We start from the raw sequence: 140228 nt of genomic DNA, 5'->3' as shown, positions 1-140228 counted from the left end.
AAGAGATCAGGGTCCTGCAGGAGTTAATACAGTTCCACAAGGCCTGTAAAACAGCTGTTCCGCCAGGCATATGGTTGAGGCAGCTGCAGTTAATATCTAGGCCTCCCCCACCAATATCAATACAAAGATTAACAGTAACACCAGATATTTATATTTTATCCTTGACTAAATACCACCCAGCAAGTTGTCAAGTTCCCCTCAGTGTGGTGGGTTAAACTGCTGAAATTGGATTTGAAACACAAATGCCATCTGGATAGTTACGTTTCTAGTGGATGTTTTATTATTTATTGCCTAAATGAATGTTCCTATGGATGTTGTGTGCTGTCCCAAGCCCAAAAGGGGAGGGGCGGCAGATTAAATTTCATAAATAAAATAAATAACTGTGCCCTCCCACAGTATTCTTTGGGTTCAAAACCTCCAAATGTCCATAACCATATCTAGGAGGTTTCAAATTAAAAGTCTGCCCGCTTTAAAAATTGACTGCCATTTGAATTAAGTGGGGATCGGTGCACACAGTACAACCTAATAGAAATGAGAGAGAAGAAGGCTTGCAGCAATTGCTGTCTATTTTCAGATGAAGTCTTGTTATAAGTGTAATATGTGTCCAGAACTACAAACAATACAAAAGTACCACAAGGTATCTGAAATACAAACCCAAATAACACTGATAAAAATCCTGCGTAGTGTGAAACAAAGGTCCTGCATAATACAGTGAAAGTCCACTAAGCTTACCGGAATTTGGCTGTGCACTGATCTCGAACAAGCTTCAAGGCTAATGGAACATAAATTCCATATGTCTATGCTTCCCAAATGAACAAATGTTTGTTAGAATGGCAATGATTGGAAACCATCAGGAACTGCAGCCTGCTCTGAACACTCTGGCTGCTGCAAAATGTCGTTTTGGACATTTTGCAGCAGCCAGCCACATAATCCAAAGTGCATGCACAGAAAGGGGATGAACAGCAAGTGATTTCAGGTAGGTCTCCCTTCAACAATATTCAATCAGCTACTTCCAGTGGCAGTGAATTCTTTACTGAGAGCCGGCGTGCTGTAGTGATTCAGAGCAGCGGACTCTAATCTGGAGAACTGGGTTTGGTTCCTGACTCCTCCACATGAGCAGTGGACTCTATCTGGTGAACTGGATTTGTTTCCCCATTCCTACACATGAAGCCCACCTACCTCACAAGGTGTCTGTTGTGGGGAGAGGAAGGAAAGAAGCTTGTGAGCAGCCTTGAGCCTCATCGTTGAGAAAAGCAAGGTATAAATCCCAATTCTTCTTCTTCTTCTACTGTGTGTAGTAGAAGTACTTGGTCTTTCCTGAATAAGATCAAATGCTCCCTCTCCCTTGAAAGCTCACTGGGTGACCTGAGGCTTCTGCACACTCTCAGCCTAACCCACATCACAGGATGTTTGTGGGGATAAAAAAGAGGCAAGGACAACCACTCAAGCTGCATTGGTTCCCACTGGGGGAAAGAGTAGGGTATGAAATATATGAATGAACTAAATAAACTTCTCTAAGAACAACCAACTCCTATGGTTTTGAGAAAGGGGAAAATGTTCTTTCTGTCTACTTTCTCCACACAGTGCCCATTCCTGGACCCCTATATTGTCAGTCATCCTTTCTTTAAACTGAAAAACTCCAGATGCTTTAGTCTTTCCATGCAGGGAAGGTGTTCCACCTGCTGAATCATCTTGGCAGCACCTTTTCCAATTCTACAATATCCCTTAGGAAATACAGCAACTAGAACTGCACACAGTATTTTAAAGGAGGTCACACCATAGCTCTGTACGAGGACTTTACAATATTTCAGTCCATTTTCTAATAGTCCCAGGCCCAGAATTTGCTTTTCTTGGTGCTGTCACACACAAGGGATTTAGAACAGGAACCATTATGATTTGGACTTCCCAACCACATTTACTTACTCTCATTCATTTTTGCTGCAAAGACAAACAACACAGCTATCCCTCTGCAATTATTTTCATGCACAACTTTCATCAAATGTACCAAGATTTGTTCCAAGCCAGGGCAGGGCAACAGTTTGGGTCTGAGTGACTCCAAATCCTGCAGTCTCTCCTGGTGAAGACATAGCACAGTGCATGTGTGCGGAATATACTTTGCCATAATCATTGTAAGCTGTACTTCAGCAATACTGCCAGAGTCTCAAGGGCTCCTTTCGAGCTCAGCTCAGACTTCATGAATCACAGGAAAAATGGCAGGCATCAATCATGTTTAATGCTTTCTTAGTAGTGCTGTCAGAGATTCAGGGATGTATTTTGGTTGTTTGGGAAGAGAACTGGCACTAACTAAACAACACATTATATTTTCCCTGGTTTAATTTCCAGCTAGGGATGCAGCCCTTTGGGTGAAACATGGTGATCTCCCAGAATTACAAGTGATTTCCAGACTATAGAGATATATTGCACCATGGATATGCATGGCAATTTACAGAGACTAAGCAAAATAGAAGGTCCCTGGCCCCGAGAAGCTTGCATTCTAAAACATGGCAAGGAACGATAACGAAAGGAGGAAAAGTACAACTGCAAATGTAGTTGCCAGCACGGAAACTTGGTTTCTGTATCAACCACTGCTTTAAGTAAAAATAGATGATACGGAGATACCTTTTTTTCCAGGGAAACTGGCTGTTTGGGATAGGAGGCAGATTGAACCTCCTTGCTGCTTTCTTGCCAGGACCAGACTGTTTTCAAAGCTGCTGTCTTTGTTGCTGCTACTTGTGGTTCCCTCTGGAAACTGGGCACTGCATAGCATGCTTCTTGTCCTCCTAATTGACTCTGCCAGGGTTACAGTTTCTTATTGGGTGGCAGCTGCTTCAGGGCCATCCTCTCCTCAGAATCAACACTGTTCTTCATCTTCTCTTGGAACTCACATGCTAGTGTACTTCTTTGAGGTTCTTTGCCTCTTGGGATGCAGCATTGGTGAGCCCTACTGTCTGGACTTTCCTCCTGGCTACCTAAGAACTTTAGGGCTGTACCTTGCCAAGGCAGAGCAAAGAGGTCTGGTTCAACTTCTCAATCTCTGACTGCTGCAGGATCCCGCCAGCTTCCTTTTAAGTGGCTCTGTTATGTGTCTTTGGTGGGACACCAGTTGTGTGGTTAAACTGCCATCATGTTCCTGTGCAGATAGACAGGAAAGAGGGTCACGACTCTCATCAGTGAATGAGGAAGCCTGATAAACACCTGCTCAGCACTGCGGTGCTGTACTCAGAGGCACAGCCTGATGCTATACTACCCTGTTTCCCCGAATATAATACATCCCCTAAAAATAAGACACAGTAGAGGTTTTGCTGAAGTGCAAAATATAAGGCATCCCCCGAAAGTAAGACATAGCAAAGTTTTTGTTTGGAAGCATGCCCAACGAACAGAACACAGAAAAATAAGACATCCCCTGAAAATAAGACATAGCGCATCTTTGGGAGCAAAAATTAGTATAAGACACTATCTTATATTCGGGAAAACACGGTATGTATTACAATTCCCTGGGAAGCTCTCCTTCACCCTGTAATTATGCTCTTGTTCCATTCTCTCTCATCTCTGCAAGGTTTGCATAGGAAAGCTCTTCAGTTTATTGGGCCCTAATTTATTAATTTAATTCCACTGTATTTAAGTTCTGAGGCACAGCAGGTGGCAGCAATTCAAAAAATGTGTGGTTAGTCAGTTTGAAGTCTATATAATAGATCATTGCCTACATTAACCCATGGCAGCTGCCAATCCAACTAAGAGATGCTTGCCTTCTGCCAACTCCCAGGGGAAGAGTGCCTCTGCCAATGCTTCTCAGTGTATGGTTTTCTGGGTGCTATTAAGAAGAATTTGGATTTATTCCCCCCCCCTTTCTCTCCTGTAAGGAGACTCAAAGGGGCTGACAATCTCCTTTTCCTTCCCCCCACCACAAACACCCTGTGAGCTGGGTGGGGCTGAGAGAGCTCGGAAGAACTGTGACTAGCCCAAGGTCACCCAGCTGGCATGTGTTGGAGCGCACAGGCTAATCTGAATTCCCCAGCTAAGCCTCCACATCTCAAGTGGCAGAGTGGAGAATCAAACCCTGTTCCTCCTGATTAGAGTACACCTGCTCTTAACCACTGCGCCACTGCTGCTCTTTATTAAGACTAAATGTAGTGATGAACCTATATCTAGGCTGTAGCAGCTCATTCGGCATGTGTGGACTTACATGATTGAAAATCATACCAAACCAAAATGTTCTGCTTAAGGAACTTCCTTTACAAATCCGTCTGCTAATGTAGCTTGAGGTCAGTGACGGCATGCTCCTGGTTGGAGGAGGCCCAGCTTCCCCCTTCCCGTCTGTCATTCTGGCCAATTACGGACAGGGGAGCGTACTTCCTCTCTGCCCTGCCATAGCATCAGGCGTGCACCTGAAGTACTCTTGCTTTCTGTGGGGAAATCCGAGACCAAGAGCAGGAGGTACGCAGCAACTTCCTTGTACATCGGTACAAGGAAGTTTGCCATGTGCCACTTCTGCTCTCCATGCGTGGCAACTTCCTTGTATGTTGGCATGTAAAATAGTTCTTGTTCAAAAAGTAAACCAGGTGAAAGTTTTAAAAAGTGAGCTATGTTGTCTTCATTGGTGTTATACTGACTTATAATCTAAGAATGTTGGATTTATTATTGATCTTTGCTGTTTATCGAAAGTTTTAAACTGCTGTTTGTTAGCCACTTTGAACAGACTTGGAAACACATTTTTTATTATACACACAGAATAACTATATTGGGCTGGCCTGGGCTAGAAGAACCCTTCTTCCTGCAATACTAGATTTCGTATGCAGGGATTTCTTTTAAGGGGAACTTTTCAGTCACATGATCCAGCTCCTGCACTTTAAAGAGAAACAGCTAGGACCCAGATCTGCCAAAGCTTGGCCTTAGATGGCATACTTGAAGGGTATGAGAGAGAAGAAGTTGTCTTAGGTGTATTGGGCCCCTATAAAACAGCCACCAATCTATAAAATTAGAATGAAGGATCCCTGCACTGCAGGCAATGCACAATCACTGCTGCTTTGTTAGTGCCTGGATTGTGGTAGTACAGGGATAAGACTTGTGCTGGATGGGATTGCTCTCCCCTTGAAATAATAAATTTATGTGTGTGTAGGGGGGGGCTCCTGTAGAGTGCCTGAGCACACAGCTGAACCATAGAGAAGACAGCATTAGCAATTTGTGCACTCAAAACTTTTAACAAGGCTTTACCCTATAAAGATAAATAAGATTGATGACTTATCACGGACATAGATTTGAAAACAGGGACTGTCCTTTGGTAGATAGGGACACTTGGAGTCGTATGTGTGAGCCCTAGGTATTGGCATGAACATTTGAGGCAGTTTCTAAAGGGCGAGCCACAGTTATTTCCAAGTGTCATCTCATCCTTTTTCCATCTGTGTGAGAAAGTGGTAGGGAATATATGTAGCTATTCATGTTATTAAGAGCTTGTGCAACCTGATCCTTGACGTGCCTTGATCAGTAGTAAGCGCTGCTCATTTTAATGGTTTTTCCCCCTCACATGTGTGCAGAGGATCGCAGCCTCCAATGCAAGGGGGCAAGGAAGAAGCCTGTTACTTAATGCAATGTGGTAAGTTGCAGTCAATAAAACAAATGACTAAGCTGTGAAATAGAAAACCTTGGGATTCTTACAAAGAGCTGGAGGAATGACTAAGGCACAGGACAAGAATTTGGGCTATAAAACCAGTGAAACATCCCTTGCTTCCAGTATCACTTAGCCCTCCACCTGCTCACTTAGCTAATACCCATAGAATTAAATAATGGGGGTCAATATCCCTGAAACAAAACAGATGTATCATCGGCCTGTAAAAGGAGAACAACACCCATGCAGCGCCATCACGGCCACCCAGGGAGAGGAAAGGAGATGTAGTCCTTCAGCACCACTGTCCACCATGTTTTGTTAATTTAAAATGGATTCCCCAGACGCCTGTTAGTATTTAATGGGAGGAAAGGATGTATCCTTTACCATTTTTTTCTTTTGAAGTGCTAGCAAAAAGCCAAGGGATCCTGATTAATGTAGGCCAGAAAAGAGTTGAAGGGTTAAAGCCCACTTCATCACTGTATGGCCTTGAACTGCAGCTGCATGTAATCTGTCTTTTACAAACTGAAAGAGATGTTCATCACATGTGTTTCAATCCTTAAACTGATCTGACCGTGACCATTTAACATATAATACATTTTCTCCCTCCAGAGAGATCTTCCTTCCCCATTTTGTCCTGCGGTCAGATTAGGTCAACCAAGCGTGCCTGGCCCATGGTCACCTAGCAAGCTTGATAGTGCAATGAAGATGTGGAACAATTACCTTTTCCACATGCACAGTTTACTACAGATTTTCACAGTGGTCAAAAATGGTCTGTGAAATCACTCTGCACACCTTTTTACCCCCTCTTAATTTAGTGATCTTGAATGGCACCCATCCAGGTGATTATCCAGCCCAGTTTACCTACTGGTCAGGCAACAGAGCTTCAGTTATTGATTACTTTTTGGTGTCACAAGAACTAGTGAGTATGATCAGTCATTTTGAAGTTACTCCATGATCGGAAAGCGACCACTCCCCATTAACCCCCCGGTTTAGATATACATTCCGTCTCTGGGCTAAGATCTTAGATTATGCACACAGAACTGTCAGTGGAAATGAACAGTCTGTGAAGGAAGTGGAATGATGAGATGGAAAATTATTTTGCTGGTTTGGCTCAGACATAAGCAAAATGCTGTACCACAAAGTATTATTAGACATGAGTGAAGGAAGCCGTTTTAGAGACCTATGAAATAATTGTACAAACCCTTAAACCCCTCCTTTCCAAAAGCAATGTGACCACTCACCAAATAGGGACCGCTGACAAACATTGGTTTGACCATGACTGTAGAATGGCTAAAAGAAACTTGCTAAGACTATTCCACAAGTTTAAAGAAGGTGCGATTAAGAAAGAACATGTAATGGGAGGGAAGAAAATGTATAAAGCAGTGGTGGGATTCAGCAGGTTCGCACCACTTCGGCAGAACTGGTTGTTAAAATGGTGCTTGTAAACAACCAGTTGTAAAATTATTTGAATCCCACCACCAGAACTGGTTGTTAAATTATTTGAATCCCACCACCAGAACTGGTTGTTAAATTATTTGAATCTCACCACTGGTATAAAGCCACGTTAAAATATAAGGAAAAAATGGCCATGAACAAAAAAATGGCAATCTTTAATCATGGCGGTAAGATCAAATGATTCTGTCACTTTTTGGAGACTGACAATCCAGAATAATAATCTAAGTAAACTGGGTGTAGTTAATTCAATAACACTAGTTGACTGGGCGGAGCATTTTTCTAAACTTGTTATAAATCACCAGCCTTCTTTGGGACATTATATATCACTGAATAACAAACCTACATGGCCCTCTGTAACTAAAGAAGAAGTCGCACTTATGATTAAAATTATCCAAATTAAAGGCCAGGAAAGCCCCAGGGAATGATTTTATATCTCCAGAGCTATTGAAAGTTTGGTGGGCCACAATTCTAGCTGAACACTTCACCTATATTAACAATACAGGCTATATTCAACAGATTGGAAAGAAGCCATAATAGTCTCCATATTTAAAAAAGGTGAGTGCAGACCCAGCCAACTATAGAGAGATCAGTCTACAATGTTATAAGTAAGCGCTATACCAACTACTGGTGCATAAGGTTTCTGACATAGCTTCAGGAAGAAAAGCTGTTAGGAGACAAACATACTGGTTTCCAAAAGGGATGATCATCAGCATTGGACCATTGCTTGATAAATATGTCAGACTCAAAAGAAGCTCGTTACATGTGGCCTTCATCGACTTAAAGGCAGCCTTTGATAATATACCATGTGATTACCTATGGGCCAAACTAGCAAGGACTAATATTGACAAACGCTTATTGAACAAAATAATCCAACTGCATGAGAACACCTCTTTGCAAATAAGGGTGACACAAGAAGGACATCCAACACACCATCTATAACAGTACAGAAGGGGGTAAGGCAAGGATGTCTTCTAGCACCACATCTATTTAACTTCCATGTCAACTCCTTCATAACAGACTTGAAGGACAAGGATGTCAATGCTCCTACACTTTCTCTGGGGAAAGAATAACCCATTATTATGTATGCGGATGATATTGCTTTTCTTTCACTAACTAAAGTAGGGATCAAGAGAGCCTTAAATGCAATAACCCAAAAATGTGCTGAGGAACACCTAATAATGAATTATTCTAAAACCAAAACAGTACATTTTAATGCCAGGTTCAAGAAGGAAAGATGGACGCTTGAAGGGCACTCACTTGATCAGGTCAAATGCTTCAAATACTTGGGGGTGTGTGTGTGTGTAATTTTCTAATATAATGGCAAATTGTCCGCTCATATCCAATCCCTTATCCAATCTGTTCAAAAGAGCGCCCAAGCAATACTGAGATTCTATTGCATCCAGGTGGCGGGAGGATATATTCCAACTGCTGATAAACGGTTCACAGCAAAATCTATTTCACAATTAACATAAGGAGCACAATTAGGTAATATATCCAACTTTACATCTCTGGAAAAAGTCATAACAACATTCCTTAGAACTCTATTTAACACCCCAAAATGTACACCCAACATTGTACTGAGACATGAGGCAGGAATAGCTAAAGTGGAAACTACAGTTTGGAAGAGAGCCATTAAATATTGGATTAAGGTTCATCTACACCCTCATGGCCTATTCTCATCATTTTTGTCAACATCACCATATCCAACCTGGTCGGAGAAGATTATACTGAAGCTTAGACAGATTGGGCTAGACCAGTGGTTCTCAACCTGGGGGTCGGGACCCCTTTGGGGGTCGAACGACCATTTCACAGGGGTCGCCTAAGACTCTCTGCATCAGTGTTCTCCATCTGTAAAATGGATAAATGTTAGAGTTGGGGGTCACCACAACATGAGGAACTGTATTAAAGGGTCACGGCATTAGGAAGGTTGAGAACCACTGGGCTAGACCGTATGTTGTTGCTTGAATGGGATTTGCCCTCAGCAACTAAGGGCCTTTTCCCACTCTCTTCGATCCTCCCTATGCTCTGCACGGGGTCATCAAAAGGAGCCGTTAAGAAGAGCGCCTGGGATGCCGCGCGCTGAGGGGGCACGACAGCGGCAGTGTCAGGGTGGCTGCGCTGTCGCCGTCCCTGTCGTGGGGAGGGCCGGGGGACCCCGCGCTACTCTCCTCAAGTAGCACGGGGCTTAAGGTAAGTGAGGAAAGGCCCTAAGATGGTCTATCAACAATTGGACGACATTGATTCCCAAAATGATAATGCCTCATTTCCTACTGTATATAGACAGCTGAAATCTTGGATTGGTACTATAATGACTCAACACATTACCATAGCTAAATACTAATAGTTTAATACAGAGCATGATTTGATGCATTCTTATAATCCATGATTATGGGCAGATTTAGAAAAAACCCATGGCATTTGAGGAAATGTGTATGTAACTCTGGGGACGTGGATTCTATGATACATATTTTGCTGCACTGCATGCTGCATAAGGCAGAAAGAGAGCTTTTCATTTTACCCCTACTTGTTCAGCACGCCTTGATAATTGCAAAGGATCCTGATCAAGAGATTAAGAAAATTTTGTTAGAAGACAAGGATGTAACCATCTCTGAGCAGGTAGCAAAGTTTTGTGCATTCACTTATAACAAACACAAAGTCCCACTTAGTCAGGGAATGAGCTGAAAGTCAAATATTAATTCAACTAGCTAATTACTTAAAAATTGTTGTACTGCTGTTATGAATGTGTATTGTTTTTTTCTTCTTTTTTACTGGCCTTTGGCCATATTAAACTATATCAACATGGAGACACACAGTAATATAGGGTGCAGGATAATTTAATTACTGGGGTGATCTCTGTCCTTACATTCTATTGCTAATTTGATGTGAATTTTATTTTAAAATTTCCTCCGCAGCGGGAAAGGGAGAGAAGGTGTTGAAGGGGATGTTGGGCGACTACACAGATCAAGAATAAGAGCCAGGTATTTGGTGGGGTGGGGAAATAAAGACCAATACAACATGATCACATGCACAAGGGAAGCTGGCTTGGAAATGGATGAAAAAACACAATGCCATAAGTGTGCTTGGGAAAACAGAGGAAAACTGAAGGAAAACATTTCCAGAACCAAATGGAGGAAAAAATGTGTGGGATTAAAAGAAAAAAGTATAGCATTTGGTGGCAAGATATGCTGTAAATGGCTTGTGTGAGAAGGCCTTGTCTCCCTGGTCCTATTCCAGAACTTCAACTGCTACTACACTAAACAACACTGGCTCCCAAAGGCAGCAGGCAACCAATTAAGGACTGCTTCAGAGATCCACTTCATATGCCAGTCTGCATTGAGGGACTTGAGGAGGGAGTACTTGTGGCGCTTTCTGTCATGCATTTACTTGCACATCTGAAGATCGTATTTCCAGTTATTTCTGGACCTTTTTATTTAACTGAATACACTGAGGGAACAAATTAACCTGAACCTGTTTGCATTTTGTGATGAGAACTCAGTACCACAGCACCCCCTAAAGAGCAATGCTGGTAGACTGTTTTCTCTGGCCCCAGGTTTGCTTCAGCTAGGCATGAGAAATTCAAAAGCCCTCTGGTTTGAGTTGAATATCCCTAATTTTGATCAAATCTTTCTGTTGGAAATAATTATCCTTCTGTGCACTGGAGTTTTTGGAGAGGTACAAGTTTTTTTTTCTTCATACTAACCAGGGCCAACCCTGCTTAGTTCCCAAGAGCTGAAAAGTGTCTTTTTCTTCATCCATACGCTCTTCAGCTCCTTAGAGAAAAAAGAAACAGAAAGTTTGAAAGCCAGCAGACCCTCTGCTGATTTGTTTCCCCCATTGCTTTGGTTTCTTCTCTGCCTCAGCATCTCCAACTTGGACAGGATATATTTAGAAGAATGATGTGTTACTGTTCTCATAAATAGCCAGTCCAGTCTCTCCTATAGCCTAACTGTTGATCGCACAGTTGATGAAGAACAAATGGTGTGGTACCAACAATGTGATGACAGGCTTGTAAAAAAAACTATCAGGGATTTTTAACACGATTATTTACTTTATAGGCTTCTCATATATCCAATGAGCATTTGTGGCTGGTTGTTGACTCTAATAAAATAAAAGTAAGTGCCCAGTAGGCATAAATTACCCACCTTCAGGCCCAGTTTTCCAGATCTGAGGAATTAAGGAGGAGAAAAAATGGCCTCCATTTAGTGACATTCTAGGAATTTCCCCAATCACTGTGGTAAAACATATAAATTCTACGGGAGACAACCTAGAGAACATCAGCCAGAAGTGATATCATATGGTCCCCAAACTCTGTCCTGTCCATGTACCTCTACAAATCTCCCAGTGTTTATTGAGGCAGTGTGGGGGACCCATAAGGTAAGGTGACTAGACGTCCAGCTTTTGGTGGGACAGTCCCGCCTTAAACCAATTTGTCCCACGTCCCACGGGTTTTTTTTACTGTCCTGATTTTTGGAAGGCTGCCGCACTGCCTTCTAGGGCGCTCCCCTTTTCCCGCCCTGTCACAGGCTGCAGGAGCGCACTGCCTTTGGGGCGCTCCCTGGTTTCCCGCCCTGTCACACACATGCGCGCCCACCCTGGTCCCGGTTTAAAAAGGTGACAATCTATTCACCTTACCATAAGGCCATATTACTTATTACATTAAATAAACTAGGGAGTAGGTCCAAGAGTTTAATGCTTTCCTGGAAGTAAGTAGCCCCATAGAATACATTTAAGTAAGATTTTGGACAGACCTTCTTAAGATAGCCTTAAACAGCAGATATTAGGGCAAGTCCAGGCCACATTTATTGGCTTGAATGGGCCTTTTCTCAGTTACCAAACTTTTGGGTTTGGGTTATAAGGAAAAGGTACTCTGCACATGCTCGCTCGCTTCTTTCTTTTTGGCACACGTGTATACTCTTTCCCTGGTTTGGATGGTCCAGGCTAGCCTGATCTCATTAGATCTTGGGAATTTAGCAGGGTTGGCCCTGGTTAATCCTTGGATAGAAGACCACCAGGGAAGTTCATAGTGGCAACGTGGAGGCAGGCAATGGCATAAGAACATAAGAAGAACATAAGAACGAGCCTGCTGGATCAGACCAGAGTCCATCTAGTCCAGCACTCTGCTACTCGCAGTGGCCCACCAGGTGCCTTTGGGAGCTCACAGGCAGGATGTGAAAACAATGGCCTTCTGCTGCTTCTGCTCCCGAGCACCTGGTCTGCTAAGGCATTTGCAATCTGAGATCAAGGAGGATCAAGATTGGTAGCCATAGATTGACTTCTCCTCCATAAATCTGCCCAAGCCCCTTTTTAAAGATATCCAGGTTAGTGGCCATCACCACTTCCTGTGGCAGCATATTCCAAACACCAATCACACGTTGCGTGAATAAGTGTTTCCTTTTATTAGTCCTAATTCTTCCCCCCAGCATTTTCAATGCATGCCCCCTGGTTCTAGTATTGTGAGAAAGAGAGAAAAATGTCTCTCTGTCAACATTTTCTACCCCATGCATAATTTTAGACTTCAATCATATCCCCCCTCAGACGTCTCCTCTCCAAACTAAAGAGCCCCAAACGCTGCAGCCTCTCCTCATAAGGAAGGTGCTCTAATCCTTCAATCATCCTCGTTGTCCTTCTCTGCACTTTTTCTATTTCTTCCATATCCTTTTTGAGATGTGGCGACCAGAACTGAACACAGTACTCCAAGTGCGGTCGCACCACAGCTTTATATATGACAATCCTTGCAGTTTTATAATCAACTCCTTTCCTAATTATCCCCAGCATTGAGTTTGCCTTTTTCACAGCTGCCATGCACTGAGTTGACATTCCCATGGAACTATCAACTAAGATGCCCAAATCCCTTTCCTGGTCTGTGACTGATAGCACTGACCCTTGTAGCGTGTATGTGAAGTTTGGATTTTTTGCCCCCATGTGCATCACTTTGCATTTTGCTACATTGAACTGCATTTGCCATTTCTTAGCCCACTCACCTAATTTATCAATTATCCCATTTTCTACCTTCGCTAACCAGTCACATAGGAAACAACAGGACTTTATGCCAACTGTGAAATCATGAGTGGTCACTACAGTTTAGTGAAGATTCACCATCACCACTTTTTGTTAACTATATTCTGAAGGGCTAATACATTCAATACTCAAAATAATTTGCACTTTAGATTAAGACACAAATTAATTAAAACATGGATCCGATGGACCATTCCTACTGCATAGGCATATTCAAGAGCTACATATCAAGGCTACTGCCAGGATACACAGGTCATGACTTTTTAAAAAATTGTGTAAGCATTAGTAGTTAGTACCTTTAATCTTTCACTTATACAAAATGCTTTGTAATCCTTAAGCTCCATAAATACCTAAAATCAGTCATTAACACTCCCTTTTTATTCCTGGGTGACCTTGGGCTAGTCACAGCTTTCAGCCCCACCCACCTCACAGGGTGTTTGTTGTGAGGGGGGAAGGGCAAGGAGATTGTAAGCCCCTTTGAGTCTCCTGCAGGAGAGAAAGGGGGGATATAAATCCAAACAACTCCTCCTCCTCCTCCCCCTCCTCCCCCTCTTCTTCTTCTTCTTCTTCTTCTTCTTCTTCTTCTTCTTCTTCTTCTTCTTCTTCTTCTTCTTCTTCTTCTTCTTCTTCTTCTTCTTCTTCTTCTTCTGTTTAAAGTAAAAAATAAACCAGAACATCATCCATTGTGAACTAGAATTCGCAATCCATACTGTATATTCTGCAAATATTTCACATTAATTAATCCAGGATTAGAGACAAAGATTAGCATAACATTCTCACATACAGGAATACAGAGCTTTTAAGTGGCCAAGAATCATGGTAAATCACAATTTATCATAAAATGAACAGACAGAGTGCCAAAATAAATAGCCTACCAAGCAAGTAAAGAGTCCCCTGGACCCAACAGTAGTTAAAGGGTCCCTCCTCTTACTAGCCGGCAAGCTCTGGGCTACGAGAAAGAAGAGAGGGGGAGGCGAGGGCATGGAGAAGGAAAAGTGGACCCAATTAGTAACCCCCTCTCAGTATACACAAATAATTAGTAACCCACTCTCGGGAACTGGTGAGAACCTGCTGGATCCCACCTCTGCCTTAATGTTTGTGTTTGTGTGTGTGGGTTTATGTGCACGCACATTAGAGGCAAGATGTAGTCACTCTCCCATTCCAAGATTAAACTTCTACAGACTCTGGAGAAGAAGATGAACTCAGGCTTCATTTAGACATTACAAAACCCTTGAACTTATTGGGGGAAAACTCCAGAACTTTAATCAAGCACGTTAGTGTGCCTACTCTCAAGAATCTCCATTTAGGAGTAATGGCCCCAGCAGACAAGCCAATTGTCATTTCAGTACAGACTGTGGTATAAACCCAGCTTAAATTGGTTGAGGAGGTTGCAGAATAATGTATTGTCAAAGGCTTTCATGGCCGGATTCAACTGGTTGTTGTGGGTTTTCTGGGCTGTATCGCCGTGGTCTGGTAGATCTTGTTCCTAACGTCTAACCTGCATCTGTGGCTGGCATCTTCAGAGATGTATCACAGAGGGAAGTCTGTTACACACAGACCACGACCACACAGCCCAGAAAACCCACAACAACCAGTTGCAGAATAACTCTCTCAGAGATGGAAACTTGTCAGGGACACACATGATATCATGACATAAAGCTGAACAGCCCCCAAACCTTTGAATGTCTGAGGCAGAAAATCTTATTTATCTTCCCTATCTTCAATAAGAAACAATTTGCTGCCCTCTAATAGTATTCTGATCCCTAACTTGGATGTCCCAGGCCAGCCCAATCTCATCAGATCTTGGAAGTTAAGCAGGATCAGTATTTGGATGGGAAATTACCCAATGCAGAGGAAAGCAATGGCAAACAACCTTTGTTGGTCTCTTGCCTTGAGAACCCTACAGGGTGCTGTAAGTCAGCTGAAATTTGCAGAGGAAGACAGTGGCAAACCACCTATGCTGGTCTTTTGCTTGAAAATCCTATGGCGTCATAGGTCTGCTGTGACTGGATGGTTTTCTACACACAGAGAACAGTACTCTGAAATTTGCCACCAGAGGCAGTCCATCTCACCCTCCTTAATAGTGGGGTTGGCTGTGGCTATTTCTCACTGAATTACTTCCTGCTCTCTCACTATTTTATGAGTCATATTCTGGCCTCTAGCTCTGTTCCTTCCCGAAACTAGTCCAAGGCAGTGGCTAAACTGAGTCACCAGACTGAGGTACAATAACCAGCCATGTTTCCTGCATGACCCAGAGGGAAAAAGATCTCCTGATGTTTGCTATGCAAGCATTGACTTGTTTCGCACAGAACAGGAAGGTGCTTTCTGAGTTGGTGCTTGGAAGCTTCAGGTTGATACACCTAGTTACACAAAGGACATATTATCTTTTCAGTCAGTAGACCCTGGGGCTGCCATTTCCAAGAAGAGACTATGCCTTTTCTACCCTTTCATAAGTGCACACAAAAGTCTTTAAAAATATAAGTGCCCAAGGATTTTCCCCACCAGATGCGACAACAGTCTGGAGGCGTTGATTTTCAGTGGGAGGGGTATTGGCTAGGAAGTCCCCTTTCATCCGAGTTACTCCGTGAAAGAAAGAAAGAAAGAAAGAAAGAAAGAAAGAAAGAAAGAAAGAAAAGAGTTGAGGGGAACTATGAATAGTGGTATACTTAATGTTGAAATAGGACTAAAGTTGAAAGAACATTCACTTATTGATTTGAAGCAAGAAAATAGTTGGCCAACATATTTGAAGGAAGGTTATTAGAAACTAGGTTGACAACTTCTAGAAATTATGGGCTGCCTTTAGTTGGACTTCTGTTATTTTCTGCTGAGCACACACAGTTCCTTTGCTATCAACAACAGAAAATATGCCCTGTGGTCAGTGAGAACTCCACAAACCACAATATATGCTGACAGCCAAGAAAACCTCCTTTGCTGCCAAGAAAAAAGTATTATCACATGGGCTAAACTGCCAAGTTGATCCTTAATAGTTCCTGTTTTTCAATCATAACCCCAACACCTTGCATAGATGTTCATACTGAGCTGGACCAACTAACCATGAGAAGAGAGAAAACAATCATCATGGTATTCCACGAATGTTTGCTTAACTATTTATGTGGGAGGGGTATTGGCTAGGAAGTGCTTTAATGTAGTGGTTCTCAGCCTCTCATATCTTGAATGTATGTGAGGACCATCAAGTCGCAGCTGATTTATGATGATCCTGTATGGTTTTCAAGGCAAGAGATATTCAGAGGTGGTTTGCCACTGACTGGGTCTGCATGGGCTGAAAGAATTCTGAGAGAACTGTCAGTGGCCGAAGGTCACCCAGCAGGCTGCATGTAGAGAAGTGAGGAAATCGAACCCAATTCTCCCCATTAGAGTCCCCTACTCTTAACCACTACACCATACTGGCTCTCATTGTGATATCTTACATTCTACCAATCACTCCCTCAAAGAATTGGATCCCACTGTGATAGAAACAGCCCTCTTCCCCCCACCCCCAGAAAAATTTAAATGTTTACAGGCCTTCTGTTATATCATCATTCACAGTAAGTTTTAAGGACATAAAAATGTACAGAAGCCCAGTGGATAATCCCTGGCAAGCAAGTGGGAAGCGACCCTTGCTAATGGGGGTAGGGGGGCAGGGACGTAGTAAGGGGGGGGGGGTTTCAAATCCCTCCCATTACATGTCCAGCTTGCTTGAAACAATGCATGGAATGGAATAGCTGGAAAGCCCTCAGTCACCGAACCCACCCCGTAAAAAATCTATACCTACGTCACTGTGGTGGGGTGTGTGGGAATCAGGAGATTAGGAGAAATACTTAGTGTCCAAAAGATCAAAGATGGATTATCCATGGGCTGTAGGGGCAATAGGTAGACAAGGAAGTTGAGAAGAACCGAATTCCTAGTAATTGTTATGGAAACCTTGTGATGTACCTAGACTGATTCTGCATCCCTCCAGTGGTATACATATCACTGGCTGAGAGCCACTGCTTAACGGGTAGATTGTAAATGAGTTCTCAGGCTTCTGCTTGTACAACATTTGTTGCAAATGGCTGCAGAACCTTGTATGCAAGAAGAACATCATCCAAGTTTGTTCAGCTTTCTTTGCACAATATACCAGCACAAGGGGAGCAAATGTCGCCGTTTGCATATGGAAGAACACCTCTGCGTGCCACCTGCTGTCATCTTTGAAATCATAACTTTTAGAATACAGAGATACATCACAACAGTGTCACGCATCTCAGCAGAGTCTTCTGCAGGTCCCAGCCTGCAAATGGGGAAAATCAAAACTGCCTGTAGACATGCTTTCTCCATTGTGGTCTCCTCTTATAGAATGGCATGCCCAATGACGTCAGGAAAGCTCTCACTCTCCTGGCTTCCTGCAAATTATGCAAAAATATATTATCTAGGAGTTTTATGTTTAGGTTACTGTAAGTAGGATTGCACGATGTAATATTGTGCAGCCTTATGCGTCATGTTAATACTTATGCTATGCTTCAGTTCTGCTTTAGGCTTTTGGTTGGTTTCACACTTTTATAATTCTAATCTTACTGGATTGTTTATTAACTGTCTCATTTTCTCAATTGTAGTGACTCAGTCTGTGTAATTTGTCCTGAGTCCCTGTGAGAAAGGTAAATAATGTAAACAAATAAAATTGTGCAGACTACATATAACCTAATTTCACAAGAGAATTCTATTGCTGGTGGTCACATTTTGGGTACATTTGATCCAAGAAGAAGAGGAGGAGGAGGAGGAGTTTGGATTTATATCCCACCTTTCTCTCCTGTAAGGAGACTCAAGATGGCTTACAAACTCCTTTCCCTTCCTCTACCCACAACAGACACCTTATGAGGTAGGTGGAGGTGAGAGAGTTCTGAAGAGAGTTCTGAAGGTCACCCAGCAGGAATGTAGGAGTGTGGAAACACATCTGGTTCACCAGATAATCCTCTGTCACTCAGGTGGAGGAGTGGGGAATCAAACCCAGTTCCACCTGCTCTTAACCACTACACCATGCTGGCTCTCATCAATATACCCTCTAACATCTTGAACATAAAATAGGGATACACTTGCAACATTCCATTTCTTCACAATATGCCTAATTAAATTGTGGAACTCCCTGCCTGCCTCAGGATGTGATGAGGGCTGGAGGTGAGTGGGCATGTTCATGGAGGATAGGGCTATCCATGGCTACTAAAAATGGAAACTTGTCATGATGTACACCCATTCTCTCCAGTATCAGAGGAGCATTCCTGTTACATAGACACTGTGGAACACAGACTGGATAATGTTGTTGCAGATGTCTTGTTTGTGGGCTTCCTAAAGGCACCTGGTTGACCACTGAGTCAACAGACTCCTGGACTTGATGGGCTTTGATCTGATCCAACATGACTTTTCTTATGTTCCTGTGTTCTCATATGAAGGATCCATGCCCCACTTCCAATCCCTTACCGTTACATGTTGCTGAAGATTCTGTTCTATCCTCAGCACCATCTGTATTATATATTTATTCAATCCATGGTTTCCTGTTTTCTACTTGTTGAATATCTCTGGACACCTCTCTGTTGATATTGTCCCACAACGTGTTGTTCTTCTTGTACCAGAGCTCAGCTCTATCCAGCAGACCATTCTACTCCAAGATCAGGTGACTATGACCCTCACTCCCTAATTTCCTTCATCTCCTGCAGGAGAGAAAGGGGGGATATAAATCCAAATTCTTCTTCTTCTTCTTCTATTCCAAACGTGCTAGAAGCTATTGCTTTTATTTAGATTCTGCTAGGAAAAGTTTTGGCAAAGTTTTGCGCCCTCCCCCCCCGCCTCCCTTCCTTTTTTTTGCTCTGGGCCCTTAATTTTTATGGGGGCCCTCAGCTTTTTGGGTCTGCTTCCAGGGTGGGTGTATTACGTTTTATGAAATTTTGTCGGATGCCGCTGTAATTTTATTTAATTCACTGTTTTAACTAGGATTTTAATGCTATTACTGTTATGATTATGTTGTTCACCGCCCAGAGCCCTTCGGGGGAGGGGCGGTATATAAAATTGATTATAAATAAAATAAATAAAATATAAAGTGTTTGAAAAGTTCTGAGCTGCAGAATTCTCACCTTTTATGTCTAAAGTATTTAATGCTCATAAATGTTTAGCATTTATGCTCTCAAGCAGCCAAAATCAACTCTATAAGTAAAGTCGCCTTTTCAATAGTGAGTACAATGTGGAAGTTACATATTTCTGTGTAGGGGTGAGCCCCGCGAACCCAGAAGACCTCAGAGAGAGCGCAGGAATGCCTGTGCCATCTGTGCCCTTCTGGGCGCACACGCTCACCGGTCACAAGACCCCCATGAGTCATAGGTCATGAAATGCCTGACTCACTGTCACAAGATGTCCCGGACAAAGGGACAAAGGGGTGCATACCCCCAGGTATGGATTAGGCCTGGACAGGAACGTTTCCTCTCTCACGTACGCAGCCCCATGAGTCATGTACTGTACAATATTCTCCCGCTCTCCCGCCTACTGACCCGTCTCTTGGAAAACCCTAATAAAAGGTGCCAGGGACCAGACTACAGCAGATTAGCCAGATCCACGGATCACGCTTCCTGCCACTGGCTTCTCTCCACCGGATGATATCTCTGTGTCTCGCCTCTTCCTTGCGACCCTCGCGGGCTGACTTCACTTCTGCAGATTTGAAAGGCGGGATTCTACCAAAACACTCTCTGGGGAGTTCAGCTACTGTTCATTCTAATACAGTCCATGGATTGGAGGATTTACATCTACAAAATCTAAATAATAACGATTATATATCACAGATCTGGAACGGCTGCGTTTTCCTTGATTCCAAGAAAGAATTGGACAATTTGACCCTGAATTATTATTTCTGAAAGAATTTGATTTGATATTTATGCAGGAAACCTGGGTTCATGAGTTAGCCAGTTCAGAACTTCAGGGATACAAATCCCTCACCATCCCAGCAATTAAATCTATGCCAAAGGGACAGGGAAGTGCGGGTCTTGCTGTTTTAATATTGGTTGATTTAAAGATTGAAATATGTACCTTGGGGAGCTTTAGTGACAATTATATACAGGTCATTCAAATGACGGGTCAGTATTTCGGAAATTGATTGTGTTTTAACATTTATATCCCGCCTGTAAACTCCAGGTATAGAAAAAATGGGAAAATATGGGAACAACTGTCCTAGACCCTGGAAAGTGTGACCTCCTTATAGCCAATAGAGAAGACACTTATATATGAAGATTTCAATGCTAGGATTGGGCCAGGGCAATTTAAAGTGACTTCGGGTATTGATGCGCAAGTAGCTGATCATGCTCTTTTCTTGGATCAGTGTGCTCAAGACCAAATTACAAGCAAAGTAGGTTTTGAACTTTTGGAGTTATTTTCTTTATATAGCCTGAATATTCTGAATGGTACAAAATTTGATATGGTACAAAATTTGATACCTCAGGAGGTGCGTTCACTTTTCTGTCATCTGGTTCCATGGAAGCTTGCTGGGGAACCAGGGCCAGTCACACACCCTTACTCTGCAAGTATTTGGATGGATGATACCTGAAGAATACCAGGGCCATAATGTGGAGGCAAGCAATGGCAAACTGCTTCCAAACATCTTTTGCCTTGAAAATCCATAAGTCAGCTGTATGGCAACAACAACAACAACAACAATAATAATAGGAGCATGGAACCAGTTAGTATTTGAACCTTAAGTCTGACACATTAACCACTACAACATGCTGGCTCTCGGGGGTATGATAAGGGTTTTATGAATTGTGGAGATACTGGATATAGAAAAAAATTCTTCCCCTAAATACTGGAATTTGGGGGCACCCAATGAAATTGATGGGGAACTGGTTCAGGACAAACCATTACTCTGTAATTAAATTGTGGACTTCACTGTAGATATGGTGGTCACGCATAGATGACTATAGTTAAGACAAATTCATGGAGGAGAGGACCATCCATGGCTACTAGGCATGGTGACTAAAGTCCATGTCCAAAGGTAGTCAAACTCCAGCAGTCAACATAAAGAGTAGAGGGTGTGGTCTCTGTGCCTTGTTTCCCTACTATGCAGGGCAAATGGCTGGCCATTGTGTGAACCATAATGCTATACTAAGTGGACTACTGGCTTAGGATGCTCTTATCTTCACACATTTCGCAACTTTAGAGGCCAACTTTTCAAATTTGACCAAAAGGGAAAGGGGGGGCTCTCTCTCCGCTTTCCTGCCCCGCTTTATTCCATTGGTTTCGCATTACACCATCCGGAACCTTCCCCCCACATTTTCCCGACATTCCCCCGTACAGAGCGTTCAAAATGAAACAACAACCGACAGCAGCTTCCCTATTTCCTTTTCTCCTCCTACAGAACCCGCCCTCACAACCCTAGCAACAGGCGGACGCTGTTACTATTGGCTAACTTTTTGTATGCGCCGCACTGTTATTGGTCAGATTGCTCGAGAAAAGAAGAGACTCCCCCTCCTTCTGCTCTTCAGCTCAGGAAGGCGTCCGCCATTTTGTGTTCGCCGCTGTCTCTGAGGAAGGCGAGGAGCGGTTGAGGCTGTGACTAGACGTGTGGGGAGGCGGACGGATCAAGGTCTGTCTGTAAGAACTTGGGGTGGGAGAAAGTTCTGAGGGAGGTGGGATGGGAGCCGATAGTGCGCCGCCATGTTGCGTTTTCTTTTTAAAAGCAAGAGGTAGGCTCTCTTTAGCGCTTGGCGGGGGGAGGGGGCAGGCGGTTGTTGTTCAGAGGAGAAAGGAATGGGAGAGGTTACCCGATCATGTATACCCCCCCCCCCCCAAGACAGCGGAAGACAGTGAAAAAGTCTAGCAAGAAAGGGCGGGGGGGTGTTGCTTCTGCTACGTGCTTGAAAGGGGCTGGCCTGCATAACAACTAATAAACGAAGGGTCGTCTGATAAGGGGTGTGGAATTGGAAGGTATTTGTTTGGGGGGACGCTGAAGGGAAGGGGCGGGTGTCAGAAGGACTTCCGGCCGCCCTTGGCGACAAAATAAAAGCTGTAAGATAGACTGCTTGCCCGAAGGAATCTCCCCTCCCCTCCCCAATAAAATTGAGGCAAGATTGCCACGGCTGTGGAACTGTTTGGTAATCGAGATTTTTTAAAAAAAAAATTGGGTAAGGATGACTGCATTTTTCCTGGGGGTAGGTATGTTTGTGACGTGCTTTGAGGGTTGAGGTTTTGTGTGTCAACGACATTAAAGGATCGGGGATGTAAGCAGCGGGTCAAGTATCCTGTTAGGCTTGCCAGCCTCCATGTGGGGTCTGGTGTTCTGTGATCACAGCAGGTCAAGATCTACTACAAAGATGCGCCCCCTGGAGGAAAAGGCAGTTTTGGAAGGGAGGTTCTGTGCATTTACACCCCCGTTGAACACCCGCCCAAAACGCCCCCCCCCCATATCTGCAAGAATTGCTCGAGTCGTAGTTTGCAACCGTATTTGAATCCAGGAGTGATGTTTCCCTGCGGGAGCTGGGGAAGAAAACGAATGTCCAGAGAAAGAGAGTTGTTTGGTGTATGTAATCAAAGCTGTTTTGCCCCTAGCGGTTAGTGTGAATGTGACCTCATCCTTTGCAGCAAATTGTGAAAAATATGTGTAAAATGGGGTGTTTGTCTTGTGTCTTGTGGAGAAAAGGAGGTGGAACCATTATGCTCAGGAGAGACCATGGTACGAGCCTTGTATCAAGGAGATATTGTACGTGGGGGAGATAATTTCTTTTATTTGTTATTGTGGTCTGGAAAGAAAAGTGGTCCTATGCAGAGCAGACTAGCATTGAAATCAATGGCCAAGATGTGCCTCACTGGACAGGATTGGACTTGCTGGGGCAAAGAGACCTGCTCTTTTGGAAGTGGGTTACTGCCATGTACTTCGTTCAAAGTGAGACTTAGATGCTACATGCAGTGAGAACCTTGTGCATGGGGGGGGGGGGGTGTTTATTGTAAGCGTCAAATAACTATTTGTGTTCAGTAAAAGAAACGCACTCTGACCTGAATAATCTAGTCTAGCCTGATCTTGTCAGATCTCAGATGCTTTGTAGGATTGATCCTGATGAGAATTTGGATGGGAGACCTCTAAGACCTGATAGGCAGTGGAAGACAGGCAGTGGCAAACCATATCTGAGCATCTCTTGCCTTGGAACCCCACCAGGGACCCTCATAAGTCAGACCTGACTGAACAACAACAAAAAACCAATGTGGAAGAGCTTTCTTACAGTATCTGAAGTACTGGGGGAGGGGTTTCGAATACTTGTTAGTTTTTTGAGAATTAAATGAGTGATTTAAATTTTCTACAATTGAGTCAATAGTTCAGACTAGTAACTTGATATGAATATGTAAAAAATCTATGTGGGCTTGCTCACTACTGGATTTCACTAAAATAAACTGTTTTAATTTTGTAAAATCTGAGCAATATGTTTAAAATGTAAACTACAAACAATGAAAAGTTTGATGTACAGAAGTATTTTAAATGAGTTGTTTCCTATAGGCAGCCCTGTAATTGATCATTCTGTTTTGCTGGGTTTTTTCTTTTTAAACTAATACACAAAATACTTTAATATGTTCCAACTCACAGAAGCTTATACTACAACTCGCTTTTTGTCTTTAAGTACTGTAGATTCTAGTAGACCATTATTGCTGCCCTGGAATTGAAAATACACAGTAGAAGAGACAAGAAATAATAGTTTACTGCAAACTGACTTTTAAATGTTAATGTAGCCAGTAGTGTACTCATATTAGAATACAAAATTAAGGTATCCACTTTTTTTTAAAGTAAAGATGGACAAAGCACATCTTTATGTTTAGAGGCTAGTAGTTAGAACTCATCAACCTTGAGGTCCTTTAAAGCCTTCCAAGTAGAATCTGGTTGGTAACTATGTGGCTGGGCCTAGGATTGGTCAGTTGGGCTGTTATTTACGTATCATCCCCAAAACTACTACTTTCTGGCAAGGAACTTTATTTGATACTTATTCATACTTTGTCTTTTTAGAGCTGGGACTTCTACCCTTGAAGCCCGCGTGCCAAGAATCCGATGTTGGGCTCGGCTTCGTGGCTGAAAACAGCAGATCGGCCCATGAGAACTACCATTTCCAGGCAAAGGAAGGGATCCAACAGGAATCAGCATCTATTCTTTCAGGTGTGGCAGCAAGAAAGAGGGCAGGAGGTGGAGACTGTGGACTTTGAGAAGAAAACTGAAAGGTAAACAGGGCAATAACTGTAATGCAACCTGAAGGGTATTTTGAAATCTTCTCTGCTCAGAACTGGTCTGTTAAGAAAGACCATTTGTCATGGCTTCCTGCATCCTTGGTGAAGAGTTGGAGCTCACATGTAAAAACGCATTATAGCCTTATATTTTGTAGGAAGCAATGAAAATTGAGGTAGTATTGTAGTAACGATGTTTAATTACTCAACATTTAGATGTTATATCTGCCTATTATTCCGTTGGGGTGTTGCTTGTAGAATATTTGGCAAGAACATTCTGTATCACACGTTAAGGTTTTAATGTGTAAATACCCAAATCTCATATGTGTGCCAATCTGTTTTATAAATCTATGTTTTGTTACCGTTATGAACTTTATGAACTTACCGTTTGTTACCGTTATGAACTTAAGTAACTTTTCAAATGACAATGTTTTCGGGTGTAATAAGTGGACTGGCTTGTGAACTTTGGTTGTATTTGAGAACAAAGTTCTAGTGGCTTTTCTTTGGTAGCCAGATTAGTTTGTGAAAGTTTGAGATATTTGTCTTTCATCCCTCCTGGACAGAATAGCAATTTAGGGATAATTCCTGTCAAGTCCTTCCTTCATCGTGGCACTGAGCACCCCCTCCCTCCACTTTTTAAATTGTCTGGGAAACCCTTGTAACATTTAACTTAGCCTTTAGCAATACTAAAGTTTGGCATTCCCTTTGCAGAAAAAAATGTATTTTGTGTTCTGTGCATGTATTTTCAAGAAAATACTTCAGATTTCTGTTGACATTTGTGCTTGTTCTCTTTCCTCTATTTTTCTTTCCTCAATAGGTGACACTTAAGTTGAAAATGGGGGGTGGAGAAAGGTTTAACAGTCCATCTACCCAGCCCCGAAATTCTAATAAGACCCACCAGCAGCTAAACAGGAAAAAGAACAAAGATCAGAATTCACAGATGAAGAAAATCCACAAAAAAGAAAGGGTACATGGATGTAATCCACCATCTGCAGCGTGGCAAGCCATGCAGACTGGGGGAAAGAACACAATGCATTTTCCAACTAGTCAGAATTGGAATCCAGCATTATCCACAGCACTCTTCATGCCTCAAGCCAACCAAAATTATGCTGGAGCAAAATTCAGTGAGCCTCCTTCTCCAAGTGTACTTCCTAAGCCACCGAGTCACTGGGTCACTGTTTCACTCAACCCTGCTGATAAAGATATCATGACTTTTCAGTTGAAGACTTTGCTTAAAGTTCAGGCATAAAGTGTAATCTTTGAAAAAAAAAAAACCCACATTTTACAGTTTTGAAGTCTGCAGTGCTGGGGTTTCAAAGTTCAACCCCACACACACCTGGAATTCTGATTCGCTCTGTGAGAATTGTCCACATGTCACTCTTCTGGTGCTCTGTGCACTGTATCTATTTCTCTGTTGTGTTAAAACTGATAGGCAGCCTGTACCAGTTCCTCACCACAGGTGTCAGCGCTTGCTTTTAAGACCATCTAGCTTTTGTGTTCTCATTAGGCACTGTGACCTTTTCACGTAATGTAAAATTAACTCCAGTTGACTAAATTTATGCTACAAAATAATTGCAAAAATGATTTGCCTACCTTTATGACATGTTGTAGGTGTTGGAGTAAAAAAAAATGGTAACTTTCTGACACTCCAAATTTTAAAAAAATCAAAAATTGTTTTAGAAAACTATGTAAGATCATGTATTTTTCCATTTTGTGCATTACATATGGCTGATCTGTCATTGAGAAGGAGATTTAGGCAGGCAAACCATCAAAGCCCTGTAACCAAAAGCTGAACATTTAAGTTGGAAAATGAATGTTGTAAGAACAGAAAACATGAGCCTGCATTTGATCTCGAACTTCTTGTACAAGCCTAGGGGAACACAACCAGCCTATAAGTGTGCCAACTCAAAAGCATTTTTGCATTGCCAGATGACTGCCAAATGCTTTTCAGTGTTCTCCTTCAATTTCACTGAGCTGTATTTGAAATACATTTTGTGTGTTTTATATCTCTTCTTAAAATAGAACTGTTAAGGCCAGTCTGAAATTAGATGAACTTGTTTAAATGAGGTTTGCAAGTGTAAAAACATCTTTTACATATGGAAGAAAGAGCCATGTAAATAACTGTAAAACTTTGTAGCATATGTACATTTATGCTGGGCTTTCCTGCCAGAATAAAAGTATTTTTAGTACAAAACTGCTGAATGTAAAAAAAAAGACCATGCTAAGCTCATGGCATGATTTTTTTAAAAAAAAAGTTTAAAAAAACAAGCACATATGTCTGTGCCCTTGCACTTGAGTAACTGTGAGGGTATGACCCATGTTTGGCTTTGTAAGTTGAGCTTTTAAAGTGAACATGGTGCAAAAAGCTCATGAGTCAGAAGGTAAAACAAAAACTTTGAAAACTGAGTGCAGTTCAGTTTTCATTATTTGCAATAGCACATTTATTTAATGAAGCTGAATTGCATCTCAAGGCTGTGCTCCTAGGAACACTTGAAGCAATTCTTGTTAATTTAATAGGACAAGTAAAGTGTGCTTTAAGATGCAATCCTGCAGCCTGTATGAATTCATTGGGACTGAAGTATAGAACTGTGTTGGATTGCGCCCAGTGTTGCTTCCATTTTGAATGTATTAAGTGACTAGCCAAGACAAACCATTACAGTATTGGATATTTCAAAGTTTCTTCTAAGACGATTCTCCTTTAACATGCAGGCCTGCCAGAAGCCCATCTGCGAGGCATAATTCCATTTGAGATTCCTGCTTTACAATGTTTAGCCTGGAACTATGTTTGAACTTGGCACTTTAAATTCTTACTACATTACAACACTTGTCCAAAGAGCTGCTTCACAGCAGAACTGTAGAAAAAATTCTCCAATTGGTTTTGCTTCTGAAATTTTCTGGCAACCAACATTTCTAATAGTTAGATTTTTAATGGAATCTCAGATTTGATATTGGCAATACTTGCAAAATCAAAACATCTTTCGTAGCAAATGTCTAGTTGTGATATTATAATTGTCAAAAGTCAAACAAGGAAAATATAGTGCCAGAGATACTTGGCTATATACCAATGTATACATTCAAAATCTTTTAGCAACAATCAAAACTTAAACCACTTCCCCAACTAACATTAAAATTGGATACTGTACCAAAATGTATTACGTCTTGCATCCCAGATCAATCCAAGGTACTTACTGTAGCCCAATATAATTTTAATGTGTTCTAAATTCTGTATTTAAATGCATTACTTGAATATGAATTGGAAACAAAATTCAATAAAAATCCCTAACCCCTTTCCCCCCATAATTTGTTGTCATTATTTTTACAGCTTCTACTAACTGTCAGCCTTGGTCATAATTCTGATTGCTTAGACACAGTGTGGAATATCTATGAGGATTTCATAATTATAAAACAACAACTGGACCTCAGCAATTTCACATAATTGGCTGCATTCTATTCTTCTGCTGATTCTATTCTTTTTCCCTCCAGCAAGCCCTATTTTCTACATGGCTATTTGCCTTCCCAGATCCTACAAAATGCAGCACTGATTGTGTTTCCATAGGGAAAGTATGTACTTTGGCCAACACAGTGTAACAACTTCTGTTGATGTGGCTATTGTCAACACAGCTGAGCTACAGAGAAATCGGCTTAGGCAAGGATAAAGCAGGGCTCCTCCCAAGAAAGGACCAAGAAAAGTTAATACTGCTTTAGTGCTACAAGAAAGCTTGTTTTGGCAACTGCCGTGAATTCTGACTTAAACGTTTTGCAGAGTCTTTACACTAAAGAGTCTTTACTTTACTGACTTAAACGTTTTGCAGAGTCTTTACATGTAAACATGTCATTCTTGCTCTGAGGAGGGAGGGTAACTTGGGAGCTTCCCACTTGCTGCTCAGGGAGGCAAGACTAAAAACTTTCCACTTCCTGTCTCTCAGGCAGGATAGGTGAGCATGGAGAAATTCCTCTCTGAAGAGGATGTAGACCCACAGCTGCTATTGTCTCTGTTGCAAGATGACCAGACGACCCAGAGAGACCTGGACAAAGAACTAAAAAGTCCCAGGTGCAAAATAAAGTGGCTTAATGTGCCACAGATGAAGCTTGCAAAAGGGTCTTACAGTATTTTTATTTATTTATTTATTTATTTGTTCCACTTTTATACCGCCCTCCCCCAAAGGGCTCAGTAGGAACTAGCCCTAATGGCTGCCAGTTCAGCCTGCAGCTATAGTGGCTGATCTTACCCTGAGCGCCTTAATCAGCAGAAGGAACTGAAGGTCTAAGGGGTAAATGTATTAATACACCCTCTCATTTGAGGTTGTGGGAGTTCAGCCATCCTGCTCCAGGTAAATTGGGGAAGCAATCCTGTGACTCCTATCCCCACCCCAGCTTTATGCAGAGAACCACAGCACTCCCCCCTCCCACTCTTGTTGGCTTGTTTAGGTCTGAGAAAGTTGAGCCAAACACCATGGGGGAGAAATTCCAACAGTAGCCCACCAAGGCAACCAAAAAGGCTTCCTTATCAGATACTCGATCTTCCCTATCAGATAATGACAGAAGGCAAATTCTCAGAGGATGGATCAGCCACAGAAGGCTGCCCACTAGGTTATTTAAAGGGAAGATTATCAGTCTCTTTAAGGCTGTTATGGCAGTGAACCTCTCTGACAAGTTGCTGAAAGGGGCCAGATTTAGGCCAAAATGCCTTCCCCAGATACTTTGAAAGGCCCATTGGCAAAGGCAGAAAGGGGCGGGGGGAACCCATGAAGAACTGTTTTCCAATACTATTAAAATCTATATTCCCTAGCCCCACACACTATAGAAATGTTGCAGGTACCACTAGTGGATGTCCCCATTGCAACCTTGCAATTTACAGACTTCCTTTTAGGAGACATAAGGTCCATAAAGGATGCATTAGACAGAAAAGGCAAATCCTAAGAAGTGTTTGCTCTAGCTATAAGGCACCGGTTACTGCTGCCCGTATCTTGAAGGCTTCTGTTGTCTGGGCCGGAAAATTAGGTGAGCTCACATCTAGCAATAATAGAAAAGCTACTGAAGGAACAAATCGCATCTCTACGGCTGTTTCCTTCTTTGATGTGTTTCTAGACACCATGACCTTCACAGCTCATTCTGTGGTACCAGCAGCTACCACCAGACACACCCTGTGACTTCAGGCAGGCAAACATACCCTTCATTCCAATAGTGATGGCCTTTTTAGGATGGCAGACTTTTTGGAAATACACTAGACAAAATATTGGTGAAGACTAGAGACAAGAAGGCCATGCCAAAAAGTTTACAAAAAGATGATAGGAGTCATTTCTCCCCAACCTCCTTTTATTTCTGTCTCACACTGCGATGGTCCAGTCTTGACTGTAGGAAGACCCAGTGGGAAAAGAGCAAAAGCTCCATTTGTAGAAGTTTGTGGTTCAACAGGGCCTCACAATTCCAATCCTACCAATCCAACATGATCAATCAGTCTCTCAAGCAAGGAAAACAAGTAATGCCAGGCCAGGAAGACTACATTTCCAAGTTCAATGGGAACAGTCACAACAGGGCCATTGAGTGAAACAAATAATTTAATTATGCTAGAGTTCACCAGTCTCCTCCCAAACCAGTTCCTTATTTTTCCCTGATCTCTCAACAAGTGTCTATTACATTTTCTTCATAGTACCCAAGCGAAAAAGGGACTGTGAGCCATTCTGGATCTGAAATATGTCAATGGTTTTGTGACCCACAAACAGTTTTCATGAAGACTCTACACTCAGTAAAGCTTTCATTCCTGGAAACTTTATGACTTCCATCAATCTCATCAAGGCATACCTACACATCCCTATTTACACAGATCACCATAGGTTCCTCACAGAATCAGAACTGGGAGAGACTAAAAGATCCATCAAGTCCAACCCCTTACCATGCAGGAATACACAATCAAAGCACTCTTGACAGATGGCTATTCAGCCTCTTTAAAAACCTCTTCACTGAAAACAAGACATTCACCTACTGTCCTTTTGACAGCCAGCAAGGTGTAGTGGTTAAACGCAGGTGGCTTTTAACCTAGAGAACCAGGTTTGATTCCCCACTCCTCCACATGAGAAGTGAACTCTTTATCTGGCAAACTGGATTTGTTACCCCACTCCTAGACCTGAAGCCTGCTGGGTGATCTTGGGCCAGGCAGTTCTCCAAAACTTTCTCAGCCCCCCTACCTCACAAGGTGACTGTTGTGGGGAAAGGAGATTGTAAGATGTCTTGAGTCTCCTTACAGGAGAGAAAGGTGGGATATAAATCCAAACTCGTTTTCTTCTGTCTGTAGCCAGAAAACTTGGCACATGCTAGATCTGAGAAGGGGTCTCATAATATACAAGAAGGGCTCTCATACAAACAAGGCCCAAACAAAGGAGAAAAAATGTCTAGTCAGTTGTATGTTACACCAAGAAATAGCGCATTTCCAAGGCATATAAGGCCAGGAACATCCCTGTCCCCACAGGCATCACAGCCAGTTCAGTATGAAGTGCAGCCAATGCTGCCCTTGACCACAAAACCTCAGTTGAGGAGATATGTAAGGTAATGACTTGATCTTTCATACTGACCTTTGTGAGGCACTACAAAATAATTTTTCTTCAGTCAACACAATGGAGGATGTGTAATTCCCACCCAAAGTCAGAGGGACATCACTTTTCAAGATCCCCTCCTCCTCAGAGTAAGAATTAATTTCATCACGTAGCAGAAATAAGATTCGATGGCAATAACAATTGGAAACTATGAAAGGGAAGACTCGGTTCATCTCCTTCAGTTTGGTTTGGTTACTGTTGCTCTAACACCAGTTTCACTACATCAGTTTATCTTGTTTTTGTTACTGTTCACTGTTCAGTATTTTTTCTTTCTGTACTATTAGTTAGCTTGGGAAGTGTTTAAACTGCGCCAAGAGTTTTGCACCTGGGAGACAGGAAGTGGAAAGCTTTTAGTCATGTCTCCCTGAGCAGCCAGTGAAAAACATCCAAGTTTCAAGATGCCCTCCTTATCTCAGAGCAGAAGGAAGCCTCACGGTAAGTTTCCAAGGTTCCTTTTTCTTCTGAGGTTTCAAACTAGCTCTCAGCTAATAAAATCCTGACACCGGTGAGCACTTACTGTTAAGCCAGTTTGCCTGCTGAACTAGGCAGAAATGTCCACAAAACTAATTCTTAGCATTCAAACATCCCTACTCCTCAGCAAACAATATCTTGAGAGCACCACTATTAATGTTAGGAGGATCAGCTATACCAATACTTCCCCCAGTTCACTAGTAGCAGCAGCATCTGTATCCTTTTTGAGCTACTGTAGCTATAGCTTTCGTCTTTCCAACAGACAAAGTGCCCTTGGGTCTTAGCTGCCGCCGTCCAACCTTGTGAGGTACAAGAGGCTGAAATTGGACAGCTCATGTTCACCCAGCAGACAGAGAAGTGTTTAAATAGCTAAATGTTATATCTTGCCACACTGTACAGGCCAGAATCTTTGGAAGTCACACAATATAGCCTAGGACATTTCAAAAGTTAATTGCAGCTCAGAGGCATTTGCTCTCATTTATTAGAAGCCATACTGCAAGGTACTAATGTTTGCATAGGTTAGTAAGTTTGAACACATACAACTTGAAGGTAGTGGGTATCTGACAACTGTTCCTGCCCTTAGCACAAAATGAAATCATACTCCTAAAATGTTCAAACAAGTGTTGAACAACTTGATTAAGTTCAAGCCTTTCTATCAAACCATACTGAACATGAAAATTAAGGTCAGTATTCAAGATTTTAAAGCGTAACTTATTTTCCTATTTGAATTTGAATTCCCTTCAGTTACAAATTTGTATATGTTCCCAGGCCAAAATTAAAGTTCTAAGACTGCAATAATTCTACTAGAGCAATATTTCCTTTTTTATTACAACATGTTTGCTAGATTTACAGCAAGCAGAGAATAAGCTGGGTCTATACCTTGATCAAAACACTGATGTTTTAAGTCATATACAATATTTGTTAGAAAGAACATATAAAAATACTTTTTAAGAAGCCTCTATAAGAAAGGAAATACAAAGTTTATTTCCACAACTTTCCTCTGACCAGAGCTGCACTCTAATGCTACAGTTTTTAACAATACACTGTGTTGTTTCAAACTATACATCAGGGAGAAGTCTACAAAATTAAAGGAATGCAGATATAAATGATTGCATAGCAGAACATGAACAATAACCAAAATTAGAAATACTATCAAATATACAAAGGTTCTAGAATCACCCCTTAAACACGTTGCACAGCCACTATTTAAAAAAAACCCAGCTCATGTTCAGACAAGTCCTGCTGGATTTGAAAACAGGATTCTTTCATCAATGTTCATTGATCCTATTTAATAGAAACAGAGGACCCTTGGCTGTCAGAAGCTGACTTTTTACATTTCAGTAGATTTTCGATGTTCATAATACAACATTGTGCCATCTCCAGAAAATACATGGCATTTTTTTCAATTTCAGCTTAGAACAACAAATCAAAAGCAAAGGGTACAAAACTGAGACCTGCTGCTCAAAGGTGGTTCTGAAGTATAAACTCAAGCTACCAGTTAGGATTAGAGGCCTGGCTGGAAGTTGGTAGTGATGGACACAAACTACTTAATGAAGCCATTGGCATAAAAATTTAGTTCTGACATACTGTATATACTAATCAGATGTTTTACTTGCATCTATATAGCAATAAGCCCTAAGAAAATGGTGAGCATTGCTCACTAAAACTTGATGTACCACACTTTGTATAAGTGTAAACACATTTACCTAATTATTTCACTTGTAGGGGTTCAAATATAAGGGACACCAAAAATCTCAACAAGACTCACAATAACTTCTCATGGCTGATCTTAGCCCATGTTGTTATACGGCCTACAACTCAATGCTATCTTTCCACTTGCTCCAGGAACCAGCCATCTTGATACAAGTGAGCACGGAGAATAGCAACCCTCTCCTCCCCTTTTGATCTAGAATGTGAAAAGACCCGTTTATATTTGCAGCTGTTGGTGTTGCATTATTGCTGCCCAATTTTCCACTTGTTCAGCAGGAGCTACTGGACAATTTAAATAACTGTTATGTTCATGGAACAGTTGGAACATTTTATCTGTGAATGAAATTCTTATTAGGACAATGCTATGATCATGATGAAGGTACCATCAATATCTAAACCATAAAAATGCAGGTGTATTACAAAAATATACATAGACGCCACAACAACTTCAGTAGCTGCCCATGACATTTAACGAAGTGGACTCTTGTATAAGATTCTCCATTTGTGTTTTAATTGTTATAGTTGCCTGCTACAGGGAAAACTGACAAAGATATTTTAAGCAATGCTGCAACATTATAACTGAACTGTGTAATTGGGTGATACATGCCTAAAAAACAAGGTACACTGCTAGTGGCCACTGGATTTGGGACTAGCCCATGATCGGGATCGGGATTTTGATCTAGATCTAGAATGAGATCTTGAGTGAGATTTGGATCTAGCTGGTTCTTTTTTCCTCGCTTCTTTTTCATATCTCGAGCTGGACTTATAGTGTGTCTTAGAATCCGTTTTAGAAGTGCCTCTAGATTTAGTACGAGATGCAGACCTAGAACGTGATTTAGCCTTCATTTCTTTTTTGGGTGGTGACTTAGACTGCGATCTTGAATTGGACTTTGACCTTGAAAAAGATCGGTTACGGTGTCTGAACCTATCAGAAAGAGGAAGAACACATTTGAATATGGACATGTTGCTAGGAGTTCCATATCTCACATTAAAATGGCTTATCCTAGGCACACCAATCCAATTTTGAACTGGTTATATAAAAGAATCTTTACCTATCATTATCAGAAGGACTTCTGCTACGGCGACGTCTTCCAGCAGGTCTACTGCTAAAAAGGTACATCAGAAAAAGTAAACAGTGGCATATACTTTACAATAACACACGCATCCACTAAGAAGTTTCTTGAGATGCACTTTTTTTCCTCTTCAATGGCACAGACTATTGTAGACCAGATGGTGCATGCAAGGCAAAAAACACTTCCATGCATGTAATTACAAAAAAGACTGGATACTTAGAGGTGTCAGACAGGCAATATGATCTCTCTTCTCCTTCACATGGCAGCATAGGTCAAGCCAAGAACAACACTTACTTTCTAGGACTATAAGATCGGCGATAGTTGTAGTCGAAGGATCGGCTTCTAGAACGCCTTCTTTCATAACTACGGCTTCTAGAACGCCTGTATCTGTCATAGTCATCGTAACGGGAAGAGCTGTACATATTTCTTCCTTCCTTGGCTTTCATTTGGTTTGGAGCTGAAGAAAAAAATTGAACACAGTTTCTTAATGTTTACAGATTACTATCTGATACTTTAATATATTCCAACTGGCTTTGGTAAATCCAATTTCTTCCTGTCATTAACATGTTTATATCCTGCCTTTCCTCCTCAGAGCCAAGGACAGCTACCATAAAAACAAAACAATTAAAACACAAGAGTATAGTTGACATATATAGAAATCCACACACATACTCCCACCACAAAAACATCTGTTGAAATAGGATGCAAAACCCCGAGAGGATCAACTTGATCATCTTACTGTGAACCATCATTTCAGGACTCAGCTCAAGACAGTTTGGTGGACTGTGAAGTGAGCACAACAAAAATTCAAGTTCTACATATGTAGCAGATTTGGGGTTTATAACCCCATGTAATAAAATTTAAGCCCCAATTATTTAAGGGTTAAATTAATTGTGAACACAATTCACTTACTTTTCCGATCTCCTTGAGCAAATTGTATTTCTATCTGACGGCCACAAATCCACTTTCGATCCAAATTATGAAGGGCATCTTCAGCATCACGGACATCTTCAAATGTGCTAGATGTTAAGGTACTTGGGAATTTGAAGTATTTACAGCTATAGTTAACAAGGTTTGGCTTTCTAATGCCATCATATACCCTTGTTTTACCAACTTATTTTGGCATAACCAAAAATTAGCTGACATTAACTGTATACCTATTACAAACTTTTAGAAAAAAGGCAAATTTCCACTTAAAAAGTGTGAATGCCATATTCTTCCCATAAATACTAATATGTCAAGGAAGGCTGGTTTCTCATACTGAGAATCTGTGTTCCCCTTAAATTGGGACTCCCATTGTGACATTTCAAGTGCTGAACTTTGATGAAGTTAGTACTAAAAATGGATTGTTCCCTAGACTTTTCTGCTATAGGTTTAAAAGTTACTCTAGTGTAAAGTTAAACCCAAATCTTTGATGAAGGCATACACTAAAAAATTAAGCTTGGGTCAAATATGACATAATGTACTCATATTTGCATTTCTCTGTAATCCAAATAGATTTCTATTTACCAGCTTCTAAGCAGAAGCTAAGCAGACAAACTCAAGTTAAGACTGCATTTCCCTCAGAACCATAGTTTAAAAAGACACAACTAATTATTAAGCAAGAATTACAGGGCCCATTACTAGACTACACCAGAAAAATTGATTGGTTTACCACTTACACAAGCAAGAGGATAGCTCTTATTCTGTAGGATACATCAGGTATGGCTCCTTTAATCTTGGCCACCATTCAACTTCATCTTGACCTTTAACTCTTTAAGTGCTTGTCAGAAGGACTTGTCATGAGATGCTTGGTCAAAAATGACAGATGGCTTTATCTTTACACTTTGAAAACCAACCTTTTCCCCCATTTGTAGATAAAGCGAAGCTTTGTCTCCCATTATGGCTTGTCCTTCTTCCAGCTTTTCTTTATCTTTTCTTTTCCCAAACTTTCCCTTCTCTTCAAGCCTGATCCTTAAGAGGTCTTTGGCTTGTCTACTTGCCTTAATTCTTGAACTCTACTCTAAAGGTTTTTTCATGCTTTCTCTTTGGGGTCGCCATTACTGTACAGCTTTACACTCTGAGGCAACAACAGAGGACAGTATATTAGGGGACAATAATCAGAGCAAGACTTTTCACCTTTTTAATACAAATCTACTTTTGATCAAATTATTCTAGTTTCCATGAAGTTAAACAATAAATACCAGCCACATTTTGCTAAACTTAAGAACAAATTAATCATCAATGCTAGTTATATTAAGATGCAAAGACACATTTGTTGCAGCAGCAAATGCCATTTATATTAAAAGCATCAGTCAGAATTATGAAGCTTGCAACAAAAAAGCACATTTTGCTAGATATGGCTTAAATTTTGAGAAAATATGGCAATTTATAACATTTTATTCTTTGGGAAAAGGCAGCACAATAAGACACATTACATACAACATAGAAGTAAACAACTTTTTCATTTAGGTTTGTTACCTCATACACAAATGTGGATTTCATACTTCCACACCCCTCACTAATCAGCCTTCTGAAGAAAGGATATTGAACATAGGCAAATCCTCTTGGCCGACGAGTGTAGAAATCTAGAGGAACATACACATCAACTATAGGCCCATAACGACCAAATTCACGACGTAAGTCTTCAGACCTGAAAAAGAACACTTAATATTTGTGTCTCCCCTGGAAATATTACATGAAGTTGTGAAACAAAATTCTAGTTGTTTAAACTCTACTTAGTGCCAATACTATTTTAAGCAGCCCTAGCCAGCCCCCCCCATACAATATGGAAGTAAAAGACAATGAAACTCATGTCATAAAGGTGCATTTAATATCAGGAGTACTTTAATAATGAACAGGTTTTAGATGGCTTTCAAGTCTATACTGAATCCTCCCTCCAGAACTCAGAAATGACAAAAAGGACACATGCTAGTGGGTGAATGACTAATAATTAAACAGATGGACACAGAAAAGTAAACGACAGCTAATACAGCATAGCAGCTAAGAAATAATGCAATCATTAACAGTCCTACAGCCTTCTAGCACTGTAAACTAGGAAATTCTCAGTTCAAATCTCTCCTTGTTTAGCAGCTCACTATATGGTCCTAGACAAGTCACTCTCTCAACTCCTCTTCTACAATACTGCTATAATAACGTGAGCTATTTTAATGATTGAGACAATATATGAAGTGGTTCAACCAAACAGCACTACAGACATTATACATTGCATTATGTGCAACAATACTAAAGATGACCCCTGTCACCCATCTCCCAAGTTTTACAATTCTTATAAATCAAAATGACTGAACAGACAAAAGTGTAGCTTCTGTGGATTGCTACAATTCCTGAATACACTCAGTTTCTTGGAAACCAACTCTTTTTCAATATCAAGTTCAACACATCAGAATGATCCTTTTGCAGTTTACAGAGAAGCTGATTCATAAGAAAAACTGAAACCAGATGAGACTCAAAGAAGGGTGCATTCTAAGAACTTGGCTGCTGCTTTAATAAAAATCAAATACATACGGGAAAACTAACCGTTTTACAAAAGCAATAATTAACTTAATGTTTCCTCAGATAATATTAAGAGGGAATTCAGAACCAAAGAAACACCAATCAGTAGTTACTGTACCAAAAATTGAAAACAGATAGGGAGGGGGGGACTTTTGTGAAGTAATTTGATGAAACAGCCCACAAATTTAGGTATCTGTCATTTAATTAAAATTACTATTACTTCTCAGTTTGGCTCCCAAATGTATTAACTGTTCCCGATTACAAACTTACGACTCAATTATGCATTCACAAATGTGATTAAATTTGAGCAAAGGACCTTTAATTAAAAACTATCCATGCTGTTGAGAAGTTTTACTTTCTTTTTCCACTCTTGCTACTCTACAGCACTATCATATTTCCATGCACTTCCTAGGGTATCCAGGCTTGCCTCTCACCCCCCAATCTTTCTTAAACCTGCTTTGCTGCAAAGTTTTGGAAAAGACTGAGTAAAGCCAGGATTAGCGGCTGTGTGGTGGGAAAGTCTATGTTTTCCCAGACACAGTCCCCACAGCCAAAGGGAGCAATTGTATACTGTCTTGCTGCTATTGCAATAAGTGAAATAGGTTATATGAATTCCTAGCTTTTTTTAAAAAGTCTCTATCCTCTTCTATTGCAGAGATACAACAGGAAAGGTACATCTTTGCAACAAAAAAGCTAGAGACTTTCTTTTAAAAAATTAAAGTTGAGAATTCACAGAACCTGTTACTTTTATTGTCATAATATGCTGATATAAAAATGTGAAATTGCCAATTTAAAAGTCCTAGTAGTGAGGGATGGTCGTTGCTGTGGAAGCCCCGTTACTACTACACTTTATTTAGATTTTTATGTTGCCCTTCTCTTTCCAGATCGGCAACAGATGGGGGAAACATCTTAAGTGTGTTTTGTAAAAACCTTAGTCTGAAGGTAGTATGAAGTTAAGGAAGAGACTGGAGGAGGAACAGAAGCATTCCAACAGATCTTAAGTAATTCTTCAAAGCAGCAGTTCTGAACATGTGGGTTTGGACTCAATCATGAGTCTCTTGTAAGCCCAGGAGAGAAGATGAGTTGTGAGAAAGGAACTGATGCAAGTTTTGGATTGACTATCTCTGCATAATTTGTTAAATTACTACATAATGTAACCTATTGATCAGTATCAATATACACACTTATATATATCTTGGGGTTCCATATATCTATAAGCATTAAGATTATACACTATAGGCATATATATATGCTTATAGATAGAGATATCTGTGACTTCCACATTTTATACTGGGGAGAAGGAATCAGAATGAACTTGTTTTGCAATTAGGAAACAAAAACCACAGTAAGTTTAGAAATGAGTTACATTTCAAAAGGTTTACTGCCTCTCAATTCATCACCCTGAGAGAACAGAGGCCATGTAAAATAGACTAACTGCAGACATGATGGGAAGGCAGAAATAGAAAGGCAGAATGTGAAGTGATAGAAGTGAAATATATGGAAGTAACTACAGACAAGGAGTGGTATTAGTAATGTTTTACACACACACACCCATATAGGGAAATGTCCTTTGGTAGGGATGCTTTCAAAACTGATAATAGAAGCATGGAGGCATAGGGGTGGGAGAGATTAAAAAAATGCTCAGGTAGGGTTGAAAAATGAGCGGACATAAAATGTAAGAGGAAAAAGGCTGTTCCTCATGCAAAGGTGTGACTGCTGCTTTATTCCAGTCATGATGTTTTAGAATGTATTTTCTCAAGGCTAGCCTCATTAAACAAATGTTTTGCATAAATTTTAACACACAATTCTTGTTAAAGACTGAGGTCCACTCCCACCCGCAGACAGACAAGCAAAACCAGACTGGCAGTTGGGAGTGGTTTTTACCCACTTATTGGATTAGTTACCATTTTGATGGGATATTGCTTTAATCTATTTCCTCTCTGTATTATCCCCCCTTCCGTTTTCCCAGCATAATAAAGAGATACTCTGGCCGCTTCCGCATGGCCACGCTGGGGGTGTGTGTGTGTGTTTTTGTTGGCGCATATGACGCCGACACACACACACCCCGGGACCGTTCGCATGAACGGTCCCGGTAAAGACAGGGAAGAGCTGCGCCGTCGCCCAATCAACTTACCTTCCCTGCGACCTTCCGGCGCATTGCCGAGGCCAGGGGACACACACCCCACCCCCCGCCCGACCACTCCAGAGTCGCAGGGCGGGTAAGTTGATTGGAAAAGGTGGGGATGGCGCCTTCCAGAAAACCTCGCTCAGGGAGCGAGGTTTGGAAACAGTGGCTTCGTGCCGCTGGGGGGGGAGCATGGCTGCAATGTAGCTGCGCCCCCCATGCGAACAGCTCCCTAGGAACGGCGTTTATGCTGTCCCTAGGGCGCTGTAAAAGGCCCGTGCGGAAAGGGCCTCTGACCTGGAAGTGAACCCTGACTCAAGAATGCTTACATGCAATACAGTCGGTTAAGTCTTTCAAGTGCCACTGAGCCTGTTTTATTTTGCTGTTACAAACTAACATGTGTACCAAGCATGAATTCTATTTCGTTATTTACCTTGTTAATTAAATTGTGGAATTCACAACCACTGGAGATTGGGATGACTACAAGCCTAGATGACTTTAAAAGGAGATTAAAGAAACTCACAGAGATTACATCTAGTAAAAATAACTAAAAGGGCTTCCATGTCCTTTGAATCTCAGTGCCTTGGGAGGCATCATCAAGATCCTGGCATTTACATTCTACATCCTACTTGCTGGCCCTCCTGGGCAAGTGGTTGACTAAGACTAGATGAACTACTGGTTTGAGACAGTAAAGAATACAACCCATGCAATACCTTTATTAGGACCAACCCAACGACAATCGGCCAGCCTCACGAAGTGGTGAGAACAGTGGACTAGGCTCAGGGAGACTCAAGTTCAAATGCCCAGTATACTATGAAAGCTTGCTGGAAAGCATGCACACTCAGCCTAATCTAACGTGTTTTTTTTTTTTAAGAATAGGGTTTCCACTGGGGGGGGGGAATGTACAGGATAAACAAAGTAAATAAATTCTTTTAAAAGGAAGAAAATGAACCAAAGGAGCGTGCAAGTTTTCGAGCTTCCATAACTCATTAGGCCAAATGTTATAAAATAAAAAAGATAGAAAAAGCGGAGGGGGGGGGGTTAGGTTACGATGTTAAAAGAAACTCCTAATGCGTGTGAGACGTATAACACATTCTCTTAATTATCTCGCTGCTCTAAATACATCTTTTAAAGCTTTTCTGGCGCCAAGTCGAATTTAAAAAAGGGAAGCACAAGTAACGGAGGAAAAGAGCGGGAAGGCCTTCTGGGCTGCCTCCTATTTCGTTCTTGGGAAGCCAGTCAAGCCAGCCCGCCAAAGTCTAAACAGATGGCGGCGCCCCCACATCGTCACTCGCTCAGGCGCCATCTAGGCCGGAGACAGTACTAGGACAACCCGTTCCCCGCCCCCCCGCCTCACTTACACACACCTGGTGTCGTCGGCCACGTTCCGCACAAAGAGAGAAGTGTTGGGAGGCCGCAAGTAGCGAGACATGGCGCTCGTGTTGGTGGCCGACCCGCTGCGTGGGTGGGGGAGAGACGGAAGAGGGAAAAGGGAAGCAACCTCTCCAGACTGGGGGGCGTAAAAAGAACGCCTCCAGCCCAACCGCCTTTTGGAGGCGTCTCGCGAGACCTGGCCACTTCGGCGGCGAGACGCTGAGAACCACCTCACGCCAAACCACCTCGCGAGAGTTGGTGCTTCAGCCGCTAGCGGTTGGGCGGGCGCGCGAGGAAACCTTGTTCGCTCACAATAGGGGTGGGGGAGGTGCCGCAGCGCGTGCGCGTTGTTCTCCCAGGACCTAGGCGCAGTCAAGTCAAAAGAGTGGGAGGAGGAGGACTACTAGTCGGCTTCTTTCTGCGTAAATGTTGCGGCCGTCAAACGCTTCGTGTGGTGTTTTGTGCGCATGCACTGCCCGGCTCCTTCACATTTAACTTCAGTCAATGAAGCGGGTGTAGTGCTGGGCGTTAGTTAGTCGTTATTTTTCCCGCTTTGAGCGTGCGGTGGCTGTGAAATCTTCTGTTACTGAGGACATCGCCGTTGAGGAACGACTTCCCATTTAATCCTCCTGGCCGATAGGTTGAGCGGGGGGGGGGGGGGGATTTTCATATTGGTTCTGAACTTTAATGAAACAAATAAGTGGTATTCTATACATGCGTATTTATTTTTTAAAGTCTTTAAGGTAGATTACAATTTTCAAATAGTTGAAAGTGGTTCTTGTAAAAACATGTGGATATTGGTGTATTAAAAAAATCTGCCAAGTGAAAGAAATAATGCCCCATATATGCTCTGAAACTCTTGCTTAGGTCCCTACAAAACACATCCTAGGCGTTCTGTTAATTCACAGGGGAACATGAACAGAAGAGCACTTATGTTGGTTGAGGCCAGTGGTCCGGCCAGCTCAGTGATTCCCAAACTTTTGGACTGCTGTCCCATTTGACTCCATATCCCTAGTGTCCTCCTTACATACATATGAGCACATCCTTTCTTTATATTAGGTCTACTGCAAATTTGAAACAACTTGTAACACTGTAAACACACACACACGTATTTCACAAATAAAACATGACCTAGTAAAAACAAACCAATTTATTGAGCTGTTTTAGCAATATGAAAAGGTATGTTTGCATCCCATTATGTCTTCACAGTTTAGCCGGATGGATGTGCTTGGTGCAGGGATATCAGCTTCTCAACATCAGGCTGCAAGGCACTAAGAAGTCTTAGATAGATCTCCACATTCAATAATTTTCAGCCTGATTCTCTGCTTGGAAAGAAGCTAGGTGACTACTCCCCAACCCCACTCTACTAAATATGACCATATAAATGGGACACAAATTGAGTAATAAAAATGCCTTTGCTTGTTCTCTGCCGGCTCTTAGTCTAGCCCCCCCCCCCCCCCACGGAAAGCGCTGCTGCTGCTTTTTCTTTTTAAAAAATCTTGTCTTGTAGAGCAGCTGTAATGGGGCTCTTTGCCCACAGGTTACACAGCGAGGAGAACGCTGTTGCAATGATGCGGCTCTTTGCCTTGGTTCCCCTCCCAGGGCTACACAGTGAGGAGTGTGCTGTTGCAAAAAAAAAAAATCTTGCCTTGCAAAGCAGCAGCAACAGGGCTTTTTGCCCCCCCCCCCCCCGCCCCGGAGCCATGGATAGATTGTTCTCCATAAATCTATCCCCACTATTGTGGGAAATGCACTTTGTGTGTGTCCAGGAGCTCTCATTCTGAATCTGGGTACAGCTGGGTTCAAGTAGGTCTTTGAGTACACAGTTGGACAAAGGAGTACAGAAATACGCGCTGCATAAATCAGATGTTCTCCAGAGATAATATCAAACATTATCCTCTTAATATGGTCAAGAGCAGTGGCGTAGCTAGGGAAAATGGAGCCCGGGACAAAAATCTGAGTTTTGCGCGCCCCCCCCCCCATATGGGCAGCGTCCCTCCCCCACCACAACCAAACAACATTTTTTTTGCACCAGGTCATCTCAAAGTCACCATCACATTATAGAACATGCCCGAACACACAAATCTGAACACATCCAGGGCTCCCTAGTTGAAACAACATTGAAAGTGATGCTATTTTTTGAAGGGGGGAATCCACCCTGAAACAGCATCACTTTTAATGTTGTTTAAACTAGAGAGCCCAGATTCTCCTTTTAAATCCACCGTAAAGAGAGACTCTGGGCTCTCTAGTTTAAACAACATTGAAAGTGATGCTGTTTCAGGGTAGATTTCCCACCCATCCACCCCAAACAGCGTTAACATTGTCAATGTTGTTGGTTGTTGTGTTTTTCTGGGCTATGTGGCTGTGGTCTGGTAGATCTTGTTCCTACATGTTTCACCTGCATCTGTGGCTGGGTATCTTCAGAGGTATATCACAGAGAGAAGTCTGTTATACACTGTGTCCAGACTTCTCTTATAACAGACTTCTCTCTGTGATACACCTCTGAAGATGCCAGCCACAGATGCAGGTGAAACGTTAGGAACAAGATCTACCAGACCACAGCCACACAGCCTGTAAAACCCACAACAACCAGTTGAATCTGGTTGTGAAAGCCTTCAACAATACTTTCAATGTTTTTTTTAATCTAGGGAGCCCAGATTTTCCCTTTAAATCCACTCCAAAGTGGGTGGATTTAAAGAGAGAACCCCGGGGAAAATTTGAGGGTGCCTGTCAGGAGAGCAATGTTTAAGCTAACAGTACCAAATTTTTAGGCTTATCTGGTGAACCAGATGTGTTTCTGCACTCCTACATTCCTGCTGAGTGACCTTGGGCTAGTCACAGTTCTTTGGAACTCTCTCAGCCCCACCTACCTCACAAGATGTTTGTTGTGGGGAGAGGAAGAGAAAGGAACTTGTAAGCTACCTTGAGTCTCCTTACAGGAGAGAAAGGTGGGGTATAAATCCAAATTCCTCCTCCTCCTCTTGACAACTTTTTTCCCCTTTTGCATAAATGTGTTAGATGCATGCAAAATGAAGACAGATGCTGATAAGATGAGAGTTTCTGATAGGGTTGCCATCCTCCAGTGGGGCCTGGAGTTCTCCCAGAATTATAACAGGTCCGCAGCCTATGGAAATCAGTTCCCCTGGAGAAAACAGCATCTTCAGTGGGCAGACTCTCTGGTATATCATTATGGTATATCATAATTTTTAGGTGAAATCCCTCTCCAAACTCCGCTCCACCCCCAAATCTCCATTAATTTTTCAGGTTTGAGTTGGCAATCCTAGTTTCTTAGCTAGCTCAATACATACACTTATTTTGTATGCATGCAGGGAAATATTTTAATATTAATTTTAAACCTGAAACGCTGAAGAGCTACTGTTGGAGTTATGCATAACCTAATTATCTAACATTTTGTGGTTGGCTTCGTCTCCCATATCAGCCATTTTGTGATCATGTCCACCACTCTCTGTCATAATTCCAATTGTACCTGCATGCTCAAAAAGGATTGGAAAAACTTTGTCTGATCCATAAAATAGCACAATTTTTTTAGTTCAGGGGTCCCCAATCTTTTTTGTCCTGATGGGACCTTTGGAAATCTGGCATAGCATGGAGGGCACAGCCCCAAAATGGGTTCAATAAAATAGCTGTAAGAGAAGGTGCAGCCGGCCATGAAATGGCTGTCACTGCTTTCTCTCAGTCACACAGTGAAGATTTTTGTGCCTCACTGGCAGCTGCTGCCAAAGGAACCTTCTGGAAAAATCTGCATATTTCCACTGGCCAGACAAAAACCTTGTTCAGCAGAACCCCCACCTAACCCCACCTACTTTCTAAAAACACTTGGCAGGCACTAGAAAAGACGTTAGCAGACACCGTGGTGCCCACAGGGACCACACTGGGGACCCCCGTCCTCACTCTTTAAGGAAGTAGCTGTGTTAGGCTGTAGAAACAGAATATAACAGGAACATTGTGGTGCCTTAAATACTAACAACATTTATTCCAGCAGAAGTTAATCAGAGTTTGCTTCCCCAAATACACGAAGTGCACACACACAGGCTGATGCATTTACATTATCAATAGAAGGCGGTTGGACCGAGGGTAGATCCTACAAAGAGAGACCAATTTTAAAACAAGAAAGAGTGATCATCAATCCGCTCAGTGGGTGGGGACTTCTCCAAATTGGCCTCACGGTTTCCCAGAAAATTATGTGATTCCCCTGTTCATCTTTTTGGATACTGAAGCCAAGTACATAAAACAAAACGTTACGGATGGTGGAAAGTGTATTTTATTTCCCAAATATAAAAATATCAATTGCTAAATAAGGTCTTCCTTTGCAGTTTTAAATCTTCCTGCTTTTTCTGACAAATGTTGCTGAGCCCGCAGTTATTTTCTGAGGAAGATAAGTTTGAAGAGTCTTGTTAGTTTTCTTATTGACGTTTACAACAATCTAAAACTTCTGTAAGCTACATGGAAAACATCAGGCCACAACACAATGCAAGTTGTAAGAGATCTTAGGAATTGGCATAACCATCAAACCTTATGGACTGATTACTGAATGATCCCAGGCTTCATCGAATGATAGAGTCAGACCTCAAAATTTGTATGTTTTTTGATGTGAAAATACGCTTTTACACAATAGAGTACCTGGCTGTTGAGAGAGAGAGTATTGCATACTGTGCTTTAGACTCACATTACAGGTGTGAAGGCCCCAGTGGAGAAAAAAAATAGAAACATTTGAAGAAGAAGGACTTTTCCCATCTGAGGACTCTTCCCCTGCCCAACATGTTTAATCAAAAGTCCCACACATTTCAACAGGACTCACTTCCAAGAAAGGGAGCTCAGGGCTGCAGTCTAAGGCCTTTCCCCACTTACCTTAAGCCCCGCGCTACTTGAAGAGAGTAGCGAAGGGTCCCCCGGCACTCCCCACGAGAGGGGCGGCGACAGCGCAGCCGCCCCGACGCTGCCACTGTCACACCCCCTCAGCGTGAGGCATCCCTGGCACTCTTGCAAAGGGCGCCTTTTGATGACCAGCGCCAGAGTGTTATGGGTCGTAGAGTAGGAATTAAAGAGACGCCAGGAGCATGCACCATTAGGGATGCGTAGCAGCTGGGAATTCGCGGCGCAGCGATGATAGAAACGTCGAGGAGAAAAGAGTGGGGAAAGGCCCTAACATAATTCCTAAATTTCTCAGGCACTTGGTCCTTAGTCTTGATCAAGTAAACATATGACTTGCACTGTCCACAAAACTCAAAACATATCTTGCCCCTCCGGCAGAGGGTTTGAGTGGCCCAATCAGGTCAGTGTGCACCTTTTCCAGAATCACAGTCTCTTGGCTCATAATGATTAGACAACTTAGAAGCAGCAGACTTTGCCTTTATGCAAATTTCGCATCTCTGGCTGCTGCATAAGCACTCCATGCACTAGTATTTGAGAGGGCTGAAGCTTTCATTGCTTCTTCCAAGGCTCAAAGTTTGCTTCACCAAGGTGTTGCCCTGAAACCACAGTCCATTCAAGGTATTTTGTTACCCTCGAGTAACATACACCCATCTTCTCCTGAGCATGCGCTGCTGCTGACCGTCTGAGTCGAAGCCAAACCCATGCAGCAATGCCACAAGTATTTGAGTTGGAATTGGCAGGCAGCAGTGCAGGATTAGAAGGGAATGCCAGTCACTTCCATGCCACCGATTGGTGGGTGGCACCTGAACCCCTAGTGGGTATCAGTGCCTTTTCACTATGCCACTCCAAGATGTGGCTTGGGTGGTTTTGCCAGAGAACTGGTCCTTTTTAGAACCTGTTTGCAATGCTTGGATTTACTGGAACATAAAAAGAAGATGGAATAGTGTGTCTCTAAGTTAAGAGAAGAGAGTCTTTCCATTGCTAACTAGAAAGGGATACACAATTCAGATGAAACGATTGCATCCCTAGTGTCCTCACATGTTTGAGAATTAGACTTCTGGGGCAAAGAGCATGGAGGTTCCTGCTGAGCCCCTTGTCAGTTGAGACATTTTTTTCTTCCCCCAACCCTTTCCCTCCATCCCATTCCATGAGTATTTACTCACCTCCACCATTTCGTTGCCTATTATTTCTTGCTCATGAGTGAACTTGTCTGTTTTGGATATTAGTTTCCCATCTACCAGGTTCACTGTGCACTGTAAAATTTGAGAGGTATTGAACAAAGCCAGATATAACCAAATCAAACAGAATTTTATCACGAGCGAATGTAAAACATATGATGTACATACCCAGCGTACCAAGCTAAATGTTACTGGTATAGTCCTGACAGTGGCTGCTAACCTCCAGATGGGACCCGGAGACCTCCTGGCATTACAAGTGATCTCCAGCCTTCAGAGATTACTTCCCCCAAAGAAAATGGTTGCTTTGGAGGGTGGACTGTGTGACTGTATTCCTTACTGAGGTCTATGGTTGCCTGGTCTCCTGGGAAACCAGGAGGGACTCACAGTGCTGCAGGTGGGGGGGGGGGGTGTCATTGCCATGACATCACCAATGATGTGCTTACATCACTCCCTGGCTGGGAGTCCCTGTGTACTCATAAGTGATGTCAGTGTATTCCTAGCAAATGCTCTAGTTAGTATTTCTCAAAAACTCAACAGTTACACCATAGAGTCTTTGAGAAATGTCAGAGCATCCCTTGTCACTTCTTGTTTAAACCAGAAGTGGTGCTGGCAAGCTTGCACGTTACTGATGTATCCTTCCCCTCCTTCACAATTTCATCAAGAACAGTTGCCAGGAGATTACCTGCCGTAAGCAGGCACCTGCCAAGCCTAATCAAGTCCTTCCCTCCTCAAACCCCACCATCCCCAGGCTCCACCCTCAAATCACCAAGGATTTCCCAGACTGGAGTTGGCAACCCATGACCATCAAACTGAGTATCCTGCAGTGGTCATAGGGGCTGCAGCTTCTTGAAAGCAGCTCAAATAAAAACAGAGGTCTTCAGGCAGAGAGCAGCAGTGATGCCTCCTATCCAATTCACAAATAATCCACACATACACCCCCGGTCTGTCCCTGGCCATCCTAAAAAAGACTACTGAGACAGAGACAATCCTACCACAAAACTGGGTGAGATAGTTAACTCTGATGGCAGACTTGGTTGCTATGCAGGGTGGCAAAATAAAACAGGACATTTGACCCTTGGGCCATACTGGGAAGTGGAGGAGAAATAGGCCAGAGCTGAGGCAGTCAATTGTACAGCACATTAAAAAAATTCATTAGTATTATGTAAGGTTGCCCACCTTCAGGTGGTAGAGGGAGATCTCCAGCTATTAACAACTGGTCTATGTTCATCCAGCAAAAATGGCCACTTTGGAAGGTAAATTCTATGGCATTATACCTCATTCAAGTCTCTCCCCTCCCAAACCCCTGCCCTCCTCAGCCTTTACCCCCAAAATCTCCAGGTGTTTCATATCCCGGAGCTATCAACCCTAATGTTAGGACATGCCATTTGAATCTTCTCCAAAATCTCTTGGTGTGAGCTTGATCTGAGACTACGCCTACATCAACTTTTTTAAAAATTACTTCAAGGATCCCTGGGAATTGTAGTTCTCAGGATTAACATCATAAAAATTCTGTCATTTTTTCAGAGCTATAAGGTTGGCTCCTACCAGCTTTTCTGCTTGTGAATAAGACAGGTGGTTCCCTTTCTGGCCACTGAGAAGGCCTGCTGGATCTGCATAGACAAAAGCCACATGGAATGGGGACACTAAGGCTTCTTCTGCACATGCAGAATTTTGCACATTCTATTTACTTTTAGTCCACTTTGCAGCTGGATTTTAATGTGCGGAACAGCAAAATCCACTTGCAAACAATTGTGAAAGTGGATTGAAAATGCATTATTCTACATGTGCAGAAGGGACCTAAGGAAGGAATTGGATGAGATTAAGCAGAAAAACTGGTAAGGTTCACCCCATCATTTCCAGGACTTTTTACATGGAAACCAGGATTGTGACCTAACCATCAGTTAGATAATAAATGAGGACAATAACCTACGCACCAGTCAGAAACACACATATATTTGAGCACTGAACTAAGGTCTTGTGACTGCCAGTAGTCTGCAAAGCCATGAATTACCTTTACTTTTTTGTTATCCATGGTGGACATTTCGGTTTCTTTCCCCAGTGTAAATGTATTTGTTACAGATTTGTTGGGGGTTTTGGATGTGATAACAAAATTGTTTCCCGTTTGCTGGATCTCAATGATTGGCTTAATGTCTTTGGCAGTTTTGATGATGTCTTCAGGCAAGGCTAAAATGAAAAGAGGGGACAGAGTAGTATTTTGTTAGACAGCAATATCTCTGATGATATGGGCTACAACAGGGATGCAAGGCAACATGCATTTTCTCCTTTTCTCCATTTTCTTACAATAGCCCTATAAGGTAGGCTGAGAATGTGTCACCACACTGCAAGGTCAGTTAAGGGTTTCATCCTGTTTACCAAGGACAATCCCTGTTTTCTGGTCCTTGCTTCTGGCAATTTACTGTTTCTGAATTTGCACCTTTTCTGCCTTTGGGGAATGCCTTGTTAAAATCTGAGTTGCTAAGAGTTATCATTCTTCAGGCTTAAACGCTCACTCTCTGATTAGTTTCGAACAGTGCAATCCTATGTAGAGTGACTCCAGTCTAAGGTCAATTGTGACCAAAGCACCAGTACTTACCAATAGCTTTCAGGAACGCTTCATAATTCTCTTGGACATACACCTGCCATGTGCCGTTGAATGCCATTTTGGAAACGTGGATTGATGGAACTAGCTGTGCTGCTAAAAACTGGGCTGTCTCAGAGGAAACAAACAGATGCTGTTTATAAAGAGCGAATCCTATATCCTGCCTGGGGTCAGGCTACAAATGATTAAACCATAAACTATCAATAATTAATTCTGAAATTTGTTCACCGTGGAAATAACCTCCCGTTCATTGAGTTGTGGTAAAGGCCAGGCTCTTTTTCTCTAGTCTATGCATCACTAACATCAGGGTTAATTATAATAATGGTAGAAAGTTGGTTTTTATGCTGCTCGGTGGTTCCTGTTTCTGAATAAATGAATGTGGGGTGTTTTTTTTTTAAGATTATAAATTGCATTACCATTTATGTGCTTTCTGTGTAGCTGCCACCTTTTGAAACGGCCTATCTCAAAATGACTTTCACACTTTTATCACTCTGCAGAATGGAAAACCAGAAATGTTCAGGAGGGCATTTTTATGCAGGGACTAATACTGAAGTTGCTTTTATAAGGGATAAGAGCGTAGGCTATTTCAATGTTTATTATTATTATTATTATTAAAACTTTCTTTACTGTATTATCTCCTACCTTTGTAACTTGTGTTCTGCTGCATTATCATGTGGCATATCCCTACATGGTTTTACAGTTCTATAATCCTAGTCTGACTGCACTGTTAATTGGATGTCTGTCTGATTTTATATATATACACGCACACAGACTTACATACACATCCACACAGTAATTCACCTTGAGTCTCAGCAAGAAGAATGGGATATAAATGAAGTAAATCTATATAAATGATTAAATAAATTACACTACAATATCACAGAAAATATTTTGCTACTATAAAAATGCCCTAAAAATTCAGAATACCTTCAGTATAAAACAGTATAGCTAAGTGCCAACTGACTATGGCCCCTTCCGCACATGCAAAATAATGCATTTTCAAACCACTTTCACAACTGTTTGCAAGTGGATTTTGCCATTCCGCACAGCTTCAAAGAGCACTGAAAGCAGATTGAAAGTGCATTATTCTGCATGTGCGGAATGAGCTTATGATTCTAAGAAAGAGCCCAGACATTTAAAAACTTGGAAGGGTCAATATTTTCATTTTGCGGATGGAAAAAGGGTACTGAGAGCTCACAGGATGTATAAGGATTGGAAACTGAACCCGGATTTACCTACCACTATGTATTTTCCCTAAGATCTTGACTATAACATTTAGCAATTACTAGACTTGATAAAAATGAGCAAGTCAAGGCTTTCCTCACAACATGATGAATGGAAGGTTATGCTTTCTACAAGTGTGATGGCCACACATATATAGCTATGCTCTACTGAATGGCTACAATGAATGGCTGAATGGCTTATGATAGATTACAGTTTCCCAAAATCACTGAATCTGCAAACCAGCATAGATGTTTTATGAATGGAAACAGATTTCTAATTACAGATCTCCTCCAGGGAGAGCAAAAATAGCTGCCTGTGAGTGGTAGGAAGGAACAGTGACTTGTATTTACTTCTGTGGCTCCCATGATGCACTGCATCACAGCACGGTGATGCTTGGAGCAGTGTCTATCACATAATACAGCTTTGCAAACGTGTCTGAAAAAGTTACTAGTCTACAACAAATTTAACAAGCTTGCCTCATTCCCCTCCCACATATATATATTTAACAACATAGTCCAAAAAGTGTGGGTATGGGATATAGAATATGGAAGCTTTGTTATTTGGTTGCTTAGAAGTGGTTAGATGGGTGGCTGTGGACTAGCCTGAATTATTAGAAGAGAGAATGGAAGGGATGCTTGTCAATCAACAACGTCAAGGCTCTAATCTCTGTCCATTACGCCATTTGCTCAGTTGGAGGAGAGGGGGAGGATTCTGGAACACCGCCAGGGGTCTGCAACATTTTGCTTATTGCTCAGGCATCTTTGACATGTGGCCATAGAATAACAGTGAATCATCCTTCTGCAGCTGAGCACAGTGGTTACTTTGACAAAATCTATACACCTTGTTTGTCCTGGTATTACTTAATTCAAGCACAGTCTGTACCCTACTGGGTTTGACCTTTCTTGGTCAACATTTCTAGCCCTACATAGAGCACACTGAATAAGCAGTTTAAGAATACTGTTCCCTCTCAACCCCATAACCAATTGCATGCATCTCCCGTCCATTGTCAATTCAGAAGATTTACCCCTTGCTTTTCTCAAACATGAAAAATATCAGCCTGACCAATTTTTGATAAAAATTGTGAAACTTTTCTCCAGAGGATTCATGTCTCTTCTTTGGATGGAGAAAAAAAATATAACTTTTAAGGGAAATGACCACAAGGAACGACTGTATGCCTAATCAAACCATTTAACTCAGAATTGTGCTATTGGACTGACAGTGATTTTCCAGTGCTCCCTCCACACCAAGGATTTCCAATGTTTCAAACAGCTGACTAGTGTTTTTTTTATTGTGTTTCCATATGTTTTAGTTCTCCATTTGTGCACAGACGATTAACAGCCTGTTCAATTCCCCCCCCGCCCCCCGCCAGCTTTGTTTTAAACGTACAAACCTGATATTCCCTAGGCTTCCTTTAAGTGATTCCAGTCTTTCAGTCATTGTTATCTGGTCCAATTCCTGCAGTTGTTCAAAGGATTCTCTAACATTGCCCTCTAGGACACCATTCTCCACCCACTGAATATCTCCCAGTTCTTCTACTCGTATGCAATGTTGATTAAGAGGCTGGGATTGCTCAGTTCCAGTATTTGTTAGCATATTATGTTCACCAATTATGTGTCTCCCACTTAATGGAACAATATTTAGATTTTTAAAAAACCATTGGATAAACCTCTTTTCTTGCAAGAGCTGGAATTTTTCTTAGGAGTTGCAGTGGGATGTTTTCTGATTTAAATAAAAAAACATAAGTCTTTGTGGCACATAAGAGTAATTGGTATCATCAAGTCTTTGTACAGATACTAAATCTATATAGCTTGGGTTCTTTTTCAATAGAATACTAAGATGGCGTCTGGCCAAGCCTAGAGAGCTCCAGGAGGGATGAAGATTTCGATAGTTACATACCCTGAGGCAAACTTTGTTGCCATCAAGGATCAAACTTTGGGTGTCGAAAGGGTTCCAAGGTTGTCCCCCATTGATATCAATTTTCTGAGTTGTTTTAGAAACATGCTGGTGCCTTAATTCCTCCAAAGTAGACTTTGTAATAATTTAATACTGATGTTGGTCAGTTCCTTAAATATAACTTCCGCAGTATTTGCAGTAAGGTTGCAAAGGCTGAGCAAGACCTCTGTTTCAGTCGACAAGGGTCCACAAATTTGGAGCTTGTGTTCACATTACCCTTTGAAGTAGAAAGCAAGGGAGCAAGGGAATCATTAGGACACTCCTTAACAGCAGTACTACCAAGGGCAGCTTGAAGAGGTTTGTTTCGTCTCGCTCTTTTGTTAGTCCCCTTACTGTCCTTAATTAACTGAATGGGATCACAGCTGGAGACTTCCTCCTAATCCAAAGGAGAAAAACAATTTTCTACAGGTAATGCAAATTCTGTCTGACAGCTTTTCTGCTGTGTTGCAGGGTTGTTTAACAGGAGGGAGGTAATTTTATTTATTTATTTATTTATTTATTTATTTATTTTATTTGATTTGATAAACCGCCCTACCCCCGAAGGGCTCAGGGGGGTGTACAACAGCAAATAACAAGACAATAAAACAAATGGAATAGCCCCAATTAAAACAATACAAAACCTTAAAACTATTAAAACCAGTGGCATAGTGCCAAGCAGGGTGCAGAGCACATACCAGGGTGGGTGTGTGGCAGGGGTGTTCCGGGGCAGGGGTGTGTGTGGCAGGGGCACAGGGTGCATGCGTGCCCCAGGTGCAGTTCCCCCTCACTATGGCTCTGGGTCACACTAACACTTTTTACTGCCCGTTCTTAGAAAAGTTTTAATTTGTCTTGATAGAACAGTAAAATAGAGCAGTTATTATTACTGTAATGATAATTCTTCCTTTTCTTTTCTCCAAGCTGACTGTTGAGCTCAAACCCCCCCCCCCCATGCTGCTTTGGATGTTTTTCCTCGTCTTCCTCCCTGTTGCCGACAGGGAGCAGCAGTGGCGTAGTGGTTAAGAGCAGGTGCATTCCAATCTGGAGGAACCGGGTTTGATTCTCCGCTCTGCTGCCTAAGCTGTGGAGGCTTATCTGGGGAATTCAGATTAGCCTGTGCACTCCCACACACGCCAGCTGGGTGACCTTGGGCTAGTCACAGCTTCTCCGAGCTCTCTCAGCCCCACCTACCTCACAGGGTGTTTGTTGTGAGGGGGGAAGGGCAAGGAGATTGTAAGCCCCTTTGAGTCTCCTGCAGGAGAGAAAGCGGGGATAGAAATCCAAACTCCTCCTCCTCCTCCTCCTCCTCCTCCTCCTCCTCCTCCTCCTCCTCCTCCTCCTCCTCCTCCTCCTCCTCCCCCGCCCCCTCCTCCTCGCCCTCTTCTTCTTCTTCTTCTTCTTCTTCTTCTTCTTCTTCTTCTTCTTCTTCTTCTTCTTCTTCTTCTTCTTCTTCTTCTTCTTCTTCTTCGCTTCTTCTTCTTCTTCTTCTTCTTCTTCTTCTTCTTCTTCTTCTTCTTCTTCTTCTTCTTCTTCTTCCCTTCTCCTTGTCCTGCCATATCCTTTCGATGGCCCATGGCCTCCTTGCTTCTGCCTATCTTTAGATCTTGAGATTTAAAAAATTAAATAACCATATTGACAGATCAATAAATCGATACTAACACTTGTGAAGCTGGGGAGCTTAGCAGACATCAGTTAACACATCGTCCTTTTGCAGTTTCCACACTGCCATTTCTCCTCCTCACTTCCTGCCATAAGAGACAATCAGTGTTTGGGCAAAGTGTACAGATGCCGTATTCAAGACTTTTCATAGTTCACCTTTTTATGTCGATATATTGATTGATCAATAGATTGATAGATCGGTTATTGATAATATTAAAGACATTAAAGATTATCTTCAAAATTAAAGCACGTATTCATGATAGAGAACCAGCAAAATATGCCCCTCCCAGACACAAGCAAAAAGCCAGCTGATGGGTAATGCCTGCACCACTGCAAATAGGGCGGTTGTCATGGCCCCTCCTGCTGCAGCTGACTGAGGAAGAGTTAACTGAGCTTTGCAGAGAGAGGCCAACTAAATCAGTAGAGCCTGAACTAGCACAGGCTTCTGGGCTCAGAGCTAATTAACAGGGCTAAGGAAGATCCAGTAGCTCTGGGTCTTCAGATGTAAGTCAACATTGCAGATGGAAATTGAGACAAGCCTTAAAGGAGAGGAAGTGCTCAGCAAGATTACAGGCTAGGCATTACCCAGAGTCTTTGCAGAAGCAGTCCCAAGCAAGCAGTCCCAGGAATAGATGGCCTTTGGCAGGAACTGCAGTTGTGGATGCAAAGTACGTTTTTCCTGACCTTGCCTGCATGGAACTGTTGCCTGGCTGACTACAGGCCGGCTTCTTGACTGTGATTCTCAACTTCCCCTTGTTGCTGTGTACATTCCTGGCTTTTGACTCTTGGCTTGATTGACATTGTACTGGACTCTCCCACTGGCTTGGTAACTCTTGAATTATTACTGGCTAAGCTGTTGTCAGCACCACCCTGGCTCTGAGCCTCCTCAGTGTTGTGTGTTGCTGTGGCAGCACACCAGTCCCGCCCAGCCTGCACAGCGGTGGGTAATAATGCCTAACATACCCTGAAACAAAGACTTCCTGGCCAACTCTTGTTAAAATTGCAGAAACCTCTCTGTCTGTAATCGGTCATGGTTTACTGAATATTGTAAGCTCATTGTTGAACCTGTTGCTCAGGAAATAGATATTCCTTTCAAAATATTACGACATTGACAATGCACCTGGCCACTCAAGAGCTCTGATGGAGATGTGAAATAAGATTAATGTTGTTTTCATGGTTGCTAACACAACGTCCATTCTACAGCTCAGGGATTAAGGGGAAATTTTTTAACTTTCAGGTCTTATTATTTATTAAGAAATATATTTCATGAGGCCATAGCTTCCACAGATGATTGAAATCGTTACAGGCAACGCAAGGAATAGGCGAGACGCAGCGATATCATCCAGTGGAGAGAAGCCAGTGGTGATATAGCGTGATCCGTGGATCCCTGGCACCTTTTATTAGGGTTTTTGGGAAGGCGGGAGAGCGGGAGAATGTTGCACAATACATGAATCATAGGGGCTGCGGACGTGTGAGAGGACATGTTCCTGTCTGGGCCTAATCCATACCTGGGGGTATGCACCTTTTGTCCCTTTGTCCAGGACATCTGGTGACCTGTGAGTCACGGGGGTCTTGTGACCGGTGAGTCTGCTTGCTCAGAGGGCAACAGATGGTGCAGGCATTCCTGTGCACTGTCTGAAGCTCTGCCAAGTTCGCAGGCTCACCCAACAGATGATGATTCTTCTGATGGATCTGGGCAAAGTAAATTGAAAACCTACTGGGAAGGATTCACTATTTTAGATGCCATCAAGAACATTTGTGATTTGTGGGAGGAGGTCAAAATATACATTAACAGCTATTTGAAAGAAGCTGATTACAACCCTCATGGATGCCTCTGAGGGGTTCTAGACTTCTCTGAAGGGACTAATTGCAGATGTGATGGAAAGAGCAAGAGAACCAGAATAAGAAGTGGAGCCTGAAGATGTGACTGAATCGCTGCAATCTCGTGATAAAACTTTAACGGATGAGGAGCTGCTTCTTATGGATGAGTAAAGAAAGTGGTTTCTTGAGATGGAATATACTCCTGGTGAAAATGTTGTTACCATTGACAACAAAGAGAATATTACGAAAACATCGTTGATAAAGCAGCAGCATGGTTTGAGATAATTGACTCAAACTTTGAAAGAGGTTCTATTAAGGATAAAATGTCAAACAGAAGAGAATAAGTGTTTAGATTTATACCCTGCCTTTCTCTCCTGTAAGGAGACTCAAAGGGGCTTACAAACTCCTTTTTTCTTCCTCTTCTCACACCTTGTGAGGTAAGTAGGTCTGAGAGAGTTCTGAAGAACTGTGAATACCCAAAGTCATCCAGGAGGAATGTAGGAGTGGGGAAACAAATCTGGTTCATCAGACAAGAGTCCTCTTCTCATGTGGAGGAGTGGGGAATCAAACCACCTGGTCTTAATGACTACACCATGACTCTTAATGACTCTTGAACAGCATCACATGCTACAGAGAAATCTTTCATGTAAGGAAGAGTCAATCAGTGTGGCAAACTCCATTGTTGTCTTATTTTAAGAAATTACCACAGCCACCTGACCCTTTAGCAACCAACACTATGATCAGTCAGACGCCATCAGCTTTGAAACAAGATCCTCATAGTAGTAGGCCTAAGTGGATCGTGGGAATGCTGTGTATCTGTCTTCATTGGCACCCCCTTCTTCCTCCTGAGGTTGGTTGTGGCCTTTTTACATCACCTCAAGTGTTCCCTTGTCTCCTTGCAGGGAGCCAGGAAGCCACCCGCAGATCTCCAAAGGCTACCCCTTCAATTGCCCGGCAGCAGTAAGCAGAAGCCTCAAACCCACCAATCATGCTTGCCTATATTATCTCGCCACCAGCTTGCCTGCGTTGATGCATGTGGGATTGAAAATCCTGTACAGACCAATTTCTGCCTTGGTGTTGTCCAGGCTAGCAACCAGAACTTATTGGACTTCAGGATACCAGCCGTCAGTTAGCACTAAGAAAGTTTCAAACTAGTGATGTCAGCACATAGACATGGCTTGTATCGGTGCTGGTGTTGGTGCTGCCACAGTAGGAGTGGTCGATTCTGGGGCTGGAATTGGAACAGTCTTTGGGAGTCTCATGGGCTATGCCAGAAATCCTTCTCTGAAGCAGCTCTTATTCTATTTGGGATTTGCTCTCTGTGAAGTTATGGGTCTCTTCTGTCCAATGGCTGTTTTCCTGATCCTGTTTGCCATGGGAAGAGTATTGCTGAACTCTGGCATTGGTGAACTACAAATGTGATTCTGTGTACTTGGGCTCAGAATTTGTTTATCATGGAAATATATACTACTTCCAAAGCAGTTTAATTAAAGATGGTAATGAGGTTTTGTTTTTGTTTTTTAAAAAGCAAGACCCTCCATCAGCAAAAAGATTACAACTCGCTGAAGGCTCAGATGATATTTTTTAGTAATAAAGTATTTTGAATTAAGGTAGGTACATTTTTTAGACATAATGCTATTGCATACTTAGCAGACTACTGTATATAGTGTAAACAAAACTTATATGTGCATTGGAAAATCAATTCATGTGACTTGCTTTTTTGCAATATTCGCTTTATTGTGGTGGTCTGAAACCGAACCTGCAATATCTCTGAAGTATGCCTGAATAAGCAAAGAAGGTTCTCTAGCAATGAGTCACATCTCCTCCCCAAATGATCACTCCCAGATTTGCAATTTGCCCCACACATACATTCTAATAAATCAAACTCTGATTCTGCTGTCAATTCTGTCTCTTTCCTATTTCAGGTCTGGCTTTTAAAAAAGTTTTTTTAAAGCACAGTGTAGTTGCATGTGCCCGTATATCCTGCACCATCTATTAATGTTTTTAAACAATTGCAAAGTTCCTCAGGAATTGGGGAGGCTTGTCAGTAAACCCATCATTGCCTGCCAATAAATATTTCCTCCCACTGGCTTTTTCCTGCTTTAAACTGAATCATATAGTAGCATGTTGAAAAGCACACCAGCTTTGGAATAGACGAATTAGAAGATGAGTCTGGATTTATACCCCACCTTTCTCTCCTGTAAGGAGACTCAAGGTGGCCTACAAGCACCTTTTCCCTCCTCTCCCCACAGCAGACACCTTGTGAAGTAGGTGGGGCTGAGAGAGCTCCGAAGAACTGTGACTAGCCCAAGGTCACCCAGCAGGAATGTAGGAGTGTGGGAACACATCTGGTTCACCAGATAAGCCTCTGCCACTCAGGTGGAGGAGTGGGGAATCAGACCTGGTTCTCCAGATTAGAATCCATCTGCTCTTAACCACTATACCACGCTGGCTCTCTAGAACATGTTTCCCATCCATCCATCCATCCATCCATCCATCCATCCATCCATCCATCCATCCATCCATCCATCCATCCATCCATCCATCCATCCATCCATCCATCCATCCATCCATCCATCCATCCATCCATCCATCCATCCATCCATCCATCCATCCATCCATCCATCCATCCATCCATCCATCCATCCATCCATCCATCCATCCATCCATCCAGTAGGCAAGAACATGTTTCCGATCCATGCTGAATCATGAAACTGGGTTGGGTTGTCACACTTTCTCTGCCTGATCCACCTCTCCATGTTGAAGTGAGAATAAAATGGGGGTGGGGGATGAGAATCTGAGCCTTGAGCTTCTTGGATAAAGAAGAGGATAAAAATGGAGAAGAAAGAAATGTTTGCGTTTGTAAACCCCTCCCCCCCCCACTCCTCTTTAACACTGCTCTATCTTCAGCCTTTCAGAGTTTCTTCTGTGGGCAGGATACATTTCTCTTTTTTTGCACAAGCCCCACAGATTCAGATTGTGCTCTTGCCAATTTCATTCAAATGTATCCTATTTCAAAAGGGCATATTCCATCCCTATTTCAGCACGCAGTGCTGGAAAAGTTCATTGGTTCTGAAGCAATGCTGCTCATGTTACCTTTCATCACCTGTGCTGACCTTGGGGAGCTAAAATTTAAACTGCTATACCAACGGATCAGCTGAATTAGCTAACCAGGCACTGCTGCAGACTGGGAGAAGAGTCCAGCAAAGTATATAAAGTATATAAAGACTGCTTCTTGTGCACAAAATTTTGGGGCTACTAGAATCTCAAGTTTGCACTTACCGTATTTACTCGTGTATAAGTCAACCCACATATAAGTCGAGACACCTAATTTTACCACAAAAAACTGGGAAAACTTATTGACTCGCGTATAAGTCGAGGGTGGGAAATGCAGCAGCTATTGATAAATTTCAAAAATAAAAATAAATACCAATACAATTACATTAATTGAGGCATCAGTAGGTTAAATGTTTTTGAAAATTTATTTCAAAGAAAAACAGTAAACTAGCTGTGTAAGCCCTGATTCTCCCTTTAAATCCACTCAGAAGTGGGGGGGGGGGTGATAGAAAGGGAGAATCTGGGGAAAATTTGAGGGTGACTGTCAGGGGAGGAATGTTTATGTTAGCAGTACCAACATTTCAGAGTTTCTTTAGGAGACCCTCCTGATGATACCACCCAGGTTTGGTGAAGTTTGGTTCAGGGGGTTTAAAGTTATGGATCCTCAAAAGGGTAGCCCCATCTACTATTAGCTTCCTCACTCGCGTATAAGTCGAGGGGGACTTTTTCAGCACAAAAAATGTGCTGAAAAATTCGACTTATATGCGAGTATATACGGTAAACAAAATTGATTACATTTTTACACTTATAAAATACTGAAAGGCATAGGGCTCTTCCTTGTTTGTGTCTAAAACCCACAAATACTTTATTAATCTTGAGTATTGATGCCGCCCCACTTAATTTTTTAATCTGTGCTGGTGCCCAAAATGAGTTTAAAATACAAAACAAGATTACATGCCATTTCATTTATACTCTCACCAAATGTATATTTTTTATTAGCACACCTCTTATACGATTAACTTGAACTACAAATGGCAAAATACAGATTCTTGATCAGAACTACCAGGTGAAAAAAAAAGGAAACAAAGTAAAGTGCATGCAAGCTTTATTTCTGATAAGAACCTTGGTTATAGGTTCAAACCTCTATAGTTAGAATAAGACCATTGAGAGCATAGGTGTTGAACTCGCAGCCCTCCAGATGTTATGGACTACAGTTCCCATCATCCCGTGCCAGCATGATGCTGGCAGGGGATGATGGGAATTGTAGTCCACAACATCTGGAGGGTTGCGAATTTGACACCTATGTTCTACAGGGGATTTGAACCCAGGTCTCCCCAGGTCTAGTCCAACGTTTTAAACAAGTGGTCTCTGACCTTGTTGAACCTATGGCCACTTTTGGAATTTTGAGGACATATGGTGGGTGCAAGGACAATTCAGCTGTCATTAGGGTGGGGTTCAAGCACAACACACTGGAGTTGCTACAACTATTAGGAGATTCCAAGCCAAGCATCCTGCTTTGATGGGCGCTCCCTCCCTCCCTCCCTTCCTCCCCCCCTCTACTGAATCGGGCTCTTGGTCCATCAAATTCAGTATTGTCAACACAGACTGGCAGCACTTCTCCAGAGTACCAGGCAGCGGCCTTTCACATTATATTCTACTTGATCCTTTTCACTGGAGATGTCAGGGATTCAGCCTGGGGCCTTTTGCATGCAAAGGTTTTTCTGAAGCACCCCCTGCTGCAGTGAGGTGGAGGAAAGCCCAGGACTGGCTCTTAACTTTGGATAAGAAATAATTGGTCACTAGAAAGCACAATGGCAGGCACCGTAGGACCTGTGGACACTATACTGGTGACCTTGCATAACTGGCAGGTACACAGAGAGAAAACCAAAAGAAGTGGCTCTCGGCCTGTGTGAACAGTGATGGGATTCAGCCTGTCTGCAACCTGTGGCTCTCCAGATGTTCATGGACTACAATTCCCATCAATTGGCCATACTGGCAGGGGCTGATGGAAATTGTAGTCCATGAACATCTGGAGAGCCAGAGGTTGCAGACCCCCTCCCCATTTGCACCTATTCAGTGGAACCGGAAGCTAATTTTTTTGTCTAGTTCAGAGAACTGGTTGTAATCCCACCACTGAGTCCTTTCGGAACCAGTTGTTAAATTATTTGAATCCTACCACTGTGTGTGAACAGGTGTTTGGGGATGATGCTCCAAGGTCGCATACAGTTTCTATTCAGTTCTAACCAATATGCCTTTATAGTTACAGCAACCTACTTCCTACAGCTACGTGCTCAGAAAATGTATTTCAAAAGTGGACACTTGAATCAATTATTTTAAATTGGTCTTTTCCCCTTTGAGAACCGCTTTTAAAAATTTAAATCAATGAACTGTGTCAGTAGAGCCAACTTATCTTGTTTGTCTCTGTTGTTCTCAAGACATTTAAAGGTTGATGGAAATGCAAGGGTTTGCTCAGCCCCTGCAGCATTTGTGCTCTGGGTGGGACGCAGCAGGCTCCCTCGCTCAATCTGCCCCCCATTTTGGTATTGCTCAGAGCCAGGCCCACTCCCCAGACAGGTCCCCCACCCACACAGAGTAACTTCACCATATAAAAATAGACGAGTCTCAGTTTTCTCCTTATCTTCTATATAAATTGTTCATGTGCTGTGTGTTCATTACGAATTGACTCGACAACAGACTAAATATGGAGCTGAATAATTATTTCTCACCTGTGCTTAACATCTGAAATAACAGGTGGATCCAGAAATCTGCTCTGAAAGAACTTCTCCCACCTTGTGAGAGATAATTTGGGAGAGGAAGGAAAGGAGAGAATTGCTCTGATCAGAAATGATTACTTTATACGGACCAGTTGGGTTATCTTCTGCATTTGAAACAAGGTTCTGGAGCCCACTGTACAATCTCCAGCTGAGTTATACCCTTCTAAACCCTCTGATGGATTTGGATGGGTGTAACTAAGGCCTGGTACTGGCTCAAATCAAGGGTGATTCATCTCTGAGTTCTGCTGGCTCTTCCCCTTGTTTGTACACACTGACGGTCACCCGGCCTGTTTCAGAGCCCCACTTGTTTTTGACATAGATGCTGAACTTCCCTGTGTCCTCACTGCCGACATTCTCTATGGTGATTGTGATAACAGTGCCTTTCACTTCCATCTTGTACCGATCTTTGAAGGTGATCACCTTCTCGTTCTTATACCAAGTGATTTCTGGGTAGGGGTCTCCAGATATGATGCATGTCAAGCAGAGTGTCTGTTTTCAAAACAAAGAAAGATGCTTAGTGTTAGTTGCAAATGTTCAAACTTGAAATGAGAAAAACCAATACAAAGAAGGAAATATTTGTCTAGGTTGTATTCTTGTCTTGGTTTTTATCTTTCACTGCCATGCTTCCTTAGGAATCCTGGGAACTGTAATCTGGAAAGGGTATCTGGAAAGGGTATCATCTCCACCCCACCTCAAACTACAATCCCCATGGTCCCCTCATGCCTTTTCAGGCTCAAATGTGACATTGATGGATTTGGGTGATTTGGAGGCATGACTGCCCCATCATATCTAAGTAAAGGTGTAGGAGTGGGCTTTCCCTCAGCAGTTCCTCTTCCTGATTCTTTTGCCCTGCTAATATTTGAGTGTGGTTAGAGCTTTGGAAGACATTGCAGGGCTAACCACAAAGGGTAGTCTGAGACTTCTAGTTAGGATTGCCAACTTCCAGGTGGTAGCTGGTGATCTTCTGGTCTCCAGGTGACAGAGATCAGTTTCCCTGGAGCAAATGGCTACTTTGGATGTTGGTCTCTATGGCATTATACCCTGCTAAAGTCCCTCCCATCCCTAAGCCCCATCCTTGCCGGGCTCCACCCCCAAAATCTCTAGGAATTTCTCAACGCAGAGATGGCAGCCCTACTTCTAGCTCACTCACCTCTTTGATGCTTTAAATTGTGGTCTCCTAACCTTCTCTACCCCATTTCAGATGTGACCATACACACATATGAAGGCAAGGTCTACCAAATGGCAAAAGTAAAGATATACTCCAGTGGGGTATATCTTATAGTTATGTGAGGATTGGGTTTTTCTTTGGCCCACAAAGGTTTGGGCTGAAAGAAGGGTCCATACTAGGAATTGTTGGACACACCCCAGTGGTTAAGGACCACCAGATCTCCTCTGTAAACACCACCCCCATGATCCCTGCATTGGAAGTCCTGCATTTGTCTCATAGGGGGCGGGCAGTTCTGTGGATCAGGTGGATGATGTCATAAATCTTACTAAGACCTTGTTCCTGGTGAATTCTGTGTGAATGGGTGAGGTGGGGAGGCTTAGATCACTGCAATAAAATATGGGCTGTCTCTGTGGAATTATAAAAATAAGTACGATGTATGTAGTTCCTCTTACCTACCACTTATCTCATTGTTATTCTATCTCTCAAATGCATGCGGATAAATGTAAAATGTGAAATAGACATTTAAAGTCTTGTTTCTCCTAAGATGCAACGGGGCATAGGAGGGGAGAGGGGAAATATTCTGATCCACAGGACTGTAAGTAGTTAAGGCCTCTGCTATGCAGCTTAGCACTCCCAGAATGAGTCTGTGCCATCCCATTATCTGTTCAAGAATTATCCCACCAGTTACAGGAATGTTACCTTAGTCTCCATGATGGTGGCCACATCTGGAAGGCCCCGAACAACTTTGGCTCGGACTGATGGAAGGAGAGAGAATGCAGGTGTTGTTATTTCTGGCTTTATACTGCCTTCTGGCTCCCAAATAAGTAGTTCATCTTAGTTCACATATACATATGAAAGGGGGGGACACCCACAAAGGGGAGTGGAAATCCCATTGCCCACCAGCCAGCCATCTTGCACTGCATCCACTTTCCCTCCCCCGCTAAGATCTTCTGATCTTGCACCTGCTTCTGCCCTGCACTTGCTCCGGCTTCTGCTCCCCCACCCCCCAACTATTCTTTGGCAGCCTTCACCCATGCTGTTGCATCCATTCTGTTCCTCCCTCCTTCCAATCCTGTTCTGCTTCATTCCCTTCCCTCACTAGGTACTACTTTCCCTTCCTCTTTCCTCTTCTTCCAGTTTCCTCATCTCCTCACCCCTTGTTGGAAGCATATTGACACCATTTTTAATACATCTTTTTGTCGTGATGCCTGCCCAGGTACAAAAAATCATCCTTAGCCCCTTTCAGGGCCTCCGAATTGAAAAAAAATCCTGCAAATCCAAGGGGTCTCCGGTATTTGCAAAAATTGGCACCTTAGTGGCGGGTGCCTCATCCATAAAGTTTTTTTTTACCCATCCCTATTTCATATATGATGATCAATAAAAATGAGACTAGGATCAAAAGATGTGCACAGTCATATACTCACGTTCTTCCACAACCGCTGCTTGCCTGAAAATGAAACATCAACAACTTTAGCGAGGTTTTCAATGCAAATCTAAATGCAAATCTAAAAGCCATTGCCACAGCTACAGTTCTGAATCCCTGTCCTCCTTTTCCATGGGGTTACCCTATTTAACCCATACAAAAACCTAGTTCTACTTTCTTAAGTCAAGTCCTATTGCACTGTCAATTGGATGTCCCACCTTGATTGTATTGATTTGTTCTGTGTAATCCACCCTGAGCCCCAGCAAGAAAATAAATAACATACATTGATCAATCATAAATAAATAACATAATCAATAAATAAGCTGCTCTTTCAAAAGGACCTGCAGGTAATTCCTGCAATGTCTTGAGCTATTCTGAGCTGATCTCCCAGAATCTGTGTGTCTGATGAAGCAGAATAGACCTTTATTCACTTTGTCTATACATCCAGCCTTTATCCCCAGTGGGGACCCAAAGCACCACGATATGATTTAGTATAAAGATGCTTCATGCATTCATGTGTTCTAGAGAGAGCGACTGGCCCAAGGTCACTCAGTGAGCTTCATAGCAGAATGAGGATTTGAACAAAGATATGCCAGATCCTATTCTAACATATGAATCATTCCCCCATGCTGGCTCTGCAGACTACATGTGCTTCCTTCGCCTCCTTCCTTCCAAACAGTCTTCACCCCATGAAAAGTCTGCTGCCCCGATATAACACTCAAGAGGTCGGCCAACGTAATCTCAGAAATCACTTTTCTAGCATAGCCATTTCTTGTCTCAAGATGCAAATTCTGCCAATAAGAACATTAGGGCAGCAGAACCATTCACAGTTCTTACTGAGGGTGCCCAGACGAGTAGAACATGCTCAGAAAGAACAGATGGTAAAGTCCACAAGAGAAGTGTTTTCTGACACTGTAAAGAAGACGAAGAATGTGCCATCGAGTTGCAACTGACTCAGGGTGACCCCATCCTTGGGGCATTCCTGGCAAGAGGAACGGAGATGCCACTTCCATTTGCTTCATAATAACCCTAGCCTTCCTTGGTGGTTTCCCATCAGAGTCTTAACTGAGGTCGACCCTTCTTAGCACCCAAGTTCTGATGAGCCCTGCTTAGACCCCCAGTCAAATGCCACGTGGAAATTTGATTGTGTTGAAAAGGAAAGCTTGTGGGAGCAGAAAACTCACTTGAGCCTTTGATGTTCAGCCAGCGCATCGTCGAAAGCTAGGAAACAAAATTGAAGACAGATTTTGCAATGAATGAGCCATGACTTTCTCTACTGTCAATATATGAACACAACAACTGAAAATATGAACACAACAATTATTATAAGGGGTCCAAACCCGGCTCAGTCTGTTTTTGGACCCCTTATAATAGGATCTTCATTCATATAAAATAATATATAATACTGCAATAATACTGCATACGGAGTAATCAAGCTGCATACGGAGCGTGTCTGTGACAGCGACGAGAACAGTCTCCGTCCCATGCCCAGCACGGAAGCCGGACTGGAAGGGATCGAAGGCCGATGTGTCATCCAGGAAACCCTGAAGCTGCTCCAACACCACTCTCTCATTTACCTTCCCCAGGAATGAAAGATTTGAAACGGGGCGGTAATTGGCCAGATCTCCTAGATCTAACGATGGTCTTTTTAGGAGTGGGCAGACCACTGCCTCCTTCAACCCACCCGGAAAGACTCCTTGCTCAAGAGAATCATTGATGATCTTCAACAAGTGGGGTCGTAGCTCCTCCCTGAAGTTTTAATAAGCCAGGAGGGGCACGGATCCAGAGGACAGGTAGTAGGTCTAACAGCAGCCAAGGCCCTGTCAGCAGCGGTTTCAGAGAGCAGGGAAAACTGGGCCAAACAAGGGCCAGAAAATGGCAATGGAGCTCCAGTTCGCTAATTGTAGTCAACGTGGCGGGAAGGTCCTGGCGGAGAAATGTGACTTTATCTGCAAAAAAGCTCATGAATGCCTCACAGCTAATAGTCAATTGATGATTTATAGAACCTTCCGATAAGGAGGTTAAAGACCGAATTATACGAAACAATTGTGCCGGGCGAGACCTAGCAGATGCGAGAGAGGAGGAGAAGAAAGCTCTCTTCGCCTCCTTCGTCGCCATCTCATAGGCCTTCATAAACGTCCTATAAGATGCTCGCGCAGCTCCGTCACAAGATTTCCTCCACTCTCGCTCTTGTCGTCTAAGCACCCGCTTCATGTGGCGCAGGGATATCATATTTGCTGCATATTTGCTCCATATTTGCTGTGGCGCAGGGATATCATATTTGCATATTTGCAGGGATATATTTGCTGCAGTGAAATTTTATAAAACAATGCTACAGAAGACTGAAGAGTAAAACTATGGCCTGCAAATGCAGAATAATTCACTTTCAATCCACTTTCACAATTGTTTGCAAGTGGATTTTGCTATTCCACACAATAAAATCCAGCTGCAAAGTGCATTGAAAGTGGATTGAAAGTGCATTATTCTGCATATGCGGAAAGGGCCTATGTGTTCAAAAATACAAATGATTTCAAAATGGCTGTGCCCTAGATTTCAACTTCCTTTGGCTAACGTTCCACAGAATTAGTTTCCTCCTTGTAGAACATATGGGTCACTGAACACTTCAGTTTCCCATTTCACCGCTTTTGATGTGGCCCCACCTTATGCATTCCTTTTGTGGACCCTGTTGGGTTACTTGGCTTATCAGTCCAGTATCAGGAAAAGGGCAATTAAAAATGCACATACAATTTAAATAAAATAACATGTAGGAATATCCCACAATTGTTTCTCTCCCTGGGGGGTATGCCCACAGTTCCTATTCACACACTGTACTGAGGAGACATGGCAGCCATTTTTTGAGCACAAGAGAGAGGAAGGTTCTCTTTTGTGCTGGTTCTGGGAAGAGAATCGACTTGAATAAGAAGTCACAGACTCCTCTCTATTGCTTACCTTTCCCAGAGAGGTCCGTTGATAGTTTACGTGGCTCTTGTCCATCAAACAACTCAAGGGTATATTTTCCTTTGTCAGACTCTTTGGGGTCCAGGATGTGTACCCATATCTGGTCCATAGTAGTTCCTGTTTTCAGTCGGTCTCCACCTTCTAGACGCTTATCACTGAACACACAATTGTAATACATTACCATTGCACAACTGATCCTGTGTATGCTTCCATAGCAGGCTTACCAGAGGATTTATTAACATCTCAATGCACTCTTAAGAAAGCCTGTTTGTATTCCTACAGCTATGCACCCACTCACAGTTCACACACATTAAGAACCTTAAAAAAAACACGGGGAAAACATACTTGTGATACCAGGTGGCTTTCATGGCATCAGTGTAGTACTTCACTTCACTGTAGATCTTGATGCCTTCTATAGTCGGCTGGACTTTCAGTGGGGATGCAGAAAGAACTGAATAGAGGGGTTGAAAAGTAGTGGATCTGAGAAAGGTAATCCCTCCTCTTTTTTCTGTTTTATAGAGTGAAGATCGCATCTGCTTGTATCTTTATACAGTATTATTGTCACCAGGCTAAGAAAATAAAAATGACTTACCACTGATCCTGGCAAGTTCCTTCAGGATGTCATCAAACGCTACAAAAGAAAATTTTTAAAAATCCTTGAGGAGTAATAAGCAATCACGCACACAGTGACAGCAAACAACCAAAGCCACATCACATAGTCAATTAGTAAACTTGAAAAAAAAATTTTTTTCATTGAAAAAACATCTATCAATAATTTAGTGTTACCAGGGGGTGGGGTAGGTATACCAGATCCAGACTGGGAAACTCCTAGAAATTTGGGAGAAGAGTCTGGGGCAGACAGGAACCTCAGTGGGGCACAATGCCAGAGTCCACCCTCCAAAGTATCCATTTGCTCCATGGGAACTGATCTCTGTATTCTGAAGATGAGCTGTAATTCCTGGAGACAGTGGCGTATCTGCACCCTCTGGGAGGGAAGAGGGTGCAGATGACTCAGGCACCATTCTCCTGAATCACATAGGGGGCACCTTTTGGTCCTCTCCCCCTTTCACTCTCCCTCCTGCCCAGCCCCAGCTGAACTTCCCCCTACTCCTCCGCCACCCCTCGCCAAACTTCCTCCACTCTCAGTGGGTTGCCAGCCAGGAGCCACTTGAAGCGACAGAGGAAAGGTTTGTTGTTTTTTGTGGGATCGGCTAGGGCACAGGGGGAGTTTGGTCGAGGGGGCATGGGGGGAATTTGGCAGGGGGTGGGTGCAGGGGGGGATGTGGTGTCTGGGGTAAGCCCTGGGTGCCATTGTGTAAGGGTACACTGCTGCCTTAATCAACATGTATCTTTTTATCCTGCCCTTCCTCAGGGAATATGGTTCTGCCCTCCCGCTGTGATTCTCACTGCAATCCTGCAAGGTAGGTTATACCAAGAAAGAGTGACTGACTCAAATACAGCCAAGGGAACTGGTGCTCAACACAAGCAACAAGCCCCAGTCGTACTGTTGGCTTCAAACAAATTACCCCAACGGCAGCACTGCATGGCCTTTTCATGCTAAGAAAAATGGCATGGGTGGAAGGCTTATGTCCTTTCTTCCCAAATACTGTGCTCTTGATCTGAACTGGGCCTTTCCATGGCTGGGAATTAAGTTTGCAGTTGGGAACTCCAAATGAACATCTGGTAGCAACACATCTGGCAGCCACAAGGACTTTGTAACCCTAGTCAATTGGTCCAGTTACCTTCCTTTGTAAGGTCAAGTTGGGTGGTATCTTGTCCGCGATCATCAGAAACCACAGCTTTGTATATTCCCTTGTCTGCTTTGGTAATCTAGCCAACAACATTTCACCAACAAAAATGACAACAGTCAGGAATAAGAAAACTAGCCAGAGGCAAGTTATAATATCGCTTTATGCTAATTTGTTACTGAGTTTCTGTCTAGAAAGCTTATTGACCTCCCTTTGGTCTCCCCCTGCTTAATTAATAATTTAATCAATTAGGAACATTTTAATGCTGCCTTTCCATCCCATGGATCCCAAGGTGGCAAACAATGCAAACCATTAAAATAAGTTGGGCGCTGTGTGGTTTCCGGGCTGTATGGCCGTGTTCTAGCAGCATTCTCTCCTGACGTTTCACCTGCATCTGTGGCTGGCATCTTCAGAGGATCTGATGTTGGGAAAGCAAGTGGAGTATATATATGTTGGAGTGTCCAGGGTGGGTGGAGAAACCTTGTCTGTGAGTAACAAAGAAGGCAACCGGGTCAATAGTTGAGGGCATCTGAATAGAAGTATGAGTAACAATGAAGACTATAGCATGGGCGTAACACTGGAGATAGCAAGGTCATCTCCAGTGTTACGCCCATGCTATAGTCTTCATTGTTACTCATACTTCTATTCAGATGCCCTCAACTATTGACCTGGTTGCCGCCTTTGTTACTCACGAACAGAACTTCCCCCACCCTGGAACCTGTACTCCCGCTTGCTTTCCCAACATCAGATCCTCTGAAGATACCAACCCTGATCTGAAAGCGCTCAGGAGAATGCTAGTCTGAAACCACAGCATAAGCATAATTCGACGTGAAAGCCTTCGACAATACATTAAAATAAGCTTTTAAAATACATATTATACACACATATTGTCAGGCCTGGCAGTTTGCACATCTACCATTCTGCTGCAGATGGTCCAACTATTATCATCACTCAAGGCCATGGGGCCTCTCCTTGCTCCATGCATGTAACTAGTTCAGTAGTGCTTAACTGCTCCTCCTTATCTGCCTTCCTGAGGGAGTGAGCTGTCTGCCCCAAACAATGCTTCTTTCCCACTGTCCTTTCTCATTCTGATGTTATGGGAATGTGAGGGTGGGGGATTATGGGTTGATCCAAACTGTAACCTACAGATATATACTTGGGGCTAGTGAGCCAAACCCCAGTTTTGACTATCTGGACCTACGGTCTGACATGGTACCAATAAAGCTCTTGGAAACCTTCATGAGTCTCGTTTGATGGCCGGAGTAGCAGAACCTAACACATATAAAGAGCAATTAAATCAACATATAAACAAGAAGAAGGGCCAGTAAGGGAGCATCAAAAGAAAACAGATGAGTCTGTTAATCTTCATCTGAATCATTCTTTCCCTTTTTTCAACTTCTTTTTTCATCTACATTTGGTTATAGCCTTAGGGTAGACCACACTGAGCTAGAGAGAGATCCTTGGTCCAACCCAAGGTCAGAAAAGCTTCAGACATGCATTATCATCCTGTTTGAGAGCCAATACCTTCTTAATCCGAAGGATCCCATCACCTGTCTTTGGTTCATACTGGCCATCTGTGCGGGCTTTGTTGTCCATGAACCACTTGAAGGTGCTGTCCTTTTTCATGTTCGCTGCCTTTGAAAAGCAAATGATAGGGTGGGGGGAATTTAGTAGAAGACAGACAACAGGGAAACAAAGCAACTGCCCTGCTCATTTTTCACATAGGGCAGCATCTATTCCTAGCCCCAGTTGGGAGCTGGCATAACTTGGAAGGCAAGGCATGTTTGCTTTACAAAATATTTAAGGTTTATTAACTGCTGGTATTATTTGTCTCCATTTTCTTGTCATTTTTTATAAACAAGCCAGTGTGTTGAGAGTAAACTCTTTACCTTGCAAGTCAGCAGGACTTCACATTCTGGCGTGACCTTCCAATGCAGTTGTTCAATAAAATGCGGACCTGTTCAGGGGCAAAAAGACTGGGTCTTGGTCACCTGTATATGACTTTGCTGGTAACAGTGCCACCTGGCGGCACATTATAGCCACACATCTCATAAAACTTTTCTACTGAGTCAGACTCCTGGTCTATCAAGGTTTGTCTTGTCTATTCTGTCTAGCAATGGCTTAGTTAGGATATCCTTATACATAATTGCCTAAGGGATGGAATGTCCGACAACAAACCATCCAGCCAATGGGTGTGCAGGACTCACGACATTCCATTCCGTCCCCAGCCACCTTCCCCCAACCCAGGAGCCTTCCTCGCCCCAAACAATATGGGCTGCTCTTCTGGAGGGAAGAGGGAAGAGGAGCGGGGTCCTCCCCCCTCCCTCCCCCCATTCTTGAGTCCATTTTATTTTACTTTAAAATGGGCTTTAGTGCCAGTCAAATCATAACTTCAGATCAGCTTTCATGTCCTTGCATTTCAAAACAATCCCAACAGCACTATAGTCAAATACCAAAGGACCAGGGGTTTATATTTGAAATATGCTAGCCCTGGAGGATTTACCCCACTATATGTGTACTTTAATTGCAACCCAGAGCTAAAATTCTTGCTGGAATGTTATCTGGTTTAAATTTTCATTCTGATACTGAGAAAATAATATTCCTACTACCAGATTCTGATGATTTTATATAGAATGTCATTGTATGCCCCGGCAGCAAAGAAAATAAGGGCTAATGTAGTTTCTATGAGAGTGGCTGTCCAAAATTGATTTTATTGATTGATATGTTGGTTTGACTGATTAATATTTACTGTTTTAAAGCTTTTTGTGGTATTGTAAATGTTATCTGAGGGTGATTCCGCACAAGACAAAAATAACAGATTCAGGGGTGTGAAAAAAGCTTTCCCACAGAACTTGCCCCCAAACACTTCTGACCTGTTATATTTGGCTGAACCTGAGTTAAATGAAAGTCACAGAGGTAGTTTCCCCACTTCTAAGATGGTGGTCGATACGCACCGGTTTAGTTTGTTCCAGGACCTTTTGAGCGCGGGGTCATGTTCCCCACTGCAGCTTCTGCCCCTTGGTCCAATGAACGTGGCAGCCACGCAGCAGCCAGGCAGGACTCCCCACGATCCACTCAGGGGGTGTCCAGATTGGCTGCTGCATTGTGCTGGGGCGGGAATTTTTTTTCAAAAGGACAAAACAATGTCTCCACGTGTATGTATGTATGTATGTATGTATGTATGTATGTATGTATGTATGTATGTATGTATGTATGTATGTATGTATTTATCTATCTATCAAATTTATAAACCGCCCACCCCCAAAGGGCTCTGTGTCTATGCCCATTGGTGCTCAAAACTACGTGTTAAAAAATTAATAATCTGCTGCGTGCGCATCGCGCACACCCCGCCATGGCCTGATTGGATGGGAGGGTCCACGTCACTAAGCGGCAGGAAAATTGAAACCCAGAGTCACCCCCGGGCTTCCCCACTGCCCCGTGCTCCGCGCGGGTTTTTCCAAAAGGCGCTGTTCCGAACAAAAACAGAAATGACACGCACTGAGTGGGTAGGAGAGCGGCAGAATTGGAGCAGCTGCGTTGTCACCGCTGCTGTAGTGGGGAGTGCGGCTGGACCCCGTGCTACTTGCAGCGAGTAGCACGCAACAAAAGGTGAGTGGGGAATCGGCCTAAATTAGCAACTTGTTTTCCTTTAAGCTGAGTTTTAGCCACTTCCTGATTTCCCGTGTGAACTACGGCAAGCAGGTAGTGTTCTATTCCCCTCCTTCCGTCCACCATTATAGTGGATTCCCCAGGCAGCTGCTATTAGAGTGGCTTCTCTAGGCGGCCGCCACGTTGTGCCAGTAAGTGAGTAAGTGGGATTTCTCGGGTGAGGGGGATTCTCAGGTGAAGGGGATTCTCAGGTGCACGATTTTCAGGGAACATGTGTGAACCGTGCTGCCTCCTGCCACCGGGATCCCAGCAATCCAGGATGGCCCCCACACCCACTGTGCAAACGGTGGCACAGGCAATATGGGTTCACTTAACCCATTAGAGTTGCCTGTGCAGAATCAGCCTCATAATGTTTATATCCATATTATAAAGTGTTATATTTGTTGACTATGTTTTTAAAAGCCTATGGCCATATATAAATAAATTTACTTGACTTGACTTGTCAGATAAGTCACGGCATGGTCCATCATAGGCACATCAAAGAGTGGCAAGCTCTTTTGTTGCCTGAAAAAAGCCCAGAGTGTGGGGCAAAACTGAAACAGTTCCGCTATGGGTGTGTGGATAGGTGTAGAAAGTCGACCCTGGAAGAAGCAGTGTTAGTCTTTAAGGCGCCAGTGGGCTTCTGTTTTATTTTGCTGCAATAGACTAACACAGCTACTGCACGAGAATGCATCAGAAAGGATACAAAGGAAACAAGGTTAATGTCTGCGCAGAAGAGAGGATTTTAGTAGATGCAACTTTTCTGATGTCTGCCTGACATATTGAAGTAGTTTCCTTTGTACTTTGTTATCCTATCAACAGAAGACCATCCCTGAAGCTGCAAGAGATTCATGGTTCACTTCCCTACAAGGTGGCATAATACCAATACCAACGTGCGCGTAGAATTCTGCACAGTCTTCCTAAAACAATTTTAGGACCCTTTATCAAGCACATCAAGCTTTAAAACCCCTTTTCTATTTTACACCCAGCGCCCCTGCACACACACACCTTCCACCTTGGCCACAATTTTAACCACTGTTCTTTGTCACACCTGTGCTTCCCCTCCCCCATCCTTCCATTAGATGCTTAATATCCTTTATGGGCAGATGATCCCTCTGACCGTGAGCACAGCTAATGCAGGCTGGGCAGAGCCGCTGGCCTGAAGATGATCTTACCATGCTTCCTTTTCCATTCTCTCTTCTTGGCATCAGCCTCTGCTTTGAGCTTATCAAAATCTGGAAGAACAAACAGTGCTGCATCAACACACAACATAATTGAACGCGGAGTCACCAGATATGCTAGTTTATTGTACTTTCCAGAAAGGGGCTCAGACAGTGGTGGGATCCAAAAAGTTTAGTAACAGGTTCCCATGGTGGTGGTATTCAAACTGTGGCGTAGTGCCAATGGGGCTGGGCGGGGCATGACGGGGGTGTGGCCGGGCATTCCAGGGGTGGGGCATTCCTGGGCAGGGCTGTGGCAAGAACGCAGCCGCTGCGCCGGTCCTTGGGCGGGAAACGAATGCATGCAGGCGCAGGCACCCACGCACGCCGGTGCACCTCCTGCTAGACTGCTTCAAGTTCTGCGCACTACTGCTGAGACGAGGGGCGTAACTAAGGCAAAAATCACGTGGCAAAATCACCAATTAGTAACCCCCTCTCGGCACACACAGATAATTAGTAACCTACTCTCGGGAACCTGTGAGAACCTGCTGGATCCCACCTCTGGGCTCAGATGAGGAAGTGGGAGGTTGTCTGTGATTCAAGGTCAGGGAAAGGATGCTTTTATAAAACAAACTGGATTTTATTGTGTGTATTTAGCTTCCTCTAATGCACTTAGGGTTGCCAACCTCCAGGGGGGGCTGGAAATCTCCCAGAAATTCAACAGATCTCCAGACTACATAGATTACTTTCCCTGGAGAAAATGGCTGCTTTGGAGGGCAGATTCTACGGCATTATACCCCACTGAGACTTTAGCAAGGAGCTACAGGGCAGGCAGTGAATGATTCCTCGTGTGTAGACAGATAAATGCGAGGAGACCACACTGGAGCCTCACTGCACAGCTAAGAGCTCCAAGGTAAGTGTTCCAAGTATAATGGGTCCATGTGTTTTGCTCTCTGTAGGGTCAATTTGATATTAGACCAGTATAATATTGAATCAACCACTCCAGTGAGCAAAATGCAGGTGGAACCTCCTCCTCCCCACAAGAAACTGCCTCCAGCGCATGTATGATCAAAAGTTCTCGCGGCAAACCTGGGGAGGATGCAAAGAAAATGTAGTTTGGCCCTTTGTTCCACCGACCAATTGAAACAAGTGCTCTGGGCTCCCCTACATACCATCCCCAACCAGAGCCAGCGTAAACTGGTTTGCAGCTTTGCCGTCCTTCAGCTGGGCAGTGTATGTTCCTTTGTCATCTTCACAGAAGTCCTGGATGATCAGTTCCACAAGGCCCTTTGCATGGTCAAAATTGATTTTGTGGGTCTAAGGTAAGAAAACAAACAAAATAAATGATCAGTAAAGGAGGTGCTGTTTGGAAAGGAACCAGCCACACATTTTGCATTCCAATGTCACACTTTGTCGGGAGCTTTTTTTCTGCAACATCTTCCTAACACAGATGTTCATAACCTCAAGAAAGTTCTAGGGCAAAGCAATACTACAGGCATTGCATCCCTCTTCTTCTTTGGAAAGACCTTGCTTAGGGTGACCTTCAAGGTTGGAAGGAAGCCAAGAAGCTACCAGGACTAGGGCCCCACTAAACAGTTTCAATCCTAAGTAGGTTTGTAGTGCCCACAGGTTCACTGTGGAAAGGGACTGAGAGAGATCCTGGAGTTACAACTAATCTCCAGGTGACAGAGATCAGCTGCCCTGGGGAAAACAGCTGCTTTGGCAACCTATGGCATCATACCCTGCTGAGGTTCCTCCCTACACCAAACTCCATCCTCTAGTCTACAGGCTCTACCCATAAATTTCCTGAAATTTCCCAGCCCAGAGTTGGCAACCCTAGGCAGGAGGGAATCTCTGTTTTTGTGTCACAGTGCCACCTAAAAAGAAGAAGAAGAAGAAGAAGAAGAGGAGGAGGAGTTGGATTTATATTCCCCCCTGTCTCTCCTATAGGAGACTTAAAGGGGTTTACAAACTCCTTTCCCTTCCCCCCTCACAACAAACACCCTGTGAAATAGGTAGGGCTGAGAGAGCTCAGAAGAACTGTGACTAGCCCAAGGTCACCCAGCTGGCGTGTGTTGGAGTGTACAGGCTAATCTGAATTCCCCAGATAAGCCTCCACAGCTCAGGCGGCAGAGCAGGGAATCAAACCTGGTTCCTCCAGATTAAAGTACACCTGCTCTTAACCACTACACCACTGCTGCTCCTAGGCAAAATTGTACCTTTCTAAGACCTGAAGTACACACGATCCACACAGAGACTTGAAGCCATATGTCCACTGTGACTTCCCTGTGGGAACTCAATTCTAATGAGCTGTAGAGGCCTGATCGTGGCCAGCAGCACTGGGGAGGAAGGAGTGCACTAAATGTACACATGTAAGCCTCCTATGGGGCAAATAACACCCCTCAAGTCAGAAAAAAAGAGGAGTGGGGTCAGAAAGGCTTCAGCCCCTCTCCCCGTCTGTGTGGTCCCAATCCAAATCTGGTCCTTGCAGCTCTTTAAAGTTATGTTCCCTCATGGAACACACTGCTGGCCCCCTGCTGCTAGTCCCTGTTAAGGTTCATGTGTTAAATGTAATGTATAGTTGGGACCTAAGCCTGATGAAATCAATGGACTTTAAAAAGTGCAACTTCACTTATGGTGGCACTGTCAACTGTCTCATTATTTTTTTTGGCATGTCAACCTGATCTGTGACCAGCAAAAAATGAGAGGGAACTCACTGGAGTGCTTGAAAGCTCCTTCCCGTTGAAGATCAAGTGCAGCTCCGCCTCAGGGGAGAGCGCCTCAACCTCCAGCCAGAGCCGCACTTCCCCTTTCTCCAGAACCTCGATGTTCCATCCAGATATCAGCTCAATCACTGAAAAGAAGGAAAGTTGGTTTTTATACCTCTCTTTTCTGTACTTGTAAGGAGCCTCAAAATGGCTTCCAATCGCCTTCCCCCTCCACTCCCCACAATGGGCACCCTTGTGAGGTAGATGGTGCTGAGAGAGTTCTGAGAGAACTGTGACTGGCCCAAGGTCAATTATCTTGCTTCCTCAAGCAGTAGGATCCTCCAGGGCAGCCAGTGGAAGACTTGTGGCTTTGGACAATATATCACTCTAAACTTTCCCTTCTCACTTAGACACAGTGTGAAACAGACTTTTCTCTGTGATATACCTCTGAAGATGCCAGCCACAGATGCAGGCGAAACGTTAGGAACAAAATCCACCAGACCACGGCCACACAGCCCGGAAAACCCACCAGAACCAGTTGAATCCAGCCGTGAAAGCCTTTGACAATACAGCTTCAAGTTTGTTCACCAGTCAAGCAAGTACCTTATCTTAGTCAGACCCTGGGAGGAGTTAGGGTCTCAATTCTTCTAGCAATAAACCTTATTTTTGAACTGTTACACCTTGCTTGTGTGTCTCCCACTCTGTTCCACCCAAGGACAAGGCACCTTTAGATTGTTTTACTTGGGAACAGAACACACCTCTGCTTCTATCTACTAGCACTCATTTTGGCAGCATCCACAGCTCATTCTGGAATCTCCAATTGGCCATTTCTGACTGTTGGTAAGCAAGCAGGAATACAAGAAATGACCCTTTTCTCAGTTTCCTTAGCAGAATCACACTTTTGTTACAGTTTATTTTAAAGTTTTGTATCTATAAACCACCTTGGGCTGTATTTATTATGGAAAGGCTGTAAATAGCACAGTGATAAATCTTATTAGAATCACTCACAGGGGTTCCGGATCTCATGGCTGATCTTCCGCAGCTTGTCTAGTTCTGGAAAATGCAAACAATAGGATTACAGCTTTGACTCAAAATGATGCAAGGCTGCCTACAGTAAATTCACAGTATTCCAGTTCTCCCGCAGTATTCCAGTTCTCGTAACAGTCTACTCAGCCATACACAGCAGGCCATACACTGTGGGGTTTTGACAGAGCTGGTTCTTGACCCAGGCAACCCAGGCAGCTGCTGGGGGGGGGGGGGTTGCCATAATGAGGAAAAGATGGCAAATCCACCATTCAGCATTAAACTGGAAGACGCATGATGTTTCTTGTTGCTTATGCCCATTGTTGCCTCTGGGAGCTGTGCTGCTAAGGGTCAGGTATGAGGCAATTCCCTGAGTTACTGCTCAGTTGGGGCTGCAAAATATCTTGAACCAGCCCTCCCTGTTGGGTGCTTGATAAGCTTCCCACATTTCTGCAGTTTCAGGTATAAATGTTAGGCATGGCTGGGGGGGTTGTGTGCAGGGAAGGCTGACTGTAAGGCTCCTTCCGCACATACAGAATACTGCACTTTCAATCCACTTTCACAATTGTTTGCAAGTGGATTGTGCTATTCTGCACAGTAAAATCCAGCTGCAAAGTGTATTGGAAGTGGATTGAAAGTGCATTATTCTGCATGTGTGGAAGGGGCCTAAGGCATGCTGTTACCAGCTACAGTATCTAGCCTCTACTTTTCCTTCTCTTTTCTGTTGGGTGTAAGCTTTGGGGGTAACGTGGCAAAAGGTAAGAGCCAAAGGACTCTCAAGCCTTGATTTGTGCCCTGTAGCACTGGACCAGCTGGCCCACGGGATCAGGATGGGCCCAAGAGTCTTGTTTGCATATTTAAATCATGTTCTTTCCTTTATTGTATTTTTTATTACATTTTTACTGTTGTAAGCCACGTTGGGTCCTTTCATAGCGAGATGTGGCCACTAAATGAATATTCCAACTAAATTAGTTCTAACTTGCAGTCCATAAAAGGAAGCAAAAATTGGACCTTCAGCCTGATGGACTGCTACTTATATCTGGTGGTCACTGCTGGAGCAGAGCCACCACAGAGGACCAGATGCACGTCATTTTGAACCTGAAGTGACTGTGAGAAGGGCGCTTTCTTGGATTTTACTTGAGAAATGTACATGTAGACAGAAGAAAAAGAAAACATTCTCCAAATAGTGTGAAGTCTTGTTTTCCATGTGACAAAGAAAGTCTCAACAGACTACAACCCAAGAATGGAACCAATTGAATGATTTCCAGGAGCTCCAGGTAGTCAAATGCTCAGCCTTAGGTCAGCACAGGGGAAGGAGGAGAATACCTATAGCGCAAACCACAGTTTTGGACCCAGCAGCCTGGGATGAGTTTGCATCTGATCCTGCTAATATGGGGGAATCAGCAAGTTTGTCATAGATATGAATTTTTACCTTCCTCAGTCAAAACATGACTGGCGGAAATGTCTTCATCAGTGTCAGTTACTTCTACTGAATATGTTCCCAGATCTCTTTCAGTACCATACTTCAGGATGAGCTTAGATCTTAAAGAAGAGAAAGCAGAAACACTTGAACTGAGGCATACCAACAGCACAGATGTCACTGAATTTTTCAGGTTGGTGTATATTAATTTTCTTTAAAGATCTATATACTACATTCTCCTGAATCTGCTAAAGGTTATGTCTCAGGGGGGAAAGGAAGAATTTTGGAATAGTTGTAGAATACAGCTACATGAGAACATTAGCTTTCATTTTTAATACAAGTTTCTAGTCCTCATGAGCTGAATACTTAATTAAAGAAGCCAGAGGGGCAGCTTAATGCTTCCAGTGGCTGAGGATAAGGTGAGGGTAGAGTTTCCCATAAGAACCAAAACGAATTAAGTAACCTAGCAAACTAATGTTGGATAATTGATGCAGAACAATAAATTATGCAAATTTGTTCAATTTTCATAGTTCATACAGATTGCAGAATCTAAATTTTCTTGATGCACAATTTGGTTGGGTTAGTCATACAATTTTTATTGTCTGTAGTGGAAGGAACCTGGTCACCTTTTTAATTCCTGCATATGTGGCTGCTGTTAAGGACACTGGAGCAAAGACAGGAAGAAATGGCAACTCTAGCTTCACACCAAAGACTTACTTATCGTCCTTGTCGACAGTTTCGACTCTGTCGGGTTTTGGAGGCCCTTCATAATCCTTAGACCAAATAAACTCTGAGGAATCAACTACTTCAGGAGCTTCAAAGGCCAGATAGATGAATCCTTCCTCATCCACCCCAACTTCGATTTCTTTGGTGCCTGCAAAATTTATTAGCATAGTTTCACCATACCCTTCCTCCAAGGAGCTCCGAATAGCATACTTTATTGGCTTCCCCTCCATTTTATCCTCAAATCAATCCTGTGAGGTTGGGTCAATTAAGAGGGTATTTGATTTGCCAGTCTAAGGTCACCTAGTAAACTTTGAATCCATGTGGGGGACTTGAACTTAGGTCAATTCTAGTCCTGCACCACTGATTCGAAAAGAGGATTTTTTTTTTTATAAATGGAGAAGAAAATAGTTTTTATCCCTGTTTAACAATGTCTGAAAGGGCCTCCCCACTTGGAGAGGCAGGCTTTTATTAAGAAATCAGAAAACAAAAAAGCTGAAATATTAGAAATGTTAAGAGAAAGGTCACTTATACATGGGTTACTTGCCCCAGGACAAGAAGCAGGTTTTTCCTTCATTATCCCACAACATCATGCTGCTTTCATGTATCTTCTGAGGTTTTCTCCAATCTTGCCCAAATCCACTTTGCTGTGGTGTTTTGGGAAAGGTCACACAAAAGCTAGGATAGCTGCCATGTAGGGCAGGAAAGTCTTGATTTTCCCTGTCCCTCCCACTAGCAGCCAGTTCTCTTTTCCCAGTCCACATGGTGCCCACTTCCCTCCACATGTCACTACTGTATGTGTGTAAGTGTGTGTATGGGTGGGGATCTTAGAAGGCTTTCACAGCCAGAATCATCTGTCTATTGTGGGTTTTCCGGGTTGTGTGACCCCAGTCTGTTAGTTTTTGCTTCGAATGACTCACTGGCATCTTCTGTCGAGAAGCACATCTCACTGTGACAAACCTCTGAAGATGCCAACCATCGATATGGGTGAAACATTAGGAGCAAAAACTACCAGACCATGGCCACACAACCTGGAAAACCTTCAACAACCTTTGTGGAGGGGCTTTTTGAGTAAAAAAAAAAAAGGTAACTGACATATCAAAATTCCAAAATACTGCTATATGTCAGGGGTCCTCACTCTTTTTGGGGCACCTTTGAAATTCTGAAACAGAGTGGTGGGCACAACCAGAAAATGGCTGCCGCAGGGGGTAGAATTTTTGAAAAGGAGCCTCAGTTGGATGGGAGTGGGAATGGCGACCATAGGGACTAGGATAGGAAATACGTCAGAAACCCTGTGGTCTTTGTGCTACATTGGCAGCTACTGCAGCAATGGCACTTCTACAGAAAAGTGTCATCATGTAGAAAAGTCCAGGAACAGAGAGACAGAGAAAAACAGCCAGGTCAGAAGCTGGTACCTGGTTTGGTTTTTACAAGTACAGGGTCTGATGGAAGAGATGGTGGGCCAATCCCGGCCTTGTTCTGTGCCCGCACTCGGAAAATGTAGCACTTTCCAGTCTCCAGATCAGACATCTGTTGGGAGAAAATTAATATAATGAGCAAGAGTAGAAGTGAGCCCAGATGTGGAGCCAGATGTGTGCAAGGTAGGGTTGCCAGGCTCCTCCTGGTCACCAGTGGGAGGTTGGGGTGGGGTTGCAAGATCCAAGTCAGGAACCGCTGGAGGTTTGGGTAAAGCCCCCGTGGAGCCTGGAAAAACCCAGAAGAGTGGTTAACCAGGCAGTAATGTTGTCTGGAAAAACTGTTGCTGCAGGGGAGCAAGGTGGAGCAAGAATTCTGTGCAGAAGCAACCCCCCCTCCGCAAAGCCACAGTTGCGGTTTGAATTCAAAGTTACAGAAAATGCAGATGAAACCTTCATATGGGTGTCAGATATCGGCAGCTTATTCAGTTGCTCCCACACGTCAGATCCTTCCTCACATATATCCACATAGTAGCCAGTGACAGGACCCGCTCCGGTATACAAAGGTGATTCCCAGTGAAGCATCAGTGATGTGTCCCTCACTTCTGTACATCTCACATCATAGGGAGGGCCTGTTTGAAGGATTGGGGAGGGGGAGATCATAGACTTTAAAAGACTGGATATGCATTTTGATTTCTATCCCGCTCCATAGACTACCCTGATGTTTTGGCAGATCGGAAAGGATTTAAGGAACTGTGGCCTAGCTCAAATAGGACCTTTTACTCTGTCCTGTCTAATCCATTTAAAAAAAGAAAGAAAGACTCCAAATCCTACAATTCATGCTAAACTCCACCAAGTGCAGGGGCATGCTGCATTTCAAGTGGGGAATTCAGAATAGTTTGCAGGGCCTGTAAGACCGAACTGTTTCGCCAGGCTGGTGGTAGAGAGGACTGCAACGGCATCCATACTAATTGCCCTCCCTTTCGGTTTCCATTCCCCTGTCCTCTCCATCTTTCCCCTTCTGTCTTTCCTTTATATACCAAACTCTTCTCCCTTTTGAAAGGGAAGACAGAATGGACTTTCTGCTTTTCCACCCCAACTGACATATACATATATATTAAATAATTGGGAACAATGTGGTATAGTGGCTAGATACAGTGGTGGCGAACCTTTGGCACACCAGATGTTATGGACTACAATTCCCATCAGCCCCTGCCAGAATGGCCAATTGACCATGCTGGCAGGGGCTGATGGAATTATGAGAATCCATAACTATCTGGAGTAAAGGATTCACTCCTACCTCAGAATGTTGAACACACATGAATCTGCATTGTGCCAAATCAGACCATGGGTCCACCAAGGTCGGTGTTGTCTACTCAGAGTGGCCATGGCAGAGTGGCCAGAGGTCTTTTCCATCATCTACTGTCTGGTGCCTTTAACTGGAGATGCCAGGGATTGAACCCGGGACCTTCTGCATACAACGCAGAGGCACTTCCACTGAGTCACAGCCCCTACCCTTCCACTGAGTCCACTGATCAGGTTTGTGTTTCCACTCAACTGTCAAGCTGACAGTCCATTCTCCACCTACTTCAAATTTGATAAATCTTGATCATATTCTCTTAGATGCTGGTACAGACAACTTGGTATTAAATCATCTCAGTGTAATACCTCTGTTCTGGTTGTTAGGTGCATTAGAATTGTGGGAAATAAATGTTGAATATGCAGTAGTCAGCAAGCACCGGAGAAATTATTTTTTACTCTTCTTTGGTGTCATAATTCTGAGAAATTCCCCATAATGTTGAAATGAGCCTAAAATGATACTTGCCTTGGGTCCCCCAGGTACCTGAGAGAAAGGCAGGCTAATAAAATTGTAAACAGATAAAATAACTAGCTGTAGGGCAACCTCCCCCCCGCCTCCTCCACACACCCCTAGGCCACATTTCCAGTTGCTTCTACTTCAAAAAACATAAGCATAAGGCCTCGTTAATTTCTATTTTGCTCAGACATTCCTGGGGTCTTGTCTGGGACTGCATGTATGTTGCCCAGATTTTTCTAGTTTCCATATCATGCCAGACCATCTTCCCCTCTTCTGTTTCAAGGTGTTACTGGAAAGGTAAGATTCTTCCCTCTGCTCAAACAAGTAGAAGACCATTCTAGGTATCAAGTGCCTAGGCTTGGGATCCTAAGTCCTGTTCCCACTTGCACTGCACTTGCATTCCACAGCACAAGAAGATTCCCTTTTGTACAAAACCAGCATTTTTCACGAAAAGCACCTAGCACCAGAGGTGACTGACTTTTAGCTGGCCATGCAGGGCCTTATCTGTTTGTGGCATACTTACCTGGCTCTGGCATTGTCCATTCCTCACATTTGAAAAGGTCACTGGGTTCTGATACCTTCCCAACTCCAACCACATTCATTGCATAACCACGGAACTCATAGAAATGTCCTTGGTCCAGGTTGGTGACCTAGAGATTGAAAAGAGAGATACGGCATTTCTCAATACTTGTCTAGCAGAGCAATCCTAGGTAGGATAACAACTAGGAGTGGCCACATTTTTTTCTGCATTTTTCAGATTCGCAGGCGGGTACAGAGTTCAACATTGGGTCATCGGGCCAAGCCCAGCATTCAATTGCAGTCAGGCCAAGCCAAAGCCCACAGTTTAAAGCTGGATTCAGCCAGGCCGAGTCCAGCACCGAACTGCAGCTTCACCCTGGCCAGGTCTAGCTTTGTATTGCTGGCTCCACCTCTGAAGTTCCACTTCCACAGTCCATGGGGACCTGGCCAGGTCCAGCATTGAACTGTGTGTGCAGGCTCTGAAGTGTATGTGGAGCCTGTAGTTGAGGGCTTGGCCCAGCAGGGTCCAGCGTTGAACTGTGGGGTCCACCTCCGAGGTCCACATGGACTTTGGAGGAGGCACGCAGCTGGACCTGACTAAACAGCAGGTAAGCGAGGGAGGGAGAGGGGTCTTCAAAAGTGGCAGGCCAAATGGGCCCCCAAATGCCCCCCAAATTGGCATTTTTCGGGAACTGATTTTTCAACTCCCTTTTATTCCTGCCTTTTTGGGGTGAAAAAGACAGAAAAATACCAACAAGGTATTTTTTGGGGTTTTTCTTCTGGTTCTGGTTTCTTCTTACAACCTTTTGAGCCCATCAAAGGTTATAACACTGCCTAGGGATGCATTGGAAAAACAGAGGCACCCCATTCTCAGAGACATGTTCTGCTCTGCAAGCTGCAATATGATAAAACACGAGAGTAGTTACCAAGGATAACTAGTGTTGCTGCAAAGGGTTTGTGTCCTTTAGATGCAAGTGCGAGAAAAGGTTGCTACAAGGAATGAGTGACACATTTCCCTAGAGCAATTTTGGAAACATGCCTATTATTTTTAAATCATGTAAAAATATATTTGCTTTAGGGGTGAAATTGATTACCCCAGAAACCACTGGTTAGTTGGACTAGTTAATTTGACCACTTTGCTGATTTTTTAAAGAACTTAAACTTGCTGCTATTTGGATATAGAAAAGCAAAGTCAACTGATCCTCTGTGAGGATTTCTCCCAGACCATTACTATGCTTTGTTATTATGCTACCAATGCTGGATCAGGGTAACATCATGATAGTGGGAAGTAATTTGTTGCTTGATGTTCTCAGAGAATGACAAAAGACAAAGCTGCAAGTGAGGTAATGGGCTGACTGATTCCTATATCTAGATACAAACTCCGGAATCTTTTCTGAAAGCCAAAACACAAACAGGAGAGGTAGATCTGAGTCCAGTAGCACCTTAGAAATTGACAACATTTGGGGGGATATAAACTTTTGAGAACCAAATCTCTCTTCATCAGACATAACAATTATTGGTTTTAAGCTATAGTGGTATGTAATGCAGACAAGGGCTGCATCCCCATGGCAGTGATTTTCTGTGTTCTTTTAGTTGCTCCTTTTAGTGGCAACAGTGTCCACATGGAAGTTTTCCCCACATTCTGATTACCGCAATTCCCCACAGCTGTAATACCTCTCACCACCACTGGAGGACTTTCGGGAGCTTCAATATTTTTTTTACACATACCTATTGCATTAAGCTACAGTCAAAAGGTAATTACTAGTTTTAAGCTACAGTGAAATGTCATAATGTATCTTTGTTTAATTTCTTTTTACATCAATTTTTGTCCAACAATTTTGATTCTTCTTGTGTCGCCATTCAGTTGCAGGTTGGTTTATGTCACATGCAGGCATGTTGTATGGTTTTTATACATAAGGATGAGAAATTCAGAATCATCCGTAATGAACATCCATACCGTGTAAACACGCTCAGCAATAGGTTTAATGTTGACCTCGTGCCAGTCAATCTCCGAAACATCGTGCTGGTCAAGATAGTATCCCAGAATCGTTGTGCCTCCTTTGCGTTTTGGGGGCTTCCAACCAATGGTCATGTTGCCTTTTCCACAGTTCAGCAGAGCAAAGCCACGTGGGGGTGACGGGCAAGCTGTGCGCAAAAGGACAGAAATGAAAGCACTGAGGTGGGTTGGAACTGAGTTGTCAAGCAGTCCCTCTTCCCCCACCCCACTCCTTGCTGTTTTGCAGTGAGAGGGCTGGCACCCCCACAGGATACTTACAAATGGCCTGCCTGACGATGGTGGCATCGGATTCTGGGGAGCTGCCCCCCACCCCTGCTTCATTGACAGCTTTCACACAGAAGACATACTCCTTGCCAGTTTTGAGCCCCGGAACAGTGAACCTAAACAAAAATAAATGACAAAGAAGTCCTCACACCTGTTATTTCTCAGCACCTTCTGGTCACCCTACAGAAAGACATACAGTGGAACCTCGGTTTTCGTCAGTCATCCGTCCGAAAACAATTGGTGAAATCCAAAACCGATGAAAACCGAGGCAATGATTTCCATAGGAAATTTCCATAGGAAATTAGAAGCAAGGTTGTGCGGGCATGGCGACGAAAGCGGTGAAATCCGATGAAATCTGAGGCAACCAATGAAAACCGAGACAAAATGTTCATGAAAAAAACCGACGAAAACAGACGATAACTGCAGTCAAGGTTCCACTGTATTTGGAATGGGAACATGGCACATGGGGAAGGGAGCCGAGACCTCACTATCCCTCCCCCCTGGTACTATGTGTCCCAAGGTGCTACTGTCTGCCCCATTGTTTGAGGGCTGCAACAGCTTCCACACCAGTCGGTCTCCCTTCCCCCGTTCTCTTTTTTCTCTTTCTCTTCCCTGTTTTGTTTCCCTGCACCCCCCCCCCCACCTCCCTACTGTCATCTCCCTATTGAATCAACACTACCCAGCAGTATTATGGCTCCTTTTTTAAACAACAGGACTTATAAGAGAGAATAAAGTTGGGCACACTCTATGTAATGTTGATTAGAAATTTTTATTAGATATTTATAAATGTATTGGATTGATGGGATGGTTTTAACTTTTGTATTCATATTGTCTTTGTTATATTTTGGTTGTAAGCAGCCCTGAGCCTGGCTTCTGCCAGGAAAGGTGTGAGATATAAATCTAATAAAATATAATAAAAGTGGGGGTTCCATGTGTAGTGCTGGGATACACTTTATGTTTCCTCAGCGAGGAAACCAACAGTTCCCCAGGGTCATTTCAGGTCAGCAAAATGCTTCTGGCCTTAAGGCCTGGTCATGGATTCTCTCAAACAACTCTGAGGATTTCAGCTTGGAAAGGGAGCTGAGGGTGAGAGCTCTCTTTTAAAACTACAGTTCCCAGGATTCTACAGGGAGAGGGGATGACTAACCAATCTGTGATGCAGATGTGCCTAATGGGTTATTGTGAGGACTGCAACTTACATTGTAATTGCAAAATGGACTTCTATAAACTAAAGGCAATATGATTATTCGCCCTGGCACCTGTTTCATAATCACAGAGATGGTGGGGCCCAGTCCTTCAAAATGGACTCCTGCAGTGGTAAAAAGTGGAAACGAAGGAGGCCAGAATGGCTGAATGAACTCACTCATGACACTGGAGGGGTTTGTTGTTCACAGTTTCCCACTCCTCTGTCCCAATCTCCCGGCAGTATACGTAGTAGCCAAGAGGCTGTTCTTGGCCTTCCTTTGGCTTACTCCATTGAACGACAACAGATGTGTTGGTGTCTCGGAAGGCCAGAACCTGAGACGGAGGTGGCAGAGGAGCTACAGAGAAGAAAAAGGGTGACAAAAGAACAGCCTTTTATAGTTCCTTCCAAGTTAAGGCCCTGCTCTGTTGCCAATAAGCATGATGGTGGAAAGTGCTGTCAAGTCACAGCTAATTTATGGTGATCCTAAGGGGTTTTCATAGCAAAAGATGAACAGAAGTGGTTTGCCATTGCTTGCCTCTGCGTAGCAACCCTGGAGTTTCTTGGTGGTCTCTCATCTCAGTACCAACTGGGGCAGACCCTGCTTAGCTTCTGAGATCTGATGAAATCAGGATAGCCTGGACCATCCAAATCAGGGCTACCAATGAGCATAAGCCACTAAAACTGCAAAACCCAAATGTGCTTGTAGACAGCTACAGAATGGAATGAAGAGGGGTCTCTTGATAGTTGCAGGCGTTTTATCACTTAAGCCAGTGGTTCTCAACCTGTGGGTCACTACCTCTTTGGGGGTTGAACGACCCTTTCACAGAGGTCGCCTAAGACTCTCTGCATCAGTGTTCTCCATCTGTAAAATGGATACGTGTTAGGGTTGGGGGTCACCTCAACATGAGGAACTGTATTAAAGGGTCACTGCATTAGGAAGGTTGAGAACCACTGGCCTAAGCAAGGGAAAAGATCTTATTTGGTGTGAGTGTTATATATTCCAAAGACTAGTGAAAAGCTCTGCTGGCAGGGTACTGTAAGAAGCAGCAAATGAATAACTGAGAAAGCCCCTGATTAATCTGAGGTTCTTTTGACCTTGGACTGTGTTCTAATTTGAGGTCATTCCAAAGTTCTTATTTGGTTTGGAATGGCTGTGTCCGCTGCAGGGGCCCTAGATACTTATGCATGAGCTAATTAAAACCCTTCCAGAACTCAAAGCAAAGATCCCATACACCCCCAAAATAAACTCATGACTTCTTAACACCATTAACAAGAACAAAAATTACCTATTTTTTTCCCCAACGAGATGGGCTCGCTGGGCACAGAAGGCTCGCTCACTCCGTACTTATTCACAGATCTCACTCGGAAACAGTATGACTTTCCTTTGTCGAGATCCAAGAGAGCAAATGTTGTGGAATTCACTGGGATGTCCAAGTTGGCCATCTGCCAACTGTCAGTGCCTGCTAGTGACTGAAAGCACAGAAAGGACTGTCTGTTGGTGGCTAATGGCCATCACGGGTGATTACACACAAGGTGTTTGCTGAGTGGTGGAGGCGAATGTCCAGCATGGCAAGATTTCCTATATTGACGTACTTCCTCTAGCCTGGCTTTCACTTTCCACTCTCTCCAGGGCAAGCAAATCTACTTACAGCATGATTTTAATTTTTCTTTGCTGCCGAAGTGGTACAGATTTGCCAGCGGGCACAGCTTTGCCCTGGACCTCTTTCCTCTGCCCACAGTCAGCCCGCCTAGTCTGCCCACTTGCTTGCACAGCTTTGCACACTCCCACTCCCCCTCCCCTCCTCCCTGTTGCCAACTACTTCCCGCTTCTAGTCCTGCCGCATAGCCTCCCTGCTCCTGCATATCTTTAGACCTTTAGATTTTTTAAACAAGTTAAATAGTCATATCAATAGATCGATAAATTGATACTATCTCTAAAAAATGTAAGAATAATAAGACTAATCAGTCAGTCCAAACACCCAATTTGCCCTGAATTTATCAACAAGCTGGGATGTCTCCAGCCTTGTAGTTTTATACACAAGCAATCAGTGATTCCAGACCACACCAGAAAAAGCCTGTAGGTCTTGATGCTTGGGTTTGCAGCACATCAGTAGATGGATGATCGTGAAGCTGGGGAGCTTAGCAAAGGGCAGTTCATATTGTCCTTTTGCAGTTTTGCCGTTTGCACGCCACCATTACTCCACCCCTCACTTCCTGCCATAAAAGACAATCAGTGTTCAGGCAAAGGGTACAGATGCCGTATTCAAGACTTTTCTTTAATAGTTTCCTTAATGTTGGTGTAACGATCTATAAATAGATTGATCTATTGATAAGATTAAAAACAAAAATTAAAGATTATATTAAAAATTAAAGCACACATGCAGGATAGAGAACCCACAAAACATCTCTTCCCCCACCCCCAGACACAAGCAAAAAGCCAGATGATGGGTAATGCCCACCCTGCTACAAACAGGACAGTGGGTGATGATGCCAAACATGCCTCGAAACAAAGACTCCCCAGCCAATTCTCTTTGTAGTCGTGGGAACTTCACCATGCATAATTGGCCAACCAGGACTTCCATGGCCAGAAGTGTGAGGCCAATGCCAACCACCCTGCCAGAGTGAGTATACTTCAGACCTAAGGTTGCCAGCCCATCTGTCTTAAGTAGCAAAAGAGCTGCGATTTTCCCCCTTTGGGGTCACATGTGTACTGATGAAGGAAATCAGAATTTTAAAAAATAGTCCAGGAAGATCTATTCATCCAGATCCCTGTATCATACCCAGTTTGGCCGCAAGAGAAAATTGCAGCATTGGAGCATTCAGTTTGGAGGAAAGCAAGCAGCATATATTAATAACATGTTTCTCATCTTTGCAAAGGTCCAGGGCATAAGCCCACCTTTACTACACAAAGTTGCATTCCCCATCTGCCTACAACACAGCAGAGCTCACATAGGCTCCCTGGTCCAAAGTTGATGCATCACTGTTTGAAGAAACTGTCCTTGGATTAACACAGCAATGCAATCATTCTCTTACCTTTTCTATATAGTAACTCAGGGGCTCCTTGCCTCTGGGGTCTGGCTCATCCCAAGAGAGGACGACATACTCTTCCCTGACCTCGCTGGCGTGAACATTGGTGGGTGGCAAAGGGATTTTGACTTCCGCTGTAGAAAAAAATTATTAGCGTATTAGGAGGCCAATTCAGAATTGAGAAGGATTAACTAGAAAAATGGATAGAGAAGCCAAAGAAAACAAAAAGTCCGGTGGCACCTGAAAGACTCGCAACATTTAATTCAAAATGAGCTTTTGTGAGTCAGCAGCTCACTTCAGACATGGCATGAGTTGGGACTCGCGAAAGCTCATAAATAAATGTTGAGAGTCTTTTATAAATGCTTAAATTAAATGCATAGATGAAATAAATGTTGGAATCCACTGAACTTTTGTTTTATTTTGCTTTCCTTCCTTTTATTAAAAATAAGCTCCTTTGACAGGAGATCTTGAGCCATACAATAAAATCGAAGTTCAAATATCAGTAACAATTACAGAATATTTTATTTTGTTAGTACAGATTAACACAGCTGCTATATCTAAAATGAAGAGCCTTCAGCAGAACAGAGGAAGCAAAAGGTTACATCTGTGACTAAACTTACGTTCCAGTTCATCTTTGGAAACTATAATTGTTCTCATCCCATCATCATAAGGGATATCTGGAGGGAAGGGAGAGAAATTAGATTTAAAAGTTGGAAAACTGTGAAAAATACGATCCAAAAGTTAAAGAAAGGGGTGAGGAAATGTCTAGGATGATGCTCCTGTATCAAGAAGAGAGGCTGTAACAGACACTGCCCTACTTCCATGAGGGATTTCATGCCCAAAGGAATTCTTGGCAGGATTCTACGCACTGCTAAGCATATTCAGTGCTGATTTGACATATTGACAGAAAGTAGTTACTGAGTATAGCGGTGATTATGGTACTCTGGTCAAAAGTTCAGGATGGCCCCCAGATTCTGCCCCTGCCCCTCCGCGCCCCCCCCCCAGAACCAAGCAAGTCCAAGGTGAGTGCCAGCCACTGACTGCCTCATAAGGAGTGGGTATAAGTGGCCTCTGTTGAACTTACAGAGTAGGAACAAGTGCCTGTTGCTGCAAGTGGGTAGTTCATGCCCCAAGGGTTGGGTGAGTGCGATGATGGTGACAGGAACCTGCACTTCCCCCCTCCCATCAGTGGATGGGGCCATGGGCAGTCAGGGGTCTTTCAAGCACAAGGCCTGGGGCAGATGCCCCTCTCTCCCATTGGCTACAACCCACTCTGACTGTTTCAAATACTGTGATTATTTGGCTTTACTGATTTTTATGGGCTCATAGGCAATCTAGGATTTTTTGGAAGGTTGGGTAATCTGAAAGAAATGATGTACTCATCAATCTTTTGCTTTCGTTGGGGTCTATCATAGTCACTGGGTCACTGGCCTTCGAGGGGTTACTGATGCCTGCAGAGTTGATGGCCTTCACTCTAAACTGGTAAGTCTTTCCTTCAGTGAGACCCACAACGGGGGACCTGCACGTTTTCACAGGCTTGTCACAGCATGGCACCCATTCGTCTGTGCCCACCTCACAGCTGGAAAAAGAAAAAGCAGCTTTGATGCCACATGATTCGGAGAGACAAGGAATAACGGCTCTGTGATTTCCAAATGCAGACCTTTCAATATAATAGCCAAGGACTGGAGATCCGCCATTATCACTGGGGGTTATCCAAGAAAGAATGAGACTGTTTCTATTCACATCATGGCACTGTACGTTGAGGGGTGACCCAGGTGCTCCAGCTGTTGCTGCTGCAGCATCTAAAGCAATAAAAGGAAAGCCATCTTTATTGTGTTTTGTCTAGACAAGAAGTGGCCAGTGGGCAAATTTGGCCTTCAGAGCAATTTTACAGGACGGTCTATTAATTTTTTTCAATGAAGTGTATGAAAACATCTGATTTATTGTAAACTCAATTATAAACGGATAAATGTGTTAAACTATACCACATGGTTGTGGCGATAGCCTTTTGGATACTAATTGCATTTTTGCATTGTTTATGTAGGTTTGTGAAGCTGTCATCTGCATAGAGGATGTTTGCTTTCTCCACGTTTAATTCCTCTAATGTACTGATTAAGAGTGCAATCCTGGAAGAGTGGTGGCAGAAACAGCATAGGAGGTGATGTACCCTGGCATCAGCGTAAATGCCCCTTACAGTGGCATAAAGGGCATTTACACTGGTGCTAAGGAGCCATGCTGCAGCACAACACCTAGGCTCCGGTGTGACATCCAGGAGCCAGCACAGCTGTGGCAGCATTACTCTAGTGCAGGAGGTGTTCCCCAGGGTGGAACCAGGTTTAGCGGGCTTCCCGAGCTTTTTTGGTCCATTTACCGATGCAGACTTATGCTGGCAAAATCAGTGGTTCAGCCCATTGTGTTGCAGAGGCCAATTTCATGGGGAAAGGGACAGGTCACTGTTGGCTTGCTGGCCATAATGTCATCCCTGAACACAGCGCAATGCCCCCCCCCCCCCCCATGATTGCACTGCTCATCTTAATCTATTCGCCAGTGATTCCAAAGCTAGGATGAAAAGTAAAGCAGAAAGAAAAGCAGAAAAGTAAAGCAGACATCCTTGTTTAGTATCACAGTCAATACTTACTGAGCCAGAGACACAATTATTTACTGTTATATTGGCCCTTTGGGTTAATAAATAGCTGAAACAACATTATCAAATTTATTTCCACCTTTTCATTTAAGTCCCAGTTAACCGAATCAAAGAAGAACTTTGCCCATAGAGAGGAGTCAAAGCTATTCAATGTTTCATTTCTCTTTCATTTTCTTTTTTAGAGATGAAGCAAGAAGCTATCTAGCTTTTCTAACTGCATCAGCAATAAAAGGTTCAAGTATAAACACATATTGATTGGAACTTATTAATGTTGAAATACATGCTCTCAGTCTAATGGCTAGTATCTTAGTAAAGATTTTATGGTTTGTATGCATCAAGGAAATCAAACAATAAGCTTCTCTGCATGTGGGGCCTTTATTTGGTTTGATATTAACATTAAATTCGCTTCTATCCAAAAAGGAGATGATGTGGATTCCTCAATAATCTCATTAAAAAGGGGAAGAAGATGAGGGGCTAAAATATATGTATAGCATGTGGAGCGCCCCTAATGGCAACCCTGGGCATGGACCTTCAGCCGTCCCTCCCCTCAGAGGCTTGGGGGGGGGGGGAGAATGGTGCCTGGGGCAAAATCTACCCCGGCGTCCCCCCATTGCCCTCGCATCCCCCCCTTACCTGGCTGGGCCGTCGCCGAGCACCCCTCGGTCCCACCCTGCCAAGCTGCTCCTTTAGTCTGTGGAGCCTCCACTGGCTGAAGGAGCAGCCTGGCGGGGCGGAGGTGAGGGGTGCCTGGTGACAGCCCTGTGGAAGGAAAACTGCTCTTTGAGGACAGCAAGAGTCTCTGCTTTGGCTAAAGGTGAAACTGAGCTGGTGAGGAGCAGAGATAAGGGAAGAGGGAATTGTGGGAGAGCAATTCTCCACCCATGTAGGGTGGCTGGTATGCACCCGGGGATATGTGACCCCCACATGTCCCCATGAGCGCTCTGCCTCCCCTTCCCGAGCAGTCTTCAACCCATTCTCTGGCCAGATTACTGAAACAGCCACTACTCACCCCGAACAAAGACGTAAGCTCTTTGCTTGCTGTACCCATCTTGCATCGGGATGTGGACACTGTAAAATCCCTCATCCTCTTTGTAAGCGCAAGGTACCGTTAGAGAGGCATCCTGGTCTCCGCATTTTATTTGGTGGCGATCAGAATCCTTCAGCAGCTTGCCTGAAACACAAAAGGAAAGGTTATATGTCCACAAGGTAGCTTCTCCCTGGAGATGAAATTTAGGCACCAATTATAGATTTGACCTTTTGAATGTTGGAGCACTTTCTGTTTTTGCTTTCACCATTCAGCTTTGGGGAATACTTCTGAACACCCACCCACAAGATGGCAGCTCACTGCTGTGTGATCTGATTGCTTTGCCCTTTTTAACAGATTATTAAGCATTTTTCTGCTCGAAAAGGAGAAGCCTTTACCTTTTTGACCAATGGCTGCAAAAAGCTGACCACGTAGGTCAGTGGTGGAGAACCTATGGCACTCCAGATGTTCAAGGACTACAATTCCCATCAGCCCCTGCCAGCATGGCCAGTTGGCCATGCTGGCAGGGGCTGATGGGAGTTGTACTCTATGAACATCTGGAGTGCCATAGGTTCGCCACCACTGACGTAGGTAGGTGATGGTTCAAATATAGATCCACTAGCTGAAACAGTTGGTCTCCCCGGAGGAGGATGTCCTTGTTTATGTATTTTGGGTAACGTGTAGAATGCAGGTACCCATGGGAATTGTTTCTTTAAGAAATCTGCTTTTTTTGTAATCCATCCTATGGATAATGCTTCATTAACAGTAATATTAATCAAACTAGTAATATGTTGCGTAGGATCGTCACTGATCTTTCTATAATAGTTAGTGTCACTAAGTTGTCTATTTATTTCCCATACATAATCATTGCGATTTTGAATGACAATTCCTCCTCCTTTGTCGGCCTCCTTGATGATAATGATTTATCTGCACTCGTCAGAAGTTGTAAAGGCTGGTATTACCTTGCAATGTTAATCTTAAACTATTTATATGCCATTAAAGGTATTAGAAATCGAAATCGAAATCGATTTATCTGCACTTAAATCTCTCAATATCCTTTTGTCATTGTATGTTAAATTGTGTTCACACCTATAGCTGTTATAACATTTATTTTCCATTCTTTCTATGTCCCTATACACCAATTTTTCAAACATGGTTATTGCTGGGTTTTTTGTACATAAGGTACAAAGATAGATACCAGGTGTTTCAAATTAGCCAGGTTCTTTATTAACTTGACTCTGCAAACATGACACAAGACCGAGAAAAAGCCTTTGGGAATCCACAAAGTGATGAAAGAGGATGTAAGTTGTCTATACAATGCAATCCTTGCAAATGACTTATATAATAACATGTTTAAGAATGTTATATAACATTAGAATATTGTTAGAGGTATGGGTGTACCTTAAAGCTTTAAACATGTTACTATGATCTTATATAGTTCTAGAAAAATACAGGATGGATTATATAGCATATTATGGATCAATGACAATCGTTTTGATTGATTAGAACCCTTCATGGCTAGTCCTTGAATATAATAGGAGTCGTGTAGCTTATAATGAATGAACAACAATACTGTTTTAATTTATTAGAACCCTGTATGGCTAGTCCTTGAATACAATGAGAAATAGTACACTGAGGAAGTATTCACAAAAGCGCAATCCAAACGCGTGGAGCTTTTTGTACTTTTCTCAAAGAGGAAACCAGCAACATCATTACGCTGATTGGAGTGAATGAAATTTATGAATTAAACTGTGCTGTTCTGGTTACATTGTGAGTAGTCCATTTGACAGGTTATATCCTGCACATGAAAACTTGTTGGGACGCTATATACAAAGAAGATTTACAAACTATTACCGCATTCATGGAATAATGAATGCGGGTCAACAACTGTTGCCCGATACGGCAGAATGTATGAAAATAATACTTCTCCTGTTTAGACTATTTAGGGAAATTGTATACTTACCTGTTTATAACTACTTGATTTATATTATTTGTATGTACATTGTTAAGTATAAATGTTTAGGTCCTTTGATACCAAATAGAAAAACTTCTAATAATTGAGAATTTATTGCATGTATATTGCTATTGCAGTGAGATATACAACGCATATTGATTGGTTCTCTACATTGTGCTTCAACTGAAATAATAACCATGTATGTATCTCGGACAAGCAGAGGAAGGTCAAAGAGCATTAATATCTCTGAACAGGCACCATCAGGCACCATCAGTCCAAAGCCTGTAAGGAGTATGGCACTGCTAGGGACAGGCTGACTTGTTTTGTATATGTTACAAATACAAACCATCTCTGAACCAACGGATGTCTCGCTGGTGCTCCTGCAAGTCAGAAGTGAAAGAACAGAAGAGCGTAAAGGGTTCCTTCTCTCTGGTGAAGACAGGCTTCAGAGTGCTGGCAAAGTCAGCATCTTGACGCATGAGTGTCCCTGAAGATGAGGTTGGTAAGAGGACCGATATAATGGATTATTTATTATCCAATTTTCCCCTTAATAATAATGACAGTAGTTACACATCAACATGAATAAAACAGCTATTCAACAACACATAAAGAACAAGCACTAACAATAACAACTAGAGTTCCATAAAGAGGCAAAATTACATTACTGAGCCTCTATGTGACAATATCACATAACATTTGAGGTCTACAAAATGTTTAAAATACATAAGACATTACTTTGCTGGGGTGAAGTCTTGTTACAGTATCCAAAATACCTGTACACATCTTGAGAGCAGACAAGTAGATCAAACTGATCTACTCTGACAGCTGCTCCTCCCAGCACCTTGTCAGAACCATGATTGGTTACTTGTTATATAAAAGAAGTGCTTACTTACCAGCACTAGCTCTTAGGGATTGCCTATTGCTGCAGGGCATGCTGCCCTTTTGCTGTTTGAGTTCCTGTATGCACTGTAAATATCTGCACTGTTGATAAAGTTTTTCCTCACAGTAAAACTTCTGCGTGCAGTGGTAATTGCTTTCAGCTGTGCTCAGCCAGTGCTTAGCCGCACCTTGCTGGCCTCTGTAACAGGCTTTCTCTAGCGTAAACTCAACTCTGCGACAAGTCTCCCAAGATACTCTTTCAGTCATATCTATGTCATTTAATTTGTTTTTAAATGTATTCCCCCTCCTTTTTTTCAGTTCAAGATGACAGTTCAAATTTAACAACAAAATCTTCACAGAACCACCCATAATAGCTTTCATTACCAATGCCAGTGCCCACAAATAAGACCTTAGAACACATGCCATCTAAAAAGGACTTCCAAGAAAAGTACAGTCTGATAAGCCTTACAAAAACCTACCACTGACAGTGCCTTCCTCATATCAATTAAGGTATACTGTCTCATAAATTTGATGCCACTATCCAAAAGGAATAGGAGCTCACCAAGGAGTTGCAAATTTGTCCAAGAGAGAGTGGATTTTAAAACAACTCTGGTGGAAGCTGAGTCAAATGACCTTTGGGGTACAGGCAGAAACACTGCTTGGCTCAGATCTGGGATGTGGCAACAGTGAAACTGGTTGTAGGCTCACACAATGAACACCATTGATATACCTCAGATCCAAGCTGAGTGGTTCTGATGCACTGCATAGGTTAGTGGGTTCAGCTTGCCCCAGCTGCCATTGGGTGAAGCTATAATCATTGTCATTGTCACCATAGCTCAGGTGGAAGCACCACAGAAGTCATTTAATTCATCTTGCTCTGGCCTAGCAGAGGTCCCCCAGGGCAGAGGCTTACTGAGAACATCCCCAGGAAGAAAGGACCAGTCTAGTCTTGGGCAGAATACCTTCCCAAGAGAGTCTGCTGAAAGCAATTGAACTGTTGTAAGGGTTAGGACTGCCTGGTGATCTCCTAGAATTCCAACTGACTTCCAGGCTACAGAGATCATAGAGGGTGGACTCTATGGCATTAAACCCCACTGAGTTCTCTCTCCTCTGCAAATCCATTCCCCACCCCAGACTTCACTTCACCCCCAAATCTCCAGGAATTTCCCAATCTCGAGTTGTCAACCTTAATAAGAGTTCATTATGTGGAGCAGCAGAACATTCTCGTTTAGAAAAAGACTATGGTGGAGGTGGCCATCCTAGGTGGCTTGTCTCCAGCTTCGGGCAATCACTGTTTTGGATTTCTTGAGAAGAGTTTCTCTCTTTCAGCTGCCAAACAGACACAGTCCTGGTTCTCATTCACCCACTGGGCTTACCCATAAAATTTTACAAACCAATGGGCCAGCTGGGTAATATAAATCCAAATGTCAGGCTTAACTAAATAGACCAAAACCCACTCATATTAAACTGTAAATGTGTACTTACTTTTATATATCTCCGAGTCAAATCCTGATTCCTTTCCATAATATTCTATGAAACAGAAGAATGTGGCGGATCAGAAATATACAAAGCTGTATTTCAGTTCTTGGTGTCTTAAAGATAATCTCAGGAGCCATATAACAAACCATAACTGGCCAGTAAATCCAAGGATATGATGAAATTGATGCAAAATTGGCATGGCTTTTGCTGGCTAAGATACTGGCTTATGTAGGTTTAAAATTCATGTTGATACATAACAATGTCTGAAGATGCACTCTTCTTTTACCATGGAAACAAACATAACAATGAGTTCACATAGATGTGCTCATTGCTGCTGTATTTTTCCACACAGAGACAAGCTTATTTTCCACACAGAGACAAACCCATTGCTGCTGCAGCTGCAGATTCAGTGCAAAAGCAATGGGGCTCCCACATGGCAGTTTTCTCTATATTTTCTTGACCCCAGTCCCCCACAAGAGCTTTTCAGGGGATTTTTAAGAGCAGGAATTGATATATCATTATAATGTTATAACAATGTATCTATTAGGTTGTCTGAAATTCCAGCTTTCATTAAAAGTATGTTTCTAGTCCCTTTCCTTGTGGAGATATAAGGGGAAAGGCATGGAGGAATCAAGGGACTAAATTGTGGCTGTTAGACAGATCAAGGGTGACGACCCCAGACCCAGCCTGTGTACTCGGTAATGTGGAAATGAGCTCACTAGCAAAACAGAAAACAAAGGTTCTTTGATGACACTGCTATCTTTCCCTGCTGCACAAAATGGAGTCTGTCTCAAACCATAATCAGATAGAGAAACAAATTGTTCAAGAGACAGTAACTGAACCTAGTTCTGCATGACTTCAGATGAGTCATAAACTCTGGCAGACTTCTAATCTTCGCAGGGTCTTGGTTTTCATTCAACAACAAAATTCAATGGAAAACCTTAAGGGATTATGGGGATTCACAGAGGGATGATGAAGGAAGAACTAACATGCACATAGTAAACAAGTTAATAATCAAGTTATTGTTGGTTCACTTTACAGATTTCCTTTGTTACCGTAAGGTTTTACCGTAACATCAGTTTAATGTAATTTAGGCCTCAGGGAAAACCTTTCATTTTTTTCATGGGAAATTTCTGTATGTTCCCCATGGTAGACAAGGACTTTAAAAAGCATCAGTTTTAAATGGTTCTGGCTGGAGATGAATTTGCTATAGGCAGCTTGGATGCTTGTAGCAAGCTGAGAAAAGATACATTTCTTGCCTAGTATTTCAGACAAAACAATGGTACATTTCTTTCTCTAAAGTTTGAAGGCACCCAGAGATAAAAGGGAAACTTAGAAAGTAGCCCAGGAGTGTTAATGTGGGGTGAGTGGAGAGCTGTGATTGTGAAAGCCTGTTCTGTGCTTGTGTATCACAGTTGCTCACAGCTAAGTATAAAGGGTCTGGCCCCCAGAGATTGGGTGAGCCTCTACCCTTTCACTTGCTGGAGCTTCCTTTATTCTAATCAAGTTCCTTTTTAAACCTTACTCATAACTGGCGTTCTTTGTTTCGGTGTAAGCACACCAGGAAATTGCCCAATTTGGCTATCACTCACATGAACTTTCTGCAGTAAGGAAGCTGTGATGAAACATTCCAGGAAAGCATTTTAGGGGGGAAAGGAAAGTGAATCCCCCAGACTTACTCCTGACAAGTACCGTTGCAAAGGAGTAGGCCTCGCCGTATGCATTTTTCACAACCACACTGTATTCAGCAGAATCGTCCAAAGAGCATCTGGGGAAAGAACAACAGTGGCAAACCCTTGACATTAAGGTGACTCCAAGAGACCCCTTCTGCATCTGCAGACTGAACCAAGACCTTCCTTGTGGCTAAAAATTAAACAGAATATTTCGGGCTAATGTATGACTTGCACCCTGTCTTGCCTTTTTGGCTGTGTACATCTCTCCAGTTAATTCCATCTCATGTTCCAGGATGGAGGGCAGGGAGGACCAATTGCAAAACCTTGGAAAGACCCACAAAATATTGGGAGGTTCCAAGCCAACCATCCCCCTAGTGATGAAGGCAGTTTTTTGCCAAATGCGTGCCCCTGACAGGTACATCCTGGGCTCTTCGGAAGGAACCGCCTGCTCCAATGATCAGGAAAACCAGAGCTGGCCCTCTGCTATAGGGAAGAAGCGAGTTGTCACCAACAGCCCATGTAGTAGTAGTAGTAGTAGTAGTAGTAGTAGTAGTAGTAGTAGTAGTAGTAGTAGTAGTAGAAGAAGAAGAAGAAGAAGAAGAAGAAGAAGAAGAAGAAGAAGAAGAAGAAGAAGAAGAAGAAGAAGAGTAGGAGTAGGAGTAGTAGTTTGGATTTATATCCCCCTTTCTCTCCTGCAAAGAGACTCAAAGGGGCTTACAATCTCCTTTCCCCTCCCCAACCCCCCACAACAAACACCCTGTGAGGTGGGTGAGGCTGAGAGAACTCCGAAGAACTGACTAACCCAAGGTCACCCAGCTGGCATGTGTTGGAGTGCACAAGCTAATCTGGTTCACCAGATAAGCCTCCACAGCTCGTGGCAGAGCAGGGAATCAAACCCGGTTCTCCAAATTGGAGTTCACCTGCTCTTAACCACTTCACCACACTGGTTCATCTGGCTGATGGAAACCTTGATGTCCATGACCACCTTGGGGATCACTGTACTACAAACTGCCATCCAGATTTATGTGCCCACTGCCCACCTTTCCCAAACCAGGAATACACCCAGAGGGACATCTTAGGAGAAAGAGGATATGAAGTTATAATAACAACTTAATTGTCTGTAAAAAAATTAAAAGATTATGTTCAAATTAAAACCTGTTCCTTAATTGTACACAAATGGATTCTGGCTGCGATTAAACATGAGTTAGTTCTGCAAAAGGCAATGACTTGTGCAAGACTCCTTTAATGCAGACAGCCAACACAAAGCAACGGGGGTTCACAGTGAAGGGGGAGTCCATATCAAAGCCCTCCCTTTTCTGCATTACTCATTCTATATTTCCCAGCTGGCATGCCACCTTTACCTGTTTTCAACCAGGTAGGAGTGGGAAGGCTGATGGCCAAACTAAATTTGTTTGTTGTGGATTTCCAACAGGAACACAACAGCTGAATGGAATAGCTTTTTTTTAAGAGGGCACAAATGGGCTCAGAATAAAATAAGGGTTTGGATTTAAATCCTGCTTTTCTCTCCTGTAAGGAATCTCAGGCCCTTTCCCCACTTACTGTTTGCTGCACACTACTCTCCCCAAATAGCGTGGGGTCCAGTGGCGCTCCCCACGAGTCAGGGCGGCAACAACGCATGACCTTGACTCTCTGCCTCTCGCGTCCCCTCAGCAGCGTGTATTTTCTGCTGGGAATACGACCCCTTGACAGAAATCACTTTCGAGGCTGAGGAAGTAGCTAGCATGCCAACAGTAAGTGGGGAAAGGGCCTCAAAGTGGCTTACAAACTTCTTCTCTTCCTCTCCTCAGAACAGGCACCTTGTGAAGTAGATGGGGCTGAGAGAGTTCTGAGAGAACTGTGACTAGACCAGATCATGTGTAGGACTGGGGAAGTAAATCCAGTTCAGTCTGCTGCTCATGTGGAGGAGTGGGGAATCAAACCTGGTTCTCCAGATTAGAGTCCACAGCTCTTAACCACTATACCACACTGGCCTTGGCATTCCTGAACCATTTTCCTGCACTGAAACAGCACTGGAAAGGAGTTAATTCCCTGTTTTTGCTGTTTCACCCTCACACTATATTCCATGTGGAGCAGCAAAAATGAGGAAATTACTCCCCTCCCAGAGCAGTTTCCACATGGGAAAATAGTTGGGGAGGGGAGGCAGGATCCTCTCATCTCCTGTGGGAGCATTTGGAGCCCAAATGGTATCTGCTTTATTTTTAATAGCAATTCCTTGCAGCCACTATGTGACTGTGGGAAATCCATACTCAACTCTTATAAAATTCAGTTGTGCAGTTTGGCCCTCAGTAGTGAAGCATCAGTTCAATCCCTGGCAGCTCTAGTGAAAATGATCTACCTTGGACCCTGGAACCTGCCGCCAGGTAAACAGGACTGTCTTTGGTAGATCAGTCAACTGTCCCAGTATAGGGAATCTTCATGTACTTTTGTTTGTGTGTTCCTGAAGATTTTTTAGGAAAGTTCTACACATCAACAGAGAGATGGTAGCTGAGAGGCTTTCTTGGTGCCCTGGGATCCTGAAAGGAATTTCGCTTGAAAGAGAGGCAATAGTATCCGACTTAGCAGGCTATTAATCAAATCTATTACCTGCTGATATCCAGCGTGATCATTCCAAACTCATTCTTCACCTTGTATTTCCCTGCAGGAGCTAGAAGAGGATCAATACGAACTCCATTTTTATACCTTGAAAGAGCACAAACAGACATGGATAGAGTGTAAACATTAACACAATGCCCATAGCAGGTATTTCATTTTATTGTCATTCCTTCAAAGAAATCAAGGCAGAGTACATGGTTCTCTACTCTCCATTTTTTAAACTCATCACCACTCTGTGAAGTCAATTAGTCCAGTGACTGACTAAAACTCAGTCAGTGGGATTTGTCCACTATGTTCCGGGATTCGTCACCGGACAGATTATTCAAACATGCCATCTTTCCACTCGCAGCCTGAAATATCACCCTGGGAAGATAAATTTGTTAAATTGGCAAGACATGCAGAGGTTCTGAACTGGCAATGCTTTTCTTGCTGCCCACTTACCACGTCACTTCTGGAAGAGGGGAGGCCAAAATTGTACACTCCAGTTTGACGCTCATTCGTTCCCAGACAGCATGTGCTCGGAGCGGGATCCAGAACATGGGCGCTCGGCAGGACAGTAGTTCGATGACCTCCTTTTCACGCTGTGCCTTTGCTTCCGCCTAGGACAACGATCACAGTCAGTGTAACACTTTTTATCTTTCTATTCTATAAATACATCTGCCAGAATGGAACAAGCAAGTCTCACACCCTTCTGTTTTGGACTGCAGAATAAGCTGGCTACTTTTTTTGGTCTTTGGCATGGAGTGGCTTGGTGGCCTTTGGTTCAGGTGCTTAAAGTAACTGATGGGCCCCTGTGGCTTGAATGAGGACATTTGTTCCTGATATTCCCTTTGCACATAGTAAAGGATTTATTTCAGGGATTACAAAGGGGATTTAACATTTTAACTGGGTTGTTAAGATCACTTCTTAACAACTACAGATCCCTGGCTCTTGCTTATGGGGATGTTGTCTTGCTGATTAGCAAATGAGAAACACTAGTGTTTTGCCAGAACTTTCATTGTGCTTTGCTGGTAATCAGAAGGGTGGTGCAGGCATTTGTCAGTCATTGTAAGCAAATGGACTCGGCAGCCCCAAGGATGCAGTTACATGGAGGAACAAACGCCTTTCCCCGCTTGCTGCACAGACATGCCTCATGGCCAGGAGCAGCCACCACCCCCCTGAGTATATTAAGTCAGAATTACTTCCTCCACGCAGTTGTGGCCCTGGGGCCCCAAGTGGAGCAATTTATGGAATTATCCAGACTTGTTTAAAAACAACTGAAAAATTGGCTCAGAGGTGATGCTGGAATTCCGTAATGGTTTGCCAAGGCTCTGTAGCTGTCTACCTCCACCTCTCCATCCTCAAAAATTTACCTACTTTTCACTGCTCTGTGAACTGAAAAGCTAACATTGAACCATTGAGAAAGGGAGCCTCAAAATTTAGTTGGTCTTTAAGGTGCTACTGGACTTGAATCTAACTTTTCCAATTAACAAAGCTACTTCCTATTGAGTCAGACCATTGGTCTAACAAGGTCAATGTTGTCTACTCTGACTGGCAGCAGCACTTGAGGGGCTCAGGCAGAGATGTGTTGATTATTGAATGTGGGACATTCTGCATACAAAACCGGTGCTCTTCTGCTAAAACATTGATCTTATTGTTGAATCTGTTACCCAAACAAGCTATTTAAACACCCAGAAATACCTCCCCTCACCTTTCTCCGAAGGGCCTTCTTGTCGGCCCTCACCCGCAAGAACCTGCAATGTCGAATTACATCTTTCTCCAACTTTTCCATCTGATTCCCAAATCGGATCCTCTTCTGGCCTCTCTTCTCCATTTCCAAAATGGCAGCCTCCTGCCTTATCTTGGATTCCCTGCAGATAGTAAAGTAGAAAACACAGATCTCTGCTTCGCACCTCAACAGAGCTGGCCCAAAGGTTTTTGGAGCTTTAGGAAAATTATTACTTTGGTGCCCCCTCCCATTCAACATATATACACAAATGTAATAAACATCAACTGGCTCATTCCAAGGACTGCAATCTTAAGCATGCTTACCTGGGAGTAAACCTCATTGAACATGGTAAATAGGCATGCATAGGAGGAACTCTGCTTTGTTGCCCACTTTGCCCTGGATCCCTGGGGCTGCCTGTGACCTTCCAACTCTTTTGGTGCCCCACTCCTAACACTGACATCCTAGACCAGTGGTGGCGAACCTATGGCACTCCAGATGTTCATGGACTTCAATTCCCACCAGCCCCTGCCAGCATGGCCAATACTGGTAAGAAATTAAATGGCCACACAACCAACAGTTGCAAATCTTTGACTCATGGCATTGATGCCCACACACTCTCCACCAGACACAGCTGTGCCGCTTTTTATTGGTTTAAAGTTTCAGTGATAGATTGTTAACCAGACTGCATGACCATACTGCATTCACCCAGTAACTTCTTAGGGAATGTTTCTTCTTTTGATTTGCATTCATTGGTTTCTGTAGAACCAATCCCACTGGAGACAGTACACATGTAAAAGTTAACATTATTTGTTTTCCAGGATGAATCTGTGATTCCTGTCACGTCATGCTTCCAGATCTGCTTCCAAAAAATTTACATGGCCAAATGATTTCAACAATTTGCAGTGATGAGTCACTTCACACACATGTGCACAGAGACACAGAGCTGGCAGGTTGTGTAAAATAGTCAGAGATGGTTGTATAATTGTCCCATTAATTAAACTCTGTGGGGCTCTGATTCCAAGTAAACACTTTTAGGATCATCAAGTTATTATGCTTTCAGTTATTGGAAAAATTGTATTTCACAAGCTATTTAACATACCATGATACTTCCGACGTCAGAGCAAGAGCAGATGCAATGGATAGATCGGAAAGTGTGAAGCTCTCTTCTTCCTCACTGCATTGGAACCCATGAAGTTGACATGCAGAAGGAAAAGCATGAGAAATAAACGAATGCAATCAAATAATAACGTTACAACATTGAGAGGCAAAAGTCTGTGTGGTGTGGTATGTTGGACTAGGAACTGGGAGAATTAGGTTGGTATCCCCACTCTGCCATGGTAGCTTGTTGGGTAACCCTGGCTGAGCGCTCCACAAAAAGATGGCGACTGGTGCTGTAGCCTTGTAAGATTGCTCCCTTTTAAATTTCGTAATCTTCTTTTTAATTAGCTCTAAAGAGACACAAATTCTACCTTTAACTGGTAGAATTTTGAGATGCTGGGTAACCCTGGCCTAACCTATCTCACAAGATGGATGCGAGGGGAATGATTTAGGTCCCCACTGGACAGGGGACAGTATAAATGAAGTAAAATAAAAGTAAAATGATTTATAAATGCATGAGTGCCCTAAATTATTTCCATTCTAATAAACTATCTCTGATTGCCAAGATCTTAGTATTTCCAAATTTATGCCAGGAGTGTTGTCTCTTTGTCAGTATTTCTGCCTATGTTGGCCATTGTCCAGATGGGACACGCACGGTTTTGACATGGGGCCCTGGGAGGAAAAAGTAAAATCACACAGAGTAGTATAACCAGGTATGGTGCATGCTTGAAGAGAAACCTGCAGAAGGGGTAGAGCTTAGCAATAAATTGGCAATTAATAAGAGAAAGTAAGGGTTTTTTTGGGGGGGGGAAGTTTCTGATAAGCATAGTTTGCGATGTTAGTGATGGACATGCACACTTCAATTAAAACGTACACCATCGCTTTTAGTCAATGAAATAGCTATACACCTAGCATGACCACATATAAAAAAGAGAACTATAAGTTATAATTGAAATTTCACTGCATGGAGGAATGCATGAAAGGGACATGCTGCCCTTGTTCTTCCTTGTGCCAGCTAAATAAAAGTGACTTTTTTTTTACTAAGCTGGTCTCCTGGGTCTCTGTAATTGGAGAGAGATTCAGGACCAGTTTCTGGCTAACAGTTTTGTGCAATAAGTACTGATGGAAGGAAAATCTTCTTCCATATGCTTAGGCTATCCTGGTGTGAACCTGTCAAAATTCACATCAATGCACGTGTAGGGTAGTCTTATCCCTGATAATGTCTGTGGAACAATTTCAGAAAAATCTTAAATGATATTAATTATGACTATTTAGTATGCAACCTTCCAATGGATTTTTGAGTCAAAATGGTCTTCATCAGAAATTAACCAAAGTATGCTGGAACTGGAAAGGGATGCCACATTTGATATGTGGTAGGAAAGTCCCTGCTATTTTACTTTTCCATATTAAGTTTTCTACTGTTCTTCCCCCAACCCCACATTAACGAGATCTGAATTAATGGATGTTATTTACCATTCTTCATTACCATACCTCACTGATAATAGGAGGGGTTCTGTTTCTTACTATGGGATTAGATATTCGACCCAGAACTGCACATCACCACTTCTGCCATAGTCTTACCTTTTTCCCCCAAATGGTATGCTTGAGTCCATGTAGATATATAATCATGTAACACAATCTTTTAGCTCCAGGCAATACTGAGTGAGACTTTGGCCCTTTCCCCACTTACCGTTTGCTGCGCACTACTGTCCCCAAATAGCGTGTGGTCCAGCGGCGCTCCCCACGAGTCCGGGCGGTGACAACGCAGCCGCCCCGACTCTGCGCTCTCACGTCCCCTCAGCACGCGTCATTTCTGACGCTGAAGAAACAGCACCTTCTGACTGCCCAGCGCTCTGGGGCAGTGGGGAACATGACCCCGTGGTGGAAATCGCTCGCGCTGAGAGTAGCGCGCTGCAAACCGTAAGTGGGAAAAGGCCCTTTGTGCATATGTAACACAATATACTCAAGACCTGGTCAATGTTCATAATAAATGATAACGATCACTGAAAATTTTCTTAGACAGAGAGATAAGTATATCCCTTCTTTTTGATCTTGTGTGAAACTTCTGAATTTATCAATTGTATTAACAGAGACAACTCTTTTCTCACTAACTGCAAGATTTTTATTCACTAAATGGAATGGGCAAAAGGTTGTTAATCATCAATTACAAATTGTTGTGAATGGTCACTTTGCTTCTCTTCAGTAATTTCTTGAGTGCCATACTGAAACAGCACAGGTTACAGCTCTTCCATTTCACGGCCTTCAAAGTTTTCCCATACATGTATCTGCAGACTGAGTTTTCACTTTGTACATCTGTCAAAGTGAACTGCTATCCAGACATATCTTTAGCTGCATTTTCTTTGCAGTTTTTAAGATGTCTCAAGACTGTTCTTATCTTAACTGTTGGGTGTGTTGTTCCATCCTCCCCTGCCCTTGGCTTACCTGGTCTTGAACTTGGTCTTCCTTGTGGTAGATGTCATTTGTAAATTTCGGTGCCGCTCCTCCTTTTGCATCTCCTCCCTGTGGTGGGAAAAGGTCTGGGTTTCCATGATGGGAGCTTCAAGGGAATCTTCACTGCAGGGCGTAACAGCATGCAATAAATTCAACCATGACAGTCAGTACAGAGTTACAGAGACACACATACACACAAAGACATTCAGATAGACTGCCTGAGCATCTCATTCCCCTTGTCAAAGCCCTAGCCAGAACTTCCAGACAGTCATCATTTCACCACTGAACTCACTACAGAAGCATGGGACTGTGAGTTCAGAAGTGTGTATGGGCACATGACTCCACTTTGAGCAAAATTTGGATAGGTGTGACTGGCCAATCCTTGTGCCATTTATAGAGCAAAACCCATCCTCTCCCATCAGAACATGACTAAGAGCAGGGGTGGACCAGCCATTTTACTTTCAAGGAAATTTCATGATGGTCCACTGCCCTTAGGGATGCCAGCCTGCAGGTGGGACCTGGGGACGTTCCAGAATTATTCCTCATCTCCAGGCTACAAAAATTGGTTCCACTGGAGAAAATGGATGCTTTGGAGAGTGGTCCCTGCCCTCCACAAGCTCCATCCCCAAATCTCTTGGACTTTCTTAATCTGGAACTGGCAACCCTAACCCCATCCCCCACTGTTGGCCAGGGGGGACCTGGCAACCCTAACTGCTCTAGAGGGCCACTGGTGGCCAGGAGCAAGCATAACCAGACTCTAGCAACTCTGCCAGAATCAAAGACACCATTCATCAGTAACTTGTGTCAGTTTACCAACGTCTTTCCCTGTAGTCGACCCACGCGGTCAGCGTAAGAACGAGACGAGACGCGGAGATAACATCTGGTGGAGATCGCCAGCAGCGGGAGACCGGAGGTCCGTGTTCCTAGCGAGTCTCCCGCATGCCGGTTCCTGGCACCTTTTATTGCTATTCTATCGGGGGCGTGTAGGAGGGAGGACCGGGGGGAGTTCCGGGAGAGCGGGAGGCGGGAGGTCGGGAGATCATCATGTGATGCATGATCTCACCTGGCTACGTGCGGAGAGGAGCGTAAGCGTCTGAGCCTAATCCTCACCTGGGGGCAAGACCATTGTCCCTGCGCCCGGTGATTGAGTCAGACAGTTCATGACCCGTGACTCATAGGGGGATGAGGGGTGGGGGTGCGGTGCGACCAGAAGGCCGTAGGTCCGTTGGCGTCCCAACGTTCTACTACGGTGCTGCTGGGTCAGCAGTGCATTACTACATCTCCTCCTTTTTTACATTTTAGAAAAGGGGGGCCGAAATGCTAAGGGGGCGATTTAAAGGGACGCTTGTCTCCTCCGCCGTCTGGTCAAGCTGACCGAGCTGCTTGTGTAACATTAGAACTTGGTTGCGGGGTAAGGGAAATTCGAGGGGCTTCTTACACACGTTACAGGCAATATTAGACACACATTGAACGAAACAAGATCCGATAACGAGGCACACAATTAAGCCAATGCAGAGCTGTACAATAGCACTCAACCATCCTCCTGGCAGCCAGCTCCAGAGGGCTGACCACCAATGGGGCAAAACATCATACTTCAGATTAGATACAACTTCTTGCAGCTCACGTACTTTCATATGAATCAACTGGGAATTATCAGAAAGATTAAAACAACACATATTATGTACATTCTCACAACCTTGGTGATGTAATAACAACAAGTAATCAATAGCGGCACGATTGTCTAGGGTCGGCCGGTCCCTGCTGCTTTCGGAGGCCAGGGCATCCAGAGCGGTGGAGGTAGAGTTGATGGACTTCGCAAGAGGCACAGGCCAGCCGGCCAATAGTCTTAGCATTGTAAGAAGCGAGTCCGGGGACTCCCACTAGGGAAGGTGCGAGGGAGGCGAACTCCGCTTCGGAGAGGGCGACCGCGTCGCTCCGACAGGAGGGGTCGAAAGGCAGAGCGGAGCGGCGGCGGCGGCGTCCGGGCTCCCGGGGTGGAGCCTGGGGTAGAACGATGGTGAGGCGACTGAGGCAACAAAGAGTTCCGGCAGCGAAGTCGGGTGAGGAATGTAATTAAACGTTCTCTCCCCGCAGGTCCAGAACCAGCCTGGGGAGCAGGATGTTCCGAACACGGGGGGAATGTCCTCCATGTGCGTGCAGTTCCAACTGGCCGAGCCGACGAATGGGCCCGGGTCGGTTCCCGTTTGGTTGCGCTCGGTGATGCGGGCGCAGGTGTTAGATTCGTGGTTAGCGACAGTCTTGGTGACAAGGGAGAAGCGCCAGCCGGAGGGTTTGGGCGACGGGTCCCCAGTCGGGCTCGCCATAGAGTATCTGATGGATGAGGCATTCATGAAGGGGCTTAGCCCAGACTCCGCTAGGAAGTCTCCGGGTGCTTTGCAGACGGGGAGCAGGCAGGAACTTAGCAGGCTCCCGACCCCTAGGTACTGGCCCAGGCAGAAAGATGAAGGCAGTTGGCAGCGGCAGCAAACTGCTCCCAGATGTTGGTCTGGTGAAAGCTCGTCAGGGGTGGCCGATCGCCATCGGCAGGAGGCAGAAGAGCAGACAAGGGATGGTGGCCGCCGAGTTGGCGGTGATGATCGCAAAGAGAGCGGCACAGAGGTTCTCGGGTGTCTCGGGGTGGTCTTGCTGGCGCAGCAGCTCTAGGGCTTGGCTGGTGGTCGCCATGTAGCGTCTCCCAGGTCATTCGAGGTCTTTGGGCGTTGGCGACGGCGTTCCTGTTGAGACCGCTGGAAGGGATCGCTTTAGAGAGATGTGTTCCATCTCCGGGATGGGGTTAGTTTCCTCCTGGCGCCATTCCATGGGTTGGCCTGTCATGGCGCATCGGAGTCCACAGGGACCTGTAGGAAGAGGGACTGAAACACACCCCCTTTTCCCAGGTTATGGGGGGGGCGAGGTCCCGCCAGGCTCAGTTCTAGGAGCCGGATGGCGAGGAAATCGGGATCGAGTTTAGAGTTTAATATAAGAAGGCTTGTTTTGCAGCCTGTGAAGGTTGCTTTAATGCAATCCTCCTGGGGGCCGCCTACTCCTCTTTCTTTAGTTGTTTGACAGGGGGGGGGCAGGAGGTAGGCGACCCTGGTGGGGATTGGCTTCAGAGCGTCATCAGGGTTAGCGTAAAGGCGAGGGTCCGAGCCTCGAGGGGAAGGGAACAGGCGAGGTCCTGGAGTTATTGTGGGTATGCATGCTTAATCAGCAACACAAAAGGGGGCTTGGAAGGCCTTTTGGGGGGATGGGTGCATCGAGGAATGAAGCAATCAGGCGATTAGAGGCAGATTCCTCGCACACACAAAGGAAAAGGAGGGGGGGGGTCTTTGCAAGGGAGTTGCACTTACCGTGACCTTGGTGGCTAATGCAGGAAGCTGGATGGTGCTAAAATGTTGTGATCGAATTATCTTTGGGAGATGCAGCCCGCCGAAACCACTCAGCAAGCATCTTAGAAGTGATGATAGTGCTATAATGCCATCACCACTGGAGGCTTCCAAACTGGTTTGTGGGTGAGTTTGGTCGCGGCAGCCTCCTTTTTAAACTGGGGCCCTGTCCTGGCAGTGCTGCGGTATCAGGACGGGCCCAGATTTTAATCCAGGGAGGGCCCAGTCAGCCAATTGGCCCTCCCGCCTCTACTGGTCGAAAAAACAGAAGGAGAAGAGGAGGGGAGAGGGGAACAGTTTCCTTACGGAGATAGAGAGTGAACTTCTGAAGTCACAGTTGGGATCAATGATCTGTGATGGCTTTACCCATCCCAGACCAGAGTCGTTTTAACCTGACTCATGAGGTCCCTTCCCAGAGATTGACATGGATGTCTAAAGCGATGGGGCGGACTGTGACTGCCGCTTCGAGCCCTGGGCTGTTGACCGTGGCCAGGCGGATGCTCCGTCTCGCGGTTTGTCTCCCACCCCAGATGTGCGGGCAAGCCTACGGTCGGCCACTGGTCGGGCCACTTTCGGCTGCTCTGATGAGCCCGGTAACATCAGCGCCCGGTGTCCACCAGGCCCTTGAACTTCCATCCTTCTATGGCGAGCTCCAGGTATGGGCGGGAGCTCCCGATAGGCGTCTCCACCGCTGCGGCGGTGGTGTAGGCTGCGCCATGTTGGCTGCTGGGGCTTGCTTAGCCTTTATTGGGTCGGCAGCGGGCAGCGCATGGGGCAAAAGAATCAACTGAGCGCCAGCTGGCTCCGGCAGAGCAATTCCTGTGGGATGTTTGTCCAGACCTGGAGATGGATGGGTCGCTTAGTGCGTGGAGTCGATTACTCCGGGGGCGATGAAGCAGTCCCTGTTCAGCGGCAGAGGCCTTTGGCAGCACCAGCCCAATAGTCCCGGTAGGGATGGGCTCGTCATACTGGGTTGGGGCGACAAAAGAACCTCGTGGGGAACTTAAGGGAGATGGGCTACAGGTGCATGCGGCGAGATGCCACGAGAGGGGTGGTTTTGGCAGGGGCCTTGGTGTTTGGGTCTGCTCTAGTATTCTCCTCCTTGGTCCTGGGCTGGGGAGACGCCCGGGCGGGAGTTTCCCGACGGGCAGTCGTTTCTCCAGTGGAAGCCTTTCTGGCAACGTGGGCACCGGGTTTTAGGTGGCCTTCTCCTCCTGGGGAGGACCCTCCTCCATCGGGGTTGTAGGCCCCCCACCGGGCTGCCTACACTCCCTTCGGAAGTGTCGGGTCTGCGCAGTTAAAGCAGTCATCCTGGGACTGCCTCCCGCCCGGTGGAGAGTGCTGCGGCGAGGAGGCTAGCTTGGTGGGCGGAGGATCCGATGTCCTGGCAAGCCTTAAGCATGTCGGCCAGTTCAGGATTTTTGCCCAGGCCCGTGATTGCCCTGCGGCACTCCGTGGAAGCGTTCTCTTTGCGAGGCGCATGAGGGAGCTTCGTTTTGGGCTTCTTAAGGCTATCTACCTGCCTCTTGGCTTCCTGGAGCCTGTTCACAAAATCGACATAGGGCTCTTAGGGTTTTGCGGATGGAGGAGAAACTCTGGGTTGGCTGGCGGCATTGGGGACTTTGACAAATGCCTTATAGGAGCCTCAGAAGGCGACCCGTAAGGGTGGCCTCAGGCAGGACAATCTGATACGTTGGGGTTGGCGAAAGCATGAAGCCGTAAAGCTGGCGGCTGTGTAGGCGCCGCCGGAGGCGCTCCCTGCTGATGCATTGCTGGCGGAACTTCGCTTTCCCAGATCACAAATTGCAGGGCTCAGGAGCATGCGAAGGTGGTTTTCAGTCGCCCGGAACCATTAGGTGATTCCTCGCGATTGCCTCCAGCATGCCTCTCACAATGTAGGGGCTAGTGATTCCTACGTCTCGCATCGCTTTGCGGGAGCTCAGTGAGGATGTTATAGTTCAAAGGGCGGTACTCGACAACCCGCCGAATGACGCCACCCTCCCCTCAGTATCTGTGAAATGGGCCGGGGCACAATGCGAGAATCACCGACATCGTCTTCCGTCAGGGTTTCTTTCTTCTGCAGATCGTGGCTAATATGTTCTGCGAGGGGTTTTGAAACCAGCGCCATTACGTGGCATGCCGACGGAGGTGCAGTGGCTTCGGAAAATGAAGGCGAGGGGAGGGCGGCTGAAGCTATTATTATGAGAGAAGTTTGAAAATGGGTGAAGGAGAAAGGGGGGCAGAAGGAGGACAGGCGACCAAGTTAGTGGATAGAGAAAATACCGGGGTTGAAATTGAAGGTGAAAGATCGAGAGGAGGGCTGCCTACAGCAAGGGAGCCATAGGTCTGCATGCTGATGGTGACAAAACATTGTCTCCACGTCAGTAGCTTGGCGACATCGGCGCGCGAGGCTCTGTCAGCGTAAGAGTGCGCCCGATGTTTTCCCAGTCCTTAAGATTCAATGTCCCCCCCTCTGGGTACCATGGACACTGAGCTTCAATCTCCTCAACCAATTTGCACAGCTCCCTTCTCTTTACAGGGACCCTGCCGCATTTCGCTAACGCTTTCAGCTCGTCAACGTGCTTGTCATAAGCCCTGCTTTTGCAAGCTCCCATACTCACCGGTGTTCCGTCGGACGAGAGAGTGTCCTAGGACGCGTGTCTCTGGATGCGCCGATCCAGAGGACAGGCGATACCGAAACGGTGGTCCCTGGATGCGCCGATCCAGCGGACTTCGGTATCGCGGCCCTTCCCAGGCGACGGTGAGCAGGGTGGAGGTTCGAGGATTCCCGGGTTTCGGCACCAGCTTGTAGTCGACCCACGCGGTCAGCGTAAAGAACGAGCGAGACGCTGAGATAACATCTGGTGGAGATCGCCAGCAGCGGGAGACCGGAGGTCCGTGTTCCTAGCGAGTCTCCCGCATGCCGGTTCCTGGCACCTTTTATTGCTATTCTATCGGGGGCGTGTAGGAGGGAGGACCGGGGGGAGTTCCGGGAGAGCGGGAGGCGGGAGGTCGGGAGATCATCATGTGATGCATGATCTCACCTGGCTACGTGCGGAGAGGAGCGTAAGCGTCTGAGCCTAATCCTCACCTGGGGGCAAGACCATTGTCCCTGCGCCCGGTGATTGAGTCAGACAGTTCATGACCCGTGACTCATAGGGGGATGAGGGGTGGGGGTGCGGTGCGACCAGAAGGCCGTAGGTCCGTTGGCGTCCCAACGTTCTACTACGGTGCTGCTGGGTCAGCAGTGCATTACTACATTTCCCCACTGCTGCTAATTTTCAGGAGGTAGTAATGGGTGACAAACCTTCTTTCTCTTCAAATGGCTTTTGAGTGCCTGAGAAGATTATGAAGGCTTCCACCCCCCTGGCTTTCCACAGACTATGCAAAACTGAATTATTCAAGAGAGCTTTTCTATGCAGGCAGTTGGGTAGCACTGTGCAAAAGGAATCACAGAGTTATTCGGGACTGTGGTCTGTACTACTGTGTATTCTTTTCTGTGGGCAGGATCCTACTGTGTAATTTTGCATCATTTAATATGTCATATTAATACTTATACTCTACTTCAGTTCTGTTTTTAGACTTTTGGTTGGCTCCACAACCCGTATCTTATTTCATTGTTTATTGAATGTTCCATCTTGTTGGTTGTGCTGTTTAAAAATGTGAAGGGATGTCATGTTGAAGATGGGGCAAGCTTGTTTTCTGCAGCCCCATAGACTAGGAAATGGAGTAATGGATTCAAGGTGCAGGAAAAGAGATTCCACCTAAACATTAGGAAGAACTTTCTGACTGTCAGGGCTGTTCGACAGTGGAATATGCTGCCTCAGAGTGTGGTGGAGTCTCCTTCTTTGAAGGTTTTTAAACAGAAGCTGGATGGCCATCTGTCAAGGGTACTTTGTGTGTTCCTGCAAGTCAGGGGGTTGGACTTGATGGCCCTTGTGGTCTCTTCCAGCTCTAGCTTCTATGACTCACTCTGTGTAATCCACCTTGAGTCCAAATGAGAAAGATGGACTAAAAATAAAATAAAAGGGTGAGCTAATATGCAATGGGATGTGGAATGGCATGGCATGGTATAACCTGCTTTCGTCAGATCTTGGAAATTAAGCTGGGTCAGTACTTGAAAGGGAGGCCTCCACACACCACTCTGCAGAGGAAGGCAATGGCAAACCACCTCTGCTTTGCTTTGAAAACTCCACCAGAGATCGCTATGAGTTGGCTGCAACTTGATGGCACTGTGCACATGCACACACAGTACACTTTGTTTGCAGTGCTGAGCTGAAGAGCCATTTAGCTTGCCTTGTTCCAGGGTCATTTCCACTTCCCACTCTGCTCCAAACTATGCAACATGTTGTTTTGACTGTCCATGTTTAGTTCCAAAGCCACCCCATTCCCTTTTGTCTTGGAACAGATTTTGAACAGAGGAAGTGACTTTAACAAAAGTTTAGATTTGATAACCATGTAAATGCTTGGGGAGGGGGAATTTCTCAAACAAAATGGATGTCTCACCTAAATCATGAGGGTGAGTAGAGGCAGAAATCTGTTTTTAATCTGAGATTGCTACATAGAGTCATCAACCTCCAGGTGGGGCCTAGAATTTTCCTGGTAGTGCAACTGATTTTCAGATTACAGAAATCATTTTTCCTGGGGGAAATGGCAGCTTCATTGGGCAAACTGTATGGAATACAATAGATAAAATCCCTTTCCAAATGCTCGCCTCCACAGGCAGTGCCCCAGGATTGCCAACCAGTAGATGGTACCAAGAGATCTTACAGAATTACAAATAATTGTAATGCCCCAGGATAAAATGGCAGCTTTGGATGGTGGACACTGTAGCATTATATTATATTCTGCTGAGGCCCCACCCTCCGCAAACCCCACCCTCCAAAACTCCACCCCCAAATTTCCAGAAATAGCCTAATCTGGAGTGGGTAACCCTATTACCTCCAAACCTCTAGACAATGTTGGCAACCCTACCTGAGTTACGTAAGTCCATGAAAGTGCAAAAGAGGAGGGGGAGAACAGCTTGCCCTACTGCAGGGCCAAGTCTGCCAACCAGCACGAGGATGGGGGAGTGGGGACAATGTGTGGGGGAGTGTCAGGGATGCGTCTAGATAAGGGGGAGACATCTCCAAACAGTCGTAATTGTTCCAAAATATATTACTGAGGATTGCATCTAGTTGATTGAGATGCATTCCTAACTCAAAGTGATTGCATATGATACATGTAACCTGCTTGCTATATGTTACTATTCTTGTAAGGGGTCATTCTTTCCTTGATCTCTACACGGCTTCAACAATTAAGTAGATAACTAGGCTTGCCTTGACACTTTCAATCTCACAGGGAAAAGGGAGGTTTCCATTGCAGGGGGGGTGGGGGCAGGAAGGCAGGTGGCTATATCTGTCTCTATCGCTGACCTTGGAGAAGTTAGGCTTCAAGATGCTTCTTTCTTTCTCACATTCTTTGGGGGAAAGGGAGGGGGATGAGTTGCGAATAAAGGGGGTGGCAAAAGCCAGGTCCTGCAGAACTAGCATTTCCAAGCTGGGTGCTACGTTGCCTGTCAACAAACACTACTGTTCCAACAAGACAGAGTCCGTTTATTGTTTCAAGGCTTGAGACCTAACAGGGAGTGGCATCATGCATATTGCTTCTGGGGAATACCCAGAAGCTATGGCTTTAGGAATCACTGGAAACTCTATTGTTTTATCATGGAGTTTCTGGCGATTCCTAGAGCTACTGCCATTGCTTCTTGGTATTCCCCAGAAGTGACATCATCACGTGCATGACAACAGTGATTTTACAAATTTGTGAATATTTTATTTATTTTAGTTTGTAATGCCTCTTCCCACAACTCCAAGTGGCAGCAGGGAACAGGAATTTTTTTTTGGGGGGGGATTCCTTTTTGGGGGGGGATCTGCCCTGCAGTAAACCTCCCCCCCCCATATGGCTGGTTCCTTGGCCAAGGCACACAAGTTACTGTTTGGGGTGGCACCTCTCCTGGACCTGTGCTTCCAACAACTGAATCCAAGCCAAGTGCCTATGGCAACGGCACAGGAGCCTGGTATGGACCCAGTCATTGTCAATGTGGTTCCAGGAAGGGGTGGGGGTGTCCAATCCAATCCAATCCAATCCAAAAACCTTTATTAGGCATAAACCAGAAGTACCATACATGTTATATATCATGTAGAACATGGATTAAAAATGTAGCAACTGCTGCAGAAATTTCAACATTAGGGCTGTTCAATAGCTTAGACATTTTTAGTTTGTCTGAGAGAAACATAAATTCTAGAGGTAGTAAAGCTCCCAGATCGGTTCTAATATCATTATACCTCGAACAGTAAAGCAGGATATGAGGGACTGAGTCTATAACATTGGGACAGTACCGACAGCAACGCTCACTTTGTGGGAAGTTAAGGAAACAACCTTGAAGATAGATAGAGGGGAATGAGTTGCACCTTGCTCTTGTCATGACCCATCTGCACTTATAATTAACAAGCTGTTCTAAGTATACAGCAGGGCTAGATTTCGGGGGTGTGATCCCAAAGTATAGAGGGGAATAGGAGCTTTGTGCAGCACTCAGGAGAGATTGGTATTCCTGGTCGCACAGTCTGATCTTTAGATGATGGTAAATTTCCGTGGCAGTAAGCATATGAAGAGACTCCCATTAGAAATGGGTGGGTGTGTCATAGGTTTGCCAACTCTAGATTGGGAAATTCCTGGAGGTTTTTCAAGTAGTTTATGGTGTTTAATTCCATAAAGTCTACCCTCCAAAGCAGTCATTTTCTCCAGGGTAACTAATCTCTGAGAGGTCAGGTGTAATTCTGTGAGATCTCCAGGTTCCACCTGGAGGTTGACAACCCCAGCTTGGGTGGGGATGATAAAATACCTCAAACCAACCCTGCCCTCTGCCACTTGCCCCTGCTTCTTTCTGTGTCTATCTGCCACCCAAGTATGTTTCAGAATTTTTGTTAAGGTTTTTTTTTTTTTGCAGAGCAGTTGGCCAGGGCTAAACTTTTAATTGGTGGGAAAGTGTTGTGCACTTTTAAAAACTGACTTTGATTTTAGGAATGAGGGCAGTTTCCAAAAGACAATTTGCCCTGAGATTGAAAGGTTGGGTAGACCACCCTTTGCCTGGGTTTTTAAATACCCAGTAATAAGAAATTAATAACAGTAGTGCTTTTTTAAAAAATCAAAGGGCATTTTGTGGCGCTCTTCCAGTTTGATTGTATGTGACTAAAATATCTCAACAAGCAGAGATAAGTCAGTCCCAGCCAGACACACAGAGAAAGGGAGGCAAGGCAGAACAAGATAGCTATTGTTGGCTGATATCCAGTCGGCTGCCAAAGACTCTCCTACATAGTTCTCTCACCCTTTGGGAATGGCAACAAGCTCTTTATAGACACTGCCTGCTTAGGGATTAAACACAAACAACATTGCCCCATATCTAGGGTTGCTAACCTCCAAATGAAACCTGCAGGACTCTCAGAATTACAATTGATCTCCAGACGACACAGATTGATTCCTCTGGAGAAAATGGCAACTTCACAGGCACTATGTCTCTTTGGCACTATGCTCTGCTGATGTCCCTCCCTCTCCCCAGGCTGTATGCCCCCAAATCTCCAGAAATTTCTCAACCCAAAGATGACGACGCTACCTGTATCCTACCACTCCATTCAGCAAAGGTTGAAGGCTTCAGCCTCAGGACATGAAAGCCTTCCTCTGACTATAGAAGCTGGTGGAAGAGCCACTTTAATTGAAGAAAGGTTCCTTCTGTTGGAGAAAGTCTCCATGCTTCACTGAGAGGAGAGACAGGATTGAGGCAATTTCTTTTCTGTCTCCCCAAATTTGCATGACCTGCTTTGGAACCACAGCCCTGCTTCCTCTTTACAAATCCTTAGATAGTTATTATTTATTCTTTGGGGGGGAAATCAGGCGTGAAGGAGTAGTTTGGGTTAGGATCGCAGTGCACAGGGCGGGGTTTTGAGATTCCCTGTGCCACTGTATTATTTTAGGACATTTTTAACCAGGCCTTTCTCCAAGGAGCTCAGGGTATACATCAGTCGCCTTCATTTTACTTTCACAGGGACCCTGGGGGTAAGGTTGCCAGATTCCAGGTGGGGCCTGCAAATCTCCTGGAATTACAACTGATCTCTAGATGAAGGAAATTAATTCCCCTGGAGAAAATACCAGCTGTGCAAGGCAGACTCTATGGCACCATAATAAGGATGCCTGCCTCCAGTTGCGGCCTGGGGATCTCCTGGGTTTACAGCTAATCTCTGAACACAGAAATGAGTTCCCCTGGAGAAAATGGGTGCTTTGGAAGGTGGACTCTAAGGCATTGTACCCCAGTGAGGTCTTATCCTACCCAGGCTCAACCCTCAAATCTCCAGGAATTCCCCAACCTGGAGTTGGCAACCCTAGCCCCACTTTCCTCTGGTGGCTGGGGGTACCTGACAACACTACATCATACCCTGCTGAGCTCCCTTCCCTCCCCACAACCTCCTTAGGCTCCACCCCCAAATCTCCAAGGATTTCCCAACCCAGAGTTGGCAACCCTTAGCTGAGAGAGAGCGAATGAGAGAGAGATAAAGAGAGAGCGAAATTGGCTGAAGGCAGCAGAGTGGGGATTTGATGTTAGGTCTCCCAGATCTCAGGCTGATGGTCTGACCACTATGCCAAGCTGGCCCAAAATAACAGGTCCAGGACCTTTTTAAAAGCATTATGGGGGATGAGTTCCCACAGAACTCACCCCCCAAACAAAGTTCATAGCTTCTATTTGCCTGAATTCAGGTTAAAAGCAAAAGCAGTGGCATAGTGGTTAAGAGCAGGTGCATTCTAATCTGGAGAAACCGGGTTTGATTCCCCGCTCTGCCACCTGAGCTGTGGAGGCTTATCTGGGGAATTCACATTAGCCTGTGTACTCCCATACACGCCAGCTGGGTGACCTTGGGCTAGTCACAGTTCTTCTGAGCTCTCTCAGCCCCACCTACAGGGTGTTTGTTGTGAGGGGGGAAGGGCAGGGAGATTGCCAGCTCCTTTGAGTCTCCTATAGGAGAGAAAGGGGGAATATAAATCCAAACTCTTCTTCTTCTTCTTCTAAATGAAAGTTGCTAAAATAGTGACTTTTTTTCTTCAACCTGGGTTTCAGATACTTCCGGCTTGCCTGTGGTATGGCAAGCAGGAAGCGTTCTATTCCCACCCACCCACTCGCCTCCTGTCCACCATTATGGTGGATTCCTCAGGTGGCCGCCATTAGAGTGGATTCTCTAGGCAGCCACCATGTTGTGCTAGTAAGTGGGTGGGAGAATTCTTGGGTGCGCAATTCACAAGGAAAAACAGCATTTCCTATACAAACCGAACCACCTCCTGCTGTTGGGATCCAAGCGATCCTGGCGGGCCCCTGCACCTGCCGTGCAAATGGAGGCACCGGCAACATGGGTTTGTTTGAGTCCAGGAGCATCTTAGAGTCCAACAAGATTTTGGTGGTATAAGCATTCAACAAATCTGATGAAGGGAGCTTTGACTCTCAGAAGTTTATATCACCCAAATTTTGTTGGTCTTTAAGGTTCTACTGGATTTGAATTCATTTTTTAATTTTACCTTATTGGATTTGATATCCTGCCCTCCCTGGCCAAGGACTTCTATTGCAAACCAACATGGCTGCCCTCCATAACTATCTAAATGAACTAAAGAACATTTCTCTTCAGTTTCTAGTTTTATTGCATGCCTCAGTCGTAAAAGAACAGAACATCCAGAAGACGTATTTTCTATTTTAATTGGACCTTCTGAGGCTAATCCTTTTAACAAGCAGTTGACGCTCGAAATGCGAGTGACACATTTTAAAATAGCCTACAGGCTAAATAGTTGCAGTGTACATAAAATACTCAAGACGTAACAACACACATGTTCCTATCATTCTCACACCAGTAAAGCTCAAGGGAAGGGCAAGATTTAATTCCTGCAGCATAAGAAAAGCTATTGGTAAAGGAATCCAAGCCTTGGTAAAGGAATCCAAGTTTTTTTTCCTAAACTGAAAACTAAACATAATTTTCCAACAGAAAAATTCAAAGAAATAAGTGAAATTTCAAATGGTCTCCCTACACCTAAAACCTGTTGTTCATTCAACTGGAGACACTATAAAAGTTAGCAGCAGTCAATGTTGATCAGGGTTGGGGGTACTGGGGGCATTGTAGTCTTTGCACAACAGAGGCCCCTTCTGCACAGCAAAAGTACAGCGGGTTGCAGTTGGCATAAAGCAATCCACTGTCCTATCGGCACGTTCGCATGCCTCCATGCAGGCAGCAAACTGAGCCCGTGTAAGCAATGTGGGTTGCTTTCACTCGGAGCTGTTGCTCGGAGACACGTTTTGTGTTTGCTACTTACCTCCCTCGGCTGCGTAGCTATGCGGGCAGGCAGGCATGGACCCCCACAGCCATGTTGCTGTCCCTGTGTGGCTTATGAGAAGCGGGACCTCTACCAACAAAGGGAAGCGCAGCTGATTAAAGCGCTTCCTGGCCAGCCATTCACTCGCAACTGAGATGCTTCACAAAGAGTTCCTGGTTTGAAACATCTTGCACTTTCCTGCAACTCCTAACACAACTCTGTATAGTGTTTAATATGCTTAAATCCCAACAAATTCAATGTAACAATGTAACATCTATGGTCTCTCTCTACACCCACAGAAGACTTATTCCAAGGCTAGGGATACCAGTTGTTCACCTGTGAGTGAGGTTTCTGCCCTTTGGGCCCTTTGCCCCATCCATGTTCCTCAGAGTGGTAGGGTAAGGCCTGGAGCAGAAAGGTACAGTGATGCACGACAATACAGCCACCCAAAACCCTGATGTGACATAAATTCTATGGAGTTAGTGGGATGGCCAGATTGTCACTTGATGTCCTGATGACCTGATCTCACATTTTGGGCTGATATGATGTCATACATTGCTGGACATAATTTCTACCGATCTCCATGCCCCCCAAACCCCTTAGGGATGTCGACTGACATCACTAGTTCTAATCTCACACTGAAATGTGTTTTCTTGTAACCATAGTGAAATCACCTCACAGACTGACTCCAGTTTGCCTTGACAAATAGTGGTTTCATTTCTCTCTGTTGCCTGATAGAATATTGCAAAGGAACAAGACAGGATTGAGCCAGTATCTCTGCATCCAGAAATCACAGGAAAGGACACTTGAACTAATTTCAGAGCCTGATTTGATTAACTTAAACTAACTATAGATAGTGGAGTGACCTGCAGTCAGACACTAAATCTTTAAGCTTAAACAAACAAACACCCCACCTCCACCATCACCTCCACCCTGCTCCTAATTTTAAAAACAAATAGACATATTAGGCATTATTTTTTCAGTACAAGAACAGGGATGAACGATATTTATCTTCCACAAAATATGAAAATTAAATTTAAAACTGAGCAGACATTGCCGAAATGTAAGGACAGCAAGAAAACTCCCCCAATCTTTCATGCATATGTACCCTTTAAAACAAGAGACAGCTTTGGAAAATAAATGGACTCACCTATCTTCTTTTACTAGTCTTCTAAACACTTCTGTCATAAATGTCCATCCTACATAGAGAAAAGCCTGATCACATTGGTGGAAGATGCCAGTCCTAAAAATAGACAAAGGACAAAGGAGAGATTCCTTCCCTTCTGCTTGGTGGCATCAAGAATGACTGTCCCTACAAGAATGTTTCCAAGGGTAATCTGCCCACCCAGCAGCCTTAAATATAGCATTATCTCATGTCGTTTCAATGACAATGCAGCTACCATCCAGGATTTATGATCCCTAAGCAGGACTCTGTCTCTGTAAACTTTTCTAGGTCAAGAGGATGAATGCCATTGTCAAACTGGTAGCAGCAGCTGCACCATTTAGGAGTCCTAAAATCTCATTTTTTCCCTCCATGTGGGAAATAGTACAATTGCTCAAATTCCAGACAGTCAATTGGGTTCTGCGATTTAAGGCTCTAGAGCTAAATGTGGCTTGTTATGGAAACAAGTTTCATTTTTAAAGCTCTTTAAAAATGAAACTGAAACATTTTATCCTGAGGTCAGTTAAAGGGGCAGGTAAGAGGGATGCTAGAACGACCTATATGTCAAGAGAAGAGCAGGCAAAAATGTTTATGGGGCTAAAGTGCTTCTTAGACATATTTTACAGAAAGGGAAATAATGAGCAATTCATAAGTTACTGGGCCCCACATAGCTATTATGGTGTTGCAGATTGGTTTACCAACCTCCAGGAGGGGCCCTGGAAATCTTTGGGAATCTCCAGACTACAGAGATCAGTTCCTCTGGAGCAAAAGACTGCTTTGAAGGGTGGGTTCTATGGCATTACAACCTTCTGAGGTCCTTTCCCTCCCTAGACTCCAAAACCAAATCTCCAGGATTTTGACATCCAGCAATGTTCCACAGCACAGCGAGGATCGAAATCCAGTCCACCCAGATCCTAATCCAACACCAACTAGTTCATCTCACTGGCTAATGATGTGTCTGCATCTGAGCTTCCACACTCCCCATTTCAGGCTTCAATGCTAAAATGGATGTAAGCAAGTAATTAATAAAGGACTGTAGGAAGGAGAATTGGAAAGCAGAAGCTATCGTATTATTCAGGGAGGATTCTGTGCCACATTCTCCTGTGCTGATAATTGGCCTCACCAACTGTGTGGCTCTCCCAGATTGCTGTGTGGTTTTGCAGAAAAGGGTGTGGGTGGATAAAAGGTGTTGTTATACACTGTACAGATCATGAACCTGCAGTCCCCAACAGACCACAAGGGTATAACATACAACTAGTAGAAGTCAGAAATTTTCTGTATCTTCTTTCAGCATTCATGGAGGACCTCCTCCTTTCTTGCACAGTGACGCCTGTCAGTGGTTCAAAGTCTTGGATTTCCTTTTAACAACCCTAGCTAGAGCAAACGATGCTGTGGCATTTAATTACAGGATGACTGGCATCACCTGGCATGTTGCTGATATGGGATTGCAACTGCCAAACAATTGCTCAAGCAAGCATTCCGCATCAAGAGCTTGGAACATTGCTCCTGGCGTTCACCATGCCCCACCCAAAGACCCACTGTTCCTTAGAAATAGCACATTGTCAGACAGTTGGATCTGCTCACTGAAAGGAGGAGAGTTTCTGTAAATACTGCTGAGTGTTGTCTGCATTTCAGACAGCAACTTAGGGATGCCAGCCTCCTGGTGGAGCCTGACAATCCCTTAGAATTACAGTTCATCCCCAGACAGAGATCAGTTCCCATAGAGAAAATGGATGCTTTGCTGGGTGGACTTTATGGCCTTGTACCCCTCTGAGATCCCTGTTCTCCCCAGGGTCCACTTCCAAGTCTCCAGGAATGTCCCAAATTGGAGCTGGCAAAGCTACAGCAAACACACTCTTGCGTGAGGGGATAGCCTCGTTAGTTCATTTTTCAATGGATGATTGTCAAACCTTCACCTTAGACAATAAGAACCCCCAGATGGGGCTCCTTCTGTGTGTGTTCCACCCAGTTATTTATTTAAGGCATCTGTGAATGTTTGATTCCACTTTCAGACCACTGAGGATGAAAAGGTGCACCGAAACTCTTCGTGGAACTTGGCTCATGAACTAAAAGCAAACATGACCTTTGAACTAGTACAACCAATTTGCTAGATTTGGTAAAAGAGAAGGTATAGAGATGTTTATTGCAACATGAAAGGGTGGAAACTTGAGCAAAGACCATGTGGTTTCACTTTTAATGGCCTTGTGAGAGGAATTTAACTGACGTAAACATTCCTTTCCTAGGGTGCGACTTAGTGGTTTACAGAAGTTATCCTAGGAAATCCTCCAAAAGATACATTCACTTTAGCATCTAATCCTCAGAGGGCATTGTGTCAGAACGTTCCAACACAAAATATGGTTAATTTTCACTGGGCATATTTTGTGAGTTCTAACTTGGATAGCCCAGGCTAGATCTCATCAAACCTTGGAAGCTAAGCAGCGTTAGTATTTGGATGGAAAACCACCAAGAAAGTCCAAGGTTCCAATAGAGATGCCTGCAATGGCAACCCGACTCTGAGCATCTCTCAGCTTGGCAACTCACCTCTGGACAGCTTTAGTCTTGAAAATCCCACAGGGTCAACATAAGTCAGCTGTGACTGGACAACAAAATAAAAAATTGGGAGATTTTCTTTCTTGGATCTCATAGACATTGTAGTAGCCAACTTCCTGGTGGAGGCTGGAGATGCAACAAATGGCAGCAGCAGGGAGACTCTCAAGCGGCAGAAAATGGCGGGCACAAACTGCTGCGAAAACGACAGGAAGTGCTCTAATGGGGTGTTGTGTGGAAGGCAGGAAAAATAAAACATCTGCTATGCAGACAAAAAAAGCTAAGAGGGTTTTTTTAAATGTCCTAAGGACATTTTTATTTGTGCTATGCAGGAAAATAATACCAAGACAGGTCTTTTTAAGACATTCTATGAATGTTTTATTTGTGCTATGCAGAAAGGGGCCCTTGACTTGACTTGACTTGTGCTATGCAGAAAGGGGCCCTTGACTTGACTTGACTTGTGCTATGCAGAAAGGGGCCCTTGACTTGACTTGATAAACAGCTGGCAAAAAAATTGGGTCTTTAGCACTTTTTCCAATTTATTAAAATTATTTTTATCATTTACATCATTTTAACATATATGGCTGCAGAATACGGTCAAGCCATGTCTCTTTCACAAATCTCCTGGTAACTTTTAATTACCAGCAGATAGCTAAATTGCCCATCATGGCACTCAGCACCACCACAGCAGCAACTAGTGACTAGTGAAATTTTGAAACAGAGTAATGCTGGGTGATATATGTAATGTTAGTATGCCTATTTTTGAAGAAAATTTTCTTACATCTTGCTCTATTACATTAAGGGCACGAGCAACATTTTCAGCAGGATTCAGATTGTTGGCCTCCATCTTCACAGTCTTTGAAGCCCTGAAGATCTTAAGAACTTTGTCTAGGGATAAATCTCCCTCAGGAAGCAACCATTCCCTAATACCACTCCCTTATTCTGTCCCTTCCTTATCAGCTGGTATTGCCTCCTCCAGGTTGAGAAATTCCTGGAGAACTGGAGGTGGTGACTGGGAAGGGAAGAGTATGGGGAGAAAACTCCCTGCAAATGGGATGCCACTGAGTCTACCCTCCAAAGCTGTCATTTCCTGCAGGAGAACTGATGTCTATGGTCTAGATGTAATTCCAGAACAACTCCAGGCTTCACCTTAATGTTGGTAACTCTACTTATCAGAGACTCTTTCTGGTCAACCAAGGCACAATTTTTCCTGACCCTTCTGTAACATCCTGATTTGCATTTCAAATGCTTTGTTCACAGTTTAATGTACTCCACTCCTCATTCTTTATTTTGACACTGTGATATTTCTGGATCCTCAGATAAAAAAAATACCAGAATAAGAAATTACTTTAAAATAACTTTAATATAAAGATCTAAAAACTTCTTCTACAAGGTCTTGTTCTGGAGCTAAGGTTAAGTGATCTTAGCAAAAAAATCTCAAACTACCAGCTCGTTAGCACTATTAAAGATAAGGAAATGTTTCTGAAATGTATTTTGCATCATCTTTTACTGAGTTACATGAGAGGAAAAGAAAGGGCCAAAAGCCAAGGTGTGCTCTTTATGGGCATTTTGGCCCTGTTTCCCTGAATATTCCTAAATTGTTCAGCTGAAGTTACTAATATTGGTGAACACTTTTGAAGTATTGAAAATAGGTAACATGTGTGGGTTGCCAGCTCAAGATTGGGAAATTCCATAAAATGTGGGGGTGGAGTCTGGGGAGGGTGGGGTTTGAAGAGAAGCAGGACCTCAGTGGGTTTAATGCTGTAGTTCTGGGGATCAGTCATAACTTGGGGAGATCTCCAGACCCCACCTAGAGATTGGCAACCCTAGCAGACCTACTACAAATGGCCATCCACAAAATGGCCACCATGTAGGGCTGGGGCCAATTACAAAAAGTTGTGAGCCAGGCATTCTTATATGATGAAGATAGATGTTTCCAAATGGGGCTTCTTGCAGGCATAAAAGTGAGGCCTCTTGGGTTTTTCAGAAGTGCCTCCTGTTCTTGTGAAGTGGATGAAAGGATTAGCTTCCTGCTTCGGAGAACTGGTTTTTGGGGAATGAATGCACCACAGCAACTATAGGCAACATGATGGGTGGCACTTATACAGAGGAAAGGTTGAATGGACAACTTCAGTAAATCCCCCTCCAGACTTTTTTTTCTTTTGCTGTAAATGCAGAAATAGTTGGTTTTTTACCACACTTTTCTCTTCCTTTTAAGGAGCCTCAAAGCTCTTACAATCACTTTCACTTGTCTTCCACACAACAGGCACCTTGTGAGGTAGGTGGGGCTGAAAGGCATCTGAGAGAATTGTAACTAGCCCAAGGTCATCCAGCAGGCTTCGTGTGGAGGAGCAGGGAACCCAGTTCTCCAGATTAGAGTCTGCTGTTCTTAACTACTGTGACATGCTGGCTCTTGATTCAAAGCTTTCATTTACAAGATGATCATCCTTGGTATTGTCTTCACCCCATGTCAGTCATACACTACCCCTAAGGTACCTGGTGCCATCTGCTGCCCTACAGCATCATGTACCTTCCCCTTCCCTGATTTGTCAAGTAGGCACAACTCCCAGGTTTTCCCCAGAAGATCTGAGCTTCAGGAGCCATGGCAATTCTATCCAAGGGCTTCCTTCTGAGCAGGATGATTCAGGCCCAAAAACTAGCAGGTTAGAGAAGTTTCTTCAGTCAATATGTTGAAATGTAAGACCTGATACATTCGAGATAAGATCATTCAAGTTTGTTCTATCTTGTAACACACACCTGGTCGGATGGCGTCACACCCAACATTTCTGCTTAATTGTCACCCGGAATGGCAGAAGATTGCATAAGATTATTTGCAGTGTCATCTTATTAATTGCCGCTTAGGTGTACCTTCAGAGAATTTGATTTACCAGTCTGCTCTGGGAAATGGATACAATTTCAAATAAATGGCTGTTAAATCATTCCACTAAACTCACACTGAATAAATAAAAATCACTTTTATTTCTTAAAGATCATTGCAAACTTAAAGATATTAATCTTCCAGTTTCTCCTCAATGGGGTCCCAAAGTGGCTCACATTAGTCTCCCCTTCTCCACACATTCCTCAAAACAACTCTGTGAGGTAGGCTTTGCTGTGCGAGTGAGTGGACCCCAAAGCATTCAGCGAGCTTCTATGGCTGTAGAGACTTTAAAATACAATTTGAGCATGAGGCAATCCTAAAGAGATATTCTGAGTTACACATAGGAACTCCATGTCATCTGCTTTGACGGGACGCCTGCCCCTGGGCTCTGGCCTTCCCTTGCTGCTTGGTGGATCAGCTGCAGTAAAATGAGAGGCCTAAGCTGCATTGTGCAATGCCACTTCCGGCTGCACACCTGGAAGTGGTCGCAACATCACAGTGAAACGCCAGGAATTTCCCTAACTCTTGCTGTAACACTGTGTTGTCTCTTTTGGGTACGTTACTAGAAATGACGTCCCAGCATTGTGTACTCTGATGCTCACTGTGCCCCACCCCAGGGGTGCTGACAAATAGCTTACAGATTGCTGTAAAGAGATCAATTAGTAAAGGTCTGTGGGAAAAAACACAAATATTTCTCAATGGAGGTTTTTCATTAGGAAATAGGTCTCTGATCAACGAGTTCAGTATCAATGAGAGCCTGGAGCTGTTATATATGGGTGCTTCCACAACATGGAAAGCATAAAGCCCCTGGATTAAAGGGGAATGTTCACATGATGTCATGCTCATTCTGAGCACAACTCCTGACCTCCCCTGGGCTTTCCTCTTTAATATGGAAAAAATCAACCTTTTCCTGCCAGAATTAAAGGGGAATATTTACACTGACTGCAGGGGTCTGTCTGTTGGCCTATCAGCGTCATAGGGAGGGCAGGTGGAGGTACGTTCTGCTTTCAAAATGGCAAGCAGCAGCTTCCTGTTGTACATCACATACTGTTTAGACATTTAAAAGTCTTTTCTCTACATTCCCTGTTGAGCGATACAGAGCATGAGTTCATAGGAAAAGAGATAACTGAGGGGAAAGATGGGATTTCAGTGCTGTAGGGGGTACCAGTGCAATAGTGGGCACATCTCTGCTTTTAGGTGGAAAGGGAGAGAGTGGGTGGCCACAGGGGCAGAGCAACATTGAGTGCAGATGCTATTCCTGCCTTTTCCCATGCTGCTTGCTATTTCCATGGCAGAGGCGTGGAAGCACCCTGAGACCACCTGAAGAAGCTGACCCTACCCCAGCTATGGTTGCCAGCTGGCCTTAAGAAAAATGTCCTGTCCCATCAATCGAGACTCAGTACATGGAAATATGCAGATGAAGATTTTCACAGAAGGTATTCACTGCAGATCAAAGGGATATTAAAGGGACAGCTAGAGGACTCGTTTAAAAGCTGGCAGCCCTACTCATATCTTCTTTTTATCCTGCTGCGTTTGTATTTCCTGCCTTTCTCCCTGGCTGAAGATTCAAAGTGGCTTACATTGTAACCCTCTCTCTCCCCCCCACCCCAAATTGTACTTTCACAACAACCATTGGAGGTAGGTTAGGCTGAAAGTCTGTGACTGGCTCAAGGTCACGCAGTGAGCATTCATGGCAGAGTAGTGATTCAGACTTGGTTTTCCCAGATCCATTTCCAAAACCAGGATCGGATCTATGTTTTTTAGGGGGCAAAATATAAACTTATGCCCCTCCCCTACTTATACATATTTTCCTTCACAATATCTGCTGCTGCTACCCCACATTGGTGTGTTGCTCACCTAGATCTGGCTCTTTCTGACATTCTGATCACTACACCACACCACAAGATGGGTAGGCTGGCCTGGAGAAGCCACGTTACCCTATCCTGGTTTTACAGCTTTCGTCCTGTCCCAGTTCCCCTCACATGACCCTGTGGCTCTCCCATTAGCATAAGAATCTTCTAAAGCAGCTCCTAGACTAGTAGCTGCAAACCACTTTAATGTATCTAGTGTGTTCCCCACTCCCCTTTTCGTAATATATGAAAGTGTGGTTCATAAACCAAGACAACTGACAGCATCATAGAAAACGACATTGCCCTTCAAAACTCTTTAGGACAGGGATGTGTCTTTGTGTTGCTGGTTCCCTTCAGCTATCATGTTAAATTCCCCTTCCAACCAAAATTGCTGAGTAAATTACTAATAAATGGCTTCATTTTCATCCAGTCCATGGTCCCACTGTAATTTCAACTCCAAGTCTCTGAACAGGCCTGGGAGAAGCATGTTATCCTGAAGAGAGTCCAAGGATTCTGAGGTGTCGGTCAGGGGTTCAGGCTCACTTTTCAAGCCCTTGCTGGCTTGACTGAGACAGTCTGTCATTGGACAGCTTGAAGGGGCCCACTGCCCCAGGAGGCCGGGATCTTGTGAGAAGCTGTCACTGGCACAAACTGAAAACAAGGAATTAGGAATGGGTGACAAAGGAGAGTCACCTTCTGAGGGAGCAATTTGGCTGATTTTCAGAGCAGGTGGCAAGAATTCCAAAGGCTGCTGCTTGTAACTTTCTGTCCTTTCTCCCAAAATGGTGGGCACTCTCTCTTGCAGAAGGGAAGGAAGTTGCTGTGTCCTGCCCTGGGCATCTTCCTGAAGCAGTTGCTGTTGGGTTTCCTCAGCTTGTTCCAGCTCCAGCTCCTTTTGAGCCAGGTTTCCCCACAATCCCATTTCACTTGGGTTTTGTTTCTGTACATTGCTGATAAAGCCTTCACTGACAGAATCAATTTTTGTCTTTTGGTTTGGTGAAGAGTTTGTATTGTTGGCATGGCTGGTGCCTTCCACGCATACACCGTATGTTAAAGTCGAGCGCTTGTGGTCTAGTGTGTGAGGTGGGTTATTCTGGATCACTTGTGGAGCATAACCAATGGTAGATGCATCATCTACTTGGCCTATGGGAGCAGCAATGTGCTGGATTGGAGCCATTTTGGTCTGTTCCTGATAAACTCTTTCTGGCAAATCAAATACCATTTGGTGCTCTAGTACTTCTTGGAGACACTGGTTAATCTGTTCTGGCTTCATCTCTGGATCCATTTGAAAAGGCTTGGATAAATCATGGGGGATCAAGATATGCTCCACAGTAAACATGAGAGGCTGGAAGTGTGGCACAGCCTTGAAATCCTGCCAAGGAAGAAACATGAAAATGAGTGACCTGCAAAGAGCTTAATCAAAAAGGTAAATACCTAGAAGAGAGGAGAATTCTATAGGAAGTAGACCAATAGACAATGAAATTGTGCATTGTGAAGACATAAAGATTCCCAGGAAGCTGAATTTCCATTATTTAGTTGTGCACTAGTGTGACATCACAGAATAAACACTTTTGCTAATCTTCATCTTGAGCAATGTTTGTAGAAGACATCTACACAGGGTTTCCACTGTTCTGGAGACTGTGGGCAAAGTAACAGAGATACAGAGCTGATAGGAAAGTAAGCAAAGCCACATATTCAAGGTTTTTTGTGCATCAGGTTTTTGCTGCAACTTGGCTTCTTAAATGCATTGGCTTTTCACTTCCTTTACACATGCTATCAGTTGCTCTTGTTGCTCTCATAGTTTGTTTTTTTGTGGTTTTTCTGGCTGAAGTTTTCCCATGTTTTTTCAGACTACCACAAAAGTGGTTGGAAAAAACACAACCGAAGCCAAGAATTCAGGGAACCTGATACACATATTAGTATTGTGGAATAGTGATAGGATGCTGTTCAATTGCTGATCTTTTCTTTAAAAAAGAAAAAAGCCCACATACTGTAACAGGAACAGCAAATGGTTGTTGCAAGGGAAATAGCTGCTGTGTGGGTAGGACTGGGAAATCAAAATGTTTCCCCTCATGGTAGCCAACCAGGTTTTGCTGCAATCTTTCCCCAAAACTTGGGAGCATAGCAGGTCCAAGAAAAACCACAGGAAAGTTGAGGAAACCCCCAGAGGTGCACAAATACATCATGACGCTCTGGAAAAACAGGAAAACCTCTACTTTCACCAGCACTGAATTCGGGGCAAATAACCTGTATGCATGACCCTAAAATATCCAACTCTTTAAAAACACCCCCATCTATAATGATTGAAAAGATACATACCAGAGCCGTGGGTTGCTGTGTAGTATATCGCTTAATGTACTTATATGTCAGGTAATATATCATACCAAAGATTAAAACCATAAATGCAACTACCCCAAACAAGTATATCAGCCAACGGTTGTCTGTGGAATAGAAACAGAATAGTATTCAGGACAGATAGATGGATAGAACTGGAAAATAATTTCAGGGGGCAGATATGCTGGTCTGCAGCATAATAGCTAAATTTGAGTCCAGTAGTACTTTAGTGACCAGCAAAAGTCTCAAGGTATATTCTTGTTTTGAGAGTCAAAGCTCTTTTCCCCCATATACCTTCGTGAGATACAAACACGGGGGGAGGAATCCTGGATCATCCAAACTTCCTTTTCAGTTAACCACAGGGCTAGACAAGATCCACCCCACTCACCTTCCAGTTAAATGGAAGTGAACTAATACATTTGGCTTTTTGTAACAAACCAAAATGTTGACCCGATCAATGGTAGAACTGTGCCCAGCAAAGATGCCTTGGCTAAGCAATGCATGGGCAGATCAAACCAGCTTTTCTACCGGTGAAAAAGGAGGCATCCTCTTTGACCACCCAACAAGGTGGCACTCCATTTTTAGTTCACCAAAGTAAGGTTTCACAAGTGAGGCCAAGCCTACAAACAAACACTGCATTATTTGGTAGGCTGATGGTTTCTGATAACCATGTTGGAAATTGAAGCAGCCTGAGGTTAGTGAGTTTGCATTTTCAGTTCTAGCTTCAAATTCTATGTCTGATATGGGTATACATTTGGGCAAATTTGAATGAAGATCAATATAACATCTTCAGAGTGGTGGAAAAGTCTTGCAAGTTCTTCTAATTTTGTATAGTTGTAAAGAGAGTCCCTAAAAACAATTCCTTGCTTCTACAGATTTTCAGTGTGGTGCAGTTTTTCATTGCTGGTTACTGAAGAACAAAGTGCAAACATACAGACAAAAGGTATACATGCTTTCAAAAACAAACAAACAAACAAACAGAAAGCCCTGCTGGCTGATAAAGAGTCCTGGTGTTCCACCTCCTACCAGAACTGCACTTATATTTCAAATTGCAACACTGAGCTCCCACTTTGGGTGAAGACCAAAACATTCAGCCAGTGTTCACTTTGTTAACTTTATATGAACTATTATTCCTAATAAGGTAAAAAAAAGAGTGATCAAGGCAAGTGAGATGTGATAAAGTTCTACAGTAAGAACCTCACCTGGTAAAGTCCTCACCCGAAATGTATGGGGCTCGCTGTTTTTTTCTAAATATTTCATATGTATTGTACCATTATATTCAGTGTCAGGGTCCAGTTCAGAGACTTCAAATTCTTTGTTGTTCTCAGTCTTCTTCCACTGTATTTAAAAAACACAAGGAGGAAAAGGTTTTGTATTTCCCATAACAAAGCCTGCTTTCACATGAAAGGTTCTGAAGTGAAAGGCATAGCTGATTCACTTGATGGTAATCAGGTCGGGCCAGTTCAAACATTACAAAGACCTCCTTATTGCCCCAGGTACTTTCAATCTGACCTGTGCCCAGAGTTCTGTGCTGGGAACTCCATTCCCAGACACAGTCAAGTCTGACTTAGATCAGGACTATGGCATGCAGAGATAGAAATGCACTAAATCAAATAAAATAAAGAAATAATATCACCCAAGGGAGCATGATTGCTCCCATGTGACCTGTCACATTGAGGACAGCAACTACCTGGTCAATTAACGTTCACACATTAATGAATTCATCACCATTAGATTCTACAAGGATAATATAGGATAATTTGTGTTTGTTTCTATTCCATGTACCTAACAGTGAAATAACTCTGCATAGAATTACACATACTATGTGTAATAATAGGACACGGGTGATGCAAGAGAAGGGCTCAAGCCTTCTGTTTTGCTCCAGTTTACTTCTCTGCAACCCTGTCCTCTCTCTAATTGGACATAGGACTACACAGTCTCAGGGCCAGATTACATGACATGTAAGTCATGGGTGCACTACTCACTTCCAGTGAGATATAAATTGGGGAACCCATCTCAAACAGCATGTTCACTCTACTTGGGGCGGGAGAAGGAGCTTCCAGTTTCCAATAGAAACAGGAGGGCACTTTCTGTCCCTTTTCTCTTGTTCCAGGTGCCCTAGGAAGGATATGTGGACCAGCAAAAAGGTGTAAAAAGCCCCATTACTGCAGTTTGTGCTGGTAAAGTGGGGTGGGAGGGAAACTAAAAGTTCTTCTCCCCACCTTGCAATTCTGACCAAAGGATTGCTGTTTATGGTGTGTTCCTTGATGTACCTCTGACTGTGAGTTTGATTGTGCACCTGTGACCCGGTATGTATTGGGTATTGTGCATTTTGGCACTTAAACGGCTTTGAAATCTGTGAATAGTAAAGGTTTTCCCCCAAAAAAAGAATTCTGGGAACTGTAGTTTTATCAGCACATTCCATCTATCCTTTACCTGCTGCAGTGTCTTTTGACAAAATATTGTTATCTGGTATCGGACAACATCAAATCGGCTGAAAATGTCTTCCACAGTCAAGGTGTGATTATCATCTCTCAGAGGTGTGTAGGGAGGCTGTACAATGAACTTTATGGATCGAATGTCGGGGATGTATTTCACTTCAGGACCACCTACAACAGCTGCATGGGAGAGAAAAAATAACAGAGACCACTGTGAAGAGTGGAGTTTGGAGGCTAAGAGTTTAGAAATCAATGCAGTGGTTTACCTGGCTGGAATTTTATACTAGAATGGCTCCATACTGTTAGCTGTCTTGGTGGTCAGCTGTGTGACACATAAGTGCAGAGGCGTATCTAGGAAAAATGTAGCCCGGAGCAAAATCAGAGTTTTCTGCCCTAACCCTCCCCACATGGGCAGCCACCCTCCCCCACCACAGCCAAACAATGTTTTTTTTGCACCAGGTCTTGAAGTCACTGTATGGACCCTGGGGGAAGGAGAACGGGCGTGCGGGTGATTTTCTGGGGGCCCCCATGTTACTAAATAGCCGCAGTCCAGGGATATTTGACCCCATATTTCTCCTGGGGCGGTACGCCCCGTGGGAATGTATGCTACCTGCAACCATCCTGATACATGCAGTCACCATTTTGTTTGAACAGGGCAACACACATATTTTCTCAAGTGCACAGCTTCAGTACATGCAAATACCTACTTTGGAAGATCCAGTGCTCGATTTGGGTGTTCTGAAGCTGGAATATACACATATTTATTACATGCATACATTCACTCAATATGGTGACTCTGCATATCAGGAGGTTCATAGGTAACGGAGGATCTCTAGCAAGGCTTGGTACACAAAAATCAAATGTTTGAAAAGGGCTTATTCCAATCCAAAAAGCAAGCAGGAGACCTACAACTCTCCCCTCCCTGCCCAATGTCTTTTTTTTCATTAGGACAACACACCTCACACAGGAACAACAAAAGCTGAGACATTTCTTAAGAATGATTATCAGTTCTGGAGGAATGATTATGTACATTTTATTGAATTATTGCCCAAATGATATAATTATATTGCTCCCAGAAATGTTAACATAGTTCTGTCAAAATATTTAATGTGCCAGGGCTTAAAAGAAGAAGAGGAGTTTGGAATTATATCCCCCTTTTCTCTCCTGTAAGGAGACTCAAAGGGGCTTACAATATCCTTTCCCTTCCCCCCCCCCCCCACAATAAACACCCTGTGAGGTAGGTGGGGCTGAGAGAGCTCTAAAGAACTGTGACTAGCCCAGGGTCACCCCGCTGGCATGTGTTGGAGTGCATAAGCTAATCTGGTTCACCAGATAAGTCTCCACAGCTCAATTGGCAGAGCAGGGAATCAAACCTGGTTCCCCAGATTAGAGTGCACCTGCTCTTAACCACTACACCATGCTGGACAAGTATCATACCAGGCAAAAGATAGCATCCTTGGAATACAGTGCTTCCAGATCATGTAGTAATGCTTCCAAGCAGGCAAACCCCAAGCACTTACTGTTTTCCTTGGGACAGAACCTTAGGGATGTTATCCACTGTGAGACACAGAAGCCAGGGACAATGGCTCTCACTCTGGCATGATAGCGTTCAGTGTAGTTTTCAGTCTCCTGTGTGAGATTGCAGATAGGCCGTGTGATGTTTTGGCACTCACTTTTGTTCTGCCATGTGGCCCCGTACCTAAGAGGAAACACGGTTTTATGTGTTGTGTACAGAGACAGGAAAACTCCCTTGATTTGGCATCAGGTTTGCCAAAGTGAACACTTCCCTGAACAACATGCAGCTGCTCCTGATGATGTCATCAAGTGGCACTGCAGATGGTTGCTTGTTCACGGCTCTTGAAATATTTTGTAAAATCCTAGAGAGGAGATCTGAGGTGTGTGAGTGTGAGGTGGGAGAAGGGTATGGAAGTTTCCAAATGGATTATCTCCTCCCACAGTTCCTTATGGGTCCCAGATTGTCTACCGCTGTGGATCACGGCCAATTGTCTGAATTTAGTTTGCAGAGTGGAACAGCATCTTGGCAGAAATTTTTAAAAAGAAAAATAGGGCCTTGGCTACTTACCAGAAGTTCTCACCATAGAGATCTTAGAGCCCTTCCGGACACACGAGTCGACTCAGGTTTGACTCGTGTCGGCGGAGTCTTACCTTGACTCGAGTCCTCCCGTTCCTCCGCACAGCAGCCGACTCGTGTCTCCGGAGCCGAGCTCAGAGGGCGGGACCACCTCCCTGTGCTGCGTTCCGATTGGTTGCTGTGTCCCCCGTTCTGCGCATGCCCAAAGCTTTTCGCGCCGCCACGAGTCGGCTGCTTCTGCGCATGGGCGAAATACTTAGTTGTGATTGGCTACATGGCAGAGTCGAGTGACGGAGATTCCGCGCTCCGATAAACCCGAAACTTCGGCACCGAGTGCAACCCGAGTCCGCCAGTCGACTCAACTCCCCAGTAGAGTCGAGAAATTCAATGGCGAGAGGGGAGTCCGGAAGTCAGACCGCGAAGTCCGGCAGCTTCGATCTGTGTCGCGGAGGAACTCACGGGTCGGACTCTAGTCGATCTCAGGTCGAGCACGACAATGCGGAAGCACCCTTAGTAATTCCTAGAGCTACCTGTAACAAGGGGAGGTCTCTATAGTGATCGCCAGAAACTCTGTGGTAGCTCTAGGAATAAACAGGAACTCTGTGATCAAAACTTCTCATAAGTAGCCAGGGTTTAATTTTTCTTTTTAACTTTTTTCCTCTCCGCCCACCCCAATTTCAACCTGCTGATCAATTAAGGGCTGCAATTGCCTGGAGATATCTTACTATAAGTGAGCAAATGGAAACCATGTCGCCTGGGTGGTGAATGGGTTCTTGGTGGGAATGTGACCTCAGGAGCTGTTTCCCATGACAGTAGTGGAGAGTCTGGCCCTGATGCTGGCAGCATTTCCTGTAGGGTTGGCAACCTACAAATGGAGCCTAACACAGGTATCAGCTTTGCTTAATTTTCAAACTGTAGCTCTTCCCTCTTCCAAACAAGTTGACGTACATCTTTACGATGCAGACAGAGAGCCATCTTCTCCTACAACTTCCCTTTGCTTGAGAGGCAGACTACATGTGGTCTTCTGTGGTGGGTAGTTTTTGGTCCAACTTTTATTCTCACAAAACTTGTGCTTACAATCTACAACAGAAGACTGCCAGAGCCAGGAATGGGCTCACTCACCCCAGTCCTTCCATTGAAAACCCCTTCCTTTTCAGCTTTTCCTTTTATGGGTGCCTGACTGCAGACTTTGTGCTGCATGTGGCTGCATCCAATATGCAGCTGGCCTATTTGTCTTAGGTTTTTAAATACATTTATCTAGCCACTTAGATAACTATCTTGGTTGATCTCCATGGGGCATTACTTTTCTTTAATTGCTTCTGCTAGACTTTGTGGGGCGGTACCCTCCTCCTGCCGGGCACTTGCCGCCAAACCTGCATCATTCTCCCTTCCTTTCATCATCCAAGCAGGCAGCTTTGTTCTAACATTAATTGCTGCAATAAACTTAGCCGTTGGGAAACTGATTGTTAATGAACACCTTCCATTTGCACACCTCTTGCTGAGAAAAGCTGTCCAGAGTTTCCAAGAAAACAAGAAGTCCTGTTTACTGGAAAGATTGGAAGTAAAACTGTCAGAATGCCAAGTACTTCACCTTCTACACTGTCTGCTACTGAGGATGGATTCAAGGTGCCAGAACTCCTGGGAATGAGACAACTGTTTCAGGAAGAATACAGGCTGGCCCAGTATGATGAAAGACTGAGCTGGGTGAAGGCTACCTCAAACGGGACATTTTACACATCTACAAACTATACCCTGTTCAGGATAAAGATGGCAGATAAAGATAAAGATTTGTGAATTTATCCGCCATTTCCTGGAATGTCTTTATTCTAGAATGCTCCGCTTCAGTCCTTGTGCCTTGGGGACAGAACTTGGTAGGCAGTAGGACCCAAGTGGGGCAGTCTAGAACAAAGAAGGTCCAAGAAATGGCAGATTAATTCACAAATCTCCTGTCATCTTTATCCTGAACAGGGTATAGCTCTTGCTTTTCAGATCCCTGGAGAAAGTGGATTCTGATCCATTGGGGTGGTTCAATATCAAATGTAACATGTAGATCAGCCCTTCTTTTCTAATTTGATTTAGGAAAGCCTAGAAACATGCCCCCATAATATAATAATAATTCCAGCACTGTGATGGGGGCTTCTGCAGATTTGATAGCATAAGAACACTGCCATGTGCTATATGATATTATATCCATATGTTTCTGAGCCTTCTCTGTGGCAGTTGGGAGTGATTTCCATCCCTTTTTCTAGGAAGCCTTGAACAATACATCATCTAATAAGTAGCATCATTTATACACTTTTCAGCAAAAAGATCTAAGTAACTTCATCTGCCACCTGCTGAACTGTCTTTATTTTAGAATGCTCTGCTTGTGTCCTAATGCCTACCTAGTTCTGTTAGGTAGGCACTAGGACTTAAGCAAAACATTCTAAAACAAAGATTTTTTAAAATAGCTTTGAAAGAAAATAGGTAGTTTTAAACAGTTCCAAACCAGGCATTATAGAAGAGACTGAACCTCCTTACGTTTTATATTGCACGTGATAGATCGTGCCAGGGAATGTCTCCTTCCCATTATCCCAGGTGAGAATGTTTTCAAAATTTCTGGACAAAAAAGTGACGTGTTGAACGCGTGGACATCTCTCTGCCAGCAACTCCCCTATAAGAAGGGGAAAAAGGAGCAATTATCTTATTTTGAACCTCATCAGAAATACAGGGGGAGAGTCAACTGCCATTCCTCATCTGCATGGAATGCAACTTTTTCAGGAATACAGGATTTCAAACACTGCAATGAAAATAATGAAAGGGGTAGGGTGGGGCTGAGCTTGTTAAGAGAAATCCTTTGAGAACTAGTTTCTGAACAGGTGCAAATGGTAAAATCTAGCCAGGTTCTCTTTCAAGTCAGAATGCAGAAGTTGAGGACTTCCATGTCAGGGGAATGAACTTCTTTCTTTCCAATTTCCAAAAAGTTGCCTTTGTGAAACTGTATGGTAATTTCTAGATCTCCACAGAGGACTCTGGGTATTTATTCTTTCTTTGCCATAACGCCGATCTTGCAGCACAGCCTCCCTGAAGACATGAGGAAGTATTGCATAGTGGAGCAACAATACCCAGTTCCCTTTAACTTAATGGTTTATTATTTGACACTGAAGTTTAGCTTTAGGACAGATAA

At 43.9% G+C, this 140228-nt stretch overlaps 6 protein-coding genes and 1 long non-coding RNA gene across 14 annotated transcripts in view; 2 read left to right on the top strand and 5 right to left on the bottom strand.

Annotated features, from left to right (window-relative positions):
* The first annotated feature begins 21512 nt into the window (after nt 1-21512).
* Nucleotides 21513-27577, top strand: PNRC2 (proline rich nuclear receptor coactivator 2). The gene is made up of 3 exons (XM_048500353.1): nt 21513-21662; nt 24066-24274; nt 25095-27577. The coding sequence occupies exon 3, from the start codon at nt 25113-25115 to the stop codon at nt 25524-25526; it is 414 nt and encodes a 137-aa protein (XP_048356310.1). The 5' UTR covers nt 21513-21662; nt 24066-24274; nt 25095-25112; the 3' UTR covers nt 25527-27577.
* On the bottom strand, nt 27467-30378 carry LOC125434738. Its single transcript, XR_007244818.1, has 2 exons — nt 28099-30378; nt 27467-28059 (listed from the first exon to the last, which is right to left on the bottom strand). It is a non-coding gene; the product is annotated as an uncharacterized LOC125434738 (long non-coding RNA).
* Nucleotides 30379-32136: 1758 nt separating this feature from the next.
* Nucleotides 32137-41324, bottom strand: SRSF10 (serine and arginine rich splicing factor 10). 6 transcript variants are annotated; one of them, XM_048500100.1, is made up of 6 exons: nt 41109-41324; nt 36649-36753; nt 35034-35137; nt 34416-34578; nt 34101-34151; nt 32137-33973 (listed from the first exon to the last, which is right to left on the bottom strand). In XM_048500100.1, exons 1-6 carry the CDS (start codon nt 41171-41173, stop codon nt 33676-33678), a joined length of 786 nt encoding a protein of 261 aa, XP_048356057.1. In that variant the 5' UTR covers nt 41174-41324; the 3' UTR covers nt 32137-33675. The 6 variants fall into 6 exon arrangements, with proteins under 6 accessions (XP_048356057.1, XP_048356054.1, XP_048356056.1 ...); XM_048500097.1 differs by having other exon boundaries at nt 41103-41323; XM_048500099.1 differs by having other exon boundaries at nt 34101-34154; nt 41109-41323.
* A 4055-nt stretch (nt 41325-45379) lies between these two features.
* On the bottom strand, nt 45380-55414 carry LOC125435097 (fatty acid-binding protein, liver-like). 3 transcript variants are annotated; one of them, XM_048501140.1, is made up of 6 exons: nt 55282-55322; nt 54598-54683; nt 49780-49893; nt 49198-49370; nt 47172-47261; nt 45380-45502 (listed from the first exon to the last, which is right to left on the bottom strand). In XM_048501140.1, the coding sequence occupies exons 3-6, from the start codon at nt 49844-49846 to the stop codon at nt 45452-45454; spliced, it is 381 nt and encodes a 126-aa protein (XP_048357097.1). In that variant the 5' UTR covers nt 49847-49893; nt 54598-54683; nt 55282-55322; the 3' UTR covers nt 45380-45451. The 3 variants fall into 3 exon arrangements, with proteins under 3 accessions (XP_048357097.1, XP_048357096.1, XP_048357095.1); XM_048501139.1 differs by lacking the exon at nt 54598-54683 and having other exon boundaries at nt 55282-55414; XM_048501138.1 differs by lacking the exon at nt 54598-54683 and having other exon boundaries at nt 55183-55359.
* Nucleotides 54854-58311, top strand: LOC125435409 (ATP synthase F(0) complex subunit C3, mitochondrial-like). The gene is given in 2 exon segments (XM_048501608.1): nt 54854-54912; nt 57321-58311. Coding segments are annotated over 2 exon segments (579 nt in total). The 3' UTR covers nt 57841-58311.
* A 3219-nt stretch (nt 58312-61530) lies between these two features.
* On the bottom strand, nt 61531-123042 carry MYOM3 (myomesin 3). Its single transcript, XM_048502430.1, has 37 exons — nt 122912-123042; nt 107987-108118; nt 105546-105620; nt 104429-104588; nt 103180-103337; nt 102730-102825; nt 100132-100220; nt 98459-98503; nt 96441-96581; nt 94126-94287; nt 92133-92274; nt 91852-92051; nt 91093-91149; nt 90479-90606; nt 88732-88915; nt 87623-87800; nt 86254-86375; nt 85936-86123; nt 83983-84109; nt 82097-82275; nt 81644-81758; nt 80223-80379; nt 79518-79627; nt 78071-78115; nt 77072-77208; nt 75527-75671; nt 74370-74429; nt 71436-71503; nt 71071-71181; nt 69541-69628; nt 68391-68429; nt 68144-68249; nt 67790-67953; nt 66025-66061; nt 64842-64864; nt 64117-64172; nt 61531-62738 (listed from the first exon to the last, which is right to left on the bottom strand). The coding sequence occupies exons 1-37, from the start codon at nt 122947-122949 to the stop codon at nt 62463-62465; spliced, it is 4338 nt and encodes a 1445-aa protein (XP_048358387.1). The 5' UTR covers nt 122950-123042; the 3' UTR covers nt 61531-62462.
* Nucleotides 123043-128426: 5384 nt separating this feature from the next.
* Nucleotides 128427-140228, bottom strand: part of IL22RA1 (interleukin 22 receptor subunit alpha 1) — a 19323-nt gene continuing 7521 nt past the window's right edge. The window contains exons 2-7 of the mRNA XM_048499251.1: nt 139583-139715; nt 136491-136669; nt 134969-135150; nt 133735-133870; nt 132518-132639; nt 128427-131570 (exon numbers count right to left, since the gene is read on the bottom strand). Coding sequence (XP_048355208.1) covers nt 130602-131570; nt 132518-132639; nt 133735-133870; nt 134969-135150; nt 136491-136669; nt 139583-139715 — 1721 coding nt within the window. The 3' untranslated portion in view covers nt 128427-130601. The remainder of the gene's footprint in view (nt 131571-132517; nt 132640-133734; nt 133871-134968; nt 135151-136490; nt 136670-139582; nt 139716-140228) is intronic.

This window comes from Sphaerodactylus townsendi, linkage group LG06 (genome assembly GCF_021028975.2).
Source record: "Sphaerodactylus townsendi isolate TG3544 linkage group LG06, MPM_Stown_v2.3, whole genome shotgun sequence".
Taxonomy (NCBI): domain Eukaryota; kingdom Metazoa; phylum Chordata; class Lepidosauria; order Squamata; family Sphaerodactylidae; genus Sphaerodactylus; species Sphaerodactylus townsendi.
This window is presented reverse-complemented; position numbering and strand designations above follow the sequence as displayed.

What these genes read in the sequence shown, in the direction of transcription:
- PNRC2 (XM_048500353.1), top strand. Translation starts at nt 25,113, where the DNA reads ATGGGGGGTGGAGAAAGGTTTAACAGTCCATCTACCCAGCCCCGAAAT.
- SRSF10 (XM_048500096.1), bottom strand. Translation starts at nt 41,173, where the DNA reads ATGTCTCGCTACTTGCGGCCTCCCAACACTTCTCTCTTTGTGCGGAAC. An exon ending in GCCGACGACACCAGGTGTGT is followed by an intron (nt 36,754 to 41,102) that starts GTAAGTGAGGCG and finishes GTTCTTTTTCAG; the next exon opens with GTCTGAAGACTTACGTCGTG. An exon ending in AGAGGATTTGCCTATGTTCA is followed by an intron (nt 35,138 to 36,648) that starts ATATCCTTTCTT and finishes AACATCTAGCAC; the next exon opens with ATTTGAAGATGTCCGTGATG.
- LOC125435097 (XM_048501139.1), bottom strand. Translation starts at nt 49,846, where the DNA reads ATGGCATTCAACGGCACATGGCAGGTGTATGTCCAAGAGAATTATGAA. An exon ending in AGCGTTCCTGAAAGCTATTG is followed by an intron (nt 49,371 to 49,779) that starts GTAAGTACTGGT and finishes TTTTCATTTTAG; the next exon opens with CCTTGCCTGAAGACATCATC. An exon ending in TAGGCAACGAAATGGTGGAG is followed by an intron (nt 45,503 to 47,171) that starts GTGAGTAAATAC and finishes TATCTTCCTCAG; the next exon opens with AAAATAACTGCGGGCTCAGC.
- MYOM3 (XM_048502430.1), bottom strand. Translation starts at nt 122,949, where the DNA reads ATGACAGAAGTGTTTAGAAGACTAGTAAAAGAAGATAG. An exon ending in TGCAACGGTACTTGTCAGGA is followed by an intron (nt 98,504 to 100,131) that starts GTAAGTCTGGGG and finishes TCTGTTTCATAG; the next exon opens with AATATTATGGAAAGGAATCA. An exon ending in GCTGAACATCAAAGGCTCAA is followed by an intron (nt 64,865 to 66,024) that starts GTGAGTTTTCTG and finishes TTTCATTTTCAG; the next exon opens with GCAAGCAGCGGTTGTGGAAG.